The 144179-nt window shown below is 43.6% G+C and overlaps 4 protein-coding genes across 8 annotated transcripts; 3 read left to right on the plus strand and 1 right to left on the minus strand.

The window, feature by feature from the left end:
- Positions 1–2530: 2530 nt before the first annotated feature.
- LOC108925696 (synaptopodin-2-like) lies at positions 2531–26901 on the plus strand. Of its 2 annotated transcripts, none has more exons than XM_029258955.1 (5): positions 2531–2741; positions 13756–13907; positions 15928–16463; positions 18600–20683; positions 26338–26901. In XM_029258955.1, exons 1-5 carry the CDS (start codon positions 2625–2627, stop codon positions 26677–26679), a joined length of 3231 nt encoding a protein of 1076 aa, XP_029114788.1. In that variant the 5' UTR covers positions 2531–2624; the 3' UTR covers positions 26680–26901. The 2 variants fall into 2 exon arrangements, with proteins under 2 accessions (XP_029114788.1, XP_029114789.1); XM_029258956.1 differs by lacking the exon at positions 2531–2741 and adding an exon at positions 15756–15838 and having other exon boundaries at positions 13860–13907.
- Positions 26902–36292: 9391 nt separating this feature from the next.
- myoz2b (myozenin 2b) lies at positions 36293–40060 on the plus strand. Its single transcript, XM_018737874.2, has 4 exons — positions 36293–36466; positions 37429–37555; positions 39206–39389; positions 39788–40060. The coding sequence occupies exons 1-4, from the start codon at positions 36308–36310 to the stop codon at positions 40011–40013; spliced, it is 696 nt and encodes a 231-aa protein (XP_018593390.2). The 5' UTR covers positions 36293–36307; the 3' UTR covers positions 40014–40060.
- Positions 40061–44139: 4079 nt separating this feature from the next.
- Positions 44140–77907, plus strand: usp53b (ubiquitin specific peptidase 53b). Of its 3 annotated transcripts, none has more exons than XM_029259177.1 (18): positions 44140–44898; positions 49177–49770; positions 51001–51093; positions 51197–51331; positions 54268–54381; positions 54708–54790; positions 54884–54989; positions 56722–56868; positions 57289–57438; positions 58918–59086; positions 61823–61954; positions 62636–62770; positions 66177–66903; positions 67393–67460; positions 74534–74594; positions 75199–76010; positions 76451–76543; positions 76817–77907. In XM_029259177.1, the coding sequence occupies exons 2-17, from the start codon at positions 49627–49629 to the stop codon at positions 76525–76527; spliced, it is 3153 nt and encodes a 1050-aa protein (XP_029115010.1). In that variant the 5' UTR covers positions 44140–44898; positions 49177–49626; the 3' UTR covers positions 76528–76543; positions 76817–77907. The 3 variants fall into 3 exon arrangements, with proteins under 3 accessions (XP_029115010.1, XP_029115009.1, XP_029115011.1); XM_029259176.1 differs by lacking the exon at positions 44140–44898 and adding an exon at positions 45039–45268; XM_029259178.1 differs by lacking the exon at positions 44140–44898 and adding an exon at positions 45039–45268 and having other exon boundaries at positions 75199–76007.
- Positions 77908–80248: 2341 nt separating this feature from the next.
- Positions 80249–91136, minus strand: LOC108925708 (fatty acid-binding protein, intestinal-like). Of its 2 annotated transcripts, none has more exons than XM_029259107.1 (4): positions 90977–91136; positions 81461–81633; positions 81252–81359; positions 80249–80492 (listed from the first exon to the last, which is right to left on the minus strand). In XM_029259107.1, exons 1-4 carry the CDS (start codon positions 91011–91013, stop codon positions 80442–80444), a joined length of 369 nt encoding a protein of 122 aa, XP_029114940.1. In that variant the 5' UTR covers positions 91014–91136; the 3' UTR covers positions 80249–80441. The 2 variants fall into 2 exon arrangements, with proteins under 2 accessions (XP_029114940.1, XP_018593387.1); XM_018737871.1 differs by lacking the exon at positions 90977–91136 and adding an exon at positions 81987–82161.
- Between the last annotated feature and the right edge of the window lie 53043 nt (positions 91137–144179).

Genomic DNA, 144179 nt, shown 5'->3' on the forward strand with positions numbered 1-144179 from the left:
TTTAGAGATTCTTCTTCTTCTTCTTATTATTATTATTATTATTATTATTATTATTTCCTCACTTTCCTCCAGGTGCTCTGGTTTCCTCCCACAGTCTGAAGACATGCAGTTTGGTGACAGTAAATTGCCCTTGGCGTGTGAATAGGTGTGTGACTGTGAGAGAGTCAGTGAGTGTTGGTACCCTGAGATGGACTGGTGTTCTGTCCAGGGTATAACCCCACCCGCACCCCAGTTTTGCACCCCCAGTGTTTTGGGGATAGGCTCTGAATCACTGCAACCCTGACAGTAACAAGGGTCATTGAAAATTGATAGATGGCTGGATTACAGGGTAGCCCAGCGCATAATTGTAGTCTTAGCTGATGTTCAGTACAGATAGCTCCTGCTGCACGGTCTTTCACAGACACGTGGCCCTTATATGCTAAACCCCTGAAGGGTACATTTTAACTGTAAATCAAAAGTTATAAAAAAGCACGTTTTTACATTGAAATGTGTTTCTTGTAATTGGTCAGCATTCGGCAATGTACAGGGAATATAAGGGGGTGTTTGCATCGGCCAAGGAGAGAGAAAGAGAAGAAAGCCTGGGCGCGCTAAGCAGGCTGGGAAGGCTGGCTGGATGTGCAGGTCCTGGAGGAAACGGGGTCTTCGGACCGAGAGCATTATTTCCCTGCACGTCGGAGTTCGAATAAAACGTTGGAAATGAACACTGCCTCTGCGTCCTTCTTCGCCCCATCCAAACCCACGGCGCTGCGCGCCACAGTATACTGTATATGTTTTTGTAATAATGATGGCAGACTGATTCAGGCCAATAGGGGTGAAAGCAAAGGATAGCAGTGGCCAGATGTCACAAAGTGGGTCTTCATGATGGGCTGTTGCTCAGCAGACTGGGAGAAGATCTGTGGTGTTAAGAAGAAGCTCATTCCACAGGATGACAGCAGAGACACATTGAGAGGTCTTTTGTAGTGTGTGGGGAGGGAGGAGGCACAAGAGCAGATAGCCAGGGGCAGAACGGATCGCAAGTTTCACGGTGGATGGCAGGGAGAAAGGAGAGATAAGACTCTCCAGACCTGTACATTCTTCCATGGCTCCAGCCACTCATCTATTCTAGTAATCCACATCCTGCTCACAGTGGTCCAGAGCCTATCCCACAAAGCATGAAGGAAGGCAGGATACACCCTTGATGGAACACCAGTCCATAACAGGACAGTCTCACACACTCATTCACTCACAGATACACTACGGAAAACTTAGAATCACACGAAACACATATCGTTCACTGTGTGAGGAAACCAGAGCATCCAGGGGAAACCCATGACAACATAGGAACAACGCGAATTCCATGGAGAAGAGTTCAATCCTAGAGCTGCACCCTGAAGTTCTGAAGCACTAGTACTATCTGCTGCGCCGCCATGCAGTTCCGTCAATTATAAATATAGTATTACAAAATGTTCATCTGATAGAATTAAGCAAAGTGGAACTGGATGACAACAAACCATAAAGTATCCCATCCCGGACTGTACCAGGGCCTATGTGTAACATAAATGTAAATGTATTATTATTATATTATTATTGGGGGGCGCAGTGGGTTGGACCGGGTTCTGCTCTCCAGTGGGTCTGGGGTTCGAGTCCCGCTTGGGGTGCCTTGCGATGGACTGGCGTCCGGCCCTGGGTGTATCCCCTCTCCCTCCGGCCCTACGCCCTGTGTTGCCGGGTTAGGCTCCGGCTCCCCGCGACCCCGTATGGGACAAGCGATTCAGAAAATGTGTGTGTGTGTGTATTATTATTATTATTGATTTTAATAGTCATTAGTTGCCTAACTGTCTTTCGTAGTTGTTGTGTTCCTTAAAATTGAGTCAGATATAATATTATGTATGGGCACAGCCTAAATTCTTTCTTTATTTTATTGACTGTTATTCACGTTTTCTCCATAAGAGTGCGATTTTCAAACAGCGGTCATACCTCAGTTGTGTCTCCTGCCAAAGACTTTCATTAAGACATGATTATAATGGAGCCGGCGCGTGACCGCACGCGGACACGCGCATAGCGTACAGTAGAGTACACGCGTGAAATAGAGCGGCTGCTGCGACGCTGTTGCGGGTTGTAAAGTTCTCCACATGATGATCCAGTAGTGCATGATCATGATGTAGCTTTTCACATGTACAGTACATGCAAGAGTGGCACGCATCTTAATACTGACACTAGTGGTCATTCATTCATTCATTCATTCATTCATTCATTCATGCATCGGACACCTCTGCAAAAGCGACTTAGTCATTTGTAGAGAATCGTTGCTTCTTTCTTTCTTTGTTGTAAAGCTGCGGCTCTAGTCGCGACGCCCCCTGCTGACCCGCAGCTGTAGCTCTGAGCGCTGACTGAGTGTTGCGGAAGCCGAGTACAAACAGCGTAGATTAGAAACAGCGTAGGACGAGGAGGGCAGCGCTGCGGCCACCGCACTGGGGCAGGTCCGCAAGTGACGTTTCCGGGCGGGCTGGACTTCGCCGCTCGTGCGCCTATAACGCGCGGCAGCGCGAGCTCAGGGCGGCACAGCGAGTCGCGCGGCCGTCCATCCGCGCGCTCCAGCGAGGCGACGGTGGGGGCGCAGCTCCGAGCAGCGGCAGCCTCCCGAGATGTGCGCCAGCGCGCGAGCCGGCGACTCCGTCCGCGTGACGATGCGTGGAGGAGCACCGTGGGGGTTCCAGCTGCAAGATGGGAAGGAGCATCACGGACCACTCGTTGTGTCTCAGGTATGATTGTCAATTGTTATCCACATACTGCGGGTCTGTCACCTATGTATATATATATAATAATATATGTAAATATATATATATATAAACAGAATGAATATTTAAAAAACACATACAACAAATATCTGTATACGTTTGTAATACATATATACACTTCACTTTTTAGTAGTTTGTTTAAGTTTAAGTGTAGGAAATTAAGAGAATCGCTCAGATATAAATAATAAAATATAATAAGGAATTTTTTGATTAACAGCTTTTTTTCTTAATATCCATATTCCTGTTCTCGGGGGGGGGGGGCAGTCCTCACTAACGATTACGGTTGATTATTGACAAATATTTGTCCGCAAATGATTTTGCACGGAAAATAATGTAGTTTCCCTTGTACAGTATTTCACAGTAGGTTGTAGGTAACTGTAGGTAAAAAGAGTACAAGTGAAAGGATCGAGTTGTACAGTAATTGGCTTCAGCTGATCGAGTGTGATGTACATCAGTTTTTTTTCTGGGGTTTTCCTCCCTGTGGGCGAGAAATGAATCAGTGCACTTGCATTCCTTCTGCATTACAAGAATTTCTCAAGCAAAACTAATCATTTCACCTCAAGAAATAGTTTTTCAGACTGCAGCCAGGTAGCCTATTGCACCCAGTGCTTTGAAAAATATTTGTATTTTATGCTCTTAAGTCTGGTTATGTCATAATGACCCCCACTTTTCAGTTAGTCCTGTTATGATTTTAGCACATTTTGCTCTAGTTGTTCTATTTGAGAGGGTGCGGTGGTGCAGTGGGTTGGACCACAGTCCTGCTCTCCGGTGGGTCTGGGGTTTGAGTCCCGCTTGGGGTGCCTTGCGACGGACTGGCGTCCCGTCCTGGGTGTGTCCCCTCCCCCTCCGGCCTTATGCCCTGTGTTGCCGGGTAGGCTCCGGTTCCCCGTGACCCCGTATGGGACAAGCGGTTCTGAAAATGTGTGTGTGTGTGTATTTAGAACTAGAGGGGGGCGCGGTGGCATAGCGGGCTTGGCCGGGTTCCGCTTTCTGGCAGGTCTGGGGTTCGAGTCTCGCTTGAGGTGCCTTGCCATGGACTGGCGTCCCATCCCGGGTGTGTCCCCTCCCCCTCCAGCTTGCGCCCTGTGTTGCCGGGTTAGGCTCCGGCTTGCCGTGACCCCGCTTGGGACAAGCAGCTTCAGCCTCTGTGTGTGTTTGTAACTATCAATATATTCAACCTCTCTATAACACATCTGCTTTGCAGATGAGAATCAAATGCTTCATTCAGCATTCAGGACTTTTTCATGTCCTTACTGCTGAAGGAAGCCTTGGTTTGCTGCTCTGGCACCTTTGTTTTCTCTGGTCTACTTTTGATCTTGAGTCTCTTTTTGTCTGGAAAAAATAATCTGTTTGTAGATGTAATATACAATTTATTTATTTTACTTTTACATGTTTACAGTAGGGTGGCACAGTGGTGTAACTGGTAGTGATGGTGCCTCACAGCTCCTTGGCAGGGGGTTTGGATGTGAGTTTGAATGTGGCTTAGTCTGTTTGGATTTTGCAAATTCTCTCTGTGTTCACATGGGTTTTCTTTGGGTGTTCTGGTTTCCTCCCACCACAGTCTAAAGCCATGTTTCAAGTGTATTGGTCACTCTAAGTTGCCCTCTGTGTGTGTGTGTGTGTGTGTGTGTGTGTGTGTGTGTGTGTGTGTGTATGTGTGTGTGTGTGTGTGTGTGTGTGTGTGTGTGTGTGTGTGTGTGGCTGGTGTCTTGTCCAGGGTGTGCCCTGCATCACACACTCTGCTTCCGGGTTAGACCACCGGGACTCAGCTGTGGGCAAATCGTTACTGATAATGAAGGGAGAGATCATTTACAATAATAATAGTGCTCAAATGATCATTTACAATAATAATAATGCTCAAATGAAGAATTTAAATACCCTTTTCAGAGGTAGCACAGCAGGAGCCCAGCCTGGTACAGCGAGCAGAAAAATCATTGTTCAGCCATGACTCTACTTATTGCCACGGTTCTTAATGCAGATTTTTTTTTTTTTATTGTCATGAAGCAGTTGTACTTGCAAACTGCATTTTACAGCCTTTAAACCTACAACCACAACACCGACTTTCTCATCTGCCCCTTTCATCAACGTATCAGTCCCTGCTCATTAATTCCTGACTGTTTTCCACGAAAACAATCAAATTCCTAAAATTCCTTGAAGGCTCCAATAGCCAGGCCCGTATCATTACTCCTTTGACTTTAACTTTCTGTCCCACAAACTATTTTGTAACCATTGTGCTACTGTGTCTGTGTGCCACAAGCTCTTTGTAATATTTGCCTATGATTAGTAATCTCACCAACATTTGCATGTTATAATTTGCATAAGTTAGGGCTCACACTGCACCTACAATTGCGCCCAACGAGGCGTCGCAGTGACGTGCTCCGATAATCCTCCTATCACAAATTTCTTCAGTTAGCCGTTAACCGAGTGATGAGTTGGACGCCATAGAGCATTGCAGTCATCTCCTGTCATAATTCATGCATCATCTTCTGTTTAATGAACCATTATACAAAAAGGACCCTTTTCTAATTTCTAATGGCTGTGCACCTTGATGTTGCGCAATACTTCATCCTCACATGATCGCTACCCTTGTGTACTGTTAAAAGCACTCTATGTATTATATATTGCATTTAATTGCCTAAATAATAATCACAAATAGTAATAGCCTCAGCAAGATAAAGAATATTAATAACGCATGTTAATGAAGAGAATTAACAGTGTGTGAGGGACTGGATTGCTGCTGGAAGCAGGCAGAAATCACGGTATGTGTACCGGGGTCAGTCCATCCACAACGGTGAGGGTACCGTATTTTTACTTGAGAACAAGGGTGGAGAAAGGTTCTTGCAGATGGATTAACATTTTCCAGTAAATGATAGTAATCCCGTGACTTTACCCTTGCTCCCTGCTGTGTGGGTATCAGCAGACAAATAATCGCTAAACAATGTGGATATAAACAAGCTTTGTCTGCAGCTGAAATCAACATTCACCATGTAATACAACCAACAAACAAAAGTTTAATTTTGCATATCTGTATGTATTTTTAATAACTATACAAGGAATCTGAGTAACTAAACTGCTGTAACCCCAAACTATAGTGTGATGTAGCATTTTAAGACGTTCAAGGATTTTTTTTTAAGTTCAGTCTGTGTTGTTCGAAGCGATTGTTCCTATCTGAAGTTTCTGCATTAATGTTTCCGGGAAGGCCGTGGCCTTCGGTCCCAGACTGTGCCACGCAGCATCTGAACTAGGGGTCTTTCTAGGTTTCTTTGTGTTTAGACAAGCGGGGAGGTGGAAGGTACCTTCCCAGAGGGATGGCTGGAGATTGGATGGAAGCCCCCCCCAACACTCTTAGTCCAAGTGGTACTGCTATAAATCATGCCATAGACAAAGTGATGAGACTTTTCAAAATGAGACCTCGTGTTCAAATCACATGCCTGAGACAGAAAAACCATGGTAAACTGAATGAATGAATGAATGAATGAATGAAAGGTGGCTTGGTTGCACAGCAGGTAGCACTGGTGCCTTGCAGCGCCTGGGTTAGGGTTAGAACCTGGTGCAGCTGGAGTTTGCATGGGTTTCCTTACACAGTCTGAAGACATGAATCAGTGACTAAATTGTTCTTCTGTGTGTGTGTGTGTGTGTGTGTGTGTGAGTCTCACATTCCTATACTGTGTAAATGGTCAATAGCTATAGACAGTCACCTTGGACAAAGGTGTCCACTAAATACTGTTTATTAATAGTCTACCCATCACTTTGGAGAAAAGTGTCTTCTAAATGAAACGTGATGTATGGAAAGACAAAAGAAATCTTGAACTCTTATGGCTATATCCAAAGGCTCAGTAAAACAATGTAAGTGTTTTTTTTTTCCCCTGGGGGGGCTGATAGCCTAGTGGACAGAGCAGCAGTGGTTGGGTCTCCAGGCTGCAGGTTCAGGTACTGCTGTAACACCTTGAATACGGTACTCACTGTAAATTCCTCCAGCAAAAAGACTTGTCCAAGTTGCTTCGGAGAGAAGTGCGAGCTGAACGAATAAACGTCGCCCAACGCTGTTGTTCAACTCCGCACTCGATGCTTGCAGTGCAGTTGGCGTGTCGCTGCCGAAGCGAGGAGGACGCGTGGCGGCTCTACGTCCTCCAAGCGATGCTTCCGAGCGCAACCCGACAGCACCATCTAGGGCAAACGGGTCCGTCGGCCGCCTGCGGCCCTTGCGCGTTCCCGCCGTTTACGTCCCACAATTACTACAGTATTCCAATGTATTAACCTTCTGCAGCGCGAAGGGCTGGAAAGAGCGCATTTTCTCAAGGTTAAATCTCTGAAATCGTCAGTTGACTTGGCAGCCTCTCAAGAATGCGGATTGTTTTCATGGGAACGGGATGCTTCTGCAACTCTTCTCGCCGTCTTGCGAAAATGTAACAGTACATTATTTTTGGGTCATTTATTGCAGCTAATTAACTTCAACATGCTGAAGTGTTTCTTTTTTTTTTTTTTTTTCCTTTTTTTCTTTTTTCCTCAATACATTCTGGGCTATTTCCCAGGATACCCGGAGTGTACTTATCTCTTTGCATGAGCAGCGCAGTTCTTTTTACGCTGAAAGTCTAAAAATCTGTTTTTTCGGCGTTCTGTCTTATTACAACACGATCGTTGCGGCGTTCCTCGTAGGCCTCTGCGATGCTTTCATGGGAAGAGTTTTTTTTTTTTTTCTTTTCCCCCCCAACTACTGATCACGATTTGCCTATATTGCTGCATACCTGATGAGGTACAAGGTGCCCGTGTAAGATGACTTTACCAAGGAACAGCTTAGAGCAGCTGTGGCAGCCAGTCACGGTCACCGGATGGTGCTCAACAACAAAAATGCAAATAAGAATGAAGCTGCTTGGAGAGAAATAACTCCGAAAGTTACTACGCGAGGCTGGCAGAGAAGTGGTGTTTGCAGGGGGTACCTGCCTCTCCTTAAATCTGAGAAGCCAGTGTGGAATTGCTAGTAAATCACCTGTGTCTAAAAAATCCCTTTCTCTGAAAAGTTCAAAGAACATTAACGAAATAGGGAGTTTTTTTTTTTGCGCAAGAGACAGTTTTCCTTAAAAGGAAGATGTTTTTCGGGGAGTTCTGGGACTCCTGGCCGGATCCCTGAGATTGTGATGCAGTGACTCATTTCACTTTTAAAGGAGCGCCGGGCTTTTCTCTCACACGGCACGCAATAAACAAAATGTGCAATCTTTCAACGCATGCAGCGTACCTTTCTGCGACAAGTTTTTTTGTTTTCTTTATAGAATAGTGTCTGTCATTGAGTTCTAGGTATATCTGGTACCGTATAACTGCGCCAGTGTTGTAATGCAGTACTGTTCTCTCTGTATGGACTCATTACTCTGTTTTTACTGTCAATCCTAGTCAGCCACTGGGATAAAAATAAACATTCCTTGATAGACAAAACAAGACCATTCATGTCAATAAACAAGACTTAGCTGCAGTTCTGTTGTTTGCGTGGGGTGAGAGACATACTGTAGTTTGCACTGCAAAAGGCCATGAGAGTCTGGAGGCCAACAGTGTTGTGGGCTCTAGGGGGCGTAGTGGTTAGCGCTGTCTTTTTGATCAGAAGGTGCTGGGCTTCAGTCTTGTCCCTGCAGTGGTTTACCCCATCAAGGTGTTTACCCTGTATGACTCCGCTGAGAACATGCTGCTGTGTAAAAGGATAAATCACTGCAGTGTTGTTTATCTAGCATTGTATGTTTCCATGGTGAAAAGAAGTGTTGTTGTCAGAGCTGCTGCTTTGCTCTTGATGCCTGGGTTTCAATGCCACCTCCGCTCTACTTCCCTTTCCTCACCCTAAATTTCGAGTACAAATTACTCCGCTGCATAAATGGGAAAATTATCTTTAACATTTTTACCAGTATAGAATGTTTGTTACCTTGTTACTTAGCAGAATAATCAATTCATTATGAATATGGATGTTAACTTATTAAGAGCCTCTAACAGCACGATGTCCGTGTTCTTTGCAGAGTCACACAGACACTATTCTCAGCAACTTTCTCATCAGTCGAGAAGCTAGAAATTTTTTTGTGTCACAAATATTACAAACTATGTTGGTGTTGTCTTGAATATTTTTGTAATACGTTTTGGTATGAAACATCTTTTTTCTGTACCAAGGATGGGTGTAAATAAGGGCGTAATTACTGTATAATAAAACTACTGGCCGAAATGTTGGAGCGGGAACACACCAGTAGGGGGCGCACTGTGTCCGCTATTCCCCTGCCGTTCCTCTGCCCCCAACACACACACACACACACACACACACACACAGGACAGGAAGCGTGTCTGCCATAAAATAACTTTTAGGCAGCTGAGTATCTTCTGTGAAACAATTTGTAAAAACTCTGCGCTCGAATCTCGATTTACCGCCTCTTTGTGAATAAATTTAGCATTGAAATCTTTCCGTTTTAAGCAGTAAAAACAAAAATAAGCAGAGGTGTAGCTAATAAAAAAAAAAGCATGATGTCATTCTCCCAGAAACTGCAATGATAAAATCATTCATGTCGTCCTTAATAAAAAAAAAAAAAACATATTTGTTCCAGCTCTATGTGTACAGTATTATTTCGGCGTTGCGCAGCTGTCTGTAAAGCAGACGCACGTCGTGGCCTTATACCCCCACCTAGTGGCCGTTCCCTCTAACTGTACTGGCAGGGAAGAAAAAGTAATAGAAATACAAAATATAAAAGTAAAATGCATGTCAGTTTCAAGCACAGCTTGCAACCATACATTACTTTTTTTATTTGCTTGTTAGTTCTGATATATCTGCCGTTTTAAACCGTTCTAAAATATATGAAACCTAAAGAATCTAGTGGGGAGTGTGGTGGCGCAGTGGGTTTGGCCAGGTCTTGCACTCCTCCTGCCTGTCTAGGGTTTGAATCCCGCTTGGGGTGCCTTGTGATGGACTGGCGTCCCGCCCTGGGTGTGTTCCCTCCCCATCCAGCCTTATGCCCTGTGTTGCCAGGTTTGGCTTTTTGGGACAAGCAGCTTCTTCCAACGTGTAAAGAGTATAGTTGCTATTTTAAAAAAATTAATATTTATATTGGCCTTTCAAGTTTCTGCTTTATGCTGTTATCATCAAGCCATTGCTCTTGTGAAATTTCAGTCTCCTGAAGATTGATACGGTCCTTTCAAGGCACTTTTCCTATAGTTGTTACCTGCACTATTTCCTACAGTGTCTAGGCCTGTGTAACGTGCTTAAAGGGCCTTTAGTATGTGACTGAAGGTGCGTAAGAACTCATTTCATCTTCAAAGCAGACTACAGATTTACTGACACACACACACACACACATTTTCAGAACCGCTTATCCCATACGGGGTCACGGGGAACCGGAGCCCAACCCGGCAACACAGGGCGTAAGGCCGGAGGGGGAGGGGACACACCCGGGACGGGACGCCAGTTCGTCTCAAGGCACCCCAAGCGGGACTCGAACCCCAGACCCACCGGAGAGAAGGACTGTGGTCCAACCCACTGCGCCACCGCACCCCCTTTTACTGACATATCTAATGCTAAAATGTTAGGATTTCTTTGCATTGTCATAGGGGGAGCATGGAGGGGGCACGGTGGCCCAGCGGGTTTGACTGAGTCCTGCTGTCCGGTGGGTCTGGGGTTCAAGTCCCCCTTGGGGTGCCTTGTGATGGACTGGTGTCCCGTCCTGGGTGTGTCCCCTCCTCCTCCAGCCTTGTGCCCTGTGTTGCTGGCTTAGACCTTGGCTCACCATGACCCTGGTGGGACAAGCAGTTCCAGACTCTGTGTGTGTGTGTGTGTGTGTGTGTGTGTGTGTGTGTGTTGGCAGCTGGAGCTATCAGGCCGTGATTAAGCCCTCTGTCCGCTAGTAAACGTGAGCTCGCTTCCTCAGCAGCAACATCAATCATTAAGGAGGATGTACATCAATATATTGAATTATATAAAACGTAATAGTCATAAAATAATTGCAAAATTATAGTACCCTCTGGGCAATTAAGCAGGGGCTATTAGTAAAGTATTATTCAAACTGTCCTTTGTCAGTGTGATTAATTCCGGTAAATCACACCTTGGGCAATGCTGGCTCAAGTATGAATTAAAAGTGATGTTATGGTTTTTTGTAACTGCTGGCACGGCAGCGTGAGTGTAACTCAACGCAAACCTAATTCCTCCCTGCGACCCTGCGCACATCCGCTGTGTGCTACATGCCCGATGTGCGCAGACCGATACGGTCTAAATGCACAACGACAGCTGTCAGTATGCAGAGTGTGGCCAATGCTGTAAATCTGCACATACTTTCAGTGTCGGTGTATTTTCATCCCCGCTACCGTCTTACCACCCCCCTCACGGTACATGCGCTTTCGAACTGGAATTCTTTCTACTTCTATGTGCACCAACCAATCATTCGCCAGAGTCCAGACCTTCATTGACTTTGCCGGTTTATTGACGTTCCCTGGCCTGACCCGGCCTGCTCCGCTCGGATGGGAAAGAACGTTTTCGCAAATTCTTATTAACCCACTTAATATTGCCCCCAGCGAGCCAGCTGTTTACTGCACTGGGGTGCCACCCCGCGCCTGTGCTGGTGACCTCTAGCGAACCGTGTACGGCAGAGCGCTGCTTATCGAATGTGCCCTCGTGTGCCGAACAATGGGCACCATCAAAAGAAAGGTGCGAATATTATGTGGTCATTTGCTGCTCTAGAACCCTTATATGCGCATACGTTTCATACACTGACACCATTGCATGTGTTGGTGCAAGTCGCTTATGTATTGGGTTTCTTGTATGACATATTGATTTTATTTGTTTTATTCTGTGTATATCTGTATACTGTGTATATATAACTAAATATATATTTATTCATAATATAAATAATATATGAATATGTATGTTTAGGGCGGGGGTGTGGTGGTGCAGTGGGCTTGGGTGGGTTTTGCTATGTGGCGCATCTGAGGTTCGAGTCCTGCTCGAGGTGCCTTGCTGTAGACTGGTGTCCCGTCCGGGGTGTGTCCCCTCCCCCCTCCAGGCTCCAGCTCGCCACGACCCCACTTGGGACAAGTGGTTTCAGCCAGTGTGTGTGTATGCGTATTTATTTAAAGTGTATAAATATTTAGCTGATACTTCTTTCTGAAGTCTTACATCTTACAACGAGTTCCCCGGGACAAGATGGGATTTGAACCTGGGCCCTGTGAGCATAATAGGGCAATGTTAACCACTAGACCACTAGACCACCTGCTGGCCCTGTTTGAGTATTGTTTTGATGAAGGGAGGAGATGTATATCACCACTGAGCACCACATGGACATTTATATATTTTGACCAATAACATGTACATAATTATAATAATTATGTACATGTTATGGGTCAAAATGTCTAAAACACTAGGTAGCATGGTGACACAGCACGTAGCACTGCTGTCTCACAGCACCTGGGTGGTGCAAGAGGATGTGGGTTTGATCCCCGGTCAGTCTGTGTGGAGTTTGCATGTTCTCCCTGTGTCTGTGTAGGTTTCTGCTGGGTGCTCTGGTTTCCTCCCACAGTCCAAAGACATGCTGTTCAGGTTCCCCATAGTGTGTGAGGGACAGAGAGAGTGTGTTCCACTGGTGTATGGATGAATGACCCAGTGTAAGTAATGTATCTAGCAGTGTAAGTCACTGCAGTGAATAAGATGTGTGGGCTGGTAACACTAGATAGAGTTCATTGGAAGTTACTTTGGAGAAAAGTGTCCGCTAAATAAACAAATGTAAAATAATGTGATTTATTTCTGTGGAGCCCAAGTGACAAGAGTGCTGATACCTCACCCTTCCTGGCCAGTGAGTTGGGACTTGGGTTAAAATCCTGCTCAGTCGTTTTTGGAGTTTGCATGTTCTCACTGTGTTCATGTGGGCTTGCTCTGCATGCTCTGGTTTCCTCCCACACTCCAGAGACATGTGTTTCACTCTAAATTACGCTTAGTGTGTGTGTGTGATTGCTTGTCCAGGGTGCACCCTTCCTCACACATGATGCTTCTGGAATAGGCTCCAGACCACCGTGAACCTGCACTGGGTGCTGGGTAGGATCAGTTGGACACTACATAGTGCCCACTCTAAGTTGCTCTGGAGGAAAGCGTCAGCTAAAAGAATACATGTATGACCTTCTGTGTGCTGGTGCTTACTGTAGGTCACTTGGTGACACTGCTCTGGGGACTGGACCAGTGATAAAGATGCGTTAGTGTCGCTGTGAAAATTTCATGTTCATCATGCCAGTATAATTTAGATTTTCTGCAGGAACTCAAACATAAACTTCACATTGTAATTACTGTTTCCGGATCACATTTAAAAGAAACAAAATAAGTGGATCAAATTTAGTCGCGAGATGCGTGAAGATGTGACCATATCCGACCAAAAAAAAGTGCGAACGGTGCCTGTTAGAAGCTTTGATGTGCTTCCCAGCGCAAGTCATTCATTTATAGTGAGAGCTGATTTTTTAGAAACCCAGGACAGCTGCCTGCATTTAAGATTAATTTCAACTTGAATCAAACCTCTGCAGCATCTGTGACACACACATATATTTACGTTTGCATTTATTCACATAGCAGACTCTTTTCTCCCACGTACATCTCCCAGATACTACACCATGTCTATAAAATATATACATATATTTTTTTTAAAGTACTTTCCATGTGAAGCCAAGCTGTTCCACCTTCATTTGAACCTGGACTCAAACCCATCCTCAGTCTCAGTACTTAAATGGAAGCATAAAGGCTGAGGTTTCATTCTGCGTGATAAATGGGAGCCCGGTGGCGGAGAGGGGGGGCGAAGAATAACTCATAATATGGAAAGCATCCACTGCAATGTTTTGCTTGCCTTCTTGGACCGGACCTGTGTTTCCCCTGAACAGCGCATGCATACCAGTCCATGTAGAGTGTGTGCAGCACGGCCCGGCGCTCCCACATCCGTGGGTCGCCGACCTGAATGTGGAGCTGAGCCTTCCCTCTCTTGTCTCTCTCTTCTGCCAGGTGGACAGCGGCGGCAGGGCCGCCCAGGCCGGCCTCCTGGAGGGGGACGAGGTGGCGTCATTGAATGGGGAGCCCGCCTCCGACCTCGCCCCCCAGGACATCGCCGCCCGCCTCGAAGGTCCCGCCGACAGCCTGGAGCTGCTGGTCAGGAGGTAACGGCTGCATATCGGTCACGGCGTGAGACCCCCGAGCCAGGAGAGGCTCTGCGAGGCCTTTCGAGGGCTTTCCTATATAAGGCAGTTGCTTCTGCTTTTAATTCGGTTAAATAAACAACGTGCTCCTTGTTGGCGTGCTCTCAGCATCGCCCTGCGCCCGTGTTTACTTACCACTGTTCTTCGCAAGACCACATTGTTAAAGGCTGCTTATTTTACTTATTCATTTGAAGCGTAAAATCAGAATTCTTCTAAACTTACAGTATATATGGAACCGTGTTCATATTATACCATGGTTAGAGCTGTCACCTTGCACTTAAGGAGCCCAGGTTTGAATCCCACCTGCTTCTGTAGTATCCTTGACCAAGGGGATTACTCTGAATTGGTGCTGTAAGAATTACCCAGCTGTATAAGTAGAAAAAAATCAATAAATAAAAAATAAATGGAAGCACTCTTTTGAAAAATGACTGCCTCTGATCTCTTTGTGCCAGGAAGTCATGCGAGTTATAGTGCGGTCACGCATATTATAGCACATGCCTAATACCATAGGACCAGCAGAAAGCCCACGATCCGGTAACCTGGGCACCGAGGGAATCTGTTCAATTTCCCTCCAGGTGTTCTTTGCCCACCATGTCTCATGGTGTCCAACTTGAGTGCCGTCAGGAAGGCATTCGCTTTATGAAACCTGGCTGTGAGGTTCTGTAAATGTGATGCTGGACCTTCGGGATCTGCAAACATCCCCACATTTAGTTTCCCAGTCCGGAGACGGTAAGCTCTCTGCCAACTTGGAATTTGCTCACACGGAAGACTGAGCGAAACATGTCCCTTATAAAAAAGTCAAGGACTTTTTAAATCATTTCTAAAAAAAGTAGGATCAAAAGTGGCGAAATCTGGATGCTGCTTCTTACGAAATATCAACCACAAATGAATAGAATATTATTACAAGACTTATAGAGATATGAAAAAATATATCAACATATCTGCGTAACATATTATATCCAATTTTATCGCAAATACCTATTTTGCTGTAGTGCAGGGGTTTTAATGTTGTGGCTGAGCAGCGTATCGTTGCATAGCGGTTAGAGCCGTAACTTTTAAAATAGCTGGGTTCGAACCCCCGTTTCCACTATAGTACCCGTGAGCAAGGAACTTGCCCTGAAATTCTCCACTAAAAATAACCCGCATAAATGTACAGCTGTATAAATGGGCAAATAACTGCAAGTAGCCCAAAACAATTAACTTTCTCTGCAGAAAAGCATCAGCTGAATGAATACATTTTAATGCTCGACGTACATCCTGCGCCTGTCGGCACGAATGCAGCCGAGAAAAACGGAACGGATTCGGAGCGCAGCGTTAGGTGGCCCGTCTCTGCTCTACCTGAGCTCCGCTTTAGGGGAGACGTTCCGTTTCCCCGAACGCTTGTGGTGACGGCCCAAAAACAAACAGAGTCAGGGAGAATAAATATTTCCATTTCTGCTCCCCGCCCACGGCGTATATTTAAGTGTCAGGTTTACATTTTTCAGTTAGCAGATGGCTCCTCCGGCGCTTTTGAATGCCTTCCGAGATATTTCCTACGTGTCCGCCAACGGGCCTGTTGTCTTCCTGCACGGCAGAGAGGCACTTGATTAAGGGCGGTCTTCCCCGTGGATTTTTTTTTTTTCCGAAATATGTCCATATGTAGTAAATTATTGAGTCCGGGCTGGGTTGTCCAGCTCGGCTTGGCCTCCATGCTTCTCCGGGACTGATGTTCATTTCTGCCTTTCTCTCTTCTCCTCTGCTCTCATCCTGTCTCCTTCTCTTCTTCTTCCTCTTTCCCTCTCTCTGTCTGTCCGCGTGTCCCTCCTTCAGCTTCCGAACTTCTGCCGAGGTCTCGACATGGTTTTGGAGAGGTGCTGTCCGTGTGTGTTCAGAAAAGTTTTGTGGCATTTCAGGTACTTTGTTTACTGCGCAGCATGTAAACTCGCTGTAACTGCCATAGGACTGTGTGGACCGCTTCCCATGTCACTGTGCGCCGTTGCAGGTTGCGCACCCAGGATGAGCCACGCTACTGGGGGAAAGAGAAAGAGAGCTGGGCCCCGGGGGTCGAGCTCTCCCGGGAGATCCGAAGTCTCAAGCGCTTCGGCAAGGGCGCGCCGTCTCCTGCCGGCCCGGTGCAGCTCGGCACCTCGGACTGCCGGAGGGAGTTCGGCCCCGACCTGGATACGAGGGGCTCTGGGCCGGGCGTCCTCCGCAGCGCCACCTCCTCCACCCGCTCCCTGTACATCTACAGCACCAGGCAGGAACGTGTGGGCCAGGGGGGCCGCCTTGCGGGCTCCTCCTGCTCCCTGGGCCAGGTGGAGGTGACCCTGCAGCGCCCCTGGGGGGGTGGAGAGTTGTCTATCAGCAGGACAGAGGCCAGGGGGAGGGTCAGCCCTCCAAAGGAAGGAGGGAACGCGGAGGCACCTCCTGCTTCGGTCTCCTTTGGAATCTCGGCAGAAGGTGACGCGTCGGCAGAGCAGTGGGACTCGGAGTCGGAGAGGGACCTCGGCCCCAGGAAGCACCGGGCAAGGCACGCCAGTGAGTAGCTTCTCGCGCCCGGCGACCTCACCCTTCGGAGAGCTGCCCTTGTTTTCCGTGCTTCAGTTACTCTCTTTTTTTGATTTAAGTGTGTGTGTGTGTGTGTGTGTGTATATACGTATATAGATATATGCTGCTCGTATATATGTAATTTTTTTTTTTTTTTTTTTTTTAACTGTGCTGCTATTACGGTCACTGGCTAAGAAAACCACATTTGACCGTTCATCAGTGTTTGCGTGCATTCCATAGTCAGTTGCCTTCAGACACGCACTCGGAATAGTGACGTCTAATTTTTCGCTCTAACGTGACCGGAGGGGAGTAAAAGAATGCCCGAATGTTTATTTCCTTTTACGTTGTCACCAGAGATTCTTCAGTTTTACATGTTTTACCTGTATCCTAGGATGTTTTGAATGAGCTGAAGGATGATAAACATGGACAAACATGGATCTTTATAGGTCTGTCTGCTCCATAACTGCATTGCCCATGTGTGAGAGCAATTTTATTTGAAGCGAACATGCTTGGCGGCCACTCCCGTTCCTTTCAACTGAGGCAGCGGGCGAGAACCTAATCGGGGCGCTCTGGTGATGACGCCTGCAAAAGCGCGCTTGACGGACACCAGCATGTGCTCTCGCTGGCCTGCTACTCGAGCCTTTAGAATCGCAGGTCTTGACTGCGGCGAAAAGTGACCTGCTCACTTCTGCCGCTATCCAGAGCCAGAGGTTAGTCGGTGAAGGGGAAAAAAAAAGGAACATCGGAAAGTGTTTCATTGCCGCACGCCGTGACTGGGTGCTTCAAAAATGATTTTACTGCAGAGCATGGCTTTCCGTGTGCCAAGGAGCGGGGGAGTGAAATAGCAGTGGGCTCACAGATAAGGGCTTGCGTAGGTGCAATGCTCGCCATCGTCGAAGTCCTGGGCTATTTTTAATTGGTCATACAACCACCCATCGCTTCCACTTTTTAAATCATTTCTAGATATTATCAGTGCTTGAAAGATGGATAATTACATCTTAACACATGTGGACTGTCTTTCAGCATTAACTAATATAAAAAAAAAAAAATCACTGCAGGTTACTTTTCAGGTGTGTCCGGTTGCATATGTACTAGTTCCGATACATGCAGATTTTGTAATTGAGACTAATGATACCATTGAAAGTAATTTGCTGTTTTTTCCGGGCTTTGATACGCACTATACTTAGGAATTTCAGCAAACATCTGCATGTTAGTAATAAAAACCGACTGAAAAACTTCTGATTTCGAGCATAAAATAATGACATACCTTCAGAATGAGGTCATATGATGAAAGCGGTTTGTGATCGCAGCGAAACCCCTGTAAGTACCTGCATGATAAAATCATTTTGGTTTGCATCAAAAGTGTAAGAATTTGCTTAAATACCAAAGTATTAAAGTGTGGGGAAATTACCCATATATAGTATGGTTTAGTGCAATGTTTCAAACGACTGTATAAATTGCCTACCACTGTTCTTTCTACATGACACAGTTGGGGGATGTAGACCATGCCTAAACAAACAGAGAATGGATATTATGATATGTTAAACATCAAAAATAATTTTAATGCTAGACTTTAGAAGTTATTTGCATTAGTTATTATATTTTCAGCATTTTATCAACTCGTACATTTTTTTTTCCATCATCCTTCCAGGTTTTTTTTACCATTTTATCCAAAAGGCACTAACAAAAATATTGAACATCAGAGTTATTTTTGAAACCCCGCAGCCTACTCTGCCTAGTTATAGCTAAAAAATAAACGATGTTGAAGAATTAATATCCATACTGAATGTTTTCATTTTTTCCATATTTAGTAGTTAATATGATATATTATTACATATTTACTTTATTAGTATGTATTTACTATCGTATTTTCTAGGTCCACACAATGATATTGTGAAAACAAGTGGTACTTTTATGTAGAGTTTGAAAAAATTTTATTTATAAAAATGATGTGGCTTTAAAAAACTGACAATATGTGTTTTTTTTTTTTTTCCCATACCATTTGAACAATGTGCTTGCAAGGATTTAAATTCCTTCTAATAATTATCTACAGCATGAATATTTATTTATAAGCTGCTGTGTTAAAAAAAAAAATGTGTCCCCACCCTTCATCTCCTCCAACTGCAGGGTTCAGGCGCAGTGAGAGCCAGTCAGAGAAGCAGTTGAAGGAAGCGAAATCTAAATGTAGGCGCATTGCTCTGCTACTCACTGCCGCACCCAACCCCAACAACAAGGGGGTGTTGATGTTCGAGAAGCACCGCCAGAGAGCCAGGCAGTACACACTGGTAAGCTACGGGACCGGGGAAGAAGAACCTTGGTCTGACGAAGAGGAGGAAGAAGAGCAAAACGACCGCACAGTCAGAATTACCTTTGTGGCAACTGACAAACCACAGCTTAACAGCGACTCTGTTGCTGATGCCCAGGGCTCCTGCAGCGCTGAGATTTCTGACTTGGCCAGCCAACAGCTCGTGGTAGAAAAGAAGCCCGACAGTCTGGAAGAGATGGAACACCTACCTGCGACGAAGGGCAAAGGGGCCCTGATGTTTGCCCGGCGCAGGCAGAGAGTTGATGAGATTGCAGCTGCACATGAGGAGATGAGGAGCAAAGGGATTCCGGTGGAGGGGCCAGCAGGGGCAGGAAGCCCAGAGCCCGTGCCATCCTACCAAGTGGAAGAGCATCCAAACAAGCTCTATGGTGATAGTCAATCTGGTGAGCTCAGCTGGGGAATCAAACACCAGCAGTACCAGGAGCAGCAGACTCCAATTCAGCAGTACTCTCCCACGGTGAATGGCGTGGCTCACCAGCAGCCCAGTGAGATGCAGCGGTCCCTTGTAGCCAACAGGATGGCACAGCCCTTCTCAGGAGTTCCAAACAGGGTGCCGGCCCCGTTTTCACCTTCGAGGAGTATCACTGCCCTGGAATCCGATCAACCGGGCTATTCAGATAACACATTTCGAGTTGTCCCGCCTCCAGTTCCTGTGATCACACGTCCACAAGTCCTGTCACCCACTGACCAGGAACAAATGGTCTCACGAGATGAGCGCATCGCCGTACCAGCCATCAAGACTGTCATGTTACAGGACACGAAAAAAAGGAGTACAGCAAAAATGGCATTCGCTTCAAATGAGCTCCTCAAAGCATCCCAAACATCACAGCTTCTGAATGCTCCAAAGAGCGACAAGAAAGCTGGTTTTGAATCGGGAGCAGAAGAAGACTATCTTAGTCTTGGAGCTGAGGCGTGCAATTTCTTGCAAACACCAACAGTGAAGCACAAGACTCCTCCGCCAGTTGCGCCAAAGCCAAGCATCAACCTTGCTTCTCCACCCTGGTTGACCGAAAATACTACCCAGGCACAAAGTGAAATTCCTTCACCAGCTGCCGCTCCACCTGTTGCCAGTCCTATGCAGCCTCGTCCACCCCAGCAACATGCCACGCTGAGCACATGGGCTCCACCTGAACTTCACCCACCACGACAGCAATCTGTGAGTGCTTGGGCTCCTGCCCAAACAAAAGCAGAGCCACAGCTGCCCAGCCGTGCCTGGGGATCATCTCTGCAAGAAGCACAGGCTCAAGCTCCTGTGGGTCCTTGGGCCCAGCCACATGCCCCAGCGAGTATGCTGACTCCCCGTCAGCCTGCAAAATCATGGAACCCGCCTTACATCTCAGCTAATTCCATGGCTTCTCACCTCTCTCAGACAGCAGCATCAAAGGCACACCTGATGGGCAGCGTTTCCTCTGCACGAGCCGTGAGCCCGGCCTCCGACATGCCCACCATGCGGGGCAGAGGTGCAGAACTCTTTGCCAGGAGGCAGTCTCGCATGGAGAAGTTTGTGGTGGACTCGGAGACTGTGCAGGCTAACAAAGCCAGGTCCCAGTCACCCACCCCGTCACTGCCAAGCACTTGGAAGTATTCTCCCAATGTCCGAGCTCCTCCTCCTTCATCATACAACCCGCTTCTGACCCCCTCTTACCCCCCTGGAGCAATAAAGCAGCACCCAGCTTCTAGCGTTCAAACTAAGGCTAATAGCAAGCCGAAAGCGAAGCAAGCCACTAAACATCTTAACTCCCTGGATGTTATGAAGCATCAGCCCTACCAGCTGAATGTGTCCCTATTCACCTATAATCCGACTGTGGAAGCGAAGGCTACTACTGCTCCTTCTCCTACCTCTGCCCCTGCTCCTGCCAGTCAACTAATGAAGCCTGTTGGGCCGGTGAGTGTTTCGTATGCTTTCGCACGCCAGTCACCGCAGCAGCCCCAGGCACCCTCGAAGCTTCCTCCCTCACCTGCTCTGCATGATGGCCCAGCTCACCAGCCCAATCCAGCCGTATCCCCACACACAGCTACTGAGAGCTATGTGGTCCCTGGCTTCCCGAGAGTCTCGAAGCCAGAAGGGGTCCCCATAAGCGCCAGGCTGGCTGCACCGCGGCCCAAGTACTCTGCAAGAAAGCCAAGTGCAGGATCCAAGACATGGAAGCCAGTTGTCTTGGGGCTGTAGTGACTTGTGGAACAATCACTTACACAGATGTTTAGTGTTTAAAATGAAATACGGTCAGACGCTCATCACTGCAGTAGGTGCATGGCTGAGCAGAGATACTCAGAATATAGAGAGAAGCCAGCATCATTTGGTTGCACATGCAAATTTAGTGAATAAGCAACATTGTGATCCCAATGGGCTGAAGTACACAGACCTGATGAGGATCTATAGTTACTGAAATACTCTCTGTTTAATTAATGAATGTGTAAATAGAAAAAATTAGGACTGCAGGCTTACTTCTGTTCTATAATTAGTCTTTGGAAGAATAATTAAAAGCAAGCCCAGTTATTAAAGATCGTTAATGGCCGAATACTCAAGTTAAGTTATGATAATATAATACCATCCTTATATATTTCTTATCTGTATTTCAAAAGAAACTTTGGTTTTTGTAAATGCTGTAAATTCTGAAATATCTGCCTTTGGATCCTTTGGATATTAGGATATTAATAGGCTGTAGCTTTAAGTTAAGAAATCAGCGATCAGTTCTGGGTAGAAATGGTTAAAACCATGGTAGCATTGGCTTTGCCTTTTGAGCAAAGGTCTTGCTTTTCAGCTCACCTAACGCTGGAAATACTTTCAGTCTTAACTTTGTTTATAAAATAAACTAATGAATGCAATGGGCTCTTAGAAAGAGATCGGCAAGTAGAGCTGTTTGTATTCAATACAGTGATAAAACACTTTGACGCAAAGCATGGAAGAGCACAAGCGAGCATTTGTACATGGTAGAATAAACAGATTTAGACCACCCGTAAAACTCTGATTTGCATATCATTAGTAAATCGTTACTACTGACCCCACTGTGAATGTATAGAGTATAAAGTATGTGTTGTTGAGATTGTTTGAGAAATGTCATTATAGACTTATGAAAGTTTAAATACATTAGCTTGAAAGACTAAAGGAACGAGAGGATTTTAATAGGGGGTTTTACTAAAGGTGCAACAGTGAACATGACTGAGCAGAAAAAAGTAGGGTCATACTTTATGTGAATTTAGCTTTTTTCTGGGTAATTGCATTTTAATTTAGTAAGTAAGCAAATAATTGCCAACTGCTAACTGCTAATGTTCCAACACCCATGGTTGTGTATCATGTAGGGTTACATAAAGGGTTGTGACTAGAGATGATTTTGGCCTGCTATTAGATGTGATGTCTTGTGCCTATGAGTAAGAAAGACTTAGACAAGTGTCAGTAGTTGGGGATAACATTAAAGGAATTCCCCTGTAGTTATATAATCTGGACAATCATGCGCCGCTTTGTGAAAATTGCACACATAGTATTTTCCTAAACAGTGATTTCCACACTTGTGATAATAAGGAAATTAAACAATTTAAGTACAGAATTAAGCACATTAAGAAAATTAAGTAAATTACATGCTGTTGCTTTACTAAATTCAGAAATAAATGTAATGGACTTTAAGGCAGCATGTTGCGTAACATTTAGAGACATCACCTATAATCAAAGGATCCCAGTTCAAATCCCCGCTCCTGCTGTAGTATCCCTTAGAAGGGTATTTACCTTGGATTGCTCCAGTAAAGTACTCAGCTGTGCAGATGTAAGTAGCTAAATATACAACTTTGACATTGTAAATCCCCTTGAACAAAGGTGTCAGTTAAATAATAATAAACTGAACACATTATCGACACATTTTCAATGCTTATTCCCTCAAAATGATGTTAGTTTGGTGATATTTTGATATTTGTCATGAGGAGGATTTTAATGGTAGTGAGTGGTATTTTAAAAACCAACACAGTTGCATATTATTATAGAAAACCTTAAAAATGATTTTTCAAAACTGAACATATTGAGCAAAAATTGACAAATACAGTTGAAGTATTCACTCCATTGATGCTGGACTTATTAAATCATACCTGCAATTTTATATAATAACAGAAAGCTAGAACTCATAAAAACAATTTCACACTTATACTGTTCTAGATATGAAACCTTTCATATCATTATTCGACAAATGTTTTCCAAAAACTCATTCAAGCAATGTGGTGTCACTCAAGGCACGTTTTTACCTCGCAGAAAGATTTATTTGCACGGAAGATGGCATTGTCTGGAGACGGATTTGCTTGGCAAAAGTAAACAGGTTACCCCAAAATGACAATCTTGTTAGAGGAGAAGAAAATTCCTCTTGCTGTCGATGTATCATAGTGGCTTCCCATTTGTGACATTTGTGTTCTTACCAGCCTGTCAAGGAAGGACTAAATATTGAATATAAGGTATCTTTCAGGACCCGAGCAATTTTTTTTTTTTTTTTTCCTGTTTGTTCATTCCATTATATTTTCAAATCTGATTGAATCATGAGCCCAGTGGGAGAAAATGCAGCAGAATTCACAAATATCACAGAACTGCTAAGTGAGCATCATTAGTAGTTCTATGTCACTCATAATGCACTCCGCTAGTACTATATTAGTTGTGTTTTTCCTACCTGTGTGATGGCTCTGTAGAACAGTTTAATGCTGTCATACTGTTTCCTTTCTGCTTTTCAACCTGTTACAGTTTCTGTATTCTACATCTCTGCTATTAAAGTTCTCCTTTATCTCTTTTCTTGTCTTTCTCTTCTCTGTGTTCTCTTGCATTTCCTCTGAATCACATTATTCCCTCTCCTTGCATGTGTTTATCACCTATGAGCCTTTCTTCTTTTAATTTAGTTATTCCACTGTAGCATTGCCAAAGTTTGACTTTGACAGTAAAATAATTATGTCAGTAAATACCACATTTGTGCCATTTCTATATGCAAATATCATATAGCCTGAAAATATTATATTGGTACAAACAGACAAAAGAATCCAAAACTCAGAACATACAACAACAAGGCAAAACAGTCTATTAAAATGTATATCTTATTACGAGTTCATTCATTATTTTAATTTTATTAAATTTTTTTTCGTTTTGGTTAATTTTATTTTGATTAACTTTTATTAATTACATTACCAGCGTACTTAAAGCAATCAGAAAATTACACTGTTACTTTTGTACTTAACTTCCTAAAAAGCACACACTGATGCAGTAGTGAACAAAAAAACTCTGAAGGCTTCTTTTCTAAATTTAGGCCCGTAGATTTTACCCTGGGGAATTTAATCATCTTCCTAAATACAGCAATAGGAAGCTAACCGGTTCCTAATAATATCTTGCTACTTATCCTGAAACCATGCAATCCTTGATTAAAGACTGATTCTGCTTAGCAACCCGATAGGGCAACCAGCAGCCAAAGTGTGGCGTCTCAAAACGAAAATAAATTCTGAAACCACATATTCTGACTTCTGTTGACTTGGAGAGTCAGTGATGACAAGGTGTATTTGTGGAGTTCTGTAAAAAGAGCCCGGAGCAGTTGTAGCGTTATGTTTGGAGCATTATCACTGACCCCGATATATTCCGCTATTGCATCACTCAATTTGGATCTTTTTTAAAAACATGCAGTTTGAAAGCTATGACTTTAATATTAGCCAGGGCTCACAAGACGCAACAGCCAGAGGATATATTTAGGTTTTCGGATTTTAGCATCTCTAGGTGCATGAAGGACCCATCAGTGCAAATTCTAGTTTATAAAATACTGATTTCTCTGTGACAGGTTAATCTGAGCTGGTGTTGAGCTCTAGGAATATATATACATTGAAACTATATTAAAAGGTATTACATCTCATTAAGTGATATCTGTAACCTATATGAACATATAAGAACACACTGAAAAAGTAATTCAAATTAATAGAATTATACACCAATGCAGCCATGAGAGTGTTGTGTATGTAAATATATTATATTAAGTACATTTTATTATGGATATCATTTATTTAACTGATTTTTATGTTCTTGTGTAATACCTCCTATACTTTGGATTAAGATTTTTCCTCTACAGGACTATTGTATCAATCTCAGCAGAAACAGGCAACGGTGACTAAATTCAGGAGTTCTAAGCAGATTTGTTTTTCAGGGGGAAGTTTGACACAAAATCTGCATCTCATTGGTTTATAGTTACAAGTAACCACTAAAACAGACGCAAATAATGGAAGCTGTCAGCTGTTCAACCGCAAACTCAAACTCAGCTATAAAGCTCAGTTTGAAAGAAAGCAGCGGGACGTTGATTGTTTTCTTTCTTTGTGCTTTCTTAAGTCCTTACACCAGTTTACCAGGTGGTGGTAGCAAATGTTGCCGCGTTGGAAGACCACCAAGCTGCCCTGATACACTCTCATTTGGTGCAGAGTACACAACCGTAACATTCCCTCCGCTTTCCAGCTGAGTTCTGATGTAAAAGAAAGGAATGAAGGCTCAGTGTTTATTATCTGTTTTGAATAATTTAAAATTGAAGCCAATAATCCAGCAAGGCCAAGCTGATCAGCTTCCAAAAGGAACAGTTTAGTGTACAGGTGTTGTATAGTGAAACAGTTTAGAAAATAAAGGAAAGGACTGAGTCTACATTAGGCGGGTGTGGTGGCGCGGTGGCGCGGTGGCGCAGTGGGTTGGACCACAGTCCTGCTCTCCGGTGGGTCTGGGGTTCGAGTCCCGCTTGGGGTGCCTTGCGGCGGACTGGTGTCCCGTCCTGGGTGTGTCCCCTCCCCCTCCGGCCTTATGCCCTGTGTTGCCGGGTAGGCTCTGGTTCCCCGTGACCCCGTACGGGACAAGCGGTTCTGAAAATGTGTGTGTGAGTCTACAATTATTCATTTAGCAGATGCTCTCCAAAGCAACACACACTAATTTACCCAACTGGGTAATTTCACTGGAGCAATCTTTTAGGGTAAGCGCCTTACTCAAGGGTACCACTTCCGGAGGTGGGATTCAAACATGCAACTTTTGCGTCCAAAGGTAGCAACCATAACTGCTACACTTTACTAATAGGCCTGAGAGTTTGCACTGCATTGTAGGTTGTGACATGAAGTGTGTTCCTGCTGTTTGCTCATGTCACACTCTTAAACCTCCTTCATGGACATTCATGTAAAAATGTTCATGGTGCTCTGAAGTGGACTTGGAGTTCTGGTGCAGCTCACAGGGAAAATGTGCAACGTCAAAACCTTTATGCACTTCGTATTTGTGTAAAAAAGGAAAAAATTATGACTGACTGTACTTCTCCTGCAATGAATTCTTTCGATCATTCGAGCAATTTCATACATACATGTGCACATATACATATGTCATCCCAATGCAAAGTCTTAAAGAGTGTGCAACACACTGAACGTGCAGTTCTCATGAAGAAGAATGGAAGAATTCACAAGTCAGGAGGGTTTAACTACAAATTGGAGGCACAGTTGACTAGTTTGGAGAGAAATAGCCCACACTATTAGTGCTGCACGTGTGATATGTACTTTATATAATTTCCCAAATGTTTTCTTCAGGGGGTCAACAGGAGTCACTCTCTGAGCCTACCCCGACGCCTGCCATCCATGTCCTCGACACTGGGGTTCGAATCCCCGCTGACCACCCCCGTCTTCCAACCGTCTTACGACCCGATGCAACGACAGAGCTCCTGGATGGAGAAGAGCGGGAAGCCCTCCAGTCCTTGGGGGTTCCAGCCGGAATCTGCAGGCACTCAGCATGGCCCCCCCTTCAGAAAGTACCAGTCCCAGAGGTCCGTGCCGGAGAACAGCCCCAGGTACGGTGGGGCTGGCGCCGACGTGCAGGCGCCCATCAGCCAGCCAAACTACACATCTGTATGCAACGCATCCTGGAGACGGTAATTGAGCTCCAACGGACGTCACCCAGCTTGTACTTACAGGAACATGCATTCTAATCCAGAACCCTCAAATAGAGTCAGATGGGAGATCCAAATAAATATGGATGTTTTGCATTGCTGGCATTCCTATTTCTCACCTATAGGAAATCTTAGCATCTCAGATTCCTTTCCAAGGAAATAAAGATGTCAGTAATGGGGGTTCTGAGAAGGATAACAGAGGCAGATTCAGGCAAAATGATAAAATATGTATGTCTTTCAGACATCTAGAACAGGGCAGGTCCAAGGAAAGGCCCAAACCTGTCATTTTACAGTCCCACATCACATGGATGTTGTCAGAGGCATGCCACCGTCATTTTGTGCTTTGAATCTTATACAGTTTAAGCCACTTTATTTTAGTGTGATCCAGGTTCTGCACAGTTCCACTTCCTGTTTATCTAATGGTTTATAAATGCACATTTAATCAGGGTAAATGAATCTGCCATTTTGGGGTGGTTGCATGTTTTAAAAACAACGTTATGGGGTGACACTTTTCCATCCGCAATTTTAAATGCCTCCTTAAAAAGAAACAGAACAAAAAAAAAAAAAAGAAAAATCCATTCACGACTGCAAGAAACACTGGAATAAAGATGCGTCTTCAGTTAGATTTCTTATGAATTTACATTTTTCATTTTTCATTTAATGAGAGCTGAATGTCAAATTGTGCGTTAGTTTCAAAACCTTTACGTACTGAAATTATGTAGGTAACATTACTATTATTTCTTACACTGAGATTAATGTGTCTCAGTACAGATGAGAGTGAAAGAGGCTGAGTGAAGAATGACTATGATGTAGAGGAATTCATTAAAGGGTATTAAGCAAGTTAATGGCACAAGTAAGGAGCTCATATCCTGAGAAACGACGACTAAGCATAGTTGCCAAAAAGACAAATTGTAAGGATTTAATAAAATTGACACAGTTTTAAATTGACATGAGCTCTGATTTATTGTAAGATGCAAATTAACGTATTGTGGTTACTGTAAAAGAAAGTTTAATTTGAGTGAATCGGGTCTCCTGAGTGTAATCATCGAGTCTCAGTGGTCAGCATTAATAGTATCATTAGCAGACCAGAATGCATGACAATTGCACCGATCCATGATTAGATATTTCTGTAAATAATGAAATATGATAGAATTTGTAGGAGTAGATGGTGATTATCAAAGGAAATTGAAAGGAAGAAAGTTGTGATGTTCATTTCTGTCACACTAGTTATATATAACGAATGAAACGAAGGTTTTTGAGGGAGCTGGATTTCAAAGTGTACTAAAGGTTAAATACAAATGCTAGATAAAAATAATAATGTAAAAGCAATAAAAATATTGCAAATAGAAGAAACTAGGCAAAGGGAAATGGGGCATCGTTTTCTTTATGATAATTAAATCATTCAAGGAAGATAACCATTAAGTGAATCCAAGTAACTATGTAAGACCAATTAGTGGATGCAAATAGATTTTTTATTAGAAATTTCAAAATGCAACCTAATAAAAAGACATCAAAGTATGACGAAGTCATGATTGCAGAATCTGTGCTTCGTGGCATTGAATCTCAGGAACAAGGGAGTCTAATTAATGTTTTCAAATTAACCATTTGGAAATGAGTATATGAAAATGAAAAGAGCAGCTGTTCAGAAATGAAAATGGCACTTGGCGTTTCTCTCTGCAGTACTTGGAAAAAAATAGCATGATTAGCAGTGATTGTAACTGTCAGTCACATTAACAAATAAAAGCCGCATATAAACAATGAGCTCACACCTCATAGGGTTATTTCTGTCTGCCACCATTCATTCTGAGGGTCTCGTGTGTAATATGAAGAGAATACTTGTAACGATGAATTATTATTGTCATCTTCATTAATGTTCCACCCTAATTGACATCACCGGTAGAATAATGATTGAATATAATGTGCCTATGAATTAATTCTCAATATGTATCAAAGCTAAAGTCAAACTGCATGCTACCAAAGCTTTACTTTTAATTTCTGATTCATTTTACTTGTCTGAGGTGATAACAGCGTGAGATTTGTGAATAGCTGAGTATCTCATTTAAAATTTAAAAAAGGTGTACATTATATATAGGAAAACGTGAGCTATGTGGGGTTTTAACACTATAGTTTTAGACTTTATTACTATATGCTGGATAATATTGAGTTTGCTTAAATAATATATGTGAATATAGCTCTTTTCCCTCTTGAAGAAATCTGTGAGCATTTAAAAGTGTGTTATAAAACCCTGTATTTTGAATTCAGATGCTGTTTAAAATACACCAGCTATTTTTATTTTATTAATTTCCCTAGTGCATAAGTAATTACTTGATGAAGTTGCATAAATGAAAAAAGAGAAGGAAAACTGCTGTCTCCACTGCTGTTACCATGGCATTTAATGGAGTTCTTTTTTCTTCTGCCGTGTATTGCCCTGATGTGTTTAGCTTTACCGTTCTTTGGCACAATTTAATGTTTAATTCAGGTTCACATCTGCTGTTATGCTGCCAGTGCCCACATGGTTTCAGTCTGAATTCACCAATATGTAAAATCTTCCAGTAAAAAAACATAAATAAAATAATAATAAAAGCAAATAAATAAATGACTATGGAATGGCCACTGGACTTATTTCGAGCGTTTGTAGCAGAACCAAGAACAAGTACTAACACGTATTGGAAATTGTGAAATGTGCTGTGCAGGTTATTGAAAAGGCTCTGCTAATACTTGTGACTTCATAACTGAGTTTTACACTGTCTGAATCAAATTATTAAAATGTTTTTGCGGCCACGTGTCACAAGCAGGTTTTTTTTTTTTATTTAGAGAAATTACAGTAAATTTTGGGGGCATGGTAGCATGGTGGGTTTGGCCTGTGCCTGTTCTCTGGTGACTCTGGGGTTCAAGTCCTGCTTGGGATGCCCTGCGGTGGACCGGCGTCCCGCCCTGGGTGCGTCCACTCACCATCCAGCCCCGGATCATACGTTGCCAGGTCAGGCTCCAGTTCGCTGTGACCCCACTCGGGACAAGTTGTTTCAGACAGTGTGTGTGTGTGTGTACAGTAAATCTTTCTTATGTTTGGTTATTTGCTTAACAGATTGTCCACAGTGTATGTTAATTTGGGTCTATGATTTTATGAAAAAAGACTGTGAATAGTGATTTCAGAATTTGCACTCAAAATTTAATTTTGGATGCTCTACTTCATGTATACACAAACAGCGCTAAAACATGGGATCATGATAAATCACCACCTTCACAAAGTAAAATCTGATGTACACCACTGCAGTTGGTCTAGGGTAGGACAGCCGGTTGTGTAGTGGTTCAAGCTACTGCCTTTAGATGCAAAAGGTTGCAGGTTTGATCCCCCCCCTCTGGCTGTAGTACCCTTGAGCAAGATACTTACCCTAAATTGCTGCAGTAAAATTACCCAGCTATATAAATGAGTAGATAATTGTAACCTTAACATTTTAAGTCCCTTTGGAGAAACGTATGAATAAATGTAGCTGTGATGGCGGTTTTTCCTTTAGACTGACGTAACATTTGCTTGTTTTTGTTGCGTAGTTTATTATCTCAAGCTGTGCTGTAGAATTCAAAGCGTTCCTCCAATAATCGTCAAAGTTGAGCTTTGCGCAACTGCCTTGTTCTGTGCAGTGATGCCTGTTTTAAATGAGGAGACACCTAGAGGACAAAGGGGGAATTGCGCCGCCTAGAAAATACTGCTTTTGGGAATACCGTAGCTACAGTGCTGTACTACCTCTCCTTTGCTGTGCTTAAAGGTTTCGGCTCCTCTGCTACACCGTCAAAAGGGTTTACCACGTGCACCTGCTTCGTTCTAAGCAGAAAAAAATGTCAGGTCTCCATAATGTCACCCTTGACTTGTCGGAAGCTCACTGAACAATGATAATATCGGTAAGCTGAGAATTTACAATGACATTGCCTGTAAAATATGAAGAGTGGGCAGTGCTTTGTTTGAATTTTTATTTCAACATTTTGTGGAATACCCTCTAGTGAGGGTGCTGTTCCACCGTAAGATACCCTCAAAGAAGCGTAGTGTAGCCAGAAAAGAGCGAAGGAAGTTGTTACCAAGGAGACTGTTACAGAACTGCTGAAGTGGAGCACTGCATGAAATCACTGGATAGCAGAAAAAAAAAAAAAAATTCAGAATTCTTATTTTTAAATTTAGACTAAACTGTAAATATTCAAGAGGGGGTGCGGTGGTGCAGTGGGTTGGACCACAGTCCTGCTCTCCGGTGGGTCTGGGGTTCGAGTCCCGCTTGGGGTGCCTTGTGACGGACTGGTGTCCCGTCCTGGGTGTGTCCTCTCCCCCTCCAGCCTTCCACCCTGTGTTGCTGGGTTAGGCTCCGGTTCCCTGCGACCCCGTATGGGACAAGCGGTTCTGAAAATGTGTGTGTGTGTGTGTGTGTGTGTGTAAATATTCAGCACAAAAGTCACAAGTATGAGAAATTGTATTACATTTGCATTTATTTACTTAGTTGATGCTTTTCTCCAAAGTGACTCAGACTATAAGTTACCCAGAACTATTTACCCGTTTATACAGCAGGGTAATTTTACTGGAGTAATTCAGGGTATGTACCTCGCTCAAGCATACTACAGGCATAGGTGGGAATCAAACCTATGCCCTTGCTGTCCAAAGGCAGCAGCTCTAACCACTATGAAACCAGCTGCCCCTAATATTATGAATTAGTACTGGTTTTTATAATAGCACTGAAAATATGTTATATTGTGCATGAAACCATATTTGGTAATGTCTGCTGAAAACACATGGTTTAGGGATGGTGTATCTTCACAAAGCAGTGGAAGTTGAAGTGTCAGTTCAGTAGACACCTTTTCCACATACACGTTTCTTGTTTTTTAGAAAAAGCCTTGAAGGGGTTTTAGGTTTATCCGGTAAAATATTGTCTGTCATTTGTTTTATTTGATTTATTAAATTACATCATGATTTTAAATTTGATTTCCATAATGTCTGTGTTTCATAATAAGACGCAAAATTACATTTTAATCTTATGTCATGCAGAATACATGCTTATTCCTTTATACTGTGATACCTTTATTATTTTCTCGGATATAATTAATTTGCAAATGTAGATTTGAAACAGCTCTTCATCCTGTATATTTTCCCATTTCATTTCATCAATAAAATCATTGTCCGCTATAACAATATACTAAAAATGCCCAGTAATGCGGAGATGTAGCTGATCAGTGCAAGCCGTACCTAAGTAACCTTATTACGTAACATTGAAATACCACTGTAGTGTACTTCAGGTGCTTCTGATATTAGACTGTAGTAATAAAAAACCTTCGTTAACAATTAAAAACAAAATGAAACTGGAACAGTAGTTATTACATCTATAGTGAAAGAGACATGTGAATCGAATTAGTTTATCCATTTTGTTTTAAATATTGCCAAATAAGGAGAAATAAATTATAAAAAAAAAAAAAACAAATAAATGTACTAACAAATACACCAAATAATGAGGAATGAAGGACTTTGACTGTGAATCGAAGCACAGTTTATCCTGCTCTTTTGCCACTGTCAGTTCCCCTAATATCGCTCGGCACAGAGGGGGCCTCCAGGAGGACAGTCGGGGAAGGAGGAAGAGCAGAGGAGTAGCTGCCAAACAAGCGACTGACGCTTCTGAGTCTGTGGCCTGCGGTGAGAAGTGTTACACAACAGTGGCCTGTGCTTGCTTTCGGAGGTGACCTTAGTTCCCGACGGGGCTCTGCACCAATGTCAGCCTTCATCGGTCAGCCTTGTGTCACGCCTGCTTCATTCTGCATAAACACTTTGGAAACACTGACCTCTTTGGACTTCTTCTTTTAAATGGACAATTTGCTGCCTTAAAATTTCTTCCTGTTTCTACCTGACTGCCCTGAGGGCCCCTCACAATGGGGCCCTCACAGCAGGCCCCACGAGTACCTTTGTCCTGCCAGATCTTTTGAGCTGTAAGTGCATGTACGTTCCTTGCACAAGGTCTGTTGTGGGCTGAACCCCCCCACCGCCGACACACTCTTTGAGTGTTTCGGGCACCCTATATTTAGCTGGTTGATGTAAGCCACATACCATTGACAACAGACACACTGACAATCCCCCCAGTTTGCTCCAGTACTGGGGAGTGTGAGGACCCTCGTAGATCACCTACCTGGGGTGACCTCAGCTCTTCTTGCTTCCAAGGATACACACCAAACCAGAGGCAACAGAGGACACGACTGGACAGTGGCAGAGGTACAGTGGTGTGTCTCACTCATTCTATAGATTCTCACTCCGCCAGATTCCGCAGTTTTTGGGGTCCCATTGCTTGTTGGCTTTAACCATCCACAAACATGCTTTTTAACACTGTGTTACTCATTAAAGCCTACTTAAAATTAGTGTCTTTGTTTTTGCCAGTAATAATAACCTTTGCACTTAATCCGTGTTTATCATGAAGCTTTTTGCTGAAAGGATTTGCATATGCATTGAGATGTCTGACACTTTTTAAACTCTGATCTCATAGTTATTGTAAATGTAACATTTGTTCAAAAAATAAAAACTTAAAAATTCCAGGTTCGGTCAAAACAACCAGTTTTAGTCCTTTTTGTTTCACTGATGGCAGCTCATAAACTATGAAAAAAACATAGGATTTGCCATTCATAGATTAGAATCAACTAAGATGGAGAAAACTGAAAAATCATTCACCTTAAAAAGAAAACAGGGACCCCAGGAGGTCTGGTCCAGGGATGGAAGTTAGGAGGTTTCCAAAAACCCTGACATTTTCAGCTTAGATAAGAAAATGGGCAACTGACAGTGATTTCACCTTTTAATAAAAAAAGCTGTATTTATATATCTTTTAGGGGAAATTGATCATTTAAGGTAAATAACAAAGTTGTAGTATAACCATAAATAGGAGTCAGATGCAAAGAAATGTCAAACCAAAGCTATACTGATTGCTCCTGAGGACAAATCACAGGGCACAATGAAGGATATGGGTGTCCCATAGTCAACACACACACTTCATGATTCTTCTGAAGCAACGGGAACCCCTCTGTATGTTACAGTTAAACGTGAAGCACCTCCGGTTTCCTAGCATGGATTTCCTCTGGTGAACAACAAACTTCAAAATAACACTTTTTAACACATATTTTTTCACTTCTTCATGATCTATATAAGTCTATATCTCAAAATTTAAAAAAAAAAAAAAAGTTACTCAAAAATATGTATGTGTACCTTTATTAATTTAGAGATGGAAGTCAAGTCCAGTAGGTTTTTAATTGTCATTTCTCTACATAGCTTGTGCACAGTGCAACGAAATGTCGTTTCTCCGGGACCAAGGTGCAACAGAACAGTAGGCAAGACTACATAAAGTGCAAATACACAACAGTGTGAGACGAGTGCAGGATGATAAATATACAGAACAGTAGATACACAGGACAATAATTAATACACAGGGCAACAAATTCACAAGACATGGGCTGTAAACTGTAAACCGTTTTGTAGTGTAGCAGCAATAAATACTAAGTAGCAGCAAAAAAATGAGTCCTGCAATAAGAAGTGTCTGATACAGCTTTGTAAAGCGCAGGTGTGCAGTGGTATTGAGTCATGTTGGGTTAGCTGTTTGACTTGCATAAGAAGTGTTGGGTTGATCCTTGCCTAGGGGTGCCAAAAACCCTTCTACTGGCCCAGTATGTCTTTTACTCATCGCAAGATCCTTGCAATGCAATGTACACGTATGGAGGGTGTTGATGTTAAAAAAAAAAAAAAAAAAACGAAAAACAAAACCCTCCAAACCTTTTACAACTTTTTGGAGAACCCTGTGGAACAAGAAGAAGCATGACAGATGGCGACCGCTGTGGGAAAAGGAGCAAAGCATGCTAATGATGCTAGCCTGTTATGTCATCGGCTACGGCTCCTCCATCTTCTCTCGCCTGATTCCGACAGTGTTGACGTGCGCTTAGACGGCAACTGCTGCTGCCTTTTGGCGGAACGTTCCTTCCAAATGGAATTGAATGGTGTATAAAATGGCAGGCCAAATGAGGTCTCTGAAACACATAGGGTCAGCTTCATCTTCAAGGCAGAGTGAATGTGGCACTAGGAATTCAGAGTGACTCTGACTGTTGAGATGTTCCCTTCGGCTGGGGCACCCTGCTACACAATTCCAAACACTTTACGCCACGCGAGGCCTTCGTGTGCACAAGTCACTTTCGCATCAAGGTTATTTAAAGGCAGCTGCTAACTTCGCCCTTTGAACGGTTTCTGCGTACCTTTGGAGCTCACGTGTTCGTGCTGGGGTGAGGACTTGCATGCGCTCCAAGGAGAAGCCCAGAGACGTCACTGCAACCGTAATTTTAACTTTCTCAGCAGCTGGCAAAACAAAGCACGCACCGGTGTCCTTTCTCTATTCCAGTCCCCGAGTGAGCGCTCTACTCTCCACGCGCGGCCATGTCACAACACAGTATGATGTCAACCAGAGAGAGGAAGATGCAGGCGGCGGCCATTTGCAGAGAGGTCCAGGGTGGACACGGTACGAGACGGTCGAGACACACGCCGTTCTCCTCATGTTGGCCCCGTTTTTGCACACCATCCCAGGTTCAAAGGGCTACGCTTGTTCTCCGCTGCCTGCCAAAATTAAGCCGATGGGATGTTTCGCTACCTATGGCAACTAATCCTTTTGTAGTTGTCCTTCTGAAATGGCTATTTCTGGTGGCAGAACAGCTGGCTGTGGCTACTGAGAAGGCATGAAAATCCACAACAGCTGAGGCACTCTGTCTATGGATTGCCTTTCAACTTTTGACTGGCCATTGACATCCCCATGTGAAACAAACTATTGTTCTTGCATTCATAAAACAATAAACATAATCGGGGGGCTATGTATTTTAAATATTAATGGTATTAACGAAGCAAATATGAGTAAGACCTATACTTACGCGAGTTTTGTCTTTTGAAAATGCTAAATAATTTCTGCTCAGGTGACCTTAATTTTAATATAAAAAATTTAGAGATCCCATATTAGAGATCAGAGAGCGCTGACAAAAGTTTTTACCTCAAAAAAAAAATGACGGAACATTAAAACTGGTATCATTATTATGATATTATTCTGTGTGGTAACTCAAATGTTAATGCGTTGGCTTGAAAGAAACAGGTTTAATGAGTAATTAAGTGGTGCTTATTTTCCTGAGGCGTTTTTGCTCAGTCTTAGAGGGAGTATTAAATATTGCACTGCCAGTGAAGAAGTATAAGGTCAGGGTGTCCATGACACTTTGTTTTTATATCGTCTTCAACAGCAACCACTGGAGCTATTTTATACTTGGAAGGGCAGAGGGTTAGGTGTTAGCCTTCTACTCGGACATTAGCCATTAGCTGCACTTCCTGTTCTTGATAGTGGCTATTAGCGCCTCCACTTTGAATTTAACGTTAGCTTTGCTCTTTTTACTTGCTGGTTTGCTGTATGTTTTGTTTTTTCCTCTTTTCAGTTGAGGATCTGTTATTATATCAAATAGTAGCTGCTAGCTGTGTTCTCTCTATTTTGAGGTTAACTGTTAGCTTTGTTCTGTTTATTTGCCTATCAGCTTTTAGCTGTGCTCTCTCTTCTTCGTGGTTAAAGCATTAGCTGTGCCCTCCCGTAGGTGATACCATGGACCTGGGGAAGAAGCTCAGTGTGCCCAAAGACATCATGTTGGAGGAGCTCTCCCTGCTATCCAACAGGGGGTCGCGCCTTTTCAAGATGCGCCAGAGGAGGTCTGAGAAGTACACCTTTGAAAGCATTCAGAATGAAGCCAACACTCTGATGAACGTAAGCCAGGCTGTCTTGCAGGCATGCGAAGGGATGGGTAATGCAAGTGGTGGGGATTCTTACGGGATTCTTTGTGAGGCGACTAATGGAGTCACTCCAAAGATAACAGCAGAGGATAGCAGTAGTGCCGTGTTCCTTACATGTTCCGGCAAGCGCGTGGTATCCACTTGTTCAAGAGTCGCTTCTTAATTTTATCGGTGCCAACAGACGCATGGGTCTCAGCTGGATTCCAGGCTAAGGAAACACTGCTGGACCGTGGTGGGGGGAGATGCTGGAGGAACTATCCTTTTACTGGTGTGAATGCTCCATAGGTCAACCTCTAGTCATTTTCATGATAACGGTTTCAATTAACTGCAATACACAAAAACATAGTTGCTACTGAATAATTTTTCCAGAACATTCTGAAATTAGTATAGTCTTTCATTCTATGGCCACTGATAGGTTTGATCAGCTACTGCAAAGGCATTAAGGGGGAAATGAGCAGGGAATTGTTTTGCTGAGCAATTAATCCTCTGCTCCAAAACCTCTCCCCAAAGAAAACTCTACCACCGATCAGACTTTAAAGGTCATAGAAACAAAGCATGGGGGGCAAAAGCCCCCTACATTGTAAAAAATTGTTTAGGATGGCAAAGTGCCCAGAGTTGATCCTTTTACATCATACCCCTTAAGCCAAATAAACATGAGGTGGTTTGAGCAGGTTTGATGGTAAGCCCCTCTATTAAAAGCTTTCCTTGTGATTACAAATGTGTGGATCAGTTTAATAGCTGAGCTTACTGTTTCCTTTTGTATATTTTAGTTTTTGACACCCCATTTAAAGTGTTGTGCTTGCAGTTTAAGAAACTGTTAAACAAAATGCTATACTCATTGTTTCTTATACTGGAGCTGTAATAGGTGGCATAAAAAAAAAACCAAATTATTCTGTAAAGCTCAGTCAATAACCATCATGTTCACTTTGTTGCCAGAATGGCGTTCAAGCTCAGAACAGTGAAATGGTTGAAAGTAAGTCTGACGGCAGTGGTCTGGATACAAAGACACCACCCAACACGCCTGACCCAAGGACCCCTCCACACCCCGACAATATTGCCCCTGGTAGGAACTGCCCGCACCTTGCCTGCAGCAGGTCACGAGCACACACCGTGGAATCACAGGATAACTGCCTCTCCCCCACATCCACTACACACGCCTGTTATTCAACACTGCAGGCCGACAGCCTTGGGGGGGGGGGACAGCAAATTTGTAGCCTTGGGTTTCTCTGGCTGAAATGAAGCCACAGGAAGACACAGACTAAAACCTCATATGTAGCATTTCCACTGGTGTTTTCAAAAAATGTAGGGCAGTTTTGTCACACATTCATTTTTGCATGTCCTTGAAAATAAAAAAAAATGAATATAAGCACAGTTATTTCCAAGACTTTAGATCCTTCCTACTTTATCTTTACTGGCGCACACCTACAGTATTTTCTATTTTGCGTGTAGTTTGTACCTGCAAACTCACAGGAGCTGTTTTTGTATGACATGGCAGACCTGGGTGTCATCCCCCATCAACATAACCTGCCCTCTCTTTGTGTATTAGGAGATGAACAGGCGCTTCCAGTATGAGTTATTTCAGGACTTGGTAGCACAGGGGAAGCATTAATTACAGACCAAATCGGAGAGCGTTAGATACTCCCCATTATTCTAACTCTGGATCATGCTGTCTCTGAAGAATTATTCATTCATCATCACAAGAGGTTTTTCCTATATTTCAAAACAGCAAGGTCTCCAAGTGCAAAGAGATTAGCCATTTCATATGGGGGGAAAAACAACCAACAGACCGCACTACTCTAGCTGTTTAAACAACGCTTCGACGTCAGTCACACAAAGCTGACCCTGTAACCTCTGCTGATTTATTTATACTTTCTTATTGTCTGAAGCAATCCAAATAATATTTTTCTGAATGACAGCCGTTCCCATGAAGGCATCGTCGGCATTCTTCTCTATTAACCCACACCTCTTCAGTTTGCCTACAAGAAGAATCCCACAAGAGACCTCAGTCTTTCCTCAGGCTAAACCATCACAGTGCATTCCCATAGCAGAGGGCTATAAATACATAACAGCCAACAGGAGGAAAATCAGATCTACAGCAAATCCCTGACGACCTCGGCCCGTGCTGCGAGAGAAACATAAATCTCAGGCCAAAGATCTATACAAGGGTTTCTCCCATTTTTGTATACATAGTAAAATTGTGAATAGGGACTGTCTCATGTAAAGCTTATACTGTAAAGCATATATTTATGTTTATTTATGTAGGCAAATAAAGTCACTTATAGGGGTTGATACATGCTCTCTGGCTTCATATGGTATATAGGAAACAGTGGGACAGGAGTTTAGTATTTAGTGAATGAATGTTTGAATGAGCGAGTGAGTGAGTGAGTGAGTGAGTGCACTGTTCAAACATTGGGTGTTAAACCTGTTTAAGACTGTAAGGAATTCTGCAGTTCTGATGCAGTAAAAAAGACACTTTTTCAAATACTTTTTCACATTCTTTAATAACGCACAGAATAAATGGGGTATTATTAACTGAGGCTATATACACAGTTAGGAAGCTCATCCCTCATGCAACCCAGAGCAAAATAACACAAACAAACATAGCAATTAAAGAACGTAACAAGAACAACAACAGCCATCTGAGCTTTCTGGCATCTGTCAGGATTGTGTTCACAGGCTTCTTCTGATGGAAAGATGGTACCCCCTTTCTCAGGTTACGGTGGCCCCCTGAAGGACGTTCCTCCTGAGAAGTTCAACACCACAGCTGTGCCCAAATCCTATCACTCTCCCTGGGAGCAGGCCATCATCAACGACCCTGCTTTGGCTGAAACCCTCCACCCTAAGATGCCTGTTCCAGAACCCCAGCCAGAAGGTCCAGAGTACAAGAGCTTCAATCGGTATGGCATACACTAACAGGCTTGGAGAGACCAGCGGGAAACTGTTTACTGACGGTCTCTAAACTTTGACCTCCAGCACGCAGAGGGACTGGACTGACAATATATTTTCTGACATGTGCATGGGTTTTAGTCCTACAGGCCAAAAAAGTCTGATTTAATTTTATCCTACACTTACATAATATCTTAAAATGTTACAGAGAGTTAAAATCAAGTTGAGTTTCTCACCCATCCATAATCAACAAAATCATACTTAACAGCAAAGTTCATGTTTTTATTAATGAGGGCAAATAATTTTCATATCTCTAGAGTGTATTCCTTAATCGTTTGCCTGTCAGCGCTGTAGCATGGGTGTTGCATTTGACCATGACTATGCCTCTCACGACGCTGGTGGTCTACAGGGTGGCCACACCATATGGAGGGTTTGACAAGGCCCCCCGGGGTATTACATTCAAAATACCGGATCTGGACCTGAATCCTCCCAAGTACCCTGAGCTCCAGGACCCCAGGGCCAAGCGACCCAGCTTCAACAGGACAGCACAGGGCTGGGTGTCCGATGGCACCGCTCTCATCCTGCCTACTGTGACCGTGGAATCCCTAGCCATACCTGAGTCTGACGACCTCTGAAATCATGCCAGCATTGCAAGAAAAAAAAACCTGTCATGCCACACCATCTGAGCTCCTGCTGGGATGCTATCAGACTGTAAGCATGCCATTACTGTATGTAACACAGTGGACAGGTGACATCAGAGGAGTAAAACCACTCTGCTTTGAAATTCTGGATGAATTCTCTAAGTTTATGCATGATTACTAAATTATATCTGCTAAATGTTTAGTCAATCATAAATTTTAAGGCAAACCCTAAACAAATGTGTAAATACAAATATACATAGTACAAGGTTGAATGATACTGACGTCTTGAGCAGTTTATAATTTATTTATAAAACACTTGCTAAGTGTTCTGTGATTTGTTGCAGCAGCTGCACTTTTTGACTAATAACAGATTTTTATTGTCACACCTACAAACATATGTGATACATTCACAGTGTATGTATGTTTTTTATGTCACGTGAATAGATTTAAGCAAATTCCTTTCAGGGTTCAGGATGTGTGCTTGGAAGAGAGTAACAAAAAAATTACAACTAAAGGCTCAAATATCACTGAATTTATTAAGGTGCATTCCTGAGAAGCAAGTTTTTCCCATATTCATTATCAGTAAATATATGATACCGGATGCATGGGTAAACAAATTGTATTAAAAGTCAAGACATTTAGACAATGGTGTGAGTATCTCTACTCCAGCCACCAAAGACAGAAAGTTAATGAATGCTACTAAATAAATAAACAAGTTATACTCCGAATATAAACAAAGACAGCAGCTGCCAGCATAATGTAACTTATATTACAGATTTCCTTTTTTTAATGGTTTGCATTCCTCTGCAGGGAAATGGCATTACAGCAAGCAAACAGATCAATCTTATGCAAGGTCATGCTACTGTAAATGAGGTGTGCATGGATCTTTTTCATAGGATTAGATGCATCTGAGATAATGATGTTTTACTGTGACGTGTCTTTGGAAATCACATGTTGTGCTTCATTCATTAACAGTTGTAAAATTTTGATGTACAAATTAATCCAAGTTTATCTGCATGGCATTTTCCCACATTGTGACAATACTGCCTTATGGAACCAGTGTTTATCCACCATCACCAATAATAAATTGTGTCCTGTAATCTAATGTGTGGTATTAAATGTGTAAAAAGAACTTTCAGGTCATTCCTGGCACTGCTGCATTAAGTCATACTCTTCAGATGTTTTCAAATTTATGCAGTATATTGACCACTCCAGAATATCAACTTAAAATATTGAGTAACACTGATACAAGGCGCCTAAAAGAATCAGCTGCTTGACAGATCACATGTTCTCAACCACAATGACTCTGTTGACTTTAGAGCATCAGGTAGTGTGGCAGGTAATGATACCGTATATATAGCCTGTAGTACCTTTGAATAAAGTTCTCACCCCAAATATACCAGGAAAATCAGTCAATCAATCAGCCAATCCATCCATCCATCCATCCATCCATCCATCCATCCATCCATCCATCCATTTTCTTGAGTTTCCTTGAGTTTTTTTGAGTAACTGCTTGTCCTGGTCAGGATCGTGGATGTCCACAGCCTATCCTGGAATCACTCGACACAAGGCTGAAGGAGGTACACCCTCAACAGAACGTCAGTCCTTCACATGGAAAAAATCCAATACTATTACTACTTTTAATATCAATATAATAATTAAAATAATTTTTGAAAGCATTAGCTATAAAATAAGGAAAAATAACAATAAGTGTATCACTATCCTGGATGGTAGTTTGCAATGGCTTAACTATGAGTAATAAAAGAATGCGGTAACTGTCAGATTGTGAAAACTACTTGTGTTTGCACCGTTTAATCAACCCCTTTTCCAATGCATAACGTGCAAGAGAAGAAAAATGATGACGATGAAGCTTTTTCTTAACAACTGGGAAAGATACTGCTTAATTGTACTGAAGTTCTATTTTTTTCCTTCCTTTTTTAATGCTCGCTGCTACGTCTGTTTCCTTAATATGCATATTAGCCACAGAACCTGTGGCAAAAACTAATTATAGAGAATGTATGAGGGGAGAAACTGACTTTAAAACAATTGTCAGAATGAGATGACAAAAGCAATCGCGTGTTATCCTTCAAATGGCATCCGGGGCGAAAGGCTACTTGAAAATAGGCCAAACACAGCCAGATGCTCTGCTGCTGGTGTCTGCTAAGGTCATGACAGGGCTTTCAGTCTCATCAAACTTGAGCAGATTTCTCGTTTTCAGGTCACAAAATAATAACAGGCTGCGAGCCTAAAGGGTCTTCATATGGAAGCACCAGCCATTAGCGTCATCTCCCTCTTTCTTTCCAAATGACTTTTTTCCCTTATTTTTCAAATTCATAAATTATACATCATATAATGACTGTATTTTCATTTTGAATAGTTTATAATCAGTCGGTTACAGCTGTTTATCTTAGGCAGGCAGTAAGAACGACTGGTTTATTACCAACTTAGGGTGCCAAACAGTGCTCAATACAATTAGCATAAGCTACTGGGGTTCTGTGAGACATGGATTTACCACTGTGCTTCTAATCAAGCGTAGCAATGTTCAGCAAAGCTCCAGTTATTCACTGGATTTCTTTCAAGTAGATGTTAGGCCCTGCAGCACAGAGCTGCAGAAGTGCAAAACAAATTGGCTGCTGTTAGTCTGTCTACAGCTGGCTACGTAATTAATCTTCCATTAAGGATCTCCCTTATAGTGGATACAAATTATAGGATCAGCACTTAGAGGAGACTGTTAATTCTCAGGTTAACGAACAGATCAGCATGAAGCAAACAATCTTGTAAATTAATGCTTGATATCATAAGATGACTAAAGCACCAGACAACGCATCTAAGCAAACAGCTGCAAATAAACTAGTGGACTGGTTTGTGCTTTAAGTTGCTCATGTTGGTCACAGCGAAGTAGAACTGACGCTGACAAGGGTTATATTCATTGGTCAGCAGGTGCTGGTAACATTTCATGGCAGGCATGTTCTCATCACTTCCAAAATTGTACTCTACCCCTGGATCCTGCTTAGCATTGTCCCCATTCACTGTAGCAGTGACTGGAGAGAAAATCAGTATAATAATAATAATAATAATAATAATAATAATAAATCTTCACTACTTCACTTAATATATCTCGTTAATATATGTTTTATGAATTGGTATCGCTGGATGTCACTTAAGATATAATAATAATAATAACAATAATGATAATAATAATAATAGTTGCAAAAATAGTCAGATTTCAATGAAAATGAAATATGTGTGTGTGTGTATTTATATTACTGAACTAATTTTTCTTTCATAGTCAATTCACAGAAGGCAAAAGGTGTCAAACAAATGTAAATTGAAAACCTTTACAAGCTATTTCTGTTCGGTATTAAACAGTCTGAATATAGTCTTTAAAAAAAAAAAAAAGCCTGAAAATAGCCTAACATGCCATGGCATGCAATATTGATAGGCCCAGCAGAGCTCTGGTAATTAAGCTGTGTCACTCAAGGCAAACTTTCCTCTTATTGCTGCTCCCTGTAAACCGGCTTGTGCCACCAGATTATGGCAGAAAGTGTGTCAGGGACGATTCATTTCATTCCCTCCCACGGTTATAGTTTATCCTGTGCCTCTGTCTGTGTACTTATCATCATGTCTGCAGGAGGCACTTCGTTGCTTTTTTTTAAAAAAAAAAAAAACCTCACTCACTGCATACTTACATTATATAATATGCATGTATTCATATATGGCGTACATATATGGAGTATACATATGTCTACTCGCGACGCATGCATACTCGTATATGCATATTTATATTCGCAATCTTTCAAAATATTTAATAGTTTTACATTTAATAGTTTAACATAATATGGAGTTTATAATTAGATAAATATAAAGTTTATAATTTCTATGACAATTCACATGAATTTAATATATATGATTAATGTAACATTACAAGTCATTACGGGTGATACGGAATGATTATATGCTTTAAGATGACTATAAGGAAAATAAATATGAGTAAAGCGAAACTTTTCCTTTCATCATCATGTTAGCGCTGCACTTACTTGTGGGGGGTAACGCGCAGTGTGCGCGGCACCGATATAACGGGGCGAGCACTGCGCGCACTGTGAGACTGTACCCCCTACTCTACTGTACACAGACTGTACTGACTGTGTATGTCGCTGCGCTTCGCAGCAACTTTGTCACCTCCGCCTCTCCGCCTCTCCGCCGCTCGCTCATCTTCAGCCGCAGGAAACCGGAGAGGAACGCGGAGCTGCTCGAAGCGCCAAGGCAGCGCGCACGACAGTCACCCCGAACCGCCGCAGTCCTTCGCTCTCGTTCGGCCGCGGCTCGGACGCGGAGGAAGCGACTCAAGCCCAAGTACCGCGTCTCCAGGAGAGCCGAGGGGCGCGCGGGCGCGAACGGAACGAACATGGCGCGTGGCGGCGCGATGACCGCGTCCTACATCTGCGTGCTTATGTGCACTTTTGCTCCGGAATGTCTGCGAAGAAGGGAGCAAGGAAGCTCTCTTTAGCCGAACGGCTCGCCCAACCTGGAGACGCAGGCCAGGCAGGCAGCGAGAGAGAAGAAGGCGCAAAATTTAGACGCCGCTTCTCCGCACTGCGAGGGGGAGCTCGGAGATGCGAGCGCGGCGGCGACGTTACAGTGCCACGGCGCGTGCCGAGGGGGGGCTGCAGTAAATACTGTACTCCGGGGGCGGAGTTTGGACCCGCAGCGCTGAGAACATCACCGATCATCCAGGGATACGGGGCTGATGCTCTCCGGCCGGATGGTCCCCCGCTCCCGCGACCGGGCTCCGGCGGAGCGATGTTGACACCGCGGTGAGACGCGGTCTCCTACCGGGCGGCAAGACCGACGTTCTGCGTCCCGGGTTCGAAATGCGGAGGTAGGCAGGAGCCACGCAAAGGACTGTATGCAAACACACACACACACACACACACAGAAATCCGACCCTTGACTGACTTGTTGTGTGATTGCGGGATCTTCACGCGACCGGGGTGCGGAGGAGGAGGAGGAGGAGGAGGAGCGCAACCCAACCGGCGCCGCTTTCTTTTCACATCGACCCGTCCCGTCCGTCCCGAGCGAAACTCTGCCCTTTCCGGATCAATTAATAGCCACAATAAGCGTTCTAATGACACTCGTAATAATAACAGCAGCCATCTGAAGCGCGGCAAGAGGAGCCCTGCAGCAAACACAGAAATCAGGGAGCCCTGCGGGAATCCAGAGCGGTGCTCGGCGCTCTCCCTCCCGCTGAGGTGAGTGCTGAGCGAGCGCAAGTAAGCGCTTCTTACGGAATTGCGCTCGTAAACTTTCTCTGTCGCAGTTTCGGAGCGGAGCGGAGCGGAGATGTGCGGCGCGGTGTCGCTGACAGGTGCCGATCGGCGCGGGAGAGCCTCTTTTAAACACACTCAAGAAGGGCTTTACTGCTGCTTCGTGTCCTCCAGCTTCTTTTGTTTTCCTTTACTCATTTTCACACTCATGCATTTATTTATACCGTTCTCCTCTTTACCAGACTTAGCCTATTCTTATTATAATATAAAACAATATGTACACAGATCCGTGTATATATACAGTATATAATATATATAATACTATACTAATATAATAATTTTTTATTATAATAAATCTTAGAAAACTGCTGTGCATGTAGCATATTTTTTATTGATGTGTTTTTACTTGCGCAGTAAGATGGGGGGACGGGGGAGATGAAAAGAAATAAATATAACAATTGAGGTACTCGCACTCCTATAGCTGGATGGACAGTGAACAGTTTCAACATTTTGTGTTTCCACCATGGCTGCATTTATATGTCTCGTGTTGTCATGTTGAATTCAAAATACTGCTTTAAATATGCCTTTACTTATTGTTATTACTTTATTATGGTTTTAAAGTCAGATCTGTTTGTTTACTTTGGGTCGTTGGAAAAGAGGGCTTTAGTTTAATGATTTTATGTGTATTATTTTATCATGGCATTGTTGAAATAAAAGCATGTGGTGTTTTCATGTATAAATAGTGCCACATTTTATGAACTGATTGAGAGATGGTTTCTACAAAACAGAATATGATTCAGTTTTCTGAAAGGTGATTGTTCATTAAGTTGGATTAAATGGATGTTTCCCTGGTTTAGGATTAACTGGTCCTTTTGTATCTAGTTTTAGTTAATGTTGTCTGTCTGTTGTATCTTGGCATCTGTGCAGCACAGTAAAGTTATTATTTTTTCCATTACTGCATACTTTGACACATTTTTTGCTGTGTGGAAGGTGAGCGATAGTAATAGTTTTGTCCTGCTGTTAACACTGACATTAAAATGAACGATCTGACTGTGTCTACAGATTTCTTGATCTGTGAATATGCTAGTTCCTTTGAAAATTATCATATTTTTCAACTTTTTGCTGCTTGAAAAATTGCACGCTTGAATAATTTTTCAGCACTACATGGTAAATGTGTCTTTCTGACACATTCATAGATCGATTTGTTTAATGCATGTTTAGAAACTAGTAACAATTTTCCCTCTTGCTGAAATATAGTGGTGATGCTTGTATACTGCTCCGATGGCCATATTTTGACCTGATTTTTTGTTTTTCACTTCTCGCCATTCCTTGTACTCTATCATATACTGTTTTCTTTATCAGTATTATACATATGTAGTTACAGCCAGACATTTTGATCGTGTATTAGGGATATTAAGTTAAAAACTGCTGATTGTTAGCGCAGCCTTCAAAAATTTTAAGTGTACTGCACCAATGTAGGTGGTATCAGTTTCTCAGTGTAGGTATACTTATTAACTTTTCTTTAGCGGAAAGACAAATTTCAGCATTTGGAAGTGCGGTGTCCCATGTACACGCATTTCAACCATACGGCTTCTCGCCAAAGTTGCTCAGCTCCATGTGCCTTGCTGCACCCGTCTCCTCAAGTGGTGGATAATGCCACTCTTTCGAGATCCGTGTTCGGCTAACACAACCCTAATCCCAATTCCTGCAACTTGATACATTAATCTAAACCGATCGCGGATCAGTTATTCCATCCCAAGTCTGAACACCAAACAGTTGGTGGAGTGAGCTGACCTGATTCGATGTCATCATTCACTCGACCTGTCTGGCCTCGCTCCGCGTATCTTGTTAGGCCAGCCTCAGCGCCCCTGCGCAATGTGGCCAAGTTTCATGGTCAACCCTACAGAGATGAAAGGCTTGAAAGATTAGTGGTTTACCTGGACACATCCTATTAACCCAGATATGGAACCAGTGTCTTTCGTTCTGAGAAAGAGTGCCGTGTATCAATCGTCTTTCAAAAATCCTGTGGAAGCCTTTCTGTCATTCTACGTAACGGAAGACGCTAACAGTCGTCCTTCTGAAATAAAAGTAGCATATACGAATGTGTGTAACAAACGTCGGGAAAAATGCAACGGCTACAGTTTGAATGTAGGTCACAACTGGTTAATGGAAGGTGTTTTCATAGGATGGTATAACACTGGCTTTAGATGTCCTTTCCCTTTTATAGACACCTAATTATAATTTACTTAAAACCCCTTGACTAATTCCATTACAGCACCTAAGTAACCTTTGCTGGTAGTCAGGAAGAAGCTGTTTGATACTCCAAGTGCCCTTTTTTAACCGCAAAAATAAAAATGAAACATCTAAGACCTAAAGGTGGCCTTTAACATATTGCGAAGAACACATATCATGTTTAGCGCCCTTAGGCTTTGCACTGCAGCACTTTCATCACCCAGAGTGGCAACACATGCTGTTGGTGATGCATTTTTTTTTCCGGGCATGTATTGCGCCACGTCGCAAAAAAAGGCACAATGGCAGGTTATTGCCGAAGCCCCCGCGTGCAGGTATGACTTAACGCATGATTCATGGCCGGGTTAACGGGCCTGTGGCAGTATGACCGAAGCCTTCAGAGAAGCCGCGCTGACGCGGAGCTGCAGAGGGACTTCGATTGATTGCGTCGGACAGCTCCAGAAGAATGGTTGAAAGTAATTCGGTGATATTATGGTCTGGCGTGGTTCCCGGCCTCCTCTAATTTTCAACTCAGCAGTTTGAAAGGGAGCTTGACATAATGTTTTAGCCGGAAGTTGCGCTCAGACATATTTCCAAACAAGAGAAATGACCAGCTGCAAAGCAGTTTTTCTCACCCATGTGTAGTTCAGTTTGTGTGGGAGTTACGGCGTGTAACTTGGGCCATGGATGGGCCATGCTGTTGTACCCTTGAGAAAGGTACTTCACATTGCTTTAATAACAAGCCCAAATGAATAATGTTAAGCAGAGTGGTATGCAAATTGTTCTGGCTAAAAGTATCTGCTCCCAACTATTAGATGATGTAAGTGTCTTCCTAATGCATGCAAGTGGGATCAGCTGTCAGCTTTTCCCTTTTCCAATTAACCCGTTTTACCTGGGACCGTTAAATATTTTACCTCCTTTATATCGCCACATTTAATTTCCGTTTTATTTAAATCTGAAATTCGTTTTAGCCGACAGTAGACCGCAGAGAGAGGGAACTGTAAGCCCGTTGCTTAGTGTGCGTTAATGTACGTTCTGCGATGCCAAGAACGTGCTTTGAATTTTAAGTCCAGGAAATGTTAACTGAGTGTTCTTTAAGGGTTACACATATGGTGTTTAGTTACTTTAAATTAACATTTGTTTATTTAGCAGACACTTTTCTCCAGAGTGGAAGTGCAGGGTGGTTAGTAACTAGGGTTTATCTGACACCTTTCATCCAAGGTGACTCACAGCGCTTGATGCACTGCGCTGAAATACCTGTAGTCTTTCACACATTTGTACAGTAGAGCAAAGTAACGCACGCACACAAAGAGCACTTTGGCGTTACTGATCCACCTGAAGCACATGTTTTTGGACTGTGGTTAGAAACCCAAGCAAACACAGGTAGAACCTGCAAACTCCTCCATGGATTTGAACTCATGTCCAAGTGCACAGCCTATGTGCTGTAGGACACCAGTGCTACCAGCTATACTGCTTTAACTGTATTCTGTGTGTTAATACCAATATGGTGTTATACGGAACAGTTGGGCACTGCTGTTCCTGAGCAGGAGATCACCAGTTGCGTTCCCTAAATTGTCTGTATGGAATGCTTTAGTGCCCCTTCATAAACTTTGGTGACTGGTCATTGACCCCGTTTTGATCCTCTTCCCTCTGGTCTACGGCAGATTCAGTGCGGCCGACATCCAATGATCAGAGTTGCTGCCCCAGAGCTTCCCGATGGGTGAGGCTGCGTGTGGTCGCCGTTGACCGCTCCCTCCGTCCTCCAGCAATGTGGAGTCCACAGCTTCTTCTTCCTGCATCTGGACCTAGGAGCGCTCCCCCTCGGCACTGTAATTCCTTGCACGGGAATTACACCAACGTGGTGCTGAGCTGTGGGTTCGCCACACCGGCCCACTCTTTGGTCACAACTGGTTCGGGGCTTCCTCACGCCCAACATGTCTTTCGGGACCGGTTTTACCGCATTTCAGTGAGGGACAGCCAGTGAAGCCCTGTAGCCCCTCCCACCGCTGTAGAAATCCTGCTCGATGCCCTGCCCTGCCGAGCCCATCCATATCGACGGACCCGCCTCCTCTGCCGAGTGACTCCTCCCACTCCCCAACAAGGAGCGCCCTCCAATGGCATGGGTCAGACTCTTCAAGAAGCCGGGGGGCAACATCGGAAAGTCGTACCAGCCGGGGAGCATGGTGTCCCTCGCCCTCACCAAAGGCCTGCTTAACGAACCCGGGCAGAACAGCTGCTTCCTCAACAGCGCCGTGCAGGTAATCCCTGACGCTCTCACAGCCACCCTGCACCATGGTAAAAAAATAACTAGTCATCCTTATAATGAAAAACAGGAAACATCTTAACGATGAGTTCTAGCGGCTGTGTTTGTTTGAAACCGATCGCAGGGTCAGCGTAGTTGTCCAAATTTTTGCTTTAAATCCACAAAATGAAACGATATCAGGGAGAGAAATGCTTGTAGGGATTTTGTCTGTGTGCTTGTAGTAGAATTCTGTTTTTTGGGGGGAATTTGATCCAGCTCAGCTACACTGAGACCATAAATAATGACAATCATCCCATTACGGTGCAGCAGAGTACTTTCCCATTGACTTCGGTCATTAATGTGGAGGACGAATGTGCTTTCTTGGTCTTGATTTGGGCTGCAACTTTTATTTCTGGAGGGATCTGCCCATTTTGATCGCTAAAAGCAGAATGCTCTGTGCTTTAAGAATCTAAGACATTTGCCAGATGCCCAACAACAGGTCACCAGGTGACCAGGACCTGTTTCTTCTGTGGAGCTAACCTGTTGAGATGTGGCCGATATGAGCCCTACTCTGGTCAGAGCATCTGTGGACTGAGCGGCCGGGGGGCCTTTACACTTGGGGTCGTTCAGACCTCGTTCTGCGGAGTCGAAAATCCCTCCAGCTTGTCAGTCAGCACCGGAGCCACAAAAGTGCAGGACCCACAATGCTTTGCTGCTGGAGTGGACACCGATGAGTCACTCGCTTAAACTGAACCTTCTGACCTGTGCTTATAGACACAGTGTTATGGAAGAATGAAACATATTTCAGTTTGTGTTACATATAAAAAAGGCACAGAGGGAGCAGGTGTTTAAGATCAGGAGGTAGCAAAGTGCTCATGAAATGAGAGGTGACACAAAGGTTATAATCTAAGTCGAGGAGACTTTCAGATTCTGAAATTGTATTACTTTGGAAGAGCATTATCCTTTATAGAATTAAACAACAACAGCAATAATAATAATAACAATAATAATAATGACTACTTTTCTGTAGATTTTGTGACTGGACTATGCTTCTTGTCAGAAATCCATTCCTAGCTATAACTGAGTTTTGCTTTCCACTCATTAGTTTCTGAGGTGTGAAATGAAAGAATACATGTGAGCGGTGAGCACGTCTCCAGGGATGCTGGAGTCCTTGTTCCGTGAAGGATGCGTGAATAGCTCGACACTACGGTACTGATGCAGACTATCCACCCTCCCATCCACCCAGGTGTTATGGCAGCTGGACATCTTTCGGCGGAGTCTGAGACAGCTTCCGGGACACTTCTGCCTTGGCGACGCGTGCATCTTTTGCGCTTTGAAGGTACGGCACTCGTGTCCCTCCTGCGACTCCAGTGTAGCTGACGTTAACAATAATGCCCTAACCGCAGCCACCGCAGCTCAGCCACTTTACCGTGTCTCTACAGAGCATCTTCACCCAGTTCCAGCACAGCCGGGAGAGGGTGCTGCCTTCGGACAACCTGCGCCACGCCCTGGCCGAGACCTTCAAGGACGAGCGTCGCTTCCAGCTGGGCCTGATGGATGACGCGGCCGAGTGCTTTGTGAGTGCATCCGCGAAACGAGTTCGGGCCCACGTGCCTGCGCCAGCCTCGGGGGGGTTGGGATGGCGCGAGGGACACGGACACGCTGTCCCGAAAAGGGCTCCTACCGCCGCGACTGATCGGCAAGGTCGGCCTGCTTGCTGCTCTCCAGGGGTCCTCATGAGGACTCTCGACGTTATCGTGGCACGTTATGCAACCGCGTGCTCTGACTCAACAGCGGGAGGAGATGCAACTCATGTCAGCTCCGCCAAGTCACATCGCACTGGAGACCTTCTTTACTACAAATCAGATGTCAGAAATCAAAAATCAAATATTCCTGTTCGGTGGACATAAAAAAAAAAAAAGCAAAAAAATCCGAGCTGCAAAACCAAATTAAACGTAGCTTTATAATATGAAGCATGTAATAAGTGCCCATTGTGTACAACTATACATTTGTACAAAGGCAGAGAATGTGCACGCTCCGCAAGGGCGACTGCAGCTTAGTTCCAACGTACGAATCCAAGCGCAGGGATGTCCGTAAACCAGTCCCATCCACCTTGTAAACGCGACTTATTATTTCATCCATAGTCTCGGTTTAGAATGCTGTGAACGTTAGACTTGTTAAAAAAAGTTCCGAAATATTTGTAGCATCCTCCAGCATCCCCTCCTGCGCAGATTCGTACTGTGCAATCATTGTAATGAATATCCTGAAATTCGAAGAAGGCGGCGCTGTGACCAGTATGGTAGGCAAAATTATGTGTGTAAATTAATCTGTTTCATAGAAGATGCAAAGCTGTTATTTCCCCCGTGGCTTCCGCAGCAGCATGTGTTCGCAAGGCTGTACGACAGCATGGCTTTTCACACGTAAGGCTGCTGACACAGCCTCCGATGTTGGCAGCCTCTACGGATGGGCTGCTGAAACGGAGCTTTCGCTATGCGAGGGAAGCGATCTTGTTTTTATCCTGTTTTTCTGCTGCAAGCAGAGCACAGCTCATGTACAGTTTGAGTGGACTGTCAGTCAATATCAACCCATTGGATATTATTGAATGACTGCTGACTGTGACATGTTGTTAAAAGGAACCGCAGACAATTCCCACATTTTTATTTTCCAGTAAAAATACTTTTTTTTTCCAGTTATGCCCCAGAATATTTACGAGTCATTTTTACAGTAAATTTGAGATGAGACAAAAAAGACATTAATAGTCTAATGCCTTAAATGTCAGTGACCTTTATATAGGTTAACTCAACAGTGCAAAGATGGTCATGACTTTTCCAGCCCATTTTTACGCCTTTATAGAGAAAATGTGATTTAGTTAGTTCCAAAAGTTTAAGGTTAAACTCCAAAAATGAAATTTGTCGTAGTCTTTAATAAATCAATAATTTGATTGCATGTTTATGATGTCAGGGTTAGCAGTGCAATATGTCCATAAGCGTTGGTACATATAACATTTTTATGGCTTTAGTGAAGGATAAGTGGGTTTTGTGGGCCTCACACAGCGGAGCAGCTATAAGCAGTCCTCAGACGGTTGATTATTTTCTGCCAGCGGCCGGCCTACTGGTGTGAGCTAATTACCGCAGAATAAATCATTATTGGATTTGAGTTAGATGCCAGGTGCCGAATGGTGGAGAATGGAGAGATGGATAACGACCATCGTGGAGGAGGCAGGTTCTGGCAGAGACAGCCCATTTGGACAGCAATAACGAGAGAATTTCACAGTTTATCATGTATACCGTGGCTAATCCTCGTTTCCTTGTGGCTCCAGTTCAGGAGAGATCCTTATGAATAAATATGGGGATTATCGAGGTAAAGGCTAATTTAAATGTACAGACAGAGTGACGGCTCCTCAGTACTGCACTGTTAGAGACTTTATGAGGATGTAAGAACCCGTGGTTTTGTATGGAATCTCCTTTTCCGCAAAGGAATTCTGGGTACGAACGGAAGGTCCCGAAGTCATTTGCGTCAGTCTTCCGAGGACGACGTAAGGATGTCGGACCTGTCGGTTGTGCCTCTTACGTCTAGACATTTAGACTAAGGCCAGTGTGTTCGGAATATGTGAGCAAGCAGATTTAACTCCATGGCAACACAACTGATCGAAGACACACTCCAGATACCTCTCCTTTTTTGGCAGCGGTGGCCTAAGCTAACTTGGAGGTTTCACCGAAGGATTGTGGCACAAAGCAAGGTATAAAAAGCTTATTAACTCATGCCTTATTTATAATGTACTGTACAGAATGATTAATTTGTAAACTCATATAAATTATTATTATTATTATTATTATTGAAGTTTGAGATATATTCCTGGTTAGTGTAAACGGCAATTTGGGACTTAAAATGATTTAAACAAGAAAGATTTTAAAATGATTTAACTTGCTCTACGGTATAAGGACTGTTAATAGAACTAAAGTTCAGTAAAATACAGTACCATTTATTCTTATGTAGTGCTCTATCTTGAAGACGGACTCAATGAGTCCACAAGTTTCCACATAATACTATTGACAAACCATCACTTTTGTGTTTCCAAATTACATTAATATTAAAGTACAAGATATTGACAACAGCTTAAATAAATGAAAGTACACACACTGGCTGAAACTGCTTGTCCCAAGCGGGGTCGCAGCGAGCCAGAGCCTAACCCGGCAACACAGGATGCAAGGCTGGAGGAGGAGGGGACATACCCAGGATACGATGCCAGTCTGTCACAAGGCACCCCAAGCGGGACTCGAACCCCAGACCCGCCAGAGAGCAGGACCCAGCCAAACCTGCTGTGCCACCATGCCCCCCTAAATGAGAGTAGTACTGCAGTAAATATAAGAAACAGAGTAATCAAATATGTTATTCATGATGAAGATGTGGAAATACACAGCTCCTCACAAGCATCTGCTGAAAATTGTTCACGCGCCCTCTTAGCAAGTACCTCGTAACATGGACCGCTTGTGTGTTTGTCGCTGCGCCACAGGAGAACATTCTCGAGCGGATTCACCTGCATATCGTGTCTGACGTAGGCATGGAGGTCTGCACATCAAAGTCCTGCATCACTCACCAGAAGTTTGCCATGACGCTGTACGAACAGGTAACCTTTCTGCGTGCATCCTCTCCGTTGCTGTAAACTCTATCTGAATCTCAGATTATTAGCAGGACAGGGAAAGTTACTCTTCTATGTAGCTGCATATTTTACATGTGCTAATCAGCCTGTATGTAAGTATCTATCTATCTATCTATCTATCTATCTATCTATCTATCTATCTATCTATCTATCTATCTATCTAATCAGCGGTACTGCAGTGCCCATCATGGACTTTGAACCAGCAACCTTCAGATGTGTACTGTGTTTCCTTACTTGCTCCGGCACTACTGGCTGCCCTCTACTAATGGCTATGCTCTTGTTTCCCCCCCCAGTCTGTGTGCCGGAGCTGCGGGGCCTCCTCGGACCCCCTGCCGTTCACAGAGTTGGTCCATTACATCTCCACGACGGCGCTCTGGTAAGTGGCGGCCTCCTCGCGGTGGCGCAGTGCTCTCTCAGCGGGGGGGGGGGGGGATCCAGCTCGCTCTCACTCTCTCTGTCTCTTTCCCAGTCAGCAGGTGGACCGGGTGCTGGAGAAGAGCGAGAGGCTCAGATCAGACATGTTTGGAGAGCTGCTGCAGGCTGCCAGTACCACTGGGGATGTCAGGAAGTGCCCGGTAACTCTCTTTGACGCACACACGCACACACACACACACACACACACACACACACACACACTGGCAGTGTGAACCTTCCCTTCCCTGTGTCCTAGGTGATTCCAATCCACATATGACTGTTTATCTGTTCTCCTTCCAGCCAGCTCAGTGTTGCCAGGCTTAGTAGGAAGGAGCAAGCAAAGGGTGTGGAATTAGTGGTTTCAGATAAATACAGTATTCGAAAAAAAACTTTAGCTGTGCACAGCACTGAGTTCTTTCCCTGTAACTGACTGAGATGATGCCAGTACTGCACCGTGTTACTATATATATATATAGCAGCCAGGCTTATCTGTAGGCGCCCTTTCATCTCCATTGGCAACAGGAGCGCATCGCCCCACGATACAGCTGTCTGCTGCGAGTACTTTGTACTCTGCTCCTAGGATGGTGGCATCACAAGACCCTTCCGATAGGGACTCTGCCTAACGGGAGCAGAAAGTATTGCCGGGCATTTTACCATGCGGTTTTTCACCAGAGATATGCTGAATTCTAGTTTTTCACTGGACTATGAAGCCTTAAAGGATGCAACATGTTTTAACTCAGCGATTGCATTTTTCCCCCAGAAGCACGTCGTGCTGTGGTAATGGCTGTAAAAACTCCACCTCATGTTTATTATAATGATACGTCTCACATTTCCGTCCGCAGATCTTGAAATTCCCCTATGGAGAGCCTTGGATTAAATCTAATAGTACAAAGAGAATAGATAGTATGTTCCTGGGTTCTAATTTAGCAAAAAAGGACAGAGTTAAGGCAATTGTCATTTAATGTGTGAGTCACAGTAGGGGAGGCATTTCATAAACATTTCCAGGGCATTCTGGCAACGCAAAACACGATATTCAAAGGAGCGGGTGATCTGGCCGTGCTGTTATTCACATCAAGTAATACAATAATACTCTGCTGATTCTTGGCTCTTCTGTACATATTGGTGGGTTATGATTGAAGGAAAAGACACAGCAACTGTAAAGCAATTGTGTGAATAATTGTTTATCTTTTTCCAAGGTGGTTTTGTTTAGTTGTGCAGTTATTTGTTTATTCCTTTAGCCAGCACTTTTCTCCATAGGCACTTAAGAGTGTTAACCTGCTCACGGTAATTTAGCCATTTTTACAGATTGGTCATTTTCTGTTTTCCAAGTTTATTTTTGTACACGGTGTTGAACCGCTTGATTATGTCATTTGCTGCCCCTCGGAAATTAACGTGCTGATGGCTGGCCGTCCGTTTCGTAGCTGTCCTTCATTTACATGTACATTTGCATCTACGTTTACATTTACATTCCGGCGTAATTAAAAATAACAGCCTAGATGCACATTTCCCACGAAGAGCCGGTTAAGTGTAAAACTTGAAGTTACAGAAGTTACAGAAGGTGCAGCAGGTGGCGTAATGATTAAGGGTTTTACTTTTTTATCTGGAGGTTCCCAGTTTGAATCTGGTGTCGTTCCCTTGAACAGGGCACTTATCCTGAAAAAATACAGTAAGAATACCCTGCTGTGTGAATAGGCAAATCATTGGAGACTTTATTATCTGACATTATAAACTAGCTTGGACCAAGGCATCTAAAGACAAATGAGCAGTTTTACTGATTCCGGTACACAGAAAGATTTACTCGTGGTTTGAGAGAAAAGTGGGTATTAAAAATAAAAGCCTTTTTTTCTTTATCGGAGACATTCTGTTTTCTCAACACTTTACCCGTTTGTGCAGAGCAACTGCGGGCAGAGTATCAGAATTCGACGCGTTCTCATGAACTGCCCCGAGATCGTAACCATCGGCTTCGTGTGGGACGCGGAGCAGTCCGACCTCACGGAGGATGTCATCCGGTGCCTGGGTCCTCACCTGACTCTCTCGGAGGTAGGTGGCGAGGAGGCGGCCAGTTTGCCCTCATTCGTTCATTGCTTGTCAATAAAAAAATTTTATGCATGCCTGCCTGGCTGCGGACGTATGAGTTACACGCAATGGCAAATTATATTTCCTGCAAATTTCCTGCATGTTGCAGAAGATGTGCAGCACCCCAAACTGGTCCTTCAGTGAAAATGTCTTTACTGCAGAGACAACATGGATGAAATCTTGTTCCATATGGTACTTGATGAAGTAGGATCAGTGCTGCTCTCACGCCACCCTCGTTGTTTGGGTGTTGGGTGCAATACAAACTGTCCCCAGCAGAAACATTAAGGCGTTCATCTGTGAGAAATTCCACTTTGGGTGCCAATCCTGCAGCGTGTGTAATGAGACCGGTAATCCCAGCGATAATCTCTGTAATCTGTCGGCCAGCTTTTCTGCCGCGTCACGGATGAGAACGCCAGGCAGAGCGAGCTTCTCCTGGTGGGCATGATCTGCTACTCCAGCCGACACTACTGCGCCTTCGCCTACCACACCAAAACGGCCAGATGGGTCTTCTTTGATGACGCCACCGTGAAAGAGGTAGGCATCAAAAGCCCTTGGCCGTCCGGGCCTGGGATAAAGGGGAATGGGTTCATCTACCGTCCTTGAAGTCTTCCTTCATTACAGACAGAGTTCTAAAAATGACCTGTATTCTGAGGGAAAATACAGCGGTGCCAATATTAATTTGCATAAACATAAAATTTTTGATATTGATTGTATGTGGTCTTGAAACGATGTCAAAAGTGCCATAAACAACCAGAAATTAATGTATGATGATTACTTAATGTGCTTGACAAGGACAATTAAAATAGGACAGGGTCTTTGGGGGGGGGGGGGGGGGGGGGGGGGCAGAGGTCCCATTAATCTTATACAAGTGGAATCATAGACAGAAACAGGTGTTGTGAATGTCAAGGGCGTTTACAATACGGAGTCTCGTGAAAGGGCCGGGTCTCGTTGGAGCTCACAGAGGAGCCAACGCAATCCACAACAGACTTCCCTCCACTTTCTCTTATACGAAAATACTGTATGGTACCCAGATGGGACGTTTAGTCAGGAAAATTGAATATTGCACCCTGTCAGCTGGGTTCATCCACATAGTTTTGTCTCAGATACATAAAAAATTCATGTTACAAATGTAGGATGTGATCTGGTACAGACAGAGTATCACAGGGCAGCACAACAGAAGGTGAACACCCTAAAAATGGTTGAAAAAATGTAAATTTCATGTTTTAATTCCGCTGGGTTACAAATTATTAATGTTACATGGTAGAAATAGACAATGCACTGTTATGTAAAAATTCGTAGTAGCCTCTAGGTAGCGACATGTCTATGAGAATGGATCTCAGATTGTGCAGATAGGAAGGAAAAAGTGACACTACCTTGGAGGATCTCCTAGAGGAAGGGAAGAAATGAGTAAATTCTGCCTTGAAGGATGTGGTCTCAGTGGGGGGTGGGATGGGATGGGATGGGATGGGGACAGTTGCTCAAAGTTCTCAGGACCTACAGACAGCACCGCATCAGCTCTGCTCCCAGGGAGAAGGCAGGTCCTCACTTATTGACCTTATTGACTTATTGAAGTTCAGTTTTTCCCAGAATAGGGGTTTTTATTTAAACCAGCTGTGGATCCTGTTTTGCATTGTTTTTTTTTTTTTTTTCTCCCCCCCATCTCCCTGTCACATTGTCTGCCAACTGAAAAGGAACAATGGATATTTGTTTAATTTGCGCACTATGATGGATGAAAATGTACCATAACAGTTTATTTTGGCTGGAACATTTGTACTGCGGTATCATATGGGGCCTGTGTTAGACATCTCTTGTGTTTCGACACTATTGAAAATGTTTTTTTCTACCAGCTCCATGTACGCCTTGTAAAATAATAATAAATTCATCTTCACTTAAAGCGTATAATTTGCTATGTTCACATTCAAGCTTTTTTTTAAATTTTTCGGTATCACTTAAGCATAATAATACCGGCTTTGCGGAGGAGAATCCCGCTTGTCATCTTACTTGACTTTGTAGGTTGGGGCGAAATGGAAAGATGTCGTTTCTAAATGCATCCGAGGCCACTTCCAGCCGCTGCTCCTGTTTTACGCCAACCCCGAGGGCAGTGCGGTCTCCACGGAGGACGCGCCCCGCCAGACCACCCTTTGGTCCCATCATAAAGCCCCGGTCAACGGAGAGGCAACAGGTGAAAACAGCAGTGTGCTATTAATTAATTATCCTATTTATTATCCAGGTATTGTATCTGCCGTGGTGCAGCAAAAGCATTTCCAAAGTTTGTGCCATGCTGTGCCTCATTTGATTTTCAATCACTCTTCTTCTCTCTGTAGTGCCAAAACGTGCCTTTTTAAGCCCGACTGCGTTTGACCTTTTCGTGAAATAAACAGGATGTCAGCGGACGAACAGCCAGTAGAAATAGGGTAGAAATAAGCTATATTTCTCCCCATCAAAAAATATCCGAAAATGCTGTTCGCTAAATGTAACAGAAACACTTTTAAATATTTATAAGGAAGCACTAGTGCATCTTAATGTAATATTGGTAACTAGAGCTGCTGCCTTTCGACTTGGAGGATCTACGTCTGAGTCTCACCACCTGCTGTAGTATCCTTGAGCAAGATGCATCCTGAACTGATGCAATGAACATTACCGAAGTGCACAAATGGGTAAATAATCACAGGTAGCTTACCTCTGTAAATTGATTTGGAGGAAAGCGTCAGCTACGTAAATAAACGTAATATGAGAATACAATAATAGATTTTTAATTTTTTTGCTAGTTGCAGGCTGGAACTCAAATTTTCTGTTTTTTTTTTTTTTTATATTTAATTGTTTCTGTGGTGGGGGGGGCGCGGTGGCACAGTGGGTTGGACCGGGTCCTGCTCTCCGGTGGGTCTGGGGTTCGAGTCCCGCTTGGGGTGCCTTGTGTCCCGTCCTGGGTGTGTCCCCTCCCCTCTGGCCTTACGCCCTGAGTTGCTGGTTAGGCTCCGGTTCCCGGCGACCCCGTCTGGGACAAGCGGTTCTGAAAATGTGTGTGTGTGTTTCTGTGGTGGTGCGGTGGTGCAGTGGCGCAATGGGTTGGACCGGGTCCTGTTCTCCTGTGGGTCTGGGGTTTGAGTCCTGCTTCGGGTGCCTTGCGACGGACTGGCGTCCCGTCCTGGGTGTGTCTCCTCCCCCTCCAGCCTTTTGCCCTGTGTTGCCTGGTTAGGCTCCGGCTCCCCACGACCCCGTATGGGACAAGCGGTTTCGGATGATGCGTGTGTGTGTTTCTGTGGTACAGGTGAGAGCTTTTATAATAGGTGATTGGTGAGCTCTGAGTGACATTTTTAGTATGTGAAAATAAGAAAAACGAGGATTATGTGAAGGATTCGTATGGTGAATATAGTTCTCGTCACACTCAAGTATTCACCTGTATGTTCCCTTCATGCCGTACTGGGTTATTGTAAATGGAGCCCAGCAGGACAGGAGCTGCTGCCTTCATCTAGGCCGCTGCCTCCCAGTTGTCCTTCCCAGTTAGCTAATTGAAATCACAGCCAGTTCTGATTTCGTGCTCTGTTTGTCGTTAGCGGGCAGATCGTGTTTCTGTGTTGCTGGGCCGACTTGGCAGCCAGAGGGCCTGGTGAAAAAAAAAAAATAAATAAAAAAAAAAAACAATACCAGCCATTTGGAAGTAATGTCAGATCAGCATGCCAGTGTTTTATTGAAGGGAAAAAAAAAAAAGAAAAAAGAAAAAACTTGTGCTGTCCTCAGATAGCCCCAGGATGCCTTTCTGCCTTAGAGTGATGCAGTGTGTTCAAAGCCCAGCTTTCATCGGGTTTTAGGGTTTCTCAATAAAAAACAAATGTTGCTCTCCCTGTGAGTGCTGCCTCTGTTCAGGTGGAATTAAATTTAATGGTGGATTGCATTCCCTCCTAATGCATACAGCTGTGAGAAAAAAATGTACGAACTCTTTGGAATTATGTGGCTCTCTGCACGAATGGCTCTTAAGCTGAGTCAGTCATAACAATAAATGAATACAGCCTTATTAAACAAAGACACAAACCATTTTACATTGCCCTATCTTATTGAACAAAAGGTTCTGTTTCGTGTGCATTTTTGGTATCTCTTGCATTTGTGAGACTTGTTGTTGCTGATGTATTCTGGAAGGGAAGTATCAGGAGCAGAATGAGGTGGGACGGTTGCTCCTTGTATAAATTTCCTAAAGAATTTTGTAATGAATAATATGATTGGTTTGAAAATATTCAGGTAGAAATCTGGATTGTGATATAGTAACTAAGTAACGTATAACCGATTTTATGGGTAGATACAAAATATTCAGTTCGAAATGCAGATTTCAGTTAGAAATAAAATTATTTCTGTCTGAGATGTTCTTGAACAACAAATTTTTTTAATGGTCTTGCTCCCGTTTATGGTGGATATAGCAAAATCTTCAACAAGTATAAAGCAATCTGTTTTGACCAAAGAAAAAATCTGCTTTTAAGAGTGACAGATAAATGTTTCCCTTGTGGCTTAAAGTGCGCGGTTTGCTGGGGCTTTCATCTCTTCCGATAACGTGCTGTAGGCAACGGGGGGGTTGTTGAGCATCCGGCTGACATTTTCACACACTGCACTGAACATCCTCAGTGACGCGTGTGACTAAACCAGCCACTGCAGCGGATGCAGAAACGCCGCAGCCGGTACCATATAGGGTCTTTACTTATGACAAAGGACAGAGGGTTCTTGGGTAAAGAATAAAAGTGCTCTCTCCAGACTCAACACTGAGCATTTTGTAGTGTTTTCCCAAGCTGGAAGCTCCATCTATGAGGCTGTCAGTCCATGTATGATTCTTTGCTCTCCACATTAATGCACCATATTGGCGTGATCAATGTGAGAAGAGTTTGTGTGCTTGTTCACCCCCCCTACCCTACACTCTATGTGTTTTCCGTCACAGGGCTGGACACCGAGGTTTGGACTAAAAGGCTGGACACACCTAGGGAGAACGTGAGCTCCCATCTCCTTCCAGGCCAGGGAGGGTTCAAATCCAAGCTGCAAGCGCCGTCCCCTGGTGGTGGGCGTGGGCCAGGTAGCGGCAGCACGGAGGGAGGCCCTTTGGTGATGCTTTAGCTTGCTTTCTTCACGAGTCACAGCACATCTTTGTTTGGTTTAAGCTGCGAAAGCCTAAAGGCTCGACTGTTTAGCGTGTTTTCCTTCCTCCTCATTTGCAAAAATGTTACCTGTCGCTCCAGGCATCAGACGCAATGCAGAGGGTCTTTTTCAGGGCTGCGTTTCATATGACTGTCTAGTAATAGAGCGCTCACATGTTAATTTGGGCAACAGCTTTTCACCCTATTCGTTGTGCCTGCTGGGTTTGTTCGGAGGCTCTGGGTCTAATTAAAGGGCGCATGGACAGTGAGCCCAATTATAAAAGTGCTGTTATGAAAAGCTAAATTGCCGGACCCAGTGAGGTGGGCAGTAAAGATATGGGGTGAGTTCATTCATTTTTCAAGACCTGTTTCCTTTTACGTTCATTAAAAGCTGCCCGAAGTGCCCAGTTTCCTAGAAAAATGGAGGATACACCGCTAACGCTTCACTGGGTGCTCATCCCCATGTGTAGATGCCAGTATGTCATTTATCGACAACAAGGCCATTTCCACTCCACTTTCGCCTGAGTGCATGGCAAGATGGAAAGGGTGGTGGGGTAGGTTGGGACGGTGAGTTGCTAGTGCTCATTAGGACAGTCTCTGTATTTTCCTCTACCCTGAAGCTAAAACCTCGCCCACCAGTCCCAAGAGCTGGCTTAGAGAGTGCCCTCAACGGCCGGGAGAGGTGCGGACCCCACACCCTCAGAGGAAGGAGTTCTCTCGGGGTCAGCGAAGACAAGACGGCCCGGCCCACCGAGGTATGAGCTCGTCACCCTGTGAGGGTCGGCTAGTGCGTTTCCTGCGTGCCTGCCCCTTCCGAAGGCCAACTTGGAGAAATACGGTTCATTCTGTACGTGGCGTAGCGTCAACGAACTAGGTTTGCTGAAGACCGACATCCTCCCCCACCCACCAATTTATACAGTTTCTCTTTCTGGGGCACTGACACGAAGCGATGCAGAACCCAGGTGTCGGTGCCAAGGACCCTTACGTAACCAGAGATTAGGGGAAACGTGTCGGAAGGGGATTACTTGTCACGTGTGAATGCGGTTACGCCAACTTCCGTGCGGCGTCCAGCCGCGGTCTCTCAGCACGGAAAGCCTGTGGGAAAGCTCTTGCAGGAGGATCAGGTGCTTCTCACAGCCTGTTCCATATTCTGAGCTGGAGAGTTTCTGTGGGAAAGTGCAAATGCAGTTAAACCTTCCCATACCTGTGAAATACAAGGAGCCCTGATCTGACATTTAGTGGTTTAGACGGATGGATGGATGGATGGATGGATGGATGGATGGATGGATGGATGGATGGGACTATAGACGGATGGACAGGTAGAGCAAAAAATGTATTATGGTTAAACATGAATTGTGACATCATGGAAACTGCTTTGCTTGGAGTAGATGCTGAAAAAGGTTGTCATACTGCAAATTTATTTATTTATTTATTTAGTGGTTAAGAGTCCGGATGAGGCCTGGCCTAGTATGGATGCATATTTCTCTTTTAAAGCATTGTCCAGGGCTGCCATGATAATTTACCAAAATGTCAGGTTGATAAAAGATGGAAAACACAAATAACCACATCTCTTCTTTTAAATTTATTGTATAAAAAAAAACAGCTCCAAGTCTGACAGTAATCTCGACGACAATTTACTAAACACTGACCCAGGTAAAAATGTTACCAGTGGAATTAGGGATGATGAAGTTGTGTGTAACACTATGGAGGAAATTTTGACTTACTCAGGGAAGTCAGTCTGAAATGATGGTATTGAAATGAGTTTATTAATGGAAATTGTTTCTGCTGAATATTGGGATTTCTCATAATTTATTATGGTGCAATATATAAACTGTATGTTTTATAGGATACTAAGGGGTAAACTTTTTTCATCAATGTGGCATTTATAAGCCAAGCCAGTTTTGTCCAGTATGGAGTTAAGAGATTTTGGGAGAGAGCTCCAACGTTCAACAGATTTATTGGTCTGATTTCTTGTCTGGATTTTTGGGGTTTAGTGCATCTGTTTTCCTGCACCTTTTCCAGTCTAAATCCTCTACTGTCTTTGTAAATATGTTTTTTGTGTTTTTTTTGTAGCACTCGCACTGCTCAAGGTCTTACCTTGTAAATATCACAACAAGACCCCCTGTGGTTTTCACCAAAACTATTTTTCAGACCCTTTGTCAGATCCATCACAAGATGTCATTTTAGTTTTAACAAAGATTTTATTTTAATTCCTATATGATCTTCTTGGAGGGAAATACGTGGCTCTTTATAGTTGCTTTGACACGATGACCTCTAGGGCCCATTCCCTGTGCGAGAAACCTCCGAAAAATGCTGCAAGACTGGGACGTGTGATCATGGGCCGAATCCCTTGGGCATGTGATGTAGTACGGTGATAGTACTTTTCACTAGACCCACGTTCGGTGTGGTCTGTTCAGTCATCCTGAACATCACTGGTGTCACGTGATCTTGCTCTCTCTTTTTTATTTCTCAAGTTAGAACAAAACGCATGTTTTAAGAGATTCAGGGCCGTCTTGAGGAGTTTTTGAATCGAAGCAGGGCGCATGCTGTATGTTCCTGTAAGTCACTTAAAGTCCCCTAAAGGTGGTTTAATTTCATCGTAGCCACAGCCCTTCCACGAAATTAGATTTTCTGGTCGATGTTACTGCTACCCTACATCTTAGCTGGTTACACATCTTTAATAATAATAACAATAATAATAATAATGTATGTGGCAGTAGCAGAAGGCATAGTTACAGATACACCTGCCGTGTTTGCCCCAACACTGACTTTAAATTGCAGATCAAACATGTTTTACACAATAGTTCCTGGCACGAACTTTCAATTATTGTGACTCCATCCTTCAGTTCAAAGCGCTGAAGATGAAATGGAGAGCAGTCAGAAAGAGAGCAGGTGCAAGAGCTCGGTTCATCCCGTACCTTTGTGTGCCCAGCACCTTGTGTGCTGCCTTACTGCTTTGGCCTCCCTCCAGGAGTGCCATCACATTGTGTTTGTTTTTTTTCATATGTTTTTTTAAACTCGAGTTCTTGGCATGATTCACGGAATCCTTGACAGGTCTCCGCATGGACCCTCGGGCACCCAGCAGGGAGCTAGAAGGGGAAGCCAAGGCTCCATCGCTGCAACTGTTGCCTCATGGGAACAATACCGCACTCCACTGAGACTTTTTTTTACCCACGGTGCTGCCTCGGCTTGCGTCCGTCCTCCCTTTCGCGCAGCAGGGAGACTGAGAGTGGCTGACAGTGCCTGCCACCCAACAGCGTGTGTATGATGTGATGCAGGGATAGACTGTGCCAGGCGTGCTTGGCATCGCTGGGTGGGTACAGCTTTTCTGAAGGAGCTGCCCATGAGCGGCTGTAATGCAGACATAGTTACTGTGCAAATATGGTAAAATACACCAGGAAGTCATACCGAGCAACCCAATACCGGGGTAAACTGTTAACCAAGCACAGTTACTGAAGGTTCAATTAAGACGTATTGTTATTGATAACGATGGGGGGTGCGGTGGCGCAGTGGCGCAGTGGGTTGGACCACAGTCCTGCTCTCCGGTGGGTCTGGGGTTCGAGTCCTGCTTGGGGTGCCTTGCGACGGACTGGCGTCCCGTCCTGGGTGTGTCCCCTCCCCCTCTGGCCTTACGCCCTGTGTTGCCGGGTAGGCTCTGGTTCCCCGTGACCCTGTATGGGACAAGCGGTTCTGAAAATGTGTGTGTGTGTGTGTTATTGATAACTGATTGTTATTGCTTGTTGTTTATTTGTAGCATTTATTTATTGTTTAGTTGGTCGACATACCTTTCATTTCAACCTTTTTTCCTATTGGATATTTCATTGACCGATTTCAAGAGTCCATCCCTTCTCATGGAAAGCCAAATTGCTCTGCTGCCCCATGAAGTGCTACCCTTGCGAACAGATGAGGGTCGCTGCATTAGTAAACTGGCCGTAGTGAAATGTTTCAGTGTGGTGTTTCAATATGCAGCCATTTCAAATTATATTTATAATGATCAACATCCTTTTTTTTTACATTTTTAATGGCTTTGTACATATAATAAAGTATGTTTTTCCACTTGCAGGAAATGGACAACTTATTATGTTGACATTTCGTCTGTGATAAGGATGATAGGAGGTCTGTTCTTTGGATGTTAAAAGTCACTCACATGATGTTCTTCAGATGTGTTCTCAGAGAAGATGCGCTCCAGATCGATGTCCCCCCCAGAGAATGGGATCCGACAGCATGGAGATCTGAGGTTGCATAACGGTCAGGGCAAGGGGCTGTCTCGGCTGGACAGGACACCCAACCAGAGCAGACCATCCCATGAGTCACACTCACAGTGTGCCCCAGCTGCTGGTCCCTGCCGGAAACACGAGCGGCCTGCAGAAGCAGACAGCATTTTTGATGCCCGGGAGAGAAGTGCGATGGGCCGTGGAAGGAGCCGATCTTGGAAACCAGTGAGAGAAGCACTGAACGTAGACAGTGTGCTGAATGAGCTGGAGAGGCGGCAGCAGGGGGCCCGTCGTGCCTCCCCTGGCCGGCCAAGGGCACGCTGTGAGCGGGAGAGACCCCGGGCCAAGGAGGATCGTAGGCCCAACAGCCTCATGACCATCTATGAGGACGAGCAGAGGCAGGATGTGGCGAGTCACAGCTCCCTGGAGTCTGAGAGCCAGGCAAACCCAGAGAGGGACAGGGCAGAGCACAGGGGCAATCTGGAGTGCAGGGTTCGACCGGAGGGCACGGTCAGCCCCAAGTTGTGCAGAAACAACTGGACCATCCAACGCACGGAGTCTGGTTATGAGAGCAGCGACAGACTCAGCAATGGCTCCACTAATCCAGACTCTCCTGTTGTGGAAAACTTTGCCTCAAAGGAGCTGAAGCCTTTCACAGAGACTCAGTTGCCCAGGTGAGAAGCCATCCTTGTGTTGATGCATCTAACATATTTTACCATGGCATTTTAGCATATTTAGTTCTCATTCTGTTCAGTTTTGTAAAGGGTTGTTTAATGGTTAGACTGAAACATTTCAGGTTACTATTGTGATCTCTATTTTACCACTAGTATATTGAAAATCTTATTAATAAACAACAGTATTGATGTGAAGAGCTATGAAGTTTCAAAACATCCAAAATGAGATCAATGTCTTGGCAGATGGTGCAATATATGCATTTCCATGCTGTATGAATAGTTAAGTAAATGTAGTTAACTTAGCACCGTAAGCTGATCTGGAGAAAATGTCAATTAAATGAATAAATGTAAACATAAAAGTGAATGGATTAACATCCATTTCCGTCGCAGAGTTTGGGATGAAATGAAAAATATGAAAGTCAGCTATGATATGAAATGACTATGTTTGTATTCCTTTTTGTTTCTTCTCCATAAATGAACAATCTTTAGGGGTCTGGGCAGACAGAGCAAAGCCGACCACTCAGATATGGACCCCTTGTCCGCCTTGATGTCGTACGGTAGGCAGCTTGGACTTCTTGTCTTGAGTTGTCTGGATAAAGACACCTGCTATGGTCCATCCTCTCTGCTTAACCCTTCCATAGCCTACTGGGGGAGAAGATATTTTGCAGGAGTAGTTGGTGAAAAGCATTTTACTGTTTATCATGCGCATTTCCCTCTGTTTTATTGGCTGTTGTAAATACAGCAGTGAGAGGGCTGCACCACGCCACTGCGGTGATCACTTTGATTTTCCTCACGTTTCTCATATTCATAAAAATAGCTGCTCTGAGTTCGGTAACGTAGCAACACCAGCATGTGGAAACTTTTTAAAGTCTTATTACTGACTCATCTGTTTTATCTTTGTAAACAATCCCTTCATACTGTGATTCAGTTACAGAACGAAGAATGCATAAAGAGTAAACAGCATTTCAACACTTTTTTTTTGCTGATTTTTACATTTACATTTATTCATTTAGCAGATGCTTTCGTCCAAAGTGACGTACATCTCAGCAAAAGTACAATTTCTGCATTACATTAAGAGAAAAAGACATGGCTGCAGACATGTGACTCAAGTAAACCTAGTTTGTTACCTACCACTTGCTGCACCGAGGTTCATCGTTCAAGTAGGTGCATAAAACACAGGACAGACAAATCCTGATACCCTCCTAACATTTTTCTTTTTTTTTTTTTTTAAATAGTATTAAGATACACAAGTAAGCAAATACAATGCCGGAGTAGTGACTGAATAAAGGCTTTATCTGGTGATGCTCATGAAGTTACGGTGCATGAACAGTTACACCATACATGAGCTGGAGAGGTCTTGGGCGAAATGGGTCCGGAAAAGGTGAGTTTTCAGAGCCTTCTTGAATGTAGACAGAGTTTCCGCAGTTCTGAGTGAGAGGGGAAGGTCGTTCTGCCAGAACGGAGCCGGAACCGAGAAGCTCCATACTTTACCTTTTGTGCGCGGGACCACCAAGCGTATGAGGATGAAGTATTGGAAGTGGTGCTTGATAATAAATAGTTTAAAGACTTGCAATGTAATATTTTCATTGTGTTACACATGAATACAGTAATACAGTAATTTTTCTGTCGATGTAACCCTATAGTATCTGTAAGTTGACTTCGGTGAGAGGGTTCTTGAGCGACAAGCGCGGTCTTGTTAGCGGGTTCGAGCCGCGCCGATCAGACAGCCTTCAGTGTTCATTAGAGATGGCTGCTGTGAAGAATTTCATGAGAAAGGTGTAGCTGTTGTTCCGGCCCGGCAAATGTGATGAACTGTAGGGCCTCTTGCATGCTTTCTTCATTCAGCCATTTCCAATAGTCTAAAGGAAACTGGATTTAAAAAAAGGAAAGCTGATTACAGCTCAAGTACAAATGTACCCATAATGCCCATTTTTTGTAAAATCCCTGGCTAGGGCAGAGGGAGATTACATGAAATTAATAGAAGCAGCAGGGTAGATGGCAGGATACCCATGCTGTGCTTAGCGTGTGGGTCGGACCAGTGGAACTCACAAACCACCATGCGCTGGTGTCTGACCTGCCTTACAGCAGAAACCAACAATGTCCCATTAAAAGTTGCCAGATCAGATGGAATACTCCCTGCTTTCAATAGATGTCAATAGATAGCAGGCAGTATAAGATCATTGGATACAGCAGTTCTGCACAGACTTCTGAGTTCAGCTTTCTTTTTCGTACAAATAGCATGAAAAATCAGGATCGTGCACTGTGATTGGCTGATACGGAGGACGGTGCCGTCTTGAGCAGACGATGAGTGGAAATCCATAAAAGAAACGTGTTTGCTGGTTTAAAGTACATGTTTCGCAGGTTATAGCAACGCAGAGGACACTTCTTTTACAATCTGATGACAGGCAGTGTTTCTTTTAATTTGGACACCGGTTTTCTTTTTACTCCCCTCTGATCCCAAACAATAATAATTTTTGTATGTATGAGATGGAGGGTAGTCAGACTTTTTACCCAGTGCCCTAAGATGAGGCATTAAGAAAACCTGCTGGTTTAAGATCGCCTCTTTCAGCGCTGTCGTCGATTTGTGGGAAACCCTGTCAGCGCAGCCCCCCCACGCCCCCCCACAACCCTTCCACCCCTTCGGGCTGTTAATCTCTTGCCCCTGCATCTGATTTATGTCTGTCCTCCCCCTCATGCTCTCAGGGAGTTTGAATTGTTCAGGAGCGCATTGCAGCCCCGTTCCCTTCCCCAATTGAGCGCAGTCCTGCGTGTGTGTTTCAGACGGGAGCGTCAGCGCCGACCATATTTAGGTCCCTGTGAACCCGGAGCCAAAATTCCCATCGGGCACCCGCAGCTTTTATCCTTCCATGGACCTCTGGGTCAGCAGGAAAAAAAAGATGCCATGTCTATTTATATCAAACAAGAATCCAGCGGGCAGGCCTCCTAGTGTTGGGCATGTGGGCTCGCTGGCCTTAGAGTCCAGACCTCTGCTGCCTCCACACGGCCACCAGGGAAAAAGCTTTGTCCCCCCCCACACACACACACACACACACACAAACACGCTCTATCTCTTCTGCTGCTTCATTCTCAGCCTCTTTAGCCACCACTATCTTCCCTCGAAAATAATTTGCTGTACACTCACTGGCCACTTTATTCAGTACGCTTTGCTTTTCATACTGTACTTACAGCTCACCCTCCAAGAATGGTGTGGAAAAAAATCCAGAGTGACACTTCTGTGGACCAAAACACCTTGATAATAAGAGAGCTCAGAGGAGAACTGCCTGACCACAACTGCAAAAATAACAGATCAGTGCAACAGCAGTCTACAGAAAAAAAGCACCTCTGAACACACCACTTGTTTAACGTAGAAGTGGTGGGGCTACAGGAACGGAAGACCACACTGAGTTCATGTCCTGAGAGCTCAGAACAATAAGGCGAAGCTGATGACAAACATTGTCCGATCGTTCAGATTGCAGCTTCTGTTGAGATATACCGACGGTAACGTCAGAAATGAACTCATGGACCCATTGCCTGGTGTCAACAGCTCCAGTGCTCGTGTTGTGATGGTGTGGAGAATATTTTATTGGCACATTAGCTTTTTAGTACCAGCTGTGCATAGTTTGCATGCCACAAAATACCAGAACACTGTTGCTGAGCTCCCTTCGTGGTCAGTTAGGTCTTTCTTAGACTGTCATTTCCAGCAGGATTATACACCACGTGACAAAGCACACATCATCATTTAAGGATGGTTCCACAGGCACGGTATTGTCTTTACTCGAATGGCCTGCGCAGTCCGCACCTCGCAAACCAACAGTGTGTCTATAGAATGAAGTGGAGCACTGTGTTGGAAGACCTGCAGAAAGCACACGAAGTTCTCAAGCATGGACCAACATCCTTATCGCCGAATTCGTGCTGTTCTGGAGGCAAAAGAAGGGCCCAGCCAGTAGTAGATACGAGTACCTAATAAAGTGTTGAAGAGTCTACATTGGACTGTTGCTGTCAACTGGCGGCTCGATGAAAAAGACGTACGGAATAACTTAGTAGTTGTTGCCACTGAAAACCTTTAACTGAGTGTTCTGCCAGCATTTCACTCATTTTACGCTCATCTCTCCTGGAGGATTTTGGGTTTATCTCTCTTCCCCTTACTGTTCCACTCTCGGTTCATCTCATTCGCTCTTTATCGCTCTTCTTTTTTCAGATCAATCTGATTGATTGTGAGAAGCCATAATCCAAATTGTGTAAAACCTGATCTAGCATGCTCGATGTAAGATTTCAAATGTTTTTTGCTTAAATTAAACTGGCAGTGCTTTTTGTACGGGGGAGCTGCTGGGTTGTAGCGCGAATGACCAGATTAGTTTTTCATACTGTGGAAGCCGAGCTCTTTCTGCTACGAGGTTACACAATGCACTCGGTGTTATTGTCTGAGGGAGAAAACATTTGACCATTACCCTTTTAACAAATTAGCGAAATAACCGGATTAGTTTCAAATGATTTACTAATACGGACACGGTAGTTGACGTCAGTTGATGTCTGTCGATGTTGGCGGTAAGAGCAGCCCGTTTTCTTCGTCTGCAAAATCACGATCTCATACCAGGAGCTGCTGGATTCCTGGAATTCTTAGACGGATATGTGCACATTTTCATTTTTAAATCCTGTAATGTCTTTTCCAGCCCTATTTTGTGCCGTCGACAAATCAAAATGCCACCACTCAGGTGTTTCAGGTGGGTGGGCAGCTCTAATTTACCTGTAGTGAGTTAATGTGTGAGTGACTGAGTGTGTGTGTGGCTACCTTGTGATGGACTGCTGTCCTGCCCGGTGTCTCTACCCAGTGTAGCGCAGCACGCAGTGTTTCCATAATAGGCTCTGGATCACCGTGACCCTGCACTGGACAAGTGGTTATTGATCGTGACGGAGTGAGTGGAAAGCCACAATAATTAGCTGTTGAGAAAGAACTTTCACTGGAGGGATATCAACTCAGCACTTATAGCTTCAGGAACTAAAACTGTTGAATGAAACTTCATTTTTTACTTATTTTATCTCACGGTGTTACCCGCAATCTTAGCCTTTGGTTGAGATACGAACAGAAATTCGTGCTGAAACAATACACACAGAAATGTATGAAGGACTCCATTGTGGAGCGCAGTTTATGTCTAGAAAGATTTCCCTGGCCTCGGGCTGGCCTTTCCGCCCCAGGGGGATGCCCCGTGGACAGGTGTGTCCCAGTCAGCAGTACAACAAGGTCTACAAAGGTATAATCTCACCCTTGCAGTGCCTGCAGCACCAAAATCCACTTTGAATTTACCATGGTAACCCCCCGCTCATGCTGTGTCCTCATCTGAACCACATAGGTACTTGATACCTGTGATCCACCCCGTCTTGCATTTTCAGAGGAATTGCTCTGAAAAACAGAGGTATTATTTCACTCGCTCCCTATTGTTAACTGCTAAGTGGAAGATTAGTTGTCAGATAGTTCTGGAAATTACCGTAGTGCTCCTGCCTGAAGTTAGGAATGGAGCAGTGCCATGGAAATTAAAATGTGGTTTTAAAACCTACAGAAGCAATAGTCAGTTTAAGCTTGTTTGAACCTTTGGGTGTACACCTCCCCCCTCCCCTCAACCCTTCTTATGCTGTACCTATGATTTACAGTAACATAAGAGAAGTAAATCTGATGAATTTGCTGCCTTTGAAAGTTTATGAGGTTGTTCCAGTCATCTCATTCCATTAAATTGTAAGACTTTATACGAACAACCTGCAGAGCTGTTATTTCTAGTGAACGTGTGGAGTCTGTGTTTGCAGAGGGGGACCTGTCCACCTGAAACCAAGTGTTGGCAGCGCAACATGTTCGAGAAGCGTTGCTGCCACACACAAGTGTCACACAGTTAGTTAGTGTCGCTGTTGATCATTATTTTTACACGTTTTACACGGATTTATGCCGCTTTCCAGTACCAAACATTCAAACGGGGCCTTGGTTTTTTGAGGCTCTTGCTGGTTTGTCTGGAAGGGTTCAGTAAAATGAGTTGGACAGTTTAAAATGAGTTTGCACAAATACAAATCATAAAGCCGTCGCGTCGGTTCCAAATTAAAGTGCACGCGGCAGCACCGCCACGTACTGTAGTAATCTCTGCGGACAGCTTTCCTCGATCGCTTCACATTGTACGGTACTGTAGGACAGCGGTCACACTCCATTAAACTCTTAGGTTTGTTTGCTAAACAAGCGTACACACAAATAACAATGACATTGATTTAATACGATTAGCGTCATGCATACGGGCATCTGGCTGATGGTTGGGATCATTTTAGACTCTGCCCAACCACTTGTCCAGGCCATGGTGACATCCCGTCTAGACTATCGCAACTCTCTCGTGTGGCCTTCCTGCTACTGCCATCAAACCTATACAGCTGATACAGAATGCTGCTGCACGAATTGTTTGACTTTCCAAAGAATTCCCATGTATCTCATCTACTCGTTTCTCTGCACTGGCTTCCCATAGCTGCGCGGATTAAATTCAAGACCCTGGTTATTACCTACAAATGCATCAATAAAACTGCTCCCAGCTATTTACAAGACTTGGTCAATCGTTACACACCAACCAGGCTGTTACGCTCTTCCAATCTGCCCGCTTGGTGGTCCCGCGCACGAAAGGTAAAGCACGGAGGTTCTCGGTTCTGGCTCCGTTGTGTTGGAACGACCTCCCCCTCCCGCTCAGAACTGCTGAATCCTGGTCCACATTTAAAAAGGGTCTTAAAACTCATCTCTTCCGGACTCACTTCGCCCATGATCTCTTAAGCTCATGTAAGGTATAGTTGTTCATGATAATGCTCGGATCAATCCTTTACAGAGCCACTCCTGCAATGTAGCGTAAATGTTTACATGTATCTCAAAAAAAAAAAAAACTACTAGGAAGGTGCTTAGGAATCAGTGATATTCTGCTAAAGTTTTATGCAGCTCCGTGTGTGATGAATGTTGATGCGTATGGTGAGGGAAACGAACTAACTGCAGCTATGTCTCTTTCTTCTAAGGTAATGCACAAATTGTTTTTTCTATGAGATGTACGTCACTTTGGAGAAAAGCGTCTGCTAAATGAATAAATCTAAATGTAAATGTAAATATGGACCATTGTAAGTGTGTTATGAACGTATGGTTTACAGTGGTAAAGATACTGCTTGATATGTCTTTGGAATAAGCACTCTACGTGTCTTTGGATTGTGGTCTGTCGGTAAAACTGGTGCCGTCCGAGAGCGGTCCTGTTGCTATGGAGGTAGAGAGGCCAAGAACTATACACCAAAGAGCTGGGGGCGCCTGCCTCTTTCTAGGAATCAGCGTTCGTTTCCTTTGTAAAACATTATGCTTGATGGCTCACATTTCGATGTTTGCAACAGAGCTTTGAAAATATTTGTTTTCTTTGACTCTGCGGACTAAATGTTTGCTGGACCCAGTTTGCCCTGGAAGCCAGAAAGGATGCAAATTATTAATATGAGGGATCCTGCTGAGTTTTCACTCGTTTTGTGGCCTGACCGTCTTTTTAAAACGATCTTCTTTTAATGTTTTGCCATTTGAGTTAATTTCAACATGTATATCGCGGAAGAGCACTGCACTGGAGACTTATTTCACCTTATGTTTCCTTTGAAGGAGGACATCAGTTGAAAACTCACGGAAAGGAAAGCAACCAACAGGATGCTAATCTATTAAGGTATAGTCTAAGTTTAAGGTAAACTATAGTCAAATGTAAAATATAGCATCAATTATGGTAAAATATAATGTCCCAATATGTTACTCTGGCAAAATAAGAAATAATTTAGCTGGTTCTGCTGCACAGAGGGGTGCGGTGATGCAGCTGGTTTGGCCGGGGCCTGCTCTCTGGTGGGTCTGGGGTTCGAGTCCTGCACGGGGTCCCCTGTGATGGACTGGCGTCCCATCCTGGGTGTGTCCCCTCCTCTTCTAGCCTTGTGCCCGGCGTTTGCCGGGTTAGGCTCCGGTTCGCCCGCACCCTGCTTGGGACAAGTGGTTTCAGACGATGTGTGCGGTTCTGCTGCTGATTTTTAACCTAAGTTTTTGTTGATTAAGAGAATAAGATTAAACAACCTCTCCGAGGCTGTGGCATTTTGAAATAAATTCTGCGTAAGCAGTTTTCAACCTCTCCACACAGTGAATGTACACTGGTTCACCTTATGGTGCCAATTCTGTTTGCCTGAAGCGGTTGCCAGTTGCTTTAACCGGATGCAAACACTGAGCACACCAAGGACACGGTACGATTTTGTGGGATTGTTGTCTTTTTTTGCCATTCGCTGTTGAAGGAGCAAGTTCAGAGCAGCCGCAAGGACTTCTGATGATCACCCAGCAGCTGTGAACACGGCGCGATCGGAGGCCACCAATGGGGGGTACCGCACGGGAAGCCCCGCCTTGGAGCCCCTGGCCAAGACCAGCAGCTCGGAGTGGAACAGCTCAGACGACCTGACCGGCCCCCTCTCTGAGCAAGAGGACAGCGCTTACCGATCCAGCAACAGCGAGACGGCTCCACCCGAGTCGCCCGCCCCGAGCCAGCTACCGTTGGGCCCATTTCCCCCAAAGGCCGCTGCCGCTTCGCCGCCGCCCCACCGGAGACATGCCTTGCGGCACACCCTCGGCCCAGAAGACGGCAGGCCAGCTTTTCGTCCAAGGCTGCTCCAGGAGCCATCGCAGACCAGCCCCCGACCTTCCCCAAGAGCCAGCCAGGGACCTCCCGTCTCACTCCGTGCCGGTCTCTCGCTTCCCCTGCCACCTGACAGCCTTGCACTCCAGCGGGCTACGGATCCAGTGGTGCAGAAGCCTTTCTCACGGCCTGTGTCTGCACCAGGGCTACCTGTCCAGGAGAGGACAGCTCATTTCAGCAGCGAGCAGCTTCCCGCACCGGACGTGAGCCCCGAACCCAAAGGAGCGGGCCAGGGTGTCTCGCTGACCACCTATTTCTCAGTGGACAACTGTATGACGGACACATACAGACTGAAGTACCACCGCAGGGGGCAGAGGAGCAGCGATCGGGGTGAGCAGCCATCTGGGGACAGCAGCCAGTCGACCCCCGTGGAGCCACTTCCTGCGGAGATCCCCAAGCTGAAGCCTGAGACAGGTAGTGGGTATCTAGAATAATCATTAACTATTTGGATAACGGGGGGTGCGGTGGCGCAGTGGGTTGGACCGCAGTCCTGCTGTCCAGTGGGTCTGGGGTTCGAGTCCCGCTTGGGGTGCCTTGTGATGGACTGGCGTCCTGTCCTGGGTGTGTCCTCTCCCACTCCAGCCTTACGCCCTGTGTTGCCGGGTTAGGCTCCGGTTCCCCGTGACCCTGTATGGGACAAGCGGTTCTGAAAGTGTGTGTGTGTATTTGGATAATGGTGAAAAGTTATTTTTTTTAGGATAAGTACAGCACCTTTTTCTGAGGATGGCAAGGAACAACAAAAATGCTTCTCGAGCTGAACATGTTATTTGAGGTCATACGCAATGATGTCTTTAACTTTTTATTTATTTTTTAGTTTGTGATTTGTTTATGTATTCATTCATATGTTTGTACTTTAGGCTATTCCACCAGTAAATCCACTATCAAATGGAATCCAGTGACTCCTAGAGGACTGGATGAGCATGGCTTTTTGTGATGAAAACCGCTTTCTGGTAAGTCCAGCCCATAAAAACTAATATAAGACTGTTTATTTTGTTTATTTTTTGAAATATCAGTGTCTTTTTTGGATAATTTAAATTTCTCTTTAATTATAATAAAATAGAACCTATCAAGTTTTATTCATTGCACTGTAACGGCTGATAAAATACAGCAGTGGTTTTGTGTTCATCCAAGGGGTACAGCGATTAAAACAGATCTAAAAATAACAGATGTTTTTTGTAGATATTTTCTGTACGTTGTTGCTGAATTTTTATGACTTTCTGCAGATTTGTGGAAGGTGAGACCCGGACAGCAGAGAGGATTGTGTGACGAAATAAATCAGCACCCCTACTTTGGCAAATGGTACTGAGGCCAGGGGTTTTGCGAACTACTGACTGATAATTATCTCTTACGCATCTTACTTTTTTCTCTAAAAAAAGAATCAGAAACTGATATGTAATTTTCTAAAACAGATTTAAAACATTTTATTTTTTGGAATGCCTAGTAAAAATGGAATCAGGGCACTATGTCTTCTATTTGTTAATGAATGCAAATGCAAGTTCTTTGCACTCTGGGGCATCATGAAGCTCAGACATTCTTTCACAGTGCCAGCTTTTTACATTGTTATGTTAACTGCGAACAAACAAACAAACAAACAAACAAAGAGACAGACAAACAGAAACCATAAGGAACGAAAAAAAGTGCGGCTAAATTCCCCGGTGATCTCAGAGATGGTGATCCACTCCGGAACACACTTCCACGGGTAGTTGCACGCGAGGGACGAAGCCTAAGATGTAGCTACAAGATAGTGTGCATTTTTGCTGGATTACACGGATTATTATGAGGCCAAGCAATGACGTGTTCCGCGTTCTAATTCACATGCATGTTCTAATTCGCTGATCAGCGGCTCAAGAAAAGGACATTTCAAAGGCACTACAGGGCACTGCAGCCACCAGGTAGACTACTTGCTTAACAAAACCTAAATTCCCAACTTAAGTATGAGGAGGGCTCTGTAAACGTTTAACGTTATAAATTGCTTTCGATAAGATCTTCATCTCAGCAGCTAAATAATAATAAACATGTAAATATAATTTAATTAAGTAAATTTTTATGAAATAGTGCCCAATTACGACTGCTGGTGTCCTTGTCGGCAGAACGTGGAAAAATTTAACAAGAAAGATGGTCAGGTTTGGAAAAAGGGATCAACGGTCCTTAAAGCCAGGCACAGTCTGCATGGAACAGCTACTGCTGAGTACAAAATTAATTTGCTTCCCCTTTCAATAAGCCAAGTGTGCATTCAGTTTTATGTTCCCCTTGTCTCTCATTTTCTCCACAGTGATTCTCAGATAAATCACGACTTTTCATTCTTACACGCTCTCACGGATTAGCATTGACTGAAATCAAATAACCAATGTCTTACGTCAGAAAAACAAACATTTATTCCTCTTTTTTGTATGTGAATTAATTGTTCAACCTTGTTTTTCACTTACATTCATTACCAGATTTTATATTCTATACAATGTGTATGGTTTATTTAAGAAAAGTGATGTCTTGTGTAAATTCTCCTTCGTTCTTCAGTTTTCTCAAATATTTACGTTGTAGATGTTGCTGCGGTGCCTTTATTTTTTTTCCATGAACAATGAATTTAAATCTGATTTGTACGATAACTTGTAAAACCATGTACATATAATCAGAAATGCTTTTATACTGGTTATTTATATTGTTTGATAAACTGAATTTTATTCAGCCTGTATGTGTGCTTTTTTAGAACTGTGCTCCCATATACAAAGTCAGTTTATTAAACTGCACGTCACCCACTGCATTTTCCCACTTTCCGAACACAGGGTGTTCAAAGCGACTAGTGTGTTTTAACTGAGATTTGATCACACTTAGTATAACTGAGTAGGACGTGAGCTCAGATCTCTTAAAAAAACAGAACATATAAATTTTACAACTATTTGCAAAAAAATGTTTTTTTTTTTTTTCATAATGATGTATATTTACAAGCCTCCCTCACACAAGGAACGCTTCTTTTATGAGAATATAACTTGGACCTTCATATTCACGTAAAGAGCTGTTAACGCTCACAAACAAGAAACACCTCACAAGAACAGACAAACGCACACCTTGGTAACATCAAGCACCCGTAATGGCTTGCAAGCTTGTTGCAGAAATCTTCTGACATTATAATAATAATAATGAGTCACTGAGTAGTTACGTTTGAAAGAAAGACATAAATGTTGAAAAAGCATGGTAATGCCTTATGTAAAACTTGAGATAAAACACATATTTTCTTGAATGGCAGTATTATTATAAATTACTGTTTCATTTACTATGTATTTATTGCAAATGATACCTTATAAATAGCTTAGCAGAGAGTGGAAGAGTGTGGAAATCATTGCCTGTTTTAAAATAATAATAATAATAATAATAATAATAAGGTAATGCCCCTACTTTTAAGCTGGAGACAGCTAGTAATGTAGTGGTTAGGGCTACTGCCTTTGGCTCTAGAAGTTGCAGGTTCAACCCCTACCTCTGACTGTAGTACCCTTGAGTAAGGTACTTACTCTAAGTTGCTCCAGTAAAATTACCCAGCTGTATAAATGGTTGAATAATTGTAACCTAAACATTGTAAGTCACCTTAGAGAAAAGTGTGAGCTAAATGAGTAAAGGTATTCTGTTACTGCTAAACACATGAGGTGGTTTCACAAATATGCACACAGATCTTTAAAGCCAAGAGAATTTTTCAGCATTACCCCAATTATTCATCAGAAACACTTTCGACATGAGGTCTCGATTACAAATGCAATTTCTGTAATTTATAGTTCAAAGAGCTGACCGATGAATGTTTTAGATCTTGAAATTAAAGTTGATAGCATAATGAAATAAAAGTCCGAGTTTTGACTAGAAGTATAAATGCAAAGCATGCATGCCAATTTTTTACTGCTCAGGGGATGCCTGATAACACACAGTATGAACTTCCTCCATCACATGGAAAAAAGAAAGTATCTTTAAACTGGGTTATGCGCCTAATTATTTTTCACCTGGATGCGCAAAGAAACATCTTTTAAAGCTTTTCTAGTTTATAATCTGTTTTGAGACAGTTATTAAGTTATTCTTATTTAGGAATATACTTAGTGAATGTGTGATGCCATGCCAGCCTGTGGGCAAACACTGTATCAAACACTGAATCTTGTTACCATCAAAATTACGAGACCAGATGTCTAACACCTTCTGTCAAGGTATTTAAATATATTTGTTTAAAATATCTGAATGAGCTTCTTTTTTTTTGTGCTTGAAGTGTCAGCAACTAATATCAAGAGAAATTAAATGGCAGCATCTTCCTAATGTCCTCTTTAAAACTCGTGCAAAATTCATTTTCTCCTTGAGGCTGAGAAGTCATGTGCCTCACTGCCCGACTTCCCTTTTCGCTATTAGACATGACAGATGATTTAATACTTTGTCATCAATCACGTTAAAGTCAAAGAGCTTCCATTTCCCTCCCCCTTTTCCAGCAAACTGTCTGACACAGGGGAAAAAAAAAAAGAAAGTATTATTCTTAGTTTTTTCCTAATATGAAAAATAGTGGCTCGGTAGAAGCAGTAGAAGCAGCTTGGCAGGAAACAATTTAATTTAAAATCCCTTATTTATGCAAAGTTTTCTTTTTATTTTTAATAACGAAACACAGTTCAGAGAAGGACAAACAGAACACTGCAGCAGGAAATATGTTTTTGAAAAATGTCACATGAAGCCATTACTCCTGTGCTGGTGCCCTGGGGACAGAAACGAGTCAGGTTTCCCGGTTGGTGTCTTTAGACAGAGGTGATGTGCCGTTTCGAGTGACACCAGATGTCTAGTTTTATCCCATTTGTCTATCCCTGCTCAAACAGATGAGGTCTTTGGAAGGAAGTCCTAAGCCCTTTTGAAAATTCGTTTTGCATCTACTCCATCGTAACTGTAGCTCTGCAAAAGAATGCCAAGGGAAGGGAGGAAAAAAAGAATTTCAGTGTAATGCTGATGGGAAACTTAATAGAAAATTAACAGAAAATTATACACACTGTTGGGATAATACTTGTTCCCGGTCATCCATCATCTTATCCAGCCAGAAACGGCAACCATAGAAAGAAAGTGTGGTATACCATAAAGATGCCAAGAACAGTTCGTAACCATAAGTGGTTCTGGGAGTCATGCTTTTGGGTCATGGGAGGTATTTAGAATAGCTGGTAAAGGTCCTATTCTTATAGACAGAGCTAGAGCAAGACGAACCCATAGCCCTGTGTCTGACAGGTTGAACATGAACAACCTCGGCCATGGCTACTCGAATTCACATTTGCCAGTATTGTTATATTGTTAATTTCACATGTTCTTTCGGGGTCCACATGGGTTCCTCTGGATGCTCTGGTTTCCTCCCACAGTTCAAAGACATGTATGTCAGGTAAACTGGTGACTATAAATTACCTTTAGTATTTCAGATGGAATGAGTGTGTGATTGCCCTACAATGGACTGGTGCTTCTGAAATAGGCTGCAGACAAATGAAATCCTAAATTCCGTAAGTGGTTACTGCAAATCGATGGATGGATGGATGGATGGCAGCTTGCTCACATAATGCAGAAAGAGCCAATGTGATGGTACTGTATGTGCTCTACGCCCCTTGACATTACCTTCAGCTTCCCCTCCAAGAAATTGTGCCTTGGATGTTGTGATCCAGAAAACAGACCTACCTGAATGAGCTCATCCCCAGAGACGATTCTGGATGCAATGAGCTCTTTTCCGTTATCCTTCCTGTTGAATTTCCCCTTAAGCACGTCACCTTCCAGATTCCACGTACCCTGTCAATAGAAGGTATTTTCATTTAATCGTGCTGTGAGCCTTGGGCTGCACACGTTGCAGAACGACCAGCGTGCGAAAGGTACGACAGCAGCCTGCGTACCGCCAGCTCGGTTCCGTCTGCCAGGCTGTACTCAAAGTTGACTCCCAGAGTGAAGTCTATCTCCAGCGTGCGGAAGGTGCTGCTCTCCTTAATGTGGAACTTGTCCCCGGTCTGCTCGATGATGATTTTGAGGTTGTCGTGTGTGGCCAACTTTCTCTTCACCAGATTAATACCTGTCACGGGACACCGAGAAGAATCAGTGCAGCAGCTCCAAAGAAAGCTGCGGTGTTATTTCGAAGAGTAGTTCACCTTGCACTTATGCAGCGGGATGTGACATTAACCTTCATCTATATTCACGACATGCGCTGTACGTCTAACATGGGCAGATACATAAGATTCCACTGTGTGCCCTCATATTTGATAACAGCTGTTATTGAAGCTGCAAAGAAGCAGAAATACAATGTGAAGATATCCCACACAACAGGTTCAACACGCTTCGCTTCCGGTTTGAAAATCCGTCCCCTGGTGTTACAGCTTGCTGAGAAGTGGCTAGACGCTTTTTTTCAGGGCAGAAGGATTTCCTTACCCATCTGCTCCATGAACTTGTCATAGTTCTCGTTTCGGTCCACCTTCCAAGAGCCGTTGAACGTCATGGCTGCCGGTGCTGAGGACGGATCTGCTCTGCGGAGTGGCCTTTTGGTGCGGAAGCCGGTCCTTTTAAACCATGGCGGAGGGTTCGACTCTCCCTTATCGCGCCTCCGTTATCAGAATGCTGATGTGGCTGTTTAAACCTCGTTCAGAATCAATTTTCTACTAAAGGCACTGACGAAATAGGTCTGAGGATCCAGCTTCCCTTTTTTTTCACAGTTGTGGTTTTTGTCTGGAGTTTTATTGCAGCACAGGTCTGGGCTCAGCTACACTGGTAGGTGGTGTTGCAAGATGTGGAACAATGAATACTCACATGCTCTGCAATTGTGCGCAATTCATTTTTCTTGGAATTGTCCATCTAATGTGTGATAATGCTTTGGTTTGCAGTGGTTTATGACGCCAGTGTCTGCTCCTATCTGCATGGCAAGACTCACATGGCATTATACCCAAAAGGAGTTCAAACAGCTTTATTACAGCTACAATCTTATCTCTGTTAAATCGCCTGCGGGGAAAGAGTACATTTTGAAACCCCCAATGAGGAGCAGTGCCGAAAAGAGAAGTGAGTGTAAGTACTAGATTCAGTTGATTTTTCGAAGGCGGGAAGACGTGTGCTGTAATTCGTCTTTCATCGAGCCGGTAGTAAGTGTTCTACACTGATCCATATCCCTGCCTGCAGAAACTTTTTTTGTTTTTAAAAACGATTTAATAGCAAAACAGAACTGGGTCGTAGAAACTCAGAGATGAAATCAATATACCATGAAAACACAAAGACATACAAGTAAAGAGCAGAAGGTTAGGAGGTAAGGAGCTCCAAAAAGGAAAATCTTCCAGAAGTCATAAGAATTATATGCAGGTTAAATGCTAACTTAACTATGGGGGGGAAAGTTAGGCACTTGGGTGAATCGCATACTAGTGGAGGAGCTTCTGGTGTGGACCATAACATCAACATACATTTTCACATCAAATACATAAGAATAATCAGCACACTTTCCATGTCTTTTTCTAAAGGCAATTCCGAGTTGTGATTTAACAGGGTTAGAGATGGAGACAAATCAAAGCTATTGATAATATCTTTTCAATATTTGAATGAACACCTTTCTAGTGAACTTGCAGCCTGTGATATAGAGCAGATGAGGACCGAAGAAATGTATTTAGGTACCGGTGATGACATCAGCACTTACAATTTTTTGAAAATTAGCTCAGACTGGAAACTCTAAAGGCAACAGGTGTGATTTTGAAGGTTTAAGTGTATTCTCCAGGAAAAGTTTTGTTGATAAGAGATATAAACCTGTATATGTTCTGATGCAGCCAATGTATAATCCTAAACTGATTTCAGCACATTTATAACCTTAAATCAGTTGACCCCATAAAATAACCTATAAATAGTATTTTATTGTAATATGTCATTTGAACCTTAATCTTTTTTCTACATCATTATGTTAGCAAAGACCTTTGGAATTATAAAACAGAGCTCAACTTCTAAGAGGCCTTATTTCATGCGTATTTATGTTTAAATTGGAAACCTGGTTTTATTTCGGCACAAAATGTATTCACTCACATACCGTTTTTTTTTTTTTTCCTGACAAAATGTAGCAAAATAATTTTTAAAATTATATACTTTATCATTAATTTTAAAAAAACGGTGTGCAAAGGAGAAGGAATTTATTAAGTCTGAATAATCGGCATGTTAACGGTTTAGAAATATAATTATTTTTCATTCGTTAAGATTATATTTTTCTTTTGGTATTTTTAATTGGAGAATTTGACCAAAACTGTAACAGCAGGTGGTGGGATTTAAACCCAAGTCCTTCAAACACAAGGTGCTACCTGTTGTCCCAGGAAAATATTATAATGACTCTCTGCACTTAGGGCAGTTATGGCAAAACATCCAAGGTCCCAGGTCTCTCTGTTTGTATGCAGTGTACATTCAGTATCCAGGAAGGATCCTGCTGCAGCAGCTCTCACCTGAACTGCTCCGGTAAGGTATCAAGGTGTGTACACTGGTACGGCTGCTCAGTGTAAACCGCTACACCGCTGCCAACCCCCAGTGACTCCTTAACCAAAACTGAATGAAGCTGCAAGCACTGACTCTGACGCAACGTATGGCACTTGCATGGATTTGTAGTAAATACTTTTTATCAGATGAGCAAAGTGTGCAGTGAAATCAGCTCATGACCTTTGAATGGGACTAGGGCAACAAAAAAAAAAAAAGAGTAAAACAACCCCTCCTTCAAGTTCACAGAGTGATATGTAGTATCTAACTCAAATGATATTTGTATAATATAAGCGTAATTTGGCTTAAAGCCAAAATGCAGTTTTGCAAATGAAATTATGCAAATGGAAGTAAAGCAAAAGACAGTGTAAATGAAGCATTCGTTTCATTATTGTGGATTATCTTAAAGAACAAAAGAGAGCTGAATGTCCTGCATACTGGTGCCAATAGCTGCGGAAGGACAGACTGTGAGGCCCAGTACATTTCCACATGCTCTGCATTATCTCCTTGCTCTTTTATGGTTCTTTTCTCAATAACAGATAATAATTCTCCACATCAGGCCACCACTGTGCTCTCTGACGTGAAGTGGTGCAACAGTCGAGATGTCATGAGAGGCGAAGGGCTGATCAACGGCTATGAATCACCGTATATAGGAGAGAACCTTAATTTGTTCAAAAGTGTAAAGTCATGTCACTGACAACAAACACTTGTCCCGAGCAGGGGGGGGGGGGGGGTCGCGGTGAGCCGAAGCCTAACCCGGCAACACAGGGTGCAAGGCCGAGGGGGGAGGGGACACACCCTGGGCGGGACGCCAGTCCATCGCAAGGCACCACAAGCAGGGCTCGAACCCAAGACCCACCGCACAGTTGGCACCGGCCAAACCCGCCGTGCAACCGCACCCCCCGTGTGTAGTGTAAAGTGTAAAGCATAAAGCACATTTAAACTCACACTACCTGCTTATTTACTGCTGCTGTGGTATTAAACCAGCAGGTGGAATATTGGTTTTGACTTGCATCTTGCAATCTGAAGATTAAATTTACCTCCTCATGCATTACCCTGGACCAAGGTACGTACTGACTTCTTACAGTATGAATTTCCTGCTGTATAAATGGGTAAATCGCTGTAAAGTTTCCCCAACGCTGAAAGGCACCTCAGACAAAATCAGCAGCTGAATGAAGCATAATCAATATAGGGAGTGAAAAGTGGTCCGTTTGTTTATTATTTGTATGCTGACTTGGACTACACAAGTGTGGGATCATAAATTAAGGTTCATGGTGTGAAAGAGCGCGAATTTTCAGCAATTCACTTTCGGACCAACACTGCCACCTTGGGTCAGTTAGAAGAATTGCACAAGTGTTCGCTTCGTTACGCTGTCAATGTTGGCAAAACGAAAACTTTGTCACTAAGAAATGAACTTTGACGTCTCGACCTTGAGCTCAATTAAAATGCATCAAATCATAGGAGCGAAGCAAAGCGAAAACAGCGTGAATATAGGAAAAAGAGCTTTATGTCAATGGCAGTGCTATCACTAGGGTGCGGACCGCACCGGGTCACATGATCAGGGGGTGACATCGAAATGACTGTCTTTACAATTTTTGTGCAGTGTTTCAGCAGAAATGTATTATTATTATTTTTTTTTTTATAAAAAATATCCCTGCAGTTAGTTATAACAACAAAAACATTATTGTAATAAAGCCCAGCTTACATGTGTCCATATAGCTACAAGGCTAAAACTCCATGCTAATTTACTTTTTGAACGTTCTACGCGCTCCGCTCAGAGCTCTCACTATTACCCAATTACAATGAGGCTTCGAATCACGTGGTTTCGTCTGCACGTGCTGCAAGCACGCGCTCTTGTTTTGCTGCTGGCCGTTTTGTCAAATTTTCTGCTGTTTTAACTACAGTGTTGTGGTATTTAGTATTCGGGAACCTGTCAGTAAGGTTAAAATAAACCTGATTTTGATGTAGTGCTTAAACTTTTTTACTTCGAATTCTATTGTTTTCTTACCGAATTTGTCACCACAAGAACTACAAACATGGCTGTTCATATATGATATTGTAATTTAAAGGTGTCATTTTAATGTTGCAAATTGTTTATGTCACTACTATCGCCTTTACATTCAGTGGTATACGGGAATTACAATTTCCGAGTAACGTTAGGAAAAACGCTACTAAGGATTCTGTATGGTCCGGTAGGGAGGAGGTCCATGGGGGGGGGGGGGGGGGGGTGTGACACCAACCCTAGTGATAGTGATGCCACTGCCTTATTTGACTGAGGGCGTGAATATATGACGGTAACTGTGTGTCACAGTTGTACTCATGTGGGCTGTTCTACGGTAAACATGTGTACTCACGCTGCGCTATGTCTGCAACAGTGTTTGACCCATTTCAATGAGTCACAGAAAGAAACAGCAATAAACTGTGCTTCTAAGAGTAAAAAACATCCTAAGACCACATTGTATACAACATTTCAACATCTTCTGCCCAGATGAAAAACCTCAAAGATTTTTCCCTATAAAACATAATAAACTGTAACGGTAAGTTGTTGACAACCAACTTGCCAAGATTCCCCGTACGGCCAACGGAGCAAAGGTGGGATTTGTGTTTAATAAATATGTAACTAAGATAATCTGGGCATGTTTATGGAAGCGCCAACACATTTTTTGAAGTGTTCAGGTTATTTGGAAAAATAGTCTATCAAGTGGATTGATTGGGATTTCACAACACAGGAACGGACTGATGTACTTCTGCAACACGGGAACATACGTGACACTGTAATTCCTGCGGATGCCTGTTTATTAGTGAAAACCACACACACACACACACACACACATTTTCAGAACCGCTTGTCCCATACGGGGTCGCGGGGGGCCGGAGCCTACCCGGTAACACAGCGCGTAGGGCCGGAGGGGGAGGGGACACACCCAGGATGGGACGCCAATCCATCGCAAGGCACCTCAAGCAGGACTTGAACCCCAGACCCACCGGAGAACAGGACTGTGGTCCAACCCACTGCACCACTGCACCCCCCCTAGTGAAAACCATCTTACCTTTATTAGGAAAGGACCAGTAAACATTCTGTTAGATCACAAAGTTGGGGAAAGAACACAACACAGTATTTACTTAATTCATAACAGACCATTTTCCCATTGTCAGCAGAAATATGGAAAGACAAATAAACAAAAAAAAGAATAAATAATAAATAAATTTTTTTAAAAAACGAAATAAATAAACCACGCTGAACTTGGGTTTGCTGGTGTACGGTTTCCCGTTAGCTGTACGTGACAGGTTATATAAAATAGCATGGAATCCAATCTCAGCACTGGAGTAATTTGATCCAATAATGAGTGTCAAACTGAAAGAAATATCATTTTTGTTTTCAGTCTTTCAGTGTAGCACTTTTACAGGAACCATTTGTTAATTACTTTGCATAAAACAAACAATACAAAAGATTATATTATTCACAGGTTACATGTGCACACATTCTTTTATTATGACTTTTGTGAGATAATTATACAATATGAAGTGCAATTATAAAATATAAAGAGCAGTTGGAGGTCATTATGAGAGTATCAAATGGCACTTAGGCTCATTTTCAAATGAGAAGGAATTTCATTCAGAATTAAATCTGCACAAAATATGTAAAGATGGTGAATTTTAGTTTGGATAAGAAAATGCTTTTTGAAAACACATGTTCAGCTGTGATTGAATACCTAGAAAGTCCACAATTAGATGAACAACGCGATGCATCAGAAGGTGCTGGTGGCCCATATCTTCTGGACCGTACATTTAGACATAGTTTCGAATCCAGCTCGGTCTGTGTGGAGTTTGCAGGCTCTCCAAATGTTTGTGTGGGTTTCCTCCAGGTGCTCTGGTTTCCTCCCACAGTCGATAGACATGTGTTTCGGGTGAACTGGTGACACTAAATTGCCCCTAGTCTGTGTGCGTGCGTGTGTGTGTGTGTGTGTGTGTGTGTAAGGTTGCCCTGTGTGGATTGGCATCCCACTGAAGGTATAACCCATCTCACATCCTGTGTTTCTGGAACAGACTCTGAACCTCTGTGACTCTGAGTTGGACACGCGGTTACTGATAATGAGTCTTTGGAGGTGAAGGGGTTATGCACCATCAGTGAGGACTCCACCGAACCGTATGAAACATGAATATGAAGTGAACAGTTTGTGTAATAAGGCTGCAGGACACTGCGTCTGCGGTGCGAGTGCTCAGTGCGTCTTTTTCAAAATCACAGAGAGGACGTCTCTCTAGCGGGGCAAAAAAAAAAAGAGTTTCTTTTTAAAGAAACCTGCCCTTGGGGCTCAAGAGCTTTTATCTGTCACCTAAATCTTTCCTCTCGGCTACTGAGAGACGAGAACATGGCAGCAGGACAGAGTGGTGGCGCCTCAGAAGGCTCCTGTGACAGGACCAGACCGGACAGCAGCTCGGCAGGCAGCCCCTCAACCATCTGGGTTACACTTACGCTTACTCACCGAGCGAATGCTTTTCTCCAAAGCCCCCAACACTGTAGGGTGCTGACAGTTACTGGCCCGCTATACCACTGGGTAACTTTTACTGTATCACTTCAGGGTTAGTACCTTGCTCAAGGGTACTACAGCAGGAGGTGGGATTTGAACCTGCAATCTCTGAGTCCAAAGGTTGAGCTTAAGCACTATACCCCCCCACTAAGAAAAGCAGAAGAAACCCCTAACCTTCATACCTTCATATCCCCCCCGCATCAACTCATCACCCCTATCTGCCCAGTCCTCCAAGGGGGCTCTGAGCATCGGCGTTTGTGACATTAAACACACTGCACCGAACCCCTCACAGGAGCCTATGTTCGAGGCCCTTTCCTGCTCCATGATGGGTGCCGAGTTGTGTAAGAGCCCCAGAGTTTGGCGGTCCGTCTGCTGTGCATGCACACGTGTCCGTGTGTGTGTGTGTGTGTGTGTGTGTGTGTGCGTCTGTGTGCTCGCGTGTGCGTGTGTGTGATGGAGCCGAGGCTGAGTCATGCAGCCAGGCTGTCAGAAAGCTGGTGTCTCTCCGAGAAGGTACACTGACAGTAACACACCCCGCTTTCTGTTGCTCATTTGACGACTGCTACTGCGAGCAGAGAAGCACTGAGACGCGCAGATAAGAAGCTAAAAGAAACGCACGGGGCCTTCTGCACGCTCATATGTAGCCTCAGCCTTCCCTTAAAGGTCAACTTAAATTGTGCTAAGTGAGCCCTATAACCTCGTTTGAGTAACAGAGACACATGTGTGGATGAACATGTGTGCACTAACTACACACACTCGTAATTTGAGAAACATATTCAGCTTTCGTCATAATGACATTTATTCATTCATTCATTTTTGCTACCCGCTTGTCCTGGTCAGGGTCATGGCGATCCAGAGCCTATCCAGCATGCTTCCGACTGAGCACAAGGCTGTGGGGGTTACACATTGGATGGGGATGCCAGTCCAGCTGAGAATTTGAATTATTGTCATTATTATTATCACACACACACTGTCTGAGACCACTTGTCCCAAGCGGGGTCAAGGCGAACCAGAGTCTAACCCAGCAACACAGGGCGTAGGGTTGGAGGGGGAGGGGACACACCCAGGACAGGACGCCAGTTCAAGGCACCCCAAGCAGAACTCGAACCTCAGACCCACCAGAGAGCAGGACCTGGCCAAGTCCACTGCACCTCCTCATTATTATTATTATTATTATTATTATTATTATTATTATGCGACTAACTTTGTCCAAAGTGACTTGCAATATTAGATCTGCACACCGAGCTCCTTACACTGATTTACCCCCTTGCACAGAGCTGTATGCAGTTCCCACAGCGGCTCCCGCTACAGTTGACCCCAGGCGCCGCTAGGGGGCAGCAGCTACACAAGCGTCGGAGACCGTTCTGCGCTCCGCTCCGCTCCCCTCATCCTCCCCTTGCACAGTGTCTGTGGCCCGTGTTTTAGGTCAAAATGGATGTGCCTGAATTTACATTTCAGCTTTTTAATGCGCAAAGCGGCTCCCTTGCCGTCCGAAGACGCACGCGTGCAGAGATCGGCACGCATTAGTCGGTGTCTTTTGGCGCAAATAAGTAGGCGTTCACGCGCGTTTCCTGTCTGTGAGGCGAAGAGTGCCCTCAGCCGCGTTCCAGGTGTTTCTGGAAAGAATTCCGCTTTGAGGTTGCAGCCCAACGAACGGCGCGAACCCGCGCAGGTTGTTGTTGGCTCGAACCGCGTAGCGCCATATTCGGATCTGCGTCTGAAATGTAGACGTTACAGATGCGGCGGCCTTACAGGGTGAGGATTTCGTAGAGTCTGCGCTGCACTTGTGGTTATGAGATGCGACGCTGCCATTACCATATACATAATTGACTGGTTTTAAGTGGATCGCCTTCCCTCCATCATCGTAGGTGCGTGATGAGAGAGACGCCACAGAGGAGCGTGGCGTACGCAGGCCGTGCCCTCGGCACGCGCTCGGCGTCGTCGCTCGGCGCTGTTTCTCAGCGGGTCGAGGACCCTTTGGAGACGAGCTCTCCGAGGAGACGCCGCCGCGGCAGCGTCGCGCGCATGTGCGCAACCGTCGGCTGCTACGGTCGGGGACACAGACACGCGCACGACAAGAACGGCAAAAATTCTCATCAGAATTTCGATTTATGGCCGAGGATGCGTGACGCCATCTGGGGTGCCTCCGCCGTTCACCACAGTTTGTTTTATTTTAAATCATTCCTCGTGAATGTCAGCGAGGGTGCGGCACGGAACAGCGGCCGACAAAAAGGAGGCCATTTTGAGCCGAGATGGAAATCGGGAGCAATTTCTGCCCCTTTTTGCGTTATCCTTATTGACTATTGTCTCCAAAACGTGGCCGCTTGGTCCTCAAGGCTCGGGTTTCTCAGACCCGTCGAGCACCTCCCGAAACAGATCACGAGAAACACATGCTGTTGTACTTACATTTAGAAGGGCTCGCATTTGGCCCAGCGCTGCTCATTCTGCCATCGATAAAAGAAACACCCGGAACAGCAACGCGGTCAGATCCGATGAGTCTGCCGAAAGACTCTTGGCCTGGGTGTATCTGCGAAACCCAATGATCCGCAGACAGACGGTTTACCGAAATTACCACCGACGATTACTTCTAATCGGGCGAGGAAAAAACATTCAAATTAATGAATTAATAGATGAAAGTTAATTAATCTCAGTGAAGAATGTTGTATTGTGTATACATACATTTACGCAAACATACATACCGATGAACATTGAAGAAACGGAGGTTAATAAGCAGACATTTGGTTAGTATATTTACAAAACTAAACTGCATTCTTGTTCCCCACTCCAAAAATCTGTATCTAAGGAGGTTGTTGTTCTCTGGAATCATCATATATTATTGTTAGTGTATATGCAATATTACACATTTTACATTTTCACTTACATTTATTAATTTAGCAGACGCTTTTCTCCAAAGCGACTTCCAGTGAACTCTTTGTAGTGCTACCAGCCCACACACCTTATTCACCACGGTGACTTACACTGCTAGATACACTGCTTACAATGGGTCACTCATCCATACTCGTCCATGTACGGCAATGCATGGGAAAATACGAGGTAAACGAACAGTCTTGCAGTGGGGCAGCAGGGGATGTAGTGGCTACAGCTGTTGCCTTGCAGGGACCCCGTTTCAAAACACACCTCCTGCTGCAGGAACCTTCATCAAGGTACTTACCAGGTGTACAAATGGTTCGATGATCGTAAGTGGCTTGAAACTCTAAGTTGCTATGGAGAAAAACAGCATCAGCAAAACAAATAAAAAATCTAACTAAAATGTTTGAAAACAACCGATGGCTGCTATGGAAGTCTATTTTAGTTGTGCAATTTCCACTTAATATGCAGTGATGATAACATAAACACCGTGGGACTGGAGAAATTCAGAGGAGTTTCTGCAGATTGTTCGAAATGCTTTTTAAGAGGCTGGCAATCGCAATGGGGAAAAGGCCATGTTTATAGTGTTTATAATGTTTATCCTGCAAAAAGCTACTGGGACTGCAAGTTTTCAAGGGCTACTGCAAAACCATAACAATACAGCATTGTAGCTGCACTGTGTATTGTGGATAAAGAAGGATTTCTGGCAAAAAAAAAAAATCCAGTACTGTGTTAAAACTCATATTTCACGATAGTTTTCCCATTAAAATTCAGCGATGCAAAAATTGCGTTTTGACATTTTGAGCGTCCTTCTGTAAGTACTGAGCAGTTTAATTTTAATTTAAAAAGAAGGGAAGCTCACATTGAACAGTGCTACATTTAAATGAAAAAAATAGAGACTCATTCATCTTGTATTCAGAACATGTAGTGCTTTAGAACATATGAAAATTATCAAGAAAATTTACATTTGACCTATGGATATTATCCTGTAAGACAGGGCCGCTATATAAATTCTGTACTCCTCGCATAATAGTGAATAGTGGGACCTTTCTCTGTTTCTCCAGTGAGGTCTCTTCCACACATCCACGTGTAAGTTCATCAGAAGTAATAAAGTGCATGAAGACCACATCTGTCATGGAACTATGGTAAGACTTTATATTTAGGTCTCAAAAAAAGCCATAAAACCTTTATGTAAGACCCTGGAACATCCACAGGTGATTCACATTCCCCAGCTCCTGCCAAGAGTATTTTTCCCCCACTTTTTATAGACATTATTACTTTTCTTTATGCTTTGTTTCACTAATCTAAATAAGTCAGAGTTTCTGTTACCATCTGGATATTTTTTTTGATGTCGAAGGACAGCATGAAAAAGGAGCGTGATTCATCGCTGTATTGTAGTCGCATTATTCTTCTTCTTTTTATGGTCCTTTTAGAAAGGAAGATGAAAGCCATCATTGCCAACTGCACTTGTATGTCATATTTAATAACGGCTACCAGTCAAAAGGGTTATAGATAAAAAGAGGAGAGTGGCTGCGGTTTTCAGTATTTTCAGCTACTGTTAAATATACGGCGTGCTGCCGAAATCAGTGCTTAAAATCAGTGCTAAGTATGACCCGTCAATTCAGGGGATCATCAGGGCTCGGATGCCATAGCCGTCGACTCGAATTATGGAAATGGCTGTTCCAGTTCTGCCTGTTCGGTTTGAAAATGCTGGGGAATCTCCAGATCTCGCGCTCTTTGTTTGCTTGGCATGTAAATGAAAATGAATATTTACATTTGTGTGCCTCTGTGTCCCTGCGGACTCTCTCCGCTTACTCTTTGGCAGGATGACACACTTTGAGCATTTAACCAAGAGGTAATTATACTCCTTGCTGTTTTAATAAAGCCAACTTGGTATTCCACTCCAGTTTCATACGAGGAATATATATCATGCCATTTTATACTCTTGAGATGATTATTATTGGTACGACATAATTCCAAGAGCAGTTTGGAGTCAGGCACACACACACACACTGTGTGCCGAAACTTTATTTTGAAAGAGCCTATTATTGCTTCTTATTTAGCTGGCAGCTTTGTCTGAGGGGTCTTGGAGTGTTAGATACTCAACTTTGCGATGATTTACCCATTTATACAGCCGGGTCATTTTTACATTTTTTTCATCACTTTGAGGTAAGCATCTTCATCTAAGATAAAATACCAGGAGGGGGGGGGACGAAAACCCAGAACCTTCAACGTGCATGATGTCAGCCTTAAACCCTGCACTACACGCTTCCTCTTAGCGGATCTGCTCCATCCACGTATGCTTAAGGACGTGAAATGAAGTGTTGAATTCTTGAGATCGATGAATGCTCGTGGCTAGTTGAAAATCTAACCAAATAAAATGGAATAAGATGAAATATTCAGCAACAAAATGAAGCACATCTGTCCAAAGAAGATGACGCACGGTATAGGCACATCATAACTATTTTGAGGAAATTGCCACGTTCAGCAGCTCTATAAGCTAAGCCCCAATGCGTCAACATGTCGACGAACTCGTTACGGCGCTTCTTTACATCTCCATAAATGCATTCAGGCTTTTATTCTGACCTGACAGTGATAAGGATTATAATTTGTTGTAGCTTATCACACGCGGATGCCAGTTTAAAAGACCTAATTAGCTGTTATAAAAAGCAGCACCTTTTGAGAAGCACTTGATTATGGTCTAATTAAAAAACGTGGCTCTTGCATTTCTTACTGATGCGGATTAATACACAAATGTTCTGAGGGAGACCCCCCACCGCGATACTTGCATAGATGCCCCTTAAAAGACTTTGCGTGCCTCCATTTACATATTCGAGACAGACAGCGTGTCAGTCATCCGACGGCAACTGTCTGCACAAACACTCTTAAGAGTGTTTAAAGTACGAGTGTGAGCAGAACTTCAGTTTGTGAAGAAGCCTGAGACTTCTGTATTAGCGATCATAATGTGGTAAGGGCAACAAAAAAAAAACTTTATTAATGTGTCTCTGGGGGGTGTGATGGTGCAATGGCGCGGTGGGTTTGACCGGGTCCTGCTCTCTGGCGGGTCTGGGGTTCAAGTCCTGCTTGGGGTGCCTTGCGATGGACTGGCGTCCCGTCCTGGGTGTGTCCCCTCCCCCTCCAGCCTGGCGCCCCGCGACCCTGCATGGGACAAGCGGTTTCAGATAATGTGTGTGTGTGTAATGTGTCTCCAAGTTATTTGGTGTTTTGTACTCATGCACGTACATAAGAACATGTATGTGTGTATACACACTCACACATACACATATTTGTGTTCTATGAAAGACTCACAGTGAGAAAGATGAGGGTTCAAAGTTTAGTTTACTAATATCTCCCAGGTTTTCTGGATGTAATTGCACTCGGGAGGCAAAGGTCCCAGTTCTCCCAGTAGCCGAAGGGGATGTGCTCTTGCCTTGGAACCGGCTTCCGTGGGACCTGTTGGCATGATGAAAATAGAATCGGATATCCAATATCCCTGTTGAGCACTACTACAGATAACAATTCTCACAGCTGAAGCAGGAGGGAGAAAAAGGCTGTTTTTTTTGCACATCGCTTGCTAACCCTGAATGCTTTCCCTGCCCTGAATATATGCCAGCATTTTAGAGCCTAAATGCGAGTGATTTTTAATATTGCCTTACATTGGACTACGCTTGGACAGTGCTAGTGCTCTGCGTGGGGTAGTAATATTGGCAAGAAACCCCCCCCCCCCCCCCCCCACACCGAAAACGGCACACTTTTGATAACCCTCGTTGTGTTACATCTTTACTCTCTTCTTTTTTTACTAGTCAAATTAACTGTTGGCTCTTTATGGATTCAGCGTTAACACGAATCCGTTCAAACCGACGAGAACTTCTTTTATGATTTATAACTCCAAGTGCATCCTGAGCTCTGTGGAAACCCACTGCTGCGATGAGACGGACTCTATTTGCCAAATGCATGCCTAACAAGCAGTGTTTAGCACCTGCTTGTTCGATGAAGGTTTTTCGTTATTTTTAATTGCCATCAATTCTGTTAGTAGATTATCAGAATTAAGCAGAATGAAGTAGTTAGTATAATTAGAATGAAGGTAAAATGCAGATGTCGGTTCAAGGAATGTGGCCTGTGAGTACAAAAGGGCTTTGTGCCAAGTGCCCACTTAGTTTTGCATAGAAGGCACTTGGCAAACGTGTACTGGGCAAGAAATGTAGCTCCCACTCCCATGGACTGTGAACACTGTACAAGCATATATACCCCTGTACACTTAATACTCAAAACATATTTGTGCACAGAAAGATACACCTTGAAACTGGAACCTGCTGTTAAATGCTTTAATGACCCCCAAAATAATTCTCGAACTCCCTGCAAGCATTACCGGCTGTCTTAAACAACATGGTCCATGTTTTCTGACAAGCGCTCCAGCAAGAGGAATTGTGGTTAAGGCACCGGACGACTTTGTAAATGGCAGCCGCCCTCATTACGATCTAGCAAATATTTGACTGATGGGTAATCAGCAGCGGAAAAGCATGTAATTAATGCCTTGCAAATGTCTGTCTGGAATAGCGTGTAGGCAGATGTTTATCACCTTTGTGCACCTTGTTGATTGGTAACCTGTCTTCGAACACATGGAGAACCATTAATCCAGTCGTGATAAGTGAAGGCGGCCCTGATAACAACCAGAGAAAGTCCCTCCACAAGAGTGCAGAGAGACGGCGTGGCAGTCGGCGTTTGTTTCTCCCACAGCAAACTTCATCTGCTAGTACCGTACCCCTCCCACCCTTCCACACTAGAACTCCCTACGCAACTATTCCTTGTGAAGTTGAATTCCACAAGTAAACACGAATGATGACTCACGGGGCATGCACATCCCTATTAAAACTTAACTATTACCTGCTTTTCCCTGACTGTGGCCCAGTTAGTTATACTTGCCAGGGCTTTAATCCAACGCAGAATAGAGTATGGCCTTCTAAACACTGCATTTATCAGTGTAGGTCAGTTACACAGCACAGGGGTTTTCTGCTATTTGAAAATCACACACACTATCTGAAACTGCTCATCTCGAGGGGGTCACGGCAAACCAGAGCCTAACCCAGCAGCGCAGGGCACGGTGGGAGGGAAGCACACCCAGGATGGGACGCCAGTCCGCCGCAAGGCACCCCAAGCAGGGCTTGAACGCCAGAGCTGCCATACAGTGGGTCCAGGCCAAGCCCACTGCACCAGTGCGTTCCCTCCCCTATTTCAATGTCATCCCACTTTATTGACTCACATCTCTGAAGTATTACGATATGTGTTATAGAGTGAATACTTTCTTTTTAGATGCTTCAGTGCTATGTGCCAATATATGTCCAATCAGACCTTTTTTTTAAAAAAGAATATCCTTCTCAAGTAAATTCCTTTAATTTCTTTAAGGATGATGTTATGATATTCATCTTAGTGTTCGGAGTTGTAGGTGTGAAGATCAAAGACTGGTAAATGATATATGAGGTTCGTTCAAAAAAGGATGTGAGAGCCTTGTGCACCACTTATTATACCGTGATGTGGCATAGAAAGAGAGGCCTCACAGGGGTATCAAGGGCAGGCAAGCTTACTGAGCCTGTTTATCTATATATCCCAGTTGTCTTTCCAGCACAGACAAAGGAAGTTAGACTAGTTTATTGCCAGCTCAACACATTACAGTACCTAAAATGAAACTGTAATGGCTGCTTATCATGAAATGTAACACGTGATGATGCCAGCAGACATGATGACCAAAAATCCAAAAGGCAAAACTTCAGACAATACAACTGAGAGGATGGACAAGTGATAGGCACACTCCATCCATCCATCCTTCCATCCATCCATCCATCCATCCATCCATCCATTCAGGATCAGTAACAGCAATAATCACAATTGTCCAGTGCAGAATCACGGTGGTCCGAACCTATCTATGAAGCATAGCTCAAGGTCCATTCTGGGTAGGGTGTAAAATGTCTCCAAACTGCAAGTATTCCTCATAACATGTTAAACTGCCTCCGTTATAATTTTTCCACTAGTACTTCGTAATTTTCAGTGGCCTTAAGATAATGAAAAGAGATAATTCTCATTGGGAAGTTAAAAAAAAAAAAACATGTTTATATTATTATTTTTTTTTTTAATGCCACATTCTAATATTTTGGGGAAACAAATTTTAAGATGTCTGTACTGGAATTAATGTTTCAGTTAATTTTTCCATCCCTATAGATAGATAGATAGATAGATAGATAGAGAAGTAAACAAAAATATCAATTAAGTAAAATATTACTTGAAGGAAACTTTGAAGAAACCATGCTGACAATAAGTTGGGTAATTTCCATGCATAATTAACTCTTCTGGCACAGAGAGAGGAGGCGATCTCCTCTAAAAGACAGAGAGCAGTGCAATACTTCACTGCAAGTTATAAATCTTCCATACAGCAAAACACCCGGAAGACAGTTAAGAGGCTCGGCAGCACAGACAGGCAATTTCTTAATTTAGTATTCTTAGGATTCATATCAAACGATAGACGTACACGCGGATGTATTTGAAAATGCAGAACTGCAGCTGTGTGCATGACATGTAACAGGCTTGACCGCCATAAAACAAACTCCGATAAATTGAGCAACCGGTTATTAACTTCCCGGTGTAAAAGAAAATAAAAAAAAGAAAAAACAAGTCAACAAACAAAGGAAAAGGTCCAGAAGGAAGTTGGAGGCCACGCAGCTACTGTATGAAGGCAATCTATGAGTCGCCCACCCCAATAAGAGTGGGGTCACGCCAAAGCACGGGGGAGGCCACCCAATAATGAAGCCACAGCAGGGAGTCCAATCTCTCGCTCTCACACACACTCTTCCACAGCTACCTTTTCTTCTCCCGTTCTGCTTCGTAGTAGTTTAAGCCGAACGACAAAGTACTTCTAAGCCGCATTTCAAGTTCACGTTCAAATTCAAGCGGGTTTTATTGTCATTCCTCTATATAGCTTACGGCGGAACGAGACGTCGTTTCTCCGGGACCGCGGTGCAACAGAACAGTAGGCGAGGCTACATAGAGTGCGAATACACAACAGCGTGAGACAGACGAGTGCAGGACAATAAATATACAGAAGAGAACAGTAGATACAAAAGGCAGTAAATTCAGAAGACACGGGCTGTAAACCGTAAGCCGTTTCGTAGTGTATTTGAGGACCCGAAGTGGCCGCTGTGTGCTACCGCGCCGCCATCATGATTGTTGTCCAATAAGTCAAAGGCCATTTCCCGCGTCTAGAAGGCAACTGAAGACAAGTCCGTGCGATATCGTTCATCTCGCAGACGAGTGTGCACAAATCTAATTAATGCCCGGTTTGTATGTATTCTGTCTGAGTCACCGGATTGGCTTAATAAGGCTCTGGCGGCACGAAAGAGCTATCGGAAATGAAAATCTTTGCAACGGACACGACGTTTCTTGGTACCCGGTTCGCGACCTTTTATATTATTGCATCCTCCCCCGTTTTCAATAACTACTTGCCCGTTGGAGGGTTTTTGGTGGTCCAGAGTCTATCCTGGAAAAACAGGGTGTGAGGCAGGCTCCCCAGGAACGGGGATGTCACCGCACCGCAGAGCAAACACGCGCATACGCTAAAGCGAGGAATCCACACGTGTTTAGACTGCCGAAGGAACCCCGCACCATCACGGGGAGAACATGTAACTCCATAACTGAGGATTTCAACCCATGTCTGGGCAGCGGCACCCGCCGCACCACCGTACAGGTACCTCCTTGTTCTGGGTCGCATGGAGCACAACGGATGCATATAGCAATGCAAATAAGACGAAGCTCCAAATGAACTACTTTCATAACATCTCAAGGACAAAAAAATAAAAAAAAAGGCCAAAGCATCAGCACGTACAGTAAAACTGAAAATGTCATACTGTAAATAGTAATCCATTTAATGGCCTCGTTCCAGCGGAGAGACACGGCACAGACACTCATGTAATCATTCAGTGACACGTCAGTGTTTTCGTTGCTGAAGCCGCATCGGTTCGTCGTGTCCTCCGCCTCTCCGAGCCTCACTGGATCACTACACATATCTGCTAATTCCTTAAGTGGTGTTTTTCTGCAGCTTGTCACACACGGTTCGCTTTCTGATGCTCGGTTTCAAGGAGGGACGGGCGGAAACGACCTTGGCACACGGCGCTACTGTATGTTGCGCTTGTTTACGTGCGGTAATTTCGCTAACATCATTACCACCGGTGCTTTGTCTGGCTGCCGCGTCTGCAGAGAATGAGAATTATGTTTTTGTTTTCCAGGTGTTATGACAGTTTATTCCGATGTTGAAATGGCAGCCATGATCTGTTTTGTTTTCTTTCCCTCTCGTTTCGAAACGTGACAGCGCATGACAGTTCTCGTGTCGTGAGTTTTACAGGTGCCGTTTTTTGGACTTGGGCATCAATAATGGATTCCTATTTACATTATTTATGCTTTGTTTTTGATACATAAAGTACGCGGGAAAGAAAAAAGACGCTTCGTTTCTCCTTAAAGACTTATAAGCGAATTAAATGTGTTAGCTAAAGATTAGATTTTAATTTAGTGCAACAGTAATGAGAGCCTTTGTTTTAGAGCATAAGTGCTGTGGGTATTTTGGCAACCTGGATAATGCACAAAAAAAGAAGATTAAATTAAAGGCCTCTGTCATGTTCCTTTGCTTTAGACTCCACCGACTAGTGCATGGAAATCGTGGATTTTTTTTTTGTTTCCTCAGGCACTTCATGCAAAATTCCCCAATAAAAAAAAAAAAAAAAAAGAGAAATTGCGGAAAAATCAAGATGCCGACATTTTCTCCATTTTATCACCAAGCTCTTGCCACATTATACTCGTAACATGTTATGCGCAGCTATATCTCAGAAGATCCCAGCGGTCAAGAAAAATGCTGCCATCCAGCTTCCTCAAGGTTCATAAGCGTAGAAAGGGAATTAAAGCTCTCTGAAGACCGGGAACAACAGCCCTGCTCAATTAGTTTCCGGTTAGGTCATCTTAATGGAGAGACGGAAAGCATTGCATAACTGGTGTGTTTATTAATTGAGTAACATATCTATTTATTTGCTTGCTTGTGTGTGCGTGTGTAAGAGCAAATGGTGTAATTTGCAGAATGTTTTCAGGTTATCAAACTTTAAAATCGACAGTTGTTTCCCTTTATCTGTTTAAAAAGACGCACGCCTCCATTAAGTGAGTGAAAACAAAATGACATCTCTCCAAACCAGATTGTGAATTAAACGAAAAAAAAAAAAAAAAAAAAAAAACAATAAAAAAGTGCTTGTCAATCAGTGATGGCATGTCCTTGTGCGCTGTTGTGTATCTGCGTTGTAAAACACGCTGCGGGGCACTGGGGATTTCATAAACGCGACGACTTTCTATCTCAGCACACACTTTAATTTAAATGCTAATTTCCACCAAATCCCAGCATATCTGCTGGCTAAAAAAATGGATTTGTGTGTGTGCATGTGCATGTGTGTGCGCATTGTAACATGTAAGTACTCTTGGAGCATAACAGACCGAGAAAAAAAAGCAAGGAATCTCTGTTGTGAGCGTGAGGCTTAAATGTAAAAGTGGTCAGGGTTTATTATAATGCTTTTAGTGAGAAAAAAATCAATAATGCGTGGGGAATTGTACATATTGCTATACGTACGTATTTGAAATACTGCAAGGTGACTGTTGAACACTGCAGATACGTGAGAACATAGACCTGTTTTATGTAGCTTCTGTGCGCTGGAGATAAAAAATACAGATCATGGAAATAGAGGGGTAGGTTAGAACCATCTGTCATTTCCTGCTTCCTTCCACATTACTGCCTACCGCTTTGTAACGATAGCATGTGAGTGGTCAGCAGGTGGTCCAGGGGGGCGAACGAGAAGATCTCGTGGCCAAAAGGTTGTCAGCTTTAGTTTCATGGGAAACAAGAGTCTTTGTGCCCTTTGGCGAGGCAGTTAACCTCGGTTGCTTGAGTAAAATACCCAGCTGTGTCAACTGGTCAGCGCTGTATCAAAAGATGCATAAGTCACTTTGGGTAAACAATGAATAATGATGTTTTTATTTAGAGAAATATCATGCCTCTGCTTGTTTAAACACTGTCGCATTTTGTAAGAATAATATGCATTGCGAATGAAATGCATTTATGTAAATGTATATAAAATTCAGTGAAACGGTCCTTATTTGCTCGCCGTTAATAACTTCTTGGCCGGTGGAGCGATGTGGTGGTCTAGAGCCTATCCGGGAAGCATATGGAGCAAGGCAGAGAGCACCCTGGATGGGGGGACCGGTGCAGGGAAATCATAAACACGCCAAACGCACAGGGACGGAAGCGGATTCGAACCCCTACTCAAACACACGGCGGAAGTGCTTCGAGGCATCAGCGCCTCCCCTTGCGCTACCGCGCTGCACTACAACAGGTCTCTGTTGAATAAACACATTTTATCCCTCATTATGTCTCCAGCGACTGGTTCAAACCCAGGTTCGACAATACTAAGGGTACTTAGCAGATCTTTTGTGTTTTCCGGTTAATTTAACAGCAGGAAGCTAAAGCGGGCAGCAGGTCGTGCGGCGACTGGTGGTGCTGCTTTGCGATGCTGAGGCTGCAGTTTTGCATCCTCACTCCTGCTGCAATTCCCTTGAGCGAAGCGCTAACCCTGAAATACTCCATTAACAACTGCCCAGCTGTATAAATGGGTAAATAAGCGTAGGTGGCTCACCATTGTAAGTATCTTTGGAGTAAAGTGTCAGATAAATGAATAAATGTGAATACCTTCCGTCTGCAAGCCATTGTACACGAGGGGGGCTGCTAGCGTCGGTGTCTTTTTTGCTCAATGTAACCAGTATCAGCAGCTAATATTTCACTTTGATTTTCTGACCCAGCCCCGAAGGTAAATTTTTACTTTCATACAGTTTGTGTTTGGACAGGCACTTCAGAATGAACCCATATTATGTTTTTCTTTATTCATTACATGCAGCGTGACTAGATGGACTAGACTAGACAAACATATGTGTTCTTCTCAGACAGTCTGTCTTGCTTTGATAGGTGACAAGCGAGATTGTGACATGTGCTTGGAGGGCAATATACCGAAGGCGGTGTTTGTCTGACTGTGTTTTTATGCTTGGCGAGAATGAGTTTTATAACTGAGGAGAATGGCTGTGGCAGCAATCCAATTGTTTGTTGCTGCGAAGACTTTTAAAGGCACACTGCGGTCCTGAACCAGTCCTGAACCTCCAACCACACTATTGATCCTCGACAAGATTGTGTAGTTGTTTTCTGCTCTAGCTCATATATATATATATATATATATATATCTATATATATGATAAGACATCTCCAACATGGGAAAAATCTAAAAGCTATAAAAGCTGTCCTATCAATGCATGCTTTTTGCAGTTTGCATAATGACCGTGGCAGCTTTCTCATGTCTTCTGTGGGTGTGGTCCCTTTCATGTCAAAATTTCTTTTACATTATGTCACCATCTGGGTACTATTTGTGACTGCTAAAGCGCTTGTATTTTCTGTATTTTTCATTGCGGTGAAATAAGTCTCATATGATCTGGGCAGACTTTTTGGTATGGGCTGAATGATGGATTATAAATTTTCATTTCACTTTTTACACAGTAATAACATTTTTATTTTGAAGCTTAACTGCTGAGGTCCACTTTATTGCCAGTTATTGCACCGGTTATGTTATTCCTTCCGTTCTTCCTGAAGGCAGAAGTTGAATGCTACTGTTTTAAATCACATGCCATCACAAATTGTGCCGCAGGCAATCAGGGTGCACTTTCACTGAGGATATATCGAGTGCAGATGACTGCGTACCCATGTCTGTGCCCCTTAACTTTGCATCAGCCATTGTTCCTGCCTTGTGCATCTACAGCACACGTGTTTTCATTGGCCTTATTTTTGTTTCACCGAGTCACTCTCATTATAAAGGTGTGCTCAGGTCAGAAGGCGGGAGATTGCACTGATATCAGGGCTTTACAGACGTTCCACTTACCACCTGCAATGCTGATGGCAGAAAGGGGGCAGGTGGAGGGGAGGAGGCCTGTTTTGAGACTCATATCGCTAATGTTCACACGAGCTCTAACAGCTGACACTAGCTGGTCTGATTCCGGAAACTGTCATCCTTTAATCTGCCTCTAACTCAGCTGTACATGTACAGTAGATGACATTTCGTGCCAGGTGTGAAGCGGGGTGTTGGAATCCATGTGCATGTTATTTGCATAAACATAAAATTGTCAGTGGGTTGGGCTAAAACCTTTGGCAGGTGGCGTACTGTCTTACATGTGAAGAATGCAGCTTTGAGTCCCACCTCCTGCTGTAGTACTCTTGAGCAAGGCACCTACCCTGAGTTAATACAGTAAAAGTTATCGTGCTTCAGGAATGGATAAATTACTGTCACTGTCTTTGGAGTACAGTCGCCTAAACAAATAAATGCAATTTTCAAATTCTTACATGGGCTTCACGCTCGATTTGTCCGGAGAAGGTCCTTTGTAAGGAAATGTTTCGGTAGCGTTGTATTCACAGCGAGATGGAAGGTATTGAAGTCATTCCACTGGTATCCAGTTGATCCTTGTACCCTGCCCTTGATATTGCTGCTTGACCCACATATATTGGCCTTTTTCAACAGTATACCTCTTATTTCGCCACTTGTGCTCTGATCTCAACCGCTTTGATGTCACTGGTAAAGCCATAGATGCACCAAGTATGATGTGTGTTTTGCTAGGAAATTCTTTGCTATAGCAAAACCTTTGATTTTTTCCTCTCTATTCCCACCAGCAGGCTTCTCCCTCTCTTATTCATGAAGCGGTTTTCCACATTCTTGCTGTCATAAATTTTTACTTCTTACGTGTCGTTTTGTTGGAAGCTCTCTTTGGTTTGGCAAGTTTAGGCTTTTTATTTATACATTTACACCCTTTTCTCATGATTTCATTTAATTTACTTGCTTAACGCTCGCTTTTATTCAAAGAGCCTTAGATTATCATTCATATCGTTGGATTTTTTAAATGGAAACAATTCAGTGGAGTATTGTGTTGGTCTACAGAACCACAGCTGAGCCCTTCCTCACTGTCAGACATAATTTCACAGTAAACTCAGGATTTCCTAGGGAAAATATGGGCTTTCAGTTTAATGGAAAGATTTTTTTTCCCCCCTCTTACCTGCGTTTGAGATTATACAATGGAATGTTTTTTCGTCAACACGCAAATAGAGGTCAGAGAGAGAACACTTGGAGACACCAACAGATAATACCATCCATGAAAACAGTCATTACAGGCCATTAGCAGAGCCATTTTCTGAGGAAATTGTAATGCTTAGAAGTGGCAGGTAGGAACTTTATATAATCATGGCTTCCTGTGATGTTTGCCCACTCACACATTTTTAAGCTACTAGACCATAAAATTATTTCCAGTGACAAAGGCAGCAGGTGGTGTAGTGGTTAGAGCTGCTGCCTGTGGTCTTGGGCTTGAATTCCGTCTCCTGCCGCTGTACCCTTGAGTGATATGCTCATCCTGGGGCGATACCAAGGAGAAGGGTATGTCACTTTGGAGAAAAGCATCAGCTATGTCAGTAAACGTAATGCAAATAAGCACTTGAAGTTTGTTTCCGGCAACGGACAGTTTTACGAATCCATAGACCTCTAGGAAACCGCAGTTTCACATGGATATTGAATTGCAACGACTCACCTGAAAATACCGATTCTGACCTTAAATTCATCAACAGAGATGTAGCATTCTGTCTATATAACTCATTTTGGCAACATTGTAGGAAAGAATATATTAAAATAAACTACACTAATGATGTGTCACAGAGACATGAATGTCCTCTGTCTAGAGTGGTGTCCTTTCTCAGGAGGTCTGAGAAAACACACAGATTTAGATGGGAATATTTGGTTTATATGGGAGTTTAGAGCCTGTTTGGTGTTCCTGGTCTTGCTCTGTAACACCAGCTACAGATAACAGATGGCTCTCCTACATTATAAGTGTTCCATTTCCCCCTGGAAACCGGCTGTGTCAAAAATAAGCCTGCACAACATTACTCATGCAGAATATTCATACACTGCCTTCCGCCGCTTTTGTCTCTGCAGCCAGATAGCAGCGGCCTGCTGTTCCAAAGCAGGATGGGGCCGTGCTCTCTCTTCAGTGCATCGCCGCAGTGGGGCTTTGCCTGCTTTATTTAGCACGTGTGCTGGGATGGGGAGATCTAAATGGGGGTCCGCAGGTGGTCTTCACCTGTACAAACGTCCCTGGCCGGTATTGCCCACCTCGTTCTGGGAATCAATAGACCGTGGAGTTCAGGCCACACTCACCTCTGTGCTTGGCAGGCACCGGTCGCTCCCTGTTATCAGACGACGTACCGACCATCCCGGCGGCTGGCAGCCGGAGCCCTACAGGGCCCACCGAGGGTTTTATGAAACACGAGTTCTGAATGCCATCACCCCCGGCCCTCCCAGCTGAGGGTTTCTACCGATTGGGGTTAACGCATGGTGGAGTGCGTGGGCGATAAAGGACGACGCATGGCCTGCCGCTTATCTGCCATATGCAAAGCGACTTCCTCAGAAACACGCAAATCCAAACCGGCATCAGGGACCACCTGGGGACCTGACCGTTCCAACTGGCAGAGGAACAAAACTGGACCAAACAAACAGAAATTCCTGTGGCGCAGGCTACAAGTGTGAGAAGAACTTAGAGGAATTTTAAGTGTGCACCTTGATCCAACGGCAAGTTTCTTCAGTTCTGGGTAAAAGAGAGAGACTTTGTCGCTACTGATGTGGCTCCTATTTGGCTGCTCATTAAACATCCTGCACTGGAAAGGGTCAAATCCTCCGTCGACGGTGAAGGGCATGCAGGCACACAATAGATCCTTTTACAGAGCTTGGTATAGACAGAATACGATGCACCATCGGTTAAACTGAACTGCTGTTTGTCCACCAAGATAACCGTATTTTCATTAATGCCAAATGAAGTAGTGGTTGACATCGGTCTAGTCCTCCAGGTTCCCCAACACTTGGAAGCGGTGCTGATAGCACTTGCCAGATTTAGAAAACTGGAAGGAGGGATGCAATTTTTCTGCATCCTCTTAAGGCCATCCTCCACCAACATTGTGATTTTTACTCATTTATCGCCAGCCACTGGACATACCCTCATGATCCCATACACCGCTGCTCTCTGTAGAATCCAGCCTGGTAATGCTACTTTGTTTTAGTTCCCCAAGCCGTTGACTTGGTCAACAGCAAAAGGAGGGAAACACCCCGGGGAGGATACTTAAGTGCTCAGCTGAGTGCAGATCCCTAAGCCCATCCCCAGCGCCCCACCCCACATGCTTAATTGGTCAATGGCTCCCACAGGAAGACATTAAAAAAACACTCGAGCCTCTCACTGGCCAATTAAGCCTCCGAAGGACATCTTCTTGGGAGCTTAATTAGTCTTTCAGAAAGCGCGGGGCAGCACTGCTGCGAGCTGCACGCACGCAAACAGGCTTTATTTGTTTCTCTTTGTTCCACCAGAATGTTTACGTAATGCGGCACACTTAACTTTGTGCCTATTTATACTTAATTTGTTATATAAGACAGAAACCTTATGACGGTGTCATATGGGAACATACCCAGCCGTCACAGCTGAGGTTGTGCAGGAAGGAGATTCTGTTTTTTTTTTTTTGTCTTTTTTAAAAAAACTTTCTCTTCTTGTTTAATATTTAATCGCTTTTGAAGAACAATCTGCTGCACTGCTAACATTAGAAACAAATTCGTGCATGTTGTATGCATTAAAACACAGGGCAAGGCCCTGTGGTCTTATCCTGCTCCTCATATTTATGTTATCATCATAGGCCCCCGGAAGTTCTAGCATTACCTCCATTTGAAAAGAATCATCTTAAAGTTTCCAAAGAAAACCCCCTCAGAGTGGCTTTAATGTGCTGATTGCTTCAATTCTTCAGGAATTTATTCTGAGCTCCGGTGCTGTCACACAACAGGGGTTATAGCCCTGAAACGGCTGCAGTCAGTACCTGTCACACGCATGCGTTTCCTCATGTACATGTGAATCACGAACAGGCCAGCAGCCCTGATGATACGAGTACTTTGAAGCGTGTGCCATTCCGTGTGCTCCGTCTTGGTTTGTCTGCAAAAAAAAAAAAAGAAAAAAAAAAGAAAAAGAAGCACAAACAGTCAACTGTTCTTTTTAAGTGATGTACAGGAAAGCTCCTGCGCAGGGGGTTGTGTAATGCCTTTCCGTGACAAATGCGTCTGCATTTGTGTCCTGTTTTAAAGCCAGAATACATAATTTGCAGAGAATCCATTTTTAGGGCCTTTATTGTAAATAATGGATGTTTCTGGAAGTGAACTGTGCTCTGCAAAAAAAAGTATACATTTTTCAAGGAAGTAATAAGTTTAGCCCCTCTTTATCTGCTCTGCCTTACACAAAATTTCTCATTAACACACATTTATATATATGTAAACATATACACACACACACACACACTACCTGAAACCACTTGTGCCAAGCAGAGTTGTGGCAAACTGGAACCCAACCCGGCAACACAAGGCCCGAGGGGGAGGCGACACACCCAGGCCAGGAGGGGACACCAGTCCATTGCAAGGCACCCCACGCGGGACTCAAACCCCAGACCCACCAGAGAGCAGGCACAGGCCAAACCCAACAAGCCACCCTACACACACACACACACACACATTTTCGGAACCGCTTGTTCCATAGAGAGTCGCGGGGAACCAGAGCCTACCCGGCAACACAGGGCGTAAGGCCGGAGGGGGAGGGGACACACCCAGGACGGCACGCCAGTCCATCTCAAGGCACCCCAAGCAGGACTCAAACCCCAGACCTACTGGAGAGCAGGCACAGGCCAAACCCAACAAGCTACCCTATATACATATATAGACTATATATACATACATACATACACATACACACTTTCTGAACCACTTGTTCCATACGGGGTCGCAGGGAACCAGAGCCTACCCGGCAACACAGGGTGTAAGGCCAGAGGGGGAGGGGACACACCCAGGATGGGACGCCAGTCCATCGCAAGGCACCCCAAGCGGGACTCAAACCCCAGACCCACTGGGGAGCAGGACCCGGTCCAACCCACTGCGCCCCCTATATATATATATATATCCCTATATATATATACAAACAAATATTTTCTCCACTAATACAACTACTAATACAATTATGTGGTTATAAATGTCTCAATACACCTTTTTTCTGTTCCATCTTGTTGTGTATAGAGCACAAGTTTTGTTTTGGGTTGTCTTTTAGATTGACAAGAAAGCACCAACTGAAACAGGAAACAACATAGCAGAAAAAGAAATAGCATGCTTGTCATGAAACAGTAGGACCAGAAACATGACTGAGCAATCTTTCTTCTGATTTAGTGTTCATTTTTTTCTTTCCCCTGACTACACTTGATCTCTGCCAGTTCCCCAGCCTGATGCATTATGAAAATGATAAAGACAAGGGGAAAAAGAGATCGCAAATAAATAATGCAGAGAGACAAAAGTAAATGAAATGTTTATGTTCTGAAGCACTATAGATATGTACTTGCCGTTCAGGCTTATAATCAGGGCAGCAGATGTCATGGTGATTGAAGCTCTAGCTATTTAGTCTGAAGCTCCATGGCTCCAGTATACCTTTCATTGAGGTACGTATCCTGAACTAATACAGCCAGAATACTGTGCTCTATAAATGGACAAATCATTGTAATATATGTCTGTGGTTGTAAGTTGTCTTGGAAAAAGCATCATTTAAATGAAGGTTGAAGATAATATCGTACTGTACATCCGTAAAGTGCTGACACTCCAACGTAGTACCTTTTTGCAGAAAGTTTTACATTTAATTTAGAAATATGCCACCGTTCGCTTTATGTACAGCTTGACACTACATATAGTTCTAATTTTTATTGTTTTCACAGCTCTATGCTCGTGAGATTTTCAGCAATGCGTATAGTTTCAGTTCAATTCGGATGTTTAAAAAAAGTAACGTACTGAAAATGATATGTGTGCGTAGCTCCTCATGTGCGACTGCAGACCTGCTTTTCCCACTCTGTGAAGCAGACTTTTGGAACCATTCTCCCGTGAGGCCGACACAATCCGTGAACCGTGTTGTGTTTGTTGTGACAAAGGTTTAATTTGGCGTAAAACTCATGACATGCCAGGGTTTGTTGCTGAGTTTCAAGCGCTATGATTCACTCCTGAAAATTCAAATCCTTGCATGCAATGTAAACCCATTTAATTATAAGATGTAGGAACATCTGGGAAATGCAAAGTGGGCCTAATGTAATAAAATGAGGCTGATTACCTTGGGGTAAAAGTGTATGCTCCGAGAACTTTTTGTGTTCAAACACAGAAAAATTTAAACCTAAAAATAGTTTGATACACAAATGTATTTTTGAAAGTACCTCCACGACTCTTTAAGTCATTATTCAAATGTCCTAGAAGTTTCCTAGAAGAAAATACATTGTGCAATCACATTTTTTAAAATTTATAATTCTTTTTAAATCATTATTGCTACCACTGAAAAAGTATACAAGGAGCTGAATTTACGAACACAATTCAGAATTCTAGCACCTTAACAATTACAAACACAGACATCCCTCAATTTACTTATGGGTTAGGATCTGCTAAAAAAAACACCAGTCAATGAAAAATTTATTTTATTATCTTCTGTTAACTTAAAGCAACATTAAAACTTTTGACTTTAAAATAACTGAACATTTTTAAAAGTCATATCCACAGACTCTTATTTATCGTTTTGTGTTCTTTATACATTCAAGACATGCCGTGTTCCTCATGAGCATCTGGCAGCACAGTAGGGTAACACATCCTGCAACGAGGATGGAACTGATTCATGACACGAATGTGCAACATTCATTATTTGAGCACTTTCAGTTTGTTTTATTGTGAATATAATACAATAAAAATCGTAGACATGTACTTCTGTTTATTCACTGGGCAGTTTCTGTAAAAGTCTGAGATATAGCTACAATAAATAAAAAAATACATCACGTATATGCAATCTATGCCGGTCCATGAAGCTGCCCCCACACAAACAACACCACTGAGTTTCTGCTCAGTCTGGATAAGTTTTGCTGCCAACTAATGGTCTCAAGTAGAAATGCAAGTCATTTTCACTCCACGAGAGAAATAGAAAAAAGAACGGTGAAGAAAATTCATTTAAAAAATATGTTTAACTCAAATGATCGCAACACAATGTATCAGTGTATGCAATATAAGAATTAATATAAGTGGGTCAGAGAGAGTACAGACAAACTCAAACGGCATTTGAAAGTTCAGTAAAGAACACTATTTTTGCTATTATTATTATTATGCTTTGCAGAGCTGCTGCCTTTAGCTTAAGTGACTTAGAGTGTTAGAAAAGCAACTTTAAAATTACTTACTTATTTATACAGTAGGATTTTCATACTATGGCAATTCAGGGAAGGTAAGTACCTTGCTCAAGGTTACAACTGCCAGGGGTCGGAATTCAAAGTGAGAACCTTCAGATTGCAAGGCAATACCCGTGAACACTAAAATACCTCTTGCCCCAGGATGTATGCGATCATATAAGTCCTGAACTGTACATAACTGATTACTGGACCAGTCTTCAGCAATGAAAAATGTCAGTTCTTTGAGGTATTCAGGAGGAGGAAATCTGCTCTGTGAGGTGCACTCCAGAACTTTACAGAAATGTTCAGTGACATCTATATATGGTGACGGGGGAATCCATGGATTCCATGTGGCTTCATCCTGCTATTCTTGATGCTGTTTAGATGCGCAGAGAGATTTTCATACTATTCCTGGCAATGGCAGTTGATCACTTCTAAGCAGCAGTGCAATTTGTACACTTGATTTCTACTTGCAGTTATTTACTCTGTGTTGTTGCGTTCATTTGTCTCCGTATGTGACTGTGACCGACTTCCTGTTAATAATAATAATAATAATAATAATAATAATAATAATAAGAAGAAGAGTGCAGTGTTATTGTTATGTAGGAGTCACCAGGCCTCCTGCCTTCATATTCTTTGTCCTTACATGATTATGCAGATCAATCATTTACCCCAATGATTCCCACAGTTAGGCGGGCCCATTGATTGCACATCTACTATCATGTTCAACAGCAATGGAAAATATGGGTTGAAGACATAGACTAATCTGCACAAACTAAAAGGGATAAAAGATGACTCTTTAAACCATATTGCTTTTATTTCCACTGCTCTGGGGTTTGTGTTTTGAGTTTATCACTCCAGGCTGTTTGATTTTGCACATTAGCAGTGGATACAAACAGTTTCCAAACAGGCACCTCTACCATAAATACCAGCTTTGTGAAGCTCATGACGTGCAGTTTATGCTGAGTTTAGGTCACAGAGGTGTTGATTTAATTCTCTGGTCATTTTGGAGGCTGTTGTTTTTCAATTTTTAGCAGCTGTTCAATTGACTGTCCTGCTTTTTTTTTTTTTTTTTTTTAATTTGGCATCATATGGGTTTTGTACAATTCCAAAAAAGGTAAGAGCTATTTCTTTATTTATTTGTCTGCTTGTTTGTACGTGGCACTGTCTGTCCATCTCTTCGTTTATTTTATTTTATTGCTCTTCTTTAAGATCCAGGAACTGGGTGTGGTGTAGTCAGAGAGAACAATTTCTGAAAATGTCGAAGCTGCTGGGTCTCCATACGAACAGGGGTGTATTTCCAGACTTAATTTGGGATTTATGATGTTCCTGTTAGCCTCAGCGGAACAATCTGGATGTGGCCTCCGGTTGCAGTCTAATCAGGCACATGATAAAAGGTAACAAATCCAAAGTCTAAAATGTTTTCCTGTAATGCTGTGGCCTTAAGGTAAAGATATCTACATGGGTGGACATTGCATTTTGATTTCTGCAAGACATCTTCCATTTGAAATGCATTAAAAAGGAAATTGTGAAACGTAAAGTGAGTCATATTTAAAATGATAAACCTTATTCTACTAAATATTTAACAATCTCTGAGAGGAAAGTGGCTGAACTCTAACCTATGCATGAATATGACTTTAATATATATTTATGTGGTGACAGAGCATTATGCAAATAGCTGTGAATAATGAATAAATGCAAACCACTTAAGATAACAATAGCTTCATTTTGACCCCCCCACCTTTTATTTTTCAACCTATATGTTGTCTCCCAAATGTGACACTAATGCTGATCTATATATCATGTAGTGTTATATGTGTATTTACTTAATGCAGTATAGTTATTCATATAAAAAGATTTCATGCAGAGAAAGACAGTAGACTCAGTATACTTAGAGAAAGAACTAATTAAGAAAATTATGAATTTATAGGCAGCTATAATACATCTCATGCTATGACACCTGGAGTATATTTTGAAACAAATACATGGTGTTTTCCTTAAACATTGTTGTCATCAGGGATTTCTTTTTGCAATTTCTCCTGGAAACCCGAGAGTGAATATGAACAGCACATGAATTCATTATTGCTAATCAAAACTGCAGTTGAATACATGTGGCTCTTGCTCTATAGGTTGGCATACAGAGAGACACACGCAGTCACTCACACGCACACGCATAGACACACACACACACACACACACACAAACAGTTATTGCACTCCAGGCTTAGCGTATGGATGTCTTCGTGATGTATGCCTCATTTCTATTTCAAATTTAGATTTATTTCATGTTCAGAGCTTTTAATTAACTCTCTGGCATAGTTAGTAGAGAAGCGATAAGAACTTGCAATGCTCATCGAACAATATGTTGCACCAGCAATCATTTACCACTTAGATGCTGGTGCAGGAGCTATCTGTTTCCATGGCAACGGGCACCTTGGTGATTGATTCCTTGCCAGTGTGGCATCACCATGGGGAATAAAGATTGTGAGTTTTGTACGCTTGCTACTTCTTTCTAATTAAAATGACATTACATTGAGGGACATATCTAGGTACAGTATTTTAAAACTAAAGCACACCTAAAAAATACACTACTTTAGCTGTACACATAAACACGACCATTGCACCAAAGCTCAGAAATAAGAGAATGGTGAAATAACAAAACAAAGCACATCATCACGTGTCTTTACATTAATATTTCTTCATGGATTTATGTCTAGAAGCAGCTGATATTGTAAGGTGTGGATAATATTTTTATGTGGCTAGATATATGAACATACTGAGTTGACTTAGCAAGTAATGTAGTAGTTGTATTGGGGTTTTGTCTTTGTGCAGGTGCTCATAATATGAGTATACCACATAATAATAGTTATTTAACAATTGCAAAATGGATAACAGTGCTGTGAAGTGAGAACGGGCAATTTAGCTGTGACTGGTTCTCAGGATTTAATATATACCCGAGTAAAGTAGAATAAGGAGAAATATAGAAAGCTTACAAAAGGGCAAAAAAAAAAAAAATGTGCAGATATGACTATTATTATCTGTATAGTGAAAAATTTGTGAACTTGCACAAAAGAGAAGTAGATGAAAGCTCCAAATTTAAGGTATTTTCTGTACATACGTAAGCATTAGAGGGACAGGAGTGGCCAAGTGCTTCGAGCTAGCGACCTGAAGGTACTGAGTTCTATTCCCTGCGTCTGCTGCAGGACCACTAACCAGAGTACTTACTCTGAACGAGAAGAGTAAACATTACCCAGCTGAATAAACGGGTAAATCATTGTACATCAAGGTGTCAGCAAAGTAAATGGAAAGCATTTATAAATAGTCAGCTAATAAAAGAGACAAGTCTTTGTTTCCCGTTAATGAGTCTCCCCCATCACAGCCTGGATCGTTTTTAGCACTTTCCAGCACTGGATATTCACACAGTCCTCATGACATGTGTAAAAATAACAGGTTGTGAATAGTTCCTCTTGATAAAAAAGACTGCCGAGTGCCTCACTAGCATGGAAACCGCTGTGCAGCTGCACTCCCTGTGTTAGGTTAACCCAGCTCCCGCACCAAGAGGCCTTCAAGGTGTTTCTGCACTCCAAGGAGAGCTGCTCTGCACGAAATTTTGAGATTTCAATCACGGAGCTGCCTTTTGCAGAATGTAACGTTATGCCTCCGGCCAATTTCAAACCAGCCCCATTGATGTTTCGCTGTTGTGTGGGATGGATCTTTACAGCAAGGGTAATAACCGAAAGTCCTTGGGATTTGATAATTCCACACTTGACAGGAGAACGAGAGCCAGAACCAGAAATCTGTGAGGGGTAAAAAGATATTACTGAATGAAAGTTTCTATTGCCAACGTGTCACACTTGAAATTCTAACAAATTCTGCATTTTCTGGAGCTTTTAAGCTCCACTGAGTTGCAGTTAATTTGAAGCGTTCCTCACTTTCGTTGATCCAGTGTGTGGGGAGTGGAGCGGATCCGATCCCACGTGGCTGGGCTCCTGGTCCCCAGGACTGTGTGGGGTCTCCTGGTGCCTTCTCCGATGTTTGGCCACTGCCCGTATCTGGTAGCCAAGGTGTGCATGTAGGGGGCATATCGTTCCAACCAAGAGCACAGACACAGATACGTTGTCTGAACCGCTTGCCCCATACATGGTCGCGGGGAGCCAGAGCCTAACCCGGCAACACAGGACGTAAGGGTGGAGGGGGCACACCCAGGACGGGACGCCAGTCCATTGCAAGGCACCCCAAGCGGGACTCAAACCCCAGACCTACCAGAGAGCAGGACCCGGTCCAACCCACCGCACCACCGTCTCCCCCCAACCAAGAGCTCAAATATTTAATCCTGATTTTGAACTGATGATCTCGGAGAGGTCAAAACCTGCCAGACACGTGTTTAAATTAAAATTTTTGGCTCTTTAAAATGACTTAAAGTCAAAATTGTACGTTTTCCATGTGCCCGTGCCTCTTCAGCAAAATTAATAGCGCGCATTTAACATGATTCAGCTTGGAAATAATGCGAAATTCTGAATAGGAGTGAGCCGGTTAGAACAAAAAGCTGCACGAGCACGCCGCGACTGAGAAATCACAACCCACACCGCATTAACTAAATTCCCGTGCAGCGACGAGCGAGCTCGGGGGTCGTAAAATTTAAATATGAGTAACATTTTGCATTTCTGTCCCTGGAACACTGCAGAGAGTTCAGTCTCCGGAACCCCGAGGACAGAGTTTTATAGCCTTTGGAGCCTGAAGATAAATTGTTGCACGGTGGTGTCCTGACAGCTGTCAAAGCTCATCTAAGAGCTGAGGGAAGAATGCAGGTTGAGGGCGGCAAGTATCAACCCTCGCAGCCCCTTCTAAAATCAAAGCACATGTTTATCTGAATTTGAAGTTTATGTGGTTTAATATATTACACTTTGCAGCCTACACACGGTGTGCTGGGCGGCAGCGGAGAAGCTAATGACACGGACCTGTAACCCGATGGCTGTGTGTTCGCTTCCCGGGAGGCCCTGTGCTGTAATAGCCTTGAACAAGGTACTTAACCTGAATTGATCCAGGAATATAACCAGTTATGTAAATGGGTGAAACTGTACAGTAGGTGCAGCTCACAGCACTGCGCACTGTACGCTAAGCTGTGGAAGACCTACATAAAATATAGCACATTTTGTTGTTTGAAACATTTTGATTGCGCTTAATCGTGTAATAGCCGTGCTGTTATTTTCCACGGTTAGCCAGAACCACTCTGCTTACGAATGTTGTAAATTTCCGATTTTGTCCTGCGCGGGATGGATGTCGTCCGCGCCGTGATCTTCGCGAGCGCCGCAAATCGCACAGACTCCCGACTTCAGGGCCGTTGCTCAGGCTGACACCAGGAGGCTGTGCCGTGCTGCTTTGCCTTTGAGAATTTCACACATATGTGCATATAAACGGCACCATTTACACCTCCTAGCACATGACGGAGAAACCGTCTGGGCTTGTGTTTGTGTGAAGCAAAGCGAAAAGATTTTTTTTTTTTTAGACCATCTGATGAAGCCCCGCGAAGAGATGAGATCACATTCGATTCTCGTCCTCTTATTCGGGTCGCCGAAACCCTGCAATACACGTTTGAACGAGCGCGCCATCCTCATCTTCCTCATCATTTACACGGCTAGGTACTTCTTAAGCCGATTCAGAATTGTGGCTTTTTTTTCTTTTTTTTTTTTTCTTTTTTTTGCTGTTATGTACAAGGTGAAGGTTCACAAAGACACACGAAAATGTCCTTCAAAAGAAGTGACTGAAGACTTTATGGACAAGGTATGGCTGCAAGGCTCTGTTTTGTGTACTCTTGTTAGATACCGAGAGCATGCGTTTAACTGTGTTCATGCGTCTCTGTGTGTTCAAGCATCTCCGGATGCGGTACATGTATCTGTGTGTGAGTCTCTCCGTCGCTGCGTTTCACTCTGCGTTCACTGTAGGCAGGCTGCCGGATTCCAGCCCTCCTTTCTGACGTGCGGTTTCTTCTCAGGTGGGGGGGTCGGGGGGGCTCTGCGGAGGATTAGGGGCACCTGTGACTGGGGTGTGTGGGCGGAAGATGCGAGTCCATTACACCGTCCTCTGTTTCCTGCCTTAACAAAGCGGGCCGCCGGCCGAGAGGAATCCCTGGGCTTCGGAGATACGCGCTTGCTGAGACGTACGTGTCTACAGAGGCGAACAGATCCGGCTGGTACGGAGGCCACGGTGTGTATTTTCTGTCTGGTGGACCCACTCCGGCCGGACCCCACGGGGTTTTTTTCTTCTTTCAGGTCACGTACATGTTTGAAATATCGAGTAATCTCTCCGTGCTTAATTGTTGCAGACATGCTAATCAATAGCGGCATGGCAACTGAACACTTGCAAAGCCTCAGTAAATGCTATCTTTGTCCGAACCGCAGGCCAAAGTCAGAATCGCTCTCCACGCCGCTGCAATCGGATTATACCGGGCACTTGTCATCTTCGATGATAATTAGTAAGCAGATAATTGCTACCAGGCAAACTTCATATCAGCAAGTCTTGCCTGCTTTCGTGCCTGGGCTTCTGGCTTAGATTTATGTTTTTTCTTGCGTTATTGACAGCACCTACAGCTCTGCAGACGGTAGGGCCGGTCAATGACAGCAGGGCTGTACTTTATGAATTTTAATGAACTCTTAATGTGTGACATTGTTTTCTGCAGACCGATTTGATTTTCGGTGAAATACGCTTGTTTATTTACTTAAAACCAGTCAAGTGGAAATACATTTCCTCAGGCCACGTATTTGAAAGTGCGTATATCGATGGCGGCATGGTAATGAAACACACATCTGTGTCATGTGTACTATATATGTATTTGGATAACACACAGAATTTGGATAACTTTGCTGTGAAACAAACTTCCTCTGCCCCTCAGAACTGCTGAAGCCCAACCAGAATTCTAGGGTCTTGTTCCCTTCCTAAGAGGTCCAATATGATTATTTTTACTCAAAATGAGGGCGCACAACGTGTGATAAAGATGTGTAAAAATGTGTCCTGTGAGTGAAGAAATCAGAAACATAAATTACGAAATAATTTTTGCTATCATGTTTCCTTGCTTTTTGTGTATATGCTTTATACATAGGGGGGTGCGGTGGCGCAGTGGGTTGGACCACAGTCCTGCTCTCTGGTGGGTCTGTGGTTCGAGTCCCGCTTGGGGTGCCTTGCGACGGACTGGCGTCCCGTCCTGGGTGTGTCCCCTTCCCCTCCGGCCTTACGCCCTGTGTTGCCAGGTAGGCTCCGGTTCCCCCGTGACCCCGTACGGGGCAAGCGGTTCTGAAGATGTGTGTGTGTGCTTTATACATGTCTATGTAATAATAATAATAATAAGAAGAAGAAGAAGAAATGATGAACTTGCAGAAACGTCATTACTCTGCTTATATACTTTCAATATTGTGTTGATCTCACAAGTGCACAGCACCGTGTTGTAATTAATCGGACAAGGTGTGGACTGACGGGCTTCGGCCGAGACCGCCGATGCCCGTCGTCACGCGTCCCCCCGTGGGCAGCCCGTCACCGAGAACTTTGGAGTCGCGTGACCAGACAGCTCGCCGGCTGCCGTTTCTCTCGAACGCTTCTCTCGGACGAGCGTGAGAGGACGCGAGGGCTCAGATGTTTATCTTCCCCACCCCTGACCCTGGCCGTAACCCTGACAGGTCTCCGCCTGTTCCCCTCCACGGCTGGCCTCCCCCTCCCCTCCCCTCTCCAGCTCCTTTCGGAGGTGCGGCGTAACAAGGTCGGCCGCTGGCTCTCCCGCTCTGTTTGTTTCCACGGAGGGCTTCATTTGGAGGCTCTCCGCGGAGACCGCTCCGCGCTTTCGGAGTCATGCTGGGGCCTCTCTGTGCAACATGCTGTCTTCTTCGTGATGCAGCCCCTCTCCTGCGCAGCAGCCCTGATATGTGTCAAAAGTAGTGCAAGATTTAATTGAGACATGGGGTGGGTGTTAAGAGAAAGGCACAGAGGCAAGGAACACCGTGCGAGTATGAGACATTTTATAGTATGTGCTGGGGTTTATAACAAAATATAGCACCATTTCATTTAGCGCGGCACCATCTTTAAGATCTGCGGGGCACGACGTCTGAAATGCGTCTCTTCCTCCTCCCCTCTTCCTTTCATTTCCTCCGTCTGTATTTCGTGTCAGCCGTTCCAGAAACTGGCGAAAAGCACCGAAAGCAGGAACCCAACAAGAAATATTCTTTGCGCACGGTCCTGTTTAATTCAGCGAAAATGAGCTCAGCCAGCGCAGCGCAAGAGCATTACAGCAGGCCGGCGCTTTGCGTGGCACAGAAAGCATTACCTGCCCACATTTTCAGCATCTGAAATGCAGCATTTTAAGGAAATAAAGCATTCTAAGGTCCGCGTGTTGAATACTTTATTTGCGCGGCAGCGGCAGAGCCGGGATACGCAGCTGCAATCGCCTGGTTCGGGGTCGTGAACGTCCACCCGGAAAACGGACTCATTTGGGGAGGAGAGCGTACGCACGCTCTTGCATCCCTGCCGTACAAATGCATCTCTCAAATCTTCGTTAACAGCTTTGTTTCTTGCGGTTCCGGGGAAGCGGTTTTTGAACAAAACCTGTTGCAGGTGTGGAGAAATATGACAAAAATGCAGAGCGCTCGCAACGCATTCGTTTACGTAACAGTCCCTACGCCCCAGAAAGAGCTCGCTGGCCCCCGTCATAAGGACTCCGAAATCGAAAGGCTGCTGGTTCTTGTTGTTGGCCCCAGCGAGGTTGAAGGAACTCCCCCCGTCCCTCCCAACTGCTGAAACCCATCCGGCGTTCACGAAGGGTCAAAAACTCCACTTTTCTGAATTCATTTCCACCCTGAGCTCCTGAAACCTTTGTAAGTCAGTCCCTCATTACTTTCTATTGTATATTTTGCTATAAGTATAGCGTTTCTGTACACAGCTACTTGAGTATGAGGCAGATAGTCGGACAGTGGATAGCAAAGCAAAGTGCTTTATCAGCCTCAGCAGAGAAATTCATGCCACGCGACAGAAAACGTGACACATAACACGGTGCACAGTTATGTCTAAATAAGCGAACAAATAAATGAGTAATAACAAAAGAAATAAGAAAATCTACATTTACAAATTCCAGCTACACTGGACTATGAAACAATTATGAAACTGCAAATCTCTAGGGTCACAAAACTCTTTCTTTCTTTTCTCCGTTTAGGAGCTAACAGACCCTTGACCGTCATTGTGGAGGTGGATGGCTGGACCTCAAAAAGCTCTTCTTTTAGCTGAACAATCTGGTGGCTAAAGGAGCTCATGACGATCTCTGCGTGGGGAGGATCAGAGCCATTGTCCATAACGGACACTAACTTCCTTCACGTCGTGGCCTCCGAGTAAAAAGCATCTAATGAAAACGGTTCCTACAAGAATCGGGACTCGGGTGTCGGATTCAGACCCACGACGGAATCTTCTTTCATAACAAGCTTGTTGCTCTAATGGTGTTTTGGCTGAAGGATGGATGTTTTCTGTTGCTTTTCAGCACCTCATTTAATTTGCCTTTTGCGGTGTACCCATAAGAGGCCATGTGCCCATTTTATTTGGCTCGAATGCATAAATTAAACCTGTTTCATTTGGGGAAACCTGCTGTCCTTTGCACCCATTCCACCCATGTGTCCCAGCCACCACATATATATATATATACATAAATCTTCCAACGTATTTCAGTAATTTTGCAGATCAACCATAACATCAGAAATTTCGTTCTAATTTTCCAAAATAATTTTTTTCAAAATATCTGTTGACTGACAGGTAAATTAATTGGAATAAATGTAGGGGAACAAAAAAAAAAAACACTCAGAGGCATCCATTGCTTCTGACAAGCATGGAAACAATGTGTTCCCGTGCCGCCATCCTAGACAATATTGATGCGTTAACCGTATCGGGAGGGCACCGCTGTTGTGAGCTAAAATTGTTGTGACAAAGTCTGTAAATGCAGGCAAGTCTCCCGATGCTACATTAACAATGGAGCGCCGTGTATCGCGTGCACGGCGGCTCACCATGAGCGGTACATCAACATACTGCCCCTCCAACTAGGACAGCTAATAGCGCCATTCGAAACGAAACGCGCAGCAACGGGTAAACGTGATACGAGACCTACATTTTGTGCCGTATATCACAGGGCTGCAGCAACCGAGTAAAGAAAAAAAAAATACAATTATGCACTGTTGTCAGCATCCATAACACCCACAAGGTGCAGGTAGGCAAAGTGAAATATGTTTTGTTCGCGTAAATGTGGGTTACTCAAGGGCTAAGCACTTCCCAGCGGTTTTGCATTAAATGTGAAAGGCAAAAGATTCTGGCATTCTCCTTTCCGCCGAGATTGCAGCGGAAACAATAAAAAAGAAGGCAGTGATCTAACCGCGCTGCTAGCTGTGGCTTCGTTTCTCTGCATTTTCTCCCTCGCTGAGCAACTTGGAGACGTGGGTCTCCGCTCTATTTTCCTAAAAGGGGTTAACTGGGATTCATTCATTTTGCATTTTTCATTTTAGCAATGTGTCAAATCATTTTGAGTTGATTAGCTGACTTCTTAATCTCCTTTTCCCACATACAACCCTTCATATTTCAGTCCGCATTTCACATCTCATTTATAGATGTTGAGTTCTTTAATTTTGTATCGCCAACACTCATTTATATTTTACTAACAATGTCACACTGAAGCAGCTGTTACTCATGAGAAATTAGAAATTGGAATATGGTGGGGCATGTTTTGCAAAAGTGGTTTCCAGGATTATGGCCTTTGAAATGTGTAATTTATTATTAGCTGAAAAGGGATTTGACAAATTCCAGCTTCTTGTTGAGTTAGCGTTTCATTTATTTTTACCGAAATAACATATGTTCCGTCGAAATATCTTTAAGCGAAGACTGTTAAGGACACAGCTCTTCTCCTGTGTGCGGGCGGGAAAGGAGTGGAAAGAAGCGTAAGGGTCCTGCGTAAGCTCACCGTGGCATGGTCCACCCTGACCTTCACAAGGGCCCTGGGTTCCTTAACTACATGAGGCCAACACCTTTAGCGGAGGAGGCCTGGGATTCAAACTGAGAACCACTATGGCAAGTATTTAGTGCAGGCGCACGCAAGCCCGTTGAAGGTGCCTGTTTCTGGTAAGCCAGTCGCTGACCGCCTGGGACCACATGGTGGGAGTACGCTTAATGGATATGGATCACAGCCTGCTGCAGTCCAAGAAGAACCTGCAGCCTCCTTCCACTTGAATCCCCTTTCAATGCAGAGCAAATGCATTTTCCCTTGTTCTCGGAAAATGTTCTATTCAGAGACACTCTGGGTATTCAGCTAAATTATGTTGCATATTCCTCGGGTGCAGAACGGGCCATTCAATGCACTTGGATAGCAGCATTAGAGCGTGTAGTTCAAATAGCCCTTGCCTTTGTGCAGGTACCATGATATGCAGCACATTACAGAATTTACCATTCAGGACGTCCGTGGTGATTCAGAAAGGAGCCCCTCGCTTTGTAGCAGCAGTGTGACACCCGAGTCCTGATTCTTGTAGGAACTGTTTTCATTAGATGCTTTTAAAGTGAGATTGCAATGGGAAAAATACATTTATTCATTCAGCAGATGCTCTTTTAAAAAGTGACTTATACTGTTTTACCCATTTATGCAGCTGGGTAACTTTTACTGGAGAAATTTTTGGTATTTAAATGGCTCAAAGATGCTACGGGGGTTCGAACCCGCAGCCTCACATAGTAGCTCTAACTACTATGTAACATGCTGACTCAAAACTTATAAAACATTGATAAAACTAAACAATTTTACACCTTAGCAATACTTCAGCAAAAATATTGCTTAAAATGACTTTCAATTTTTGTTATAATCATTATAGATAAGAACTTTAAATCTAATGCCTCTCTTTTTCTCTCTCTCTCTCTATATATATATTTGCGTATAACTTTATATACGATATCTAGTACACAATAACAGTATTTTCAATATTGTAATAGAAATGCATATATACTGTATTTATTCACTATACATACATTTACTTCCATAACATGGCCATAATATATTTTGTAGTTTTACTGAAATAGAAGCACAGTTTTCTTACAACTGACAAGGTAAAACAAAAATGATCCCACCATGTCATGTAATAATCAGTTAATATTTCCTTTGAATGATAATGTTTTATCTATATGCGGGTTATAAATACATGTAGCAGACATGTGTGCCCAATCAGTACATTCACTGCCCAACGTGGGGAGCAGGAGGCAGAGTGTCTGACTTAGCCTGGAGGCAAACAGGCAGTTTATTATAGACTGGGGCGTGGGATTGCGGGAGACATGTATAGGTTGGAATATTGCTAATGTCGTCGTGCTTTCTAAAGAAATCAAATGTCAGGAAATCTGTGAATCTAGACTTTTTCTCCTCAACACCTAAGGGATTTTTTTTTTAAACCCATGAATAATTATCATGCTTTCCTTGGATGGTGAGCTCAATGTCATGTCAGCCACTTGGGGAATCTGTGTTTGCATGCATTCACGGTGTGTGGTCGTGTGTCCACAGAAATAGGCTTGCCCCGTAAGCGTAAAGAATTTCAGCTGTTACTGCAGAGCTGCCAGAAGTTTCCTTGCTAGACCTTGAAAGACATGTGTAAGGAACCTATTGTATGAATGTACCTGAATATCCATCCATCCATCCATCCATCCATCCATCCATCCATCCATCCATCCATCCATTCATCCATCCATCCATCCATCCTGTTTCAATGTTCTGGAGCCTACATCTGGAACTTGCATACACATACACATGACCATTTACTCACAAATACACACACTAAAGGCACCTTACAGTCACCAAATCACCTGAAACACATACCCATGGACGGTAAAAGGAAGCTTGAAGCACTTGGAGGAAACTAGCTGGGATGCATGGAGAACATGCGAACTCCAGAAAGGTTGAGACAGATTCAAAGTCACATCACCACGTATCTCAACATGCCACAGCATCTGTGCAGCACTGTGTCTAGATAGGAAAGATATAAAAGATAGACGTGAAGGTATCTACTGCTGCATGGTTTCAGTATCTAGCAGTACATTCCTCATCACAGCGTCACTCCTTGTAGGAGCACATCGACATCCCCTCACATACCAGTGTATATAAGGGCTGCAGCCCCGCTGCCCCATTTGCTCTGATGGCCTCATCCTGAGGTTCCACTCCCCTAGCAGTGCCCTTCATTTACAGTTCTTGAGGACTGAGCCCAGGTGGTTTCTGCTCCAGCTTACCGTTAAACCACCTGATGTAAATTGCTGTCCTGATTGAACCAATTTTACTCCCTTTCTGAGCTCTTACTGGTTTAAAGAGACCTAGAGTATCTGGTGGATTCTGCCCTTGAGAACCAGAGTTGAATAACCCTTGCCTGCAGGATGGATGTGATGGGTTGAAGAACAGCTTGTTCATGTCATCAGTGTTTTCTCGTAAAGAGGTATATATAGGAGAAGTCACCTCGAGTGGATGATCTTCTCTGTTTACTTGTTAGGGGAAGAGACACTCTTGTCTTCTCATCAGTTGTAGACTGATATGCTGACAAGCAACCCCATCTAAGCAGAACAGCAGAAACTAGGCTGTCTGAACGTCGATGGTCCGACAAAAGCCCAGGAGAAACCGCAGCGTGGAATTCTCGGCCGCTGCGGGTTTTACTTAGAAAAGCCCTTCTTGTTTCACCGAAACTTTCGGTAATCCACACCTAATCCACAACAGGAGGAACACGATTGCTGTTCTGTAGCTTCCCACGTACAATGTGGACAAGTGACTCCTTTAAAAAATGCTGCAATGTTTAAAAATAATCACATAGAGTCATTTTCACTCTGTCATAATAGATGCCTTGCTAATTATGTATTCAGCACTTTTTACTCTCGCATTGTGTCGCTGCTGAATGGACTGGCCTTTTCCAGTGCTGGCGCTGTTGCACATTTGAAAGATAATGACAGGATTCCTTTGTATCAGATGGAATGTCATTGTCGGGAGAACAAAATGAGAAATAATGAGGAAGAAAAAGCTGGAGAAGAAAAGGCACAAAAAGTGAACAGACGTGAATGTCTGCTCTGAATAGCTCCCTGATCCCTTATCCCCCCTTGTGATAGAGTCTTCTGCCTTCCTGGGGACCCTGAGAAGATTTTTATCTTCAGTTCTGCTCAAGGATTCACGTAATCGCCTCTTCCTGCATTTGGGCCCTGGTGAGGATGGAAGGCCGGTAGGTAAGGCTCCCGTACCCTCGTGATGCCGAAAGTCCTCTTCCCGTGGCCCAACTTTCTGCTCTGAGCGCAATTAACACCCTGTCATCGTTGGCTGTAGGCTGTCTCAAGTGAGTCTCTCAAAGCAAGTGTGCATCCCACCATCTTTATTGTTATAATAATACAGCTGAAGTAAATGAAATATGGTGGAAGCTTGCCATTTCGGCTCCATCGGGGGTTTGGGAATAAACACAATTACGCCATCAGCCGCAATTATCTTTGCCCAAAAAAGGCCATATATGAGGGTGGCTGTTGGGTGGCAGCGTGCCACGGCGTGTAATGCCGCTGCCTCGCGGTGGAGCTTCGAATTCAGTCTGCGTGGAGTTTGTTGGTTCTCCCTGTGTCTGTGTGGGTTTCTGTCAGGCGCTCTGGTTTCCTCTCACAGGCCAAAGGCGTGCATTTCAGGTGAACGGAGTTTTCCTTACTGTAGGCAGGGTCTAGAGGTCTTCTCGCTACGGCCAGAATTGACATAAACAGGGAGCTCGTGGTAAGTCAGCATTTGTTAGCTGTAACCAAGACAGGTTACCAGACGTGTGTTTGTGCAGTGTGTCATTGCAACCATGTGGGTGTGTGGGTGTGTGCTAGACACTGAAACTCAAAATTAATTATTTTAAAATGACATTGTTTTTAGATTTTGTCAAGAGAAATAAAACAGGATATTGCAGAGAACAACATTTCAATGTACTACTGGTGTTTTAGGAAAATGAGAGGATCGGTCAAGGGTCTGAATACTTTGGCAAAGCACCGTTCATGCATACTTATTTCCTGACACATATTATTTCCTTGCTCAGTCATTTAAACCGACACTTAACCTCTTAGAGTAGCATTTCACCTGTTAAGGTTGATATATAAAAATAACATCCTCATTGAGCTGCTGCCGAATGGCTGTTTCCAGCCCTATACGCATCTGGTGTGTGCAGTTTATATGTGTATTAGTCTGCTCGTCATCTCTACAGCTTTTCTGTGCACTTCCCCCTTCCCATTTTGGCCACACTAAGGGACCGACGCTGTATGAATCCCCTCACCATGGCTTCTGCGTGGGATAGACGAGCCCTCAACGCACAAAGAAATAGCGTCCGTGAACATATCTTCACCAGAAGCCATGTAGCATATGTGTATCTGTAACAATAAAAAAGAAAAAAAAAACATGAATTATATTTATGCTTATTCATTGAGGTGTTGCTTTTCCCTAAAGTAACTTACAGTGTAAAGTTACTTATGATTATTTACCCATTTATACAGCTGGGTCATTTTACCGGAGCAATTTAGGGTAAGTACCTCACTCGAGGGCACTGGAGCAGTAGATAGGATTTGAGAAGCTCTAACCACTATGCTACCAGCTGCCCCATTCAGAAGTGCGGCTGATGCTTAGAGAAAAGGAAAGAATCGTTTCCCAGCACCAGTCACGTCTTCTCCAGAAACCCAGTAACATCCACCTCCCTTGTGTTTGTGTTCCTTTCTTTCATTAAATTGCTCTCTCTTCCTGAGCGGCGGCTGGCATAGCTGAGAGGAGCTGCAGGCAGTGTGCTGGGAGGCTAATCTTACTTGTAACTAATTATTGAAATTAGCACATTTCATCTTCCTCTTCTTCGCACCACTGAAACCAAGACTCTGTGTTTCTTTAAGGAGACAGTATTCTTAGTATGATTTTAGTGTATGAAAGGATGGGCATTCCTTTCGTTATGCATAAATTCAAGATCATCCATGCAATGTTTCTAAGTCCTCTACTTGTCCAGTCTTCTACATTTACTTTTGCATTTACATTTATTCATTTAGCGGACGTTTTTGTCCAAAGTGACGTACATCTCAGCAAAAGTACAATTCATGCATTACGTTAAGAGAAGGAGACATAGCTGCAGACGTGTGACTCAAGTAAACCTAGTTTGTTACCTACCACTTGCTGCACCGAGGTTCATCGTTCAAGTAGGTGCATAAAACACAGGATAGACAAATCCCGATACCCTCCTACCATCTTCTCTCAAGATCCTAGGTTTTGAGGAGGAGGAGTAAAGGCACTTATTGACTCCTTTACCTGATGCAAGTCATTGTGTTGGGGTGCTGATATGTCTTATACATTTCGTTGCCCGTGGCGGCACTGCTTAGTGTCATTGTCCATGGTGCCGATGCTCTTCTCACGGTCAATGTCCATGGTTCTGAAATCACCACCGCTGTCCTTAGTGCAGGACTTTTCAGTGCCGCTGTCCGCAGTGCTGATGTGCTTCTTGGTGCCACTGACCATGGTGCTGAACTAGTCATTGCTACACTTCTTAGACTGGGAGGTGCTCAATAAACAAAATATAATGTTTTCATTCTTACAATGGCAGAAATCTATTGTTAATTTAGTACAGATTCCTCAATAAAATAAGATAAAATAAAATAAAATCTGGTCTATACATCAAGTTATTTTTATTACCCTTTTATTACCCTTGTTACACTTCAGATTTCAAATGGACCTCAAAAAACACCAAATTATTTAAATATTTAGTGAAAAGCTTCAGTATGAAATCCAGTTGAAATCATTTCACAAGGGCAGCGATGTAGCGGTGTATTGATACAGTGCGGTGGTGGCAAAAACAGCTGGAATGAACCTGTTAAAGGTGACAAACACAAGTATGAGCTGCCCATCTATTGACAAGCAAACACGTATTACACACAGTAAGCGCGTGTGCAGCATTCCAGGTTCACTATAGCCCTTCTGTCAGGTGTAGGGCTGAAATATAACTGGACCCTCTTCAAATTCTAAAAAATAGGTGGGTTCTGTGGATATTCCTGCTTAATTAGAAGAGTGTGTTTAATAAAAATGATCTATAAATTACCATGATTTATAAAGCAAATGGTTGTAATAGCATCACGGAGCAATATGAGTGTTTGGCTGACAGATGTTGTCTGAATGTTAGTAACAAGAGTTGCCGAAGAGCGCACCGTTGTTGCTGAGGTATAGAGTGAAGGTCCCCCTAGAGCCAGGGTACTACCAAAGAGAGGGTATCACCAGAGGGAAGGTACCATAAAAGAGTGGGTATTGTAAGATAAGGGTGCCGCTAAACAGACCCCCCCAGAGATAGTGGCACCAAAATTGCTTTATCAGAATGAAGGAATAAGCGGTTAAGTGTGTACAAATAGCGTGTGAAGTGTGTGTTTACTGTGCAGCAGAGGGGAGGGCTCTTTAGAGGAGCGGCTGGGACCGAAGCCAGGCTGGTGAGGGCTCAGCACTAGGTGGCCTGCTGGAAACTTGGAGAGCTGACAGTGGACAGCAGGCTACAGGATTTCAGACAGGAAAGGCAGAAGGAAGACAAGGCGGTATCTCGATATGTCCGCAGCGTTGCCATGACACTCATGTTTATATTAATTTCTCTGCCTTTTGTGAGCACATTGAAGCTACAAAAAAGAGAGCAGGTGATGTAGTACTTACACCACCTTGCGCTCAGAGGATCCATTTTCGAATCCCATCTCCTGGTGCGGTACCCTTGAACCTGGAAATGATATAGTGAAATTCACCCTGCTATTTACATGAGCAAATTATTGTGAAATTCTTAACGCTATAAGTCACATTGGAGCTTTGTGGCTGAAGTAACAAACAGTAATAATAATAATGATAATAATAATAACAATGAATACATTGACTGAGTTGTGTATATCGAATTTTTTCATGCCAAGCTATTTGTAGCTCTGGACAATACAATAAGACTGGCATCAGATGAGCCACGGCAGGACAGACACATTACCTTTGACACAAAGATCGAAGAAATGACTCAGTATTTTGTTTAAATGCCAAGAAGGAAATTCAGTTTGACCCTTGAGTTCAGACGCAAACAAAGCTTTGCTGTGCAGCTCCGGTTTCTGCTCAGACTCAAAATCTCAGCGTACTGTACTAGCTTTGTATGGTTGCCTTTGAAAAATTGAATTTTTACTCTGAAATGAAGAGTATAAACATCAATTTCCCATATTTCAAGTGACAAATAAAATGAAGCCTTTGACTATTTTCAGATGTTTTGCACTAACTGCAGAAAATAACTGCAGGACATACCAATGTAAAAAAAGCATACACAGTTCGAACTCTTGTCAACAATATTCTCACTGAGGATTTGAAATGATAGCAGCTGGAAAATGCTACAGTTTTGCCAGCAGAAGATAACTCCTTGAAATATCCTCAAGTGGCTCAAATGCCGTTGGGAAGTCATGGCAACTTTTCGTTAGAGTCACACCATGTTTTGTCGGGGAGAAGGTGAGTTTCAGAAGCTGACAGCTAAACTGAGCACAGAGGCAGCAGAGCGCCTTCCACTCCCTACGCTTCAGCCAGAGACAGAGCGCAGTGCCGGAAACACTGGCACGGTTTTTCGCAGTGACAATGACCAATTCCCGCGGTACCCCCGGTACTTAGTGGGAAAATGTTTGGAATGCACATGTAGTCCAGCATCCAGCTGTCGAGAAAGGCACTACATTTCTGGGCCGCTGATGATCCTGACAGCAGTAACGCTGATCGTTATTTTGCAGCCTTCTAATACCCTGTTCCTCTAAGTCATCATGGATGAAGGCATCATCATCATCATCATCTTCTTCTTCTTCTTCTTCTTATTATTATTATTATTATGGCACAGTGGTACAGCAAGTAGCACTGCCACTTTTTTGCTTCTGGGTGGTACAGCAGAATGTGGGTTCAATCTCTGCTCAGTCTGTGTGGAATTTGCATGTTCTCCCTGTGTCTGTGTGGGTGCATGGGTGAGTGACTGCGTGGTTACCTTGTGATGGACTGGTGTCCCGTCCACGGTGTACCTCCTCAGCCTTGCAACCACTGCTTTTGGGAGAGGCTCCAGATCACCTCAACCCTACTCAGGACAAATGGTTGTTAAAAATGTACATATTATTATTATTATTATTATTATTATTAGTGTGTGTTTCATGTACAGCAAGCTCTAAACTCCATTCACTCTTAATGAGTACTGAAATTGTGTTTGAACCTCTGCTCTGAACTTTTGTCTTGCATTCCAATAGCCTATGTGACACTACTTTTTATTGAAACTGACCATTGCTGTGTATCTTTTAACAACAGAGAAGCAGGTGTGTTATTATTATTATTATTATTATTATTATTATTATTATTATTAACTTTTACTTAGCTGACTTCAACCTTTACAGTCATTTACCCCTTGATACAGTTAGGCAATTTTTACTGCACCAACCCAGGGTAAAAAACTTGATCGAGAGCACTAGAACAAAATTGCAGAAACAAACTGAGAAACTTCATATTTCAAGGCATATTCTATATTATTTACGATACATGAGCTGGAAAATGATATGATTCGGAATGCGGTGTACCAGTCTGTGTGATTGGCGGAACGTTAAAACTCACAAGCAGGAGCAACAATCAGGCTAATATGTTAATTTGACAAGATTCATAGGTATACGGCAATCAGACTGCAAGATGAGCATTAAGGCAGCGCAGTTTTCTATGAAATTCTCCTTCAGCGCTTTGGCCACCCATTTAGAGTGCGTTTATATTTCTTTCCTGTACCACACAAAACCAGAATAAATTGCTGCCGAACATACGTGCGTGGAAACGGCACGAAGCAGCTATGACCGATTTTGTGCAGCCCTTGCAGGATCCGTGACTTTTTTTTCATGTATTCTCGCTGACAATTACTATTATGTTTACAGCAGCTGTTTTTGGAAGATAGGATCTCCTGTGGGAAACATTCTGTCAAAGATGTTTACACGTCTGGTATGAAATATAATAGGTTTTTCTATCTTTCTGATGGTGCTAATATGCAAGCGGACACGCCAGTGAGCACGCATGTTTATTTATCCAGGTTCGCGCCTTTTCTCGTCGGGTTCACGGAGGCCGGACGGTTGCGGTAAATTATTCTCGCAAAGCGGGAGTCCTGCCACTCTCTCGATGCTCGATTTCAAAAGCAACGACGACTTGGCAGCGCAGCGCATCGTTCCATTGTCACTAGGCTGAATGCATCAGGTTAGATGCAAATATAAGATTTGTGCAAATATAATATACCATCTTATGGAGGAAAGGGAATCATCTGGCAATCAATTTAGTTCCACTTCAGTAAACCTTATCTTCATATTGGAAAATGAATGCATACAAAAGATGACCTACTTTCCATCTGGTTCATTATGAAGACCCTGAAGAGTGCTTTGTCTACGGTTACCATGAGAATGGCATATTTTAAGTTGACCTTTGTAAGTTAATGAAGTAAACCGGAGTCCTGTCTTTCATTTTGGTCGTTAGGTAAATTGCAAGCTTCAGCAACAGCAAAATATTTTCATCCTCAGTAATTTATGTACATAACTGAAGAGGAACATGTAATGCTGCTGTACCTGAAAGTAAGCTCCCCTGTGCAGATGCAAGAAGAAACCAAGTATAACATTACTTCCACGTACATCGTCTGAACCGCTTGTCCCATACGGGGTCGCGGGGAGCCGGAGCCTAACCCGGCAACGCAGGGCGCAAGCCTGGAGGAGGAGGAGGGGACACACCCAGGACGGGACGCCAGTCCATCGCAAGGCACCCCAAGCGGGATTCAAACCCCAGACCCACTGGAGAGCAGGATGAGGGCCAACCCGCTCCGCCACCGCGCCCCCTACTTCCACGTAGTTCACGCTAAAATATATTGACTGAAGGGACACCTGTGTGGAACGTACGCAGCTCTAGTGGCCAAGAGGACCTTGCGTGGAGTACGCTGTTGATTTGTCCCACATCAGGGGGATAACTGAGATCTGAAGTGCCACACACAGGAGTTTGTGTCCGCTGGGGGTGGGATGGGGGGTTAGCAAGGCATGTTGTCACGTTCGATTCACGCGTTCCTCTCAAACACCGCCAAATGTTGTCAGGGCTGCAATCAGAATGTCAGCGGCCACCCCCCCCTCCCCACCCTTTGTCATTACCAATTGTGTTCAGAGACCCTACATGAGTCACTTCCAGCACGGCACCAACAATCCCCGTCTGGTCCCTCCAACGGATTAGCTCATCCTTGGAAGGAAACTCGCCTCTCTGTCATTTGACCTTTCTGCAACAGTGCTGCCAGATGAAAGCAACTGTTGAGAAGTAACTCATTTAAGAAGGCTGTAAATTATTGCTAAACATGCTTTCAATTAATTTGGACAATTTTTTGCACTGAGCCATTACTTTCCCCCAGCCTGGAATTATATTAGTATTATTATATTTCAAAATTTCTCCCAATGAAATTTTTCTTCTGCTTCTGGATGAATTCAAATGTCAAAAAGACACCAAAGAAATCCATCGAAGCACTTTGTACAGGATATGTGTGAGCCCATCAGTTATTATTATTATTATTATTATTATTATTGATGTTGTTGTTCTTCTTGTTGTTTGCTTGCTTTTTGACTGTTTAGGTGATGTCTTTGTTCAACACGACTTACTAGGGATAGCTTATAAAAGCCAAAAAAGAGCCTGTAAAATAACCAGCTAATGCAGTCCAGGATGAAATAATGTTACAATGAACAAAATAAATCTGTTGCTGCTCTTTTATAATAATAATAATAATAATAATAATAATAATAATAATAATAAGAAGAAGAAGAAGAAGAAGAAGAAGGAGAAGAAGAAGAAGAAGAAAAAATTTTCCCCCAGGAACAATGGCGTATCCAGTGACAGGGGCCTACAGGATGAAATAAATAAGGGATTTATGAAATATTAAATTGCTAATAGAAGTTGCGTGTTAACATCAGAGGACAAAACACCTGGGGTGGCACGCGGAGATGAGAATGTAGTTCACGAACAACCTGCAGCAAAAAGAGAACTCGCCACTGACCCTTTCGCTCTGTAGTTCCCCTTCTCCTTCTTTCATCTCACTTCTCTCTCCTAAACCCTTTTTGATGTGCTTCTCCTGCTCGCCTGCCACTTTGCGTCCGTGGGCTCCTCTCTCTCGTCCCCGTCACGTCGGATCTCCCGCCTGCCTTTGTACTCCGCTGATACTCGCACGGGTTAGCCGTCCGAAGGACCGCAGAATTGTGTCTTTCAGCAGCTCCCTCGGATCGGTAAATGCACTGTTCGCTTCTCCCGTTTACAGGTGTGGCAGGAAAGCAGCGCCGCATCTCTGGCAGCACATAACAAAAAGGGCTGAAAACACTTCTTAATGAACGATACCAATCTCGCTCTTTAAGAGAGTCTGCGCGTGCTGTCTGGAGCCCAAGGAAATCAGTCATTTCCTACAAAATGACATTCTCACCTCTTAACAACGGAATAATATCGAAAACGGTGCTTCGTCATTAAATGTGATTTTCTACGCGCGCCGTTGTACTTTCTATTTATCCACGGTGTGCTATTTTCGCTGAAATACACGTGTTAAGACTGTACCACTAGTCAACCTGTAGTGCCTTACACAGTTTAGTACATCTCTTTGTAATTCGTTTAAAGGCATTTTCATTTCAGGGTACAAAAGGCAATAGAAAGTACATGCCGTATGTAGCCTTAATTCACCTTTTTTCCAAGTAGGCTTGAACATGTGTCTTGCTCAAGGGTACTACAGCAGGAAGTGGGATTTGAACCTGTCTCCTTTGACAACAGGCTAGCAGTTCTAACCACTAAACTACGAGCGGCCGCAACGAGTTTGCCCCTTCGCATAGCTGAGTGCGCCTATTTCATCGCTTCGTGGTAAGTACCGTGATTTAGAGCTGGGACAGGATTTGAACCAGGAACCCTGGGAATGTAAGTGAGTAGCTGCCCGCCACGCTGAAGAAAACCCGCCTTGTCGTTCTTGCCCCTATCAATACACCGTTTTTGCGGGGTGTCTCGAAGAGACCTGCAGACGTGCATCTCGACCCGAGGACCGTTCGCAGCTTTGATGATTGAAAAATATTGTCACGTCCTGAGCCGTGAGCTTCTGGTGCGTTCCGAAGAGACGGGTCCTGAGAGGGTTGACAGGAGGAGCAAAATGTCTAGGCAGTCTAAACAGTGAAGTGTTTCACCTCCAATGTGGCCTCGCGGTTGTAGACTGCGTGAGGAGTAAAGCGTGTTGACTGCTTTGCCTCAGCTCGTACGCTAGGCTGTGAAATGAATTCGCCTCGACTTCCCGTCCTCTTCTGCATCCACCGCTTCATGAAACATGGCACCTGGGTTCTGCACGTCAGTCGGTGGGTGAAACTAAGCCACGGTAAACGGGCAAGCCTTGCTTACCGGGAGGAAAAGACACGAAATGTTTAAAACTTTATAAGGATGCATATTTATGGGAAAGCCTAAAGTGATGTGCAGCAGGGGGCGTAGTGGTTAGATCCGCTGCCTTGCATCACACCCTACTCCTGCTGCAGTAGGGCTAATCAAGGTACTTACCCAAAATTACTCCAGTAAATTACTGCAGGAAAAGCAACCCAGCTTTACAAATCAGTGCATCATTTTGAGTTGCTTTGGAGAAAAGTGTCAGCTAAAGAAATAAATGAAAAGGAAAAGAATGTATTCCCCAGCTGCAACACACTATAACACTGCAGGAGCTGGTGAGCTTTCTTCTTTCCAGGAAAGAAGTTGCAGCAAACTAAAAATATTGTGGAAAACAAGCGTATTCCTCCTGGCAGTGGTGTTTTTGTAATACAATAATGAGTGTGGTTATGACTGTTCAGTAATTATTTTTGCAAGCTGGCAGCATGAAATCTGGCCACTGATAGCTGGAGTAACTGCACTGTGGCCCTTCAGGGCTGCATACATTTAAACTGGTCGGTGCCCAGATACGATACTCCTCAATGGAGTACTCCCACGAGACAAAACTGGAAATCCAGCTGGAGAACACATATTTTCTGCACACCCATTTTCTCTGCAGCGTTACTACTCGATGCTATGTGTTTAAAATTAAAGGGGGAAAAAAAAAAAAAAAAAAAGCATGTCTGTCATGCAGAATTAACCTTAAATTAATCTCTGAGTGTGTTGTTTTTCTTTTGTCTGGATTACAACAATGCAATTTATGACTTTAACACACTTCCAAAATATTACTGTCAAATTGTCTCCTATGTATTTCCTTTTTTTTTAATCCTCGCTGTCAATTAACTATCATATTTCTCTTTGACGGAGCCACAGAATCATTGCTTACTTTAGGTCATGCTATTCGCCCGTCATCCTATACCTTTCAGTTCCCTTTACTGTTAGACGGCGGCCTGTTTATAATGCATATTTTTTTATTAACAGCCCACAGTACCTTGCTTTAATAATCTTCTAATAACATTTATCATTATCTGTTCTGCTCAGTTCCTTTCTGCCGTCAGTCATGTCAAAGCTGCCGTGGGAGAGTTTCTGCAACAAAATGAAATGGCAAAAAATGGAATAACTGTTATTTTTCTTTTTTTTTTTTTTTTTTTCAAAAACTGAGGACAATTAGGTGTTGAAGTTGCATGAAATGGTTCTGCTTCCATTTATTATGACAAATGAAATTAATTAAAAAATAGCATTCTGCATAATGAAGAACAAGACAAATACATTTAGCGTTCTTTGGATGGCTTGAATAAAAAAAAAGGAATGATGGAATAACTCAATTAAAAGCAAAACATGTCATTAACTAATGGGACAATTTTAATGGCAATGTTTTCAAGACATTTTTTATGTTCGCTGGAATGGTAGTGTCATGTGCATTGCTTGGTTTTTTAAGGAACTTATCACAATATGAAATGCTGTAATTAATAGTTGGGTACAGATTCCTAGGTACTGTGGAGATGTTTTCCAGACAGGAAATGAAAAAAAATCTAAACAAATCAATGATTTCTCATGAAAGACGCTAAGTAGGGTCATAGTGCAGACCCGGTCTTCCGGCTGCTGTGACCACGTTCTTAGATTCTTTGCAGTTCAACTCTTAAACTCAAGTCTAAGCTGTTCCTCCCACCAGTGGAATTAGTAGGACAGCAAATATGATTCATTATTCAGCTGACCCTTTCCTCCAAAGTGTCTTACCAAAGTCTTACGATTGTGCGCTAAGCTGCTTACGCTGATTCAAACTTATTTATTTAGGTGACATTTTTCTCCAAAGCAACCAGCAATGTTAAGCTACTTGACATGATTCACTCATTTTAAATATACATTACATTTACATTTATTCATTTAGCGGACACTTTTCTCCAAAGTGACGTACATATCGCAGGAAAATCAAATGTGCGCATTACATTTATACAGCTGGGTGAATTTTAACAGTGTCAGTTCAGGATAAGTACTTCGATCAAAGGTACTACGGAAGGAGATGGGATTTAAAACTGGGTCCTTTGAGCGAAAGGCTGCACTCCTTAGTACTATAGTACCTGTTGCCCCACAGCCAGTGCTCCATCTTCTACAATTTACACCACCGCACCCATTTATAGAGATGTGGAATTTTAACATAAAAATGATATAAAGTTCAGAGCAAGTATCTCAGTCAACGGTACTACAGCAGGAAGGGGAACCTGGTCCTATAAGGTGACGGCTCTAACCGCCGTTGTGCCGGCTGTCCTAACCTCTCGTGGTGCAGACACTACTAAGTCGTGTAATACTCACAATACTAACGCACTGCCAATAAAACAGCTATTATTATTGCCAAATAGGCAGTTCTTTTTGAAATTAAACTGCTGAACTCTTCTTTGTTACAGCCTCCAGATTTATTTACCGGATGTATATTTACTGACTAACTTCAGGAGCAGTACTGGATACTGGCGAGGTCCCCTTCGTTACGTGGACCTGTAACTTTTCGGACCGCGTGCCGTTGCGTTGGCCTGGTTCCCTAAATTATTGGACGTGGCCACATGGTCATCTGAATTTGCCACCAAGGGAGAGCACTCTGATTGCTGGTGTGCGGCAGGTATGGGAGGTGTGTGTACGAACACCCGGAATAAACCGGTCCCTTTGGGAAAAGCCAGCTGAGCGAAAATGTCATTTACTGCTGTACTCACCTCTCGCCACTCAATCGAATGCAAACAGTCGCTTCGGATGGGGTGGAATTTTAAACGTGCGGAATAATATCATTTCCAGCCAAAAGGGTCTAGCGCCACGCAACAAAAACCCACACATTTTTTTTGCAGTGAGCGGGAAAAAGCATGAATCATCGTCCAGCAGTGGGAAGTTCATTTTGTGTCCAGACAGACCATCGTTCACTTGGCACTGAAACGCCATACAGAACCTTGGTGGGCACCGATATTAATCTGTGCGAGACAAGCTCTTTTCCCCAGCGTGCCGGGTAAGAATAGAGTGTTTTGATTTAAACTGCAGCATTAATCACAGACACACACTGAAACAACGTTTAGGAGGGAAAAAAAGGACCTTCTGCGTATTCAAAGCCAGAGTGGAACTTGAAAAAGCAGTCTGACTGTGATTTCCTTTATGCTATTGTTCTCTTGTAGGACATTGTCTCCCCTTCCAACGTGCGACTTCAGGAAATTTTTCCACCGAGAACTTTTTGGCCGTGTTAGTTTTTTCTGTGAATAATTAACATTGGGAAGATTTTACTGTGAACCACGACGTGCACCGGTGACTGCGAGAATGATGCGAGAAGATGACTGTGAAAGCATAACGCTCGCGTGTGTGCCGACTGCACTGCTCTCGCGATGAGCCTCATCAGGCCGCCGTGGACGTGGGCGTACTGAGTCCAGTCTCCTTCTCCGTAAGCAAAACCTGCTGAAGCCAGTCGAGGTGGCCGACCCCGCGGGGGACGTGGAGCGGGCCCCTCCTCCAGCGAAACAATCTGTCTCCTCCATGAAATGAACTCCTTCTTAGAATTCCCAGCTTGTCAGTCACCAATTAATCTCTCCCCCCCCAAGCGTAAAGAAAGGAATATGATTGTAGGAGCTGATCGCTTTAATAACAGGCTCATTGAAAATTAAAACTCCTTACAGTGCAAACACCCCCTGCTTGCCTGTCTTAGAGACTCACTCATACCATTTGTTAAATACTGCAAGACCTGATATTGCTGCCCTTAGAATCATTGTTTTGTGGGTTGCTGAGTTCAATTTTGCATGTCAAACCTTTTGTTCATGTTGTCTGATCTGAAAACAGCTTCTCATATCCATCCATCCATCCATCCATCCATCCATCCATCCATCCATCCATCCATTCATCCATCCATCCATCCATCCACTGTCAATAACCACTTGAATAGAACAAGGTTGAAGAGGTCCAGAGCCTATCCCGGCACCATGGTGCGTGAGCTAGGGTACACCCTGGACAGGACGCCAGTCAATTGCAGGGCAGTCACACACTTTCAACCGTTCACACATGCACGTGCTAAGAGCAATTTAGATTCGCCAGTTCACATGAAACGCGTATTTTGACTTCCGGTGAGGCAACGGGAGCGCCCTGAGGAAGCGCATAGGGACAGAGAAAGAACATGCAGCCCCCCGCCCAAACCCGCAACCCAAGAGCTGGGAGCCACTTGCGTTACTCTCAGGACCATAATGTCACATTTTAGCGTCTACTGTTCATAGTTTACCATTTCTTGTTTCGGCAACAGTGGCAATATATGAGGTCTGAGAGTATTGGAAAGCAGAAATGTAGAATCGTGATCCTTTGCGTCTGCTGTTTCAAGTTTATATGCAAGTGGATTTTGCAGTGGATGCTGAATCAGCCCACTGCCCATCATCTGCTCTAATGAAACCATAACTACGCCGAAATACAACCACAACAAGACAATTGTCGTACGAACTGCTTCCATCTGCTCACAGGGTTGTTTTGCTCATTGCTGTGATGTATTTGAACTGTAAATTTAATGCATAAACAATGAAGGCTATCTGGGTGGTTTTTTTTTTTTTTGCACGAGAGGCTGCTGACCGTGGCCCTGTGGAAATCAAGCGGACTGGGAACACGTGTGTGCGCATCATGCTCTGGGTCTTGAATCAATGATATATGCCAGGAGCCACCATCCGGTACAAAAAAATGTCCTGAACATTAGCTCAGCGCTCACAAGGTGTTGCTGAGGGAGACTGAGAGAGAGATGACAATGCCGGTCAGTAAGAGAAAGTCAATGGCTTCCCTGCGTGGGTCCATTTGGAAATGTCATGTTTTAACCTTGGGAATCCCAGCGTCGTTACCTCTAATGTCCCACACCTTCATCGCACTGCCTAGAGATGCCGTATCACATTTACGTATCAAAAAGGAACACGGATGCCGTTTTGCATAGTTTCACTATGGAGCCACGCGGTATATATGGACATATTTTTCTTTTTCCAGTGAGGGTCCCTCTGAGGAAGCTTTATTGCTTCCATTATTTATTTCATTCAGTTATGTGTCTAGCTATTTATTTATAAAGACTTCTAAAGGTGTCTGCTCGTAACTGCTCATAAATGGACAGCTGTTCCTCTGACAAAACCAGTTTAATATCCAGGAGTTTCTGACTGAATAAAGAAAATGCAACTCATCAACTCTAATGGCGTGATGGCTGATTCTAATGATGTTTAGGTCATCGGCGTATTGATAATAAGTCCGATTCTTATTTCATTGTTCATATGTGCTTAAATGCAACCAGTGTTTTTAAGAGTTATTATCACAAAACTTAACTGTAGTATAATTTGCACACTTTTTAAACAAAGTTATTCTGATGCTGAAGTATAAATATATTTTTATATTTAAATTGTCGCGAAAGGGGATGTGCAATTTACTTCAGAATTAATAAAGTTTTTTTAATCTATCTATCTATCTGAGAGATTCCACATGTGTCTATATCAAAGAAATGTGCTATGATATTATTCTGGAAAGGGTTTTATTTGTTCATTGAGGCGTAATGATTTAACCCACGGAGTGGCAGCAGTGAAACAAGTGCATAATTACACAATAAAGTGTTCCCCCTAATAGGCTCGTTTTCGGCTACAAAGAGTATTGCTTGAAGTGCCACGTAAGTGGGCCATTCACCTGCTAATGTACAGTACCATCTAGACCGCGGACACTCACAGAAATTACCCGTGTGACATTTTGTCTGTTGGCTCGAAAAGTACGCGTTGAGATAAATACACGTTTTGCACGAGGCCGTTTATAATCACTCAGAAGGCCACCGTGTGTCTTGGTGCGAGGTAAAAAATACGAGCGAGCAGTGTAAACTTCATTCCGTATAACGCTTGGATGTAATACTTTCTCCCGTCCTTCCGGGTTTAGTTTGCCAACGACTGCACTCATACCCGAGATATCGGTGTTGCTGAAGGAGGCAAAAGGAAAACCGCTCATCCATTTTCCAACATCTTTCTCTTGCGTGTTATTTGCTAATCTCTGCGCTCGGCTGTCGGAGGCGTAGGCCGCACGCAGATAGCGAGCGGGCCCGGTTCAGTTATCCTGCTGTCGCAGCTAGCGGGGGTAAGGGAGTGAGGGAGGGGCCGTCAGCACGAGCATCGCCTTGGTGATTTATTCGGAAAGCGAGACTTCGTGACTGTCAGGTAAACGTTATCATCGGAATTTTCCCACCCATAATTCCTAATTCACTTTTACACTGTTATTATGACTTTTTACAAATATCTTTTTTCTTTGTGTACATCAGTCATCCAGTATGAAGTTTTTTTTTTTTTTTTTCTCCTCCACCCAGGCACAATTATACTGCTGCACCAATACCACTATTCCATTATTCCTTCTAGATCAAGGGCCACATGAAAACATTGTTTAATGTAGGCTGCAAACTCGTACTGTGTATAATGAATAATTTATTAATGTCAGAAGGTATTCAGTGCTTTTTCATTAGTGAACCTGATCACATCTTGTCACTTAGTGACACAGTAACTAATTCAGCTAAGAATAAGAGAAAATTGTCTCCGAAACATTGTTTGCCATCGCCGTGCGTTTGTAGTCAGCGATGTTAAGTGCATAATAAATGACAGAGAAAGAACAGGAACAATGCTTCCATTGTGAGGCCCTGTCTTTGCATTCTGTGTGTGCAGTGCTTTATTCCCCCCCCCCCCACTTTTATGCCAGTTCAACATTGCTTACAATCAAAGAAAACAGTCTGATTAAATCAAATCACATCAGCATCAAAAAAGCCTTTTCATTGTGTGCTGAAATTGCACTTTCTTCGTTCAAAGAGATAAAATTGCACATATTTACCTCCTTGTTGACATTTTGAACATCCACTCGAGTGCCTGGATATATTTTCTTCTTAAAATGCAATATACCTTAAAATAAAATGTACACTGCTAAATGTGGTGGCACCTTCCCTGTGTTTGCTGACTGATATGGTAACTTTAAGAGATGCAAAATAACTGGGTGCCTGCCAAAATACTGCAGATGTGTGCAGAAATGCTAGTGTTAGATAACAACATACCTCCAGACAATAAATCACACAATGCCAGCTTGCGAAATTTAAAACCGGATCCCATTTTTACGAACCACCGCTTGAAAACCAACCTGGTACTTAAAAAAGTGGTGTTTTGTTTAACTCACCAAAAGACACTAAACTCTGCAATACGAATCTTTCTTTTTATTGTTTAATCAGCGGCAGGCAGCACAGCCATGAAATGAGTAAAATACATTTGTCAAAGCGAGGTTTAAGGAAAGCATTTTTTGCACTCATAGCAAAAGAAGCCATTTCCGTATTTTGGAAGCAGCATGTCTGGTGTTTGAACAGCAGTCCATCTGTAGATGTCTAGTGCCAATAAAGCACTAAAAGCATTTCCTGCACCAGAGGTGAGGGTGAACAGTTCCCTGCACTTTCACAAGCGTTTCTTCCTAAAATGACTAGCCGAGATGATGTATGAGAGCCATTAGTGTTGCTGTAGGAGGGCGCGGGGGCGAGGTGGCGCAGCGGGTTTGGCCGGGTCCTGCTCTCTGGTGGGTCTGGGGTTTGAGCCTTGCTTGGGGTGCCTTGTGACCGACCGGCATCCCATCCTGGATGTGTCCCCTCCCCCTCCAGCCCTACGCCCCGTGTTGTCGGTTTAGGCTCTGGTTTGCCGCGACCCTGCTTGAGACAAGCGGATTTAGACTGTGTGCGTAGCGTTGATTGTAGGGCATCTCACTTAAGTTACACGTGTAGGCTTGCCCTTTAGATGAACCCCCAGATTACAGTCCATCATTAGGAAAGGTATTTGATATAAAAAAAACAGCCAAATTCAAGAAAAATGCAACAGTGATAAAATATCACTATGACTATGCTGCATTGGAAGTTAACACTTGGTGCACTCACTGCCCACGCTAATTTCTGTGGTATTTAAAGCCATATACTTTAATAGCCATGATAAGAAATTCAGTCTTAAAAATTGCAATAGTGGTAACATCCATCCATCCATCCATCCATCCATCCATCCATCCATCTCAACTACTGCTTATTTTAATGCAGGGTTAGGGTTCATCCGGTGCTTGTTAGTCATCACTCATGTGTACACAAGAACAATTCATTGTCTCAAGTTCGCCTCAACATCGTTTTTGGACAGTGGTAAGAAACGAGAGCTCCAGAAGTCAACCCATGTAAACGCAACGGGTAAAATGTTAACTTTACACAAGCTGATTTGAACCCACAGCCCAGGAGCAGTGAAGCACCAGCACCTAGAAGGTACAGGCAGAGATAAATAAAAACACACACACACACACATTTTCAGAACCGCTTGTCCCATACGGGGTCACGGGGAACCGGAGCCTACCCGGCAACACAGGGCGTAAGGCCAGAGGGGGAGGGGACACACCCAGGACGGGACGCCAGTCCGTCGCAAGGCACCCCAAGCGGGACTCGAACCCCAGACCCACTGGAGAGCAGGACCGTGGTCCAACCCACTGCGCCACCGCACCCCCCTTAAATAAAAACAAGATATATTTATTAAGGATAACATAAGTTTCGAGCATTTCTATGCTGGAAATAACTGCAACAGCAAAAGCCCATGTGTGGTCATTTCAGTATATGTTTACATGAAATATGCCTTACGAAACAGAACTTGTAAAGGTTTTTAAAGATGTAAATTGCAGAAGATTCACATTGTCATAACAAACAAAAAATTTTCAGCAACGAATACCTCACGTGATATGATTTGCTTCTGTTTTGTTTGTCCGTGTTTCTGTTTTCTGCACCACGAAACAGAAATATTTACTTGGATTTGTTGCAATGATATAAAACTGCATCTCCTGGACTATCAGCTTCTCGCTGGGCATCTTTGTTCCTGGAATGAATTGTCATCAGAGGAGAGAATGGGATGAGAGTGTTACTATGGAAACCGTGAGAGTAGTAAATGTTAAACCCCCCCCCCCCCCCCCCCACCACCACCACCACCACCACCACAACCAACTTGGGGGGCATTAGAAAAGTCACCTGCTGAAAGTACCGCTGCAATAATCATATCCACATGCTTCCGCTGAGACAGGGGAAGGATTTGGATGGGGGATCCTTACCGCGGGAGGCCAAGGTCCCCCCGAGGAGACCTGGCATACAGCAGCATGCGGAAAGAGCAGCATAAAATGATGCAGCATAATTACTATTCAAACCACAGAGGCCTAGAAAGAGAGGTCAACAAGGTACCACAATATGTCTTGTGAAAAATAAATGCCTGCCTCAGGAAATTACATTTAAAGTGAAAATAACTGGAAGATTATTCTTTTTCCCCCCTCTTTTCTTTAAATTCGGCGCTGCTGTCTTTTCCTTTAATATGTGCCATTATGCTTTCATTTAATATGCACTGTGAACTAAATAAAGAAGCAGTGGTAATCCTCACTATTAAATGTGCACAGCGAAAAATTAGCGAAAACATCCGAGATGTTTCCACAACGCACGTCTCACAACAGAAATACGCGGCGCAGTAATTATTTGCGCGCTCATTTGCATATGTAACGGCAGACATCGTAATTACGAGGCTTTAAAACCCGAACGTCATCCATTTTTATTGTGAGTTCGCGATAAAGCAGAATTGCAGCAAATCTCTTTTACACGCCTTGCTTAAACGGGGGCCGCGGACGCGCCGCGCAATCCGCCGAGTTCCATTGAACACAAATGCGCATTCAGTCAGCGTATTTACACATGAAGGGGCTGGCTGGGAGCGCGCAAACGCGTTCCCATCAGAGCCACGGCCGCGCGTGGGCGAGCCGCGCTTCTGTGTGGATTCAACATCTCTGAAAGGGACCCAGAGGCTTCTCGGCAAATTCCAGACTCAGCATTGCTGCGGATGATTCATCGCGTCTGTCCTCAAAGAAAAAACTCCATCTGTCTTCCGCTCACGCATTCGCGCCGTTTTA

This window comes from Scleropages formosus, chromosome 16, assembly GCF_900964775.1.
Source record: "Scleropages formosus chromosome 16, fSclFor1.1, whole genome shotgun sequence".
Taxonomy (NCBI): domain Eukaryota; kingdom Metazoa; phylum Chordata; class Actinopteri; order Osteoglossiformes; family Osteoglossidae; genus Scleropages; species Scleropages formosus.

Coding starts and splice junctions, on each gene's coding strand:
- myoz2b (XM_018737874.2), top strand. CDS start 36,308: ATGGACCTGGGGAAGAAGCTCAGTGTGCCCAAAGACATCATGTTGGAG. Junction 36,467..37,428: donor AAGCCAACACTCTGATGAAC/GTAAGCCAGGCT, acceptor CTTTGTTGCCAG/AATGGCGTTCAAGCTCAGAA. Junction 37,556..39,205: donor CCCCGACAATATTGCCCCTG/GTAGGAACTGCC, acceptor CCCCTTTCTCAG/GTTACGGTGGCCCCCTGAAG.
- LOC108925708 (XM_018737871.1), bottom strand. CDS start 82,053: ATGACGTTCAACGGCTCTTGGAAGGTGGACCGAAACGAGAACTATGAC. Junction 81,634..81,986: donor CAAGTTCATGGAGCAGATGG/GTAAGGAAATCC, acceptor GTCCCGTGACAG/GTATTAATCTGGTGAAGAGA. Junction 80,493..81,251: donor CTGGGGATGAGCTCATTCAG/GTAGGTCTGTTT, acceptor ATTCTTTTGCAG/AGCTACAGTTACGATGGAGT.
- LOC108925696 (XM_029258955.1), top strand. CDS start 2,625: ATGTGCGCCAGCGCGCGAGCCGGCGACTCCGTCCGCGTGACGATGCGT. Junction 16,464..18,599: donor GCACCGGGCAAGGCACGCCA/GTGAGTAGCTTC, acceptor CTCCAACTGCAG/GGTTCAGGCGCAGTGAGAGC. Junction 20,684..26,337: donor TAATGAAGCCTGTTGGGCCG/GTGAGTGTTTCG, acceptor TGTTTTCTTCAG/GGGGTCAACAGGAGTCACTC.
- usp53b (XM_029259177.1), top strand. CDS start 49,627: ATGGCATGGGTCAGACTCTTCAAGAAGCCGGGGGGCAACATCGGAAAG. Junction 57,439..58,917: donor ATGACGCCACCGTGAAAGAG/GTAGGCATCAAA, acceptor TTGACTTTGTAG/GTTGGGGCGAAATGGAAAGA. Junction 67,461..74,533: donor GTCCGCCTTGATGTCGTACG/GTAGGCAGCTTG, acceptor TTTCCTTTGAAG/GAGGACATCAGTTGAAAACT.